This window comes from Elaeis guineensis, chromosome 11, assembly GCF_000442705.2.
Source record: "Elaeis guineensis isolate ETL-2024a chromosome 11, EG11, whole genome shotgun sequence".
Classification (NCBI taxonomy): Eukaryota; Viridiplantae; Streptophyta; class Magnoliopsida; order Arecales; family Arecaceae; genus Elaeis; species Elaeis guineensis.
The window spans coordinates 111,744,106-111,888,284 of NC_026003.2; the positions used below are offsets into that span (position 1 = coordinate 111,744,106).

The 144,179-nt window shown below is 39.2% G+C and overlaps 5 protein-coding genes and 1 pseudogene across 10 annotated transcripts; 2 read left to right on the forward strand and 4 right to left on the reverse strand.

Moving 5' to 3' along the window:
• Positions 1-20,340: 20,340 nt before the first annotated feature.
• Positions 20,341-20,912, reverse strand: LOC105054156 (uncharacterized). The gene has a single exon (XM_010935602.4). It carries the CDS (start codon positions 20,812-20,814, stop codon positions 20,482-20,484), a length of 333 nt encoding a protein of 110 aa, XP_010933904.1. The 5' UTR covers positions 20,815-20,912; the 3' UTR covers positions 20,341-20,481.
• A 14,815-nt stretch (positions 20,913-35,727) lies between these two features.
• On the forward strand, positions 35,728-52,667 carry LOC105054155 (zinc finger CCCH domain-containing protein 17). The gene is given in 12 exon segments (XM_010935601.4): positions 35,728-36,349; positions 36,351-36,495; positions 36,599-36,694; positions 36,774-36,863; positions 37,047-37,089; positions 37,092-37,147; positions 37,283-37,429; positions 39,241-39,360; positions 39,496-39,555; positions 52,244-52,341; positions 52,423-52,481; positions 52,484-52,667. Coding segments are annotated over 12 exon segments (1,257 nt in total). The 5' UTR covers positions 35,728-36,062; the 3' UTR covers positions 52,540-52,667.
• A 15,061-nt stretch (positions 52,668-67,728) lies between these two features.
• Positions 67,729-82,305, reverse strand: LOC105054153 (ABC transporter B family member 28). Its single transcript, XM_010935600.4, is given in 18 exon segments — positions 67,729-68,009; positions 68,121-68,395; positions 68,497-68,553; positions 68,621-68,677; positions 68,769-68,903; positions 69,090-69,179; positions 69,271-69,419; positions 72,883-73,162; positions 73,278-73,340; positions 73,679-73,692; positions 73,695-73,806; positions 74,956-75,006; positions 75,194-75,294; positions 77,306-77,396; positions 77,720-77,821; positions 79,142-79,165; positions 79,749-79,936; positions 81,795-82,305. Coding segments are annotated over 17 exon segments (2,166 nt in total). The 5' UTR covers positions 82,210-82,305; the 3' UTR covers positions 67,729-68,009; positions 68,121-68,158.
• Positions 82,306-84,319: 2,014 nt separating this feature from the next.
• Positions 84,320-90,657, reverse strand: LOC105054152 (cell division control protein 2 homolog A). 6 transcript variants are annotated; one of them, XM_073245719.1, is made up of 10 exons: positions 90,422-90,558; positions 90,214-90,293; positions 90,043-90,100; positions 89,770-89,954; positions 87,899-88,019; positions 86,802-86,975; positions 86,215-86,378; positions 86,022-86,109; positions 85,719-85,772; positions 84,320-84,720 (listed from the first exon to the last, which is right to left on the reverse strand). In XM_073245719.1, exons 3-10 carry the CDS (start codon positions 90,049-90,051, stop codon positions 84,631-84,633), a joined length of 885 nt encoding a protein of 294 aa, XP_073101820.1. In that variant the 5' UTR covers positions 90,052-90,100; positions 90,214-90,293; positions 90,422-90,558; the 3' UTR covers positions 84,320-84,630. The 6 variants fall into 6 exon arrangements, with proteins under 6 accessions (XP_073101820.1, XP_010933900.1, XP_010933899.1 ...); XM_010935598.4 differs by having other exon boundaries at positions 90,186-90,293; XM_010935597.4 differs by lacking the exon at positions 90,214-90,293 and having other exon boundaries at positions 90,422-90,657.
• A 2,429-nt stretch (positions 90,658-93,086) lies between these two features.
• LOC140852425 (uncharacterized) lies at positions 93,087-116,702 on the forward strand (annotated as a pseudogene).
• A 20,609-nt stretch (positions 116,703-137,311) lies between these two features.
• On the reverse strand, positions 137,312-141,378 carry LOC105054151 (uncharacterized). Its single transcript, XM_010935596.4, has 3 exons — positions 140,363-141,378; positions 138,603-138,747; positions 137,312-138,134 (listed from the first exon to the last, which is right to left on the reverse strand). Exons 1-3 carry the CDS (start codon positions 141,035-141,037, stop codon positions 137,584-137,586), a joined length of 1,371 nt encoding a protein of 456 aa, XP_010933898.1. The 5' UTR covers positions 141,038-141,378; the 3' UTR covers positions 137,312-137,583.
• Positions 141,379-144,179: the final 2,801 nt, after the last annotated feature.

Consider the following 144,179-nt stretch of genomic DNA (forward strand, 5'->3'; position numbering starts at 1 on the left):
TCGAGAAGATGCCCACTGAAACAGGGCTCTCGAAGAGAAGGCAGACACTGATAGAAACTCTGGAACGGAATAGGGCACCTAAAGGTGGGAGGACGGGTTTAAATAGACCCTGGGATCCAGCATCATAATGATCACGAATCCCCCCAAGCTAGTCCGCACCCGGCACGTGTCCCACTCCCCCCGACGGGCGGCTAAAAGCGGCTGATGGATCAGCAGGGCCATTATGGTGCCGTACCTGGGCCAGTGTACCGGCGAGAATTTTGAAGGGTCCCTTCGTATCGCCTCGATCTGAAAAGACCCGGCACACGCACATTTAATGCCAAAATATCTGGGGCGGCAGTGCGCAGGATTTGAGGGGACGATTTCGGCTGTGCCCATCTCTCTGTACTTCCTTCGTTCGAAATTCAAACTCAGAAGTAGGGGGACTGGTGTTGGGTATAAAATACCCACAGCCGAAGTCCTCAGCAGAATCAGCTCAAGGAGGACTCCGCCCGAACTCCTACGGGAATCGGGCTCCGATCGCAGCATCAACTCCAGGAGGACTCCGCCCGGACTCCTACGGGAGCCGGGCTTCATCCTTGACTCCAACGGCTGCAGACAAACTTCGTCCGGACTCCTACGGGAGCCGGACTCCGTCGACAACTTCAACCGCAAGTAGACTCTGCCCGAAATCCTACGGGAGCTGGGCTCCATCCTCAACATCAACTGCCGGTTAGCCTTGTCCGGACTCCTACGGGAGCCGGACTTCACCTTTGACTTTAATTACAGGAAGACTCCGCCCAGACTCCTACAGGAGCCGGGCTTCATCCTCGACTCCAACGGCTGCAGACAGACTTCGTCCGGACTCCTATGGGAGCCGGACACCGCCGACAACATCAACCATAAGTAGACTCCGCCCGAACTCCTACGGGAGTCGGGCTCCATCCTCAACATCAACTGCCGGTAAGCCTTGTCGGGACTCCTACGGGAGCCAGACTTCACCTTTGACTTTAATTGCAGGAGGACTCCGCCCGGCCTCCTACGGGAGTCGGGCTTCATCCTCGACTCCAATGGCTGCAGACAGACTTCATCCAGACTCCTACGGGAGCCGGACTCCGCCGATCACTTCAACCGCAAGTAGACTCCGCCCGAACTCCTACGGGAGCCGGGCTCCGTCCTCAACATCAATTGTCGGTTAGCCTTGTCCGGACTCCTACGAGAGCCGGACTTCGCCTTTGACTTTAATTGCAGGAAGACTCCGCCTGGACTCCTACGGGAGCCGGGCTTCATCCTCGACTCCAACGGCTGCAGACAGACTTCGTTCGGACTCTTACAGGAGCCGGACTTCGCCGACAACTTCAACCGCAAGTAGACTCCGCCCGAACTCCTACGGGAGCCGGGCTCCATCCTCAACATCAACTGCCGGTAAGCCTTGTCCGGACTCCTACGGGAGCCGGACTTCGCCTTTGACTTTAATTGCAGGAAGACTCCGCTCGGACTCCTACGGGAGCCGGGCTTCATCCTCGACTCCAACAGCTGCAGACAGACTTCGTCCGGACTCCTACGGGAGCCAGACTCCATCGACAACTTCAACCGCAAGTAGACTCCGCCTGACCTCCTACGGGAGCCGGGCTCCATCCTCAACATCAACTGCCGGTTAGCCTTGTCCGGACTCCTACGGGAGCCGGACTTCGCCTTTGACTTTAATTGCAGGAAGACTCCGCCTGGACTCCTACGGGAGTCGGGCTTCGTCCTCAACTCCAACGGCTACAGACAGACTTCGTCCAGACTCCTACGGGAGCCGGACTCCGCCGACAACTTCAACCGCAAGTAGACTCCGCCCGAACTCCTATGGGAGCCGGGCTCCATCCTCAACATCAACTGCCGGTAAGCCTTGTCCGGACTCCTATGGGAGCCATACTTCGCCTTTGACTTTAATTGCAGGAAGACTCTGCCCGGACTCCTACGGGTGCCGGGCTTCATCCTTGACTCCAACGGCTGCAGACAGACTTCGTCCGGACTCCTACGGGAGCCGGACTCCACCGACAACTTCAATCGCAAGTAGACTCCGCCCGAACTCCTACGGGAGCCGGGCTCCGTCCTCAACATCAACTGTCGGTTAGCCTTGTCCGGACTCCTACGGGAGCCGGACTTCGCCTTTGACTTTAATTGCAGGAAGACTCCGCCCGGACTCCTACCGGAGCCGGGCTTCGTCCTCAACTACAACGGCTGCAGACAGACTTCGTCCAGACTCATACGGGAGCCGGACTCCGCCGACAACTTCAACCGCAAGTAGACTCCGCCCGGACTCTTACGGGAGCCGGACTTCGCACCTGATTTTGATTGCAGGGGGACTCCGCCCGGACTCCTACGGGAGCTGGGCTCCGCCCGCGACTTCAACTCCGAGAGGACTCCGCCCAGACTTCCACGGGAGCCATACTTCGCCCATGACTCCGACCTCAAGGGGGACCCCGCCCGGACTCCCACGGGAGCCAGGCTTCGTCGCCAACTTCGACTGCCGGTAAGATCCGTCCGGACTCCTACGGGAGCCAGACTTCGTACCTGATTTTGATTGCAGGGGACTCCGCCCGGACTCCTACGGGAGCCGGGCTCTGCCCGCGACTTCAACTTCGAGAGGACTCCGCCCGGACTCCCACGGGAGCCGGGCTCCGCCCACGACTCCAACCGCAAGGAGGACTCCGCCCGGACTCCTACGGGAGCCAGACTCCGTCATCAGCTCCGACCACTATCGAACTTCAGCCGACGGATTTGCACTCCCTGGCAGGCCACAATAACGGCCACGATCCTGCTCCACTTCCTGCGGTGAATTCCACACAGCTCCATCACTCCCTGACAGGCCGCAGTAACGGTCACAGCACTGCTCACTTCCTACGACGGATTCCGCGTAGCTCCATCACTCCCTGACAGGCCGCAGTAACGGTCACAGCACTACTCCTCTTCCTACGATGGATCTCGCACAGCTCCAGTACTCCCTGGCAGGCCACAATAACGGCCACGATCCTGCTCCACTTTCTGCCATGGATACCGCACGATTCTCCCATCCGCTGGCAAGTCGCAACAACAGACGCCGCTCCACTCCCCGCGACAGACTCCACGTGGCACACCCTGGTGATAGCCACGGGTCCACTCCACTACTCTTCGCAGCAAACTCCGCCTGACCTTGGGCAGCCTACTGCCAGACGGTTACAGAGGTCGCTGTCAGGCTACTGCCCCCTCCGCCTATAAAAGGGGGCTCCAGATACGTTATTCAATAAGCTTTCATCTTTCATCTAAAAACTCTGCTAAATTCTCCGTTCGAGCACTCCATTCTTGTTGAGGCAGAGAACTGACTTGAGCATCGGAGGGTCTTGCCGGAGCAACCCCACCTCCGATTTAGACTTCCTTTGCAGGTCCCGGTGGCGACCGCGACTTCCTCGACTCCAGCTTCTCCGGCGCAAGCGGATTTTTGCACCAACAAGAATATTTCAAATGAAAAATCTATCCTGCTTCAAGAAAATTTGAACTTAAAAAATAAAATTGCCAAGCTAAAACCAATAGTTAAAAAATTCACCTTAAGTTCTAATAAACTGAATATGATTCTTAAAAATCAAAAGGCTATTTATGATAAGGCTGGTCTTGGTTACAACCCCTTAAAGAAACAAAAATTTCTAAAAAATATCTATGTAAACTCATCAAACAACAAGTTCTCAAATATTACTTGTTTCAAATGTGGTAAAATAGGTCACAAGTCATACACTTGTCTCTCTAATAAATTCTTAAATTCTAATGCAAAAAAATATGGGTTCCAAAAGGAACCATTGTGACTAACCAAAAAGGACCCAAGAAAGCTTGGGTACCTAAAGTAAAAACTTGACTTTTGCTTGCAGGTGTGTCTAGCATCCCAAGGAGCAAACCGAAAATGGTATCTTGATAGCGGATACTCGAGACATATGACTGGTGATGAATCCCAATTCATCACACTTGATGCTAAAATTGGAAGGATGGTCACCTTTGGAGACAATGGCAAAGGAAAGATCATCGGTATATGTAACATTGGTATTACTCCCTCCAAGTATATTGAAAATATTTTATTAGTAGATGGTTTAAACATAATTTATTAAGCATCAGTCAATTTTGTGATAAAGGATACAAAGTTATTTTTGAATCTTCTGTTTGCATTGTAACTAGTCCTGTTAATGAAGGCATTAAATTTGTTGGGCATAGACATGGCAATGTTTATATGGTAGATTTGAATGATCTATCCAAAATAAACATACAATGCCTAGTATCCTTGAATGCAAGATTAATGAGACTAGTTGGCTTTGGCATCGTAGGCTTGCACATATTAGCATGCATTCACTTTCAAAACTCATTAAGAAAGAATTAGTTATTGGTTTACCCAAATTGAACTTTGAAAAGGATAGAATTTGTGATGCATGCCAACTAGGTAAACAAACAAGAGTTTCATTCAAATCTAAAAACATTGTTTCAACTACTAGGCCATTAGAATTATTGCATATGGATTTATTGGACCTACTAGAACTACTAGTCTAGGAGGAAAACGATATGTTTTGTAATTATTGATGACTTCTCTCGTTTTACATGGGTTTTCTTTTTGGCACACAAGGATGAAACTTTTCAAGTTTTCTCTAAATTTTATCGAAAAGTCACAAATGAGAAAGGTTTTTCAATTCAAAATATTCGAAGTGATCATGGAACCGAATTTGAAAATCAAGATTTTGAAAAGTTTTGTGATGAAAAAGGAATAGGACACAACTTTTCGGCACCTAGGACACCCCAACAAAATGGAGTAGTAGAAAGAAAAAATAGAACCTTGAAGAAATGGCCCGTACCATGCTATGTGAAAGCAACCTTCCAAGATACTTTTGGGCGGAAGCTATTAAACAGCATGTTACATATTGAATCGTGCTTTAATTAGACAAATTTTAAAGAAAACTCCCTATGAGCTTTGGAAAGGTAGAAAACCAAACATTGCATATTTTCATATTTTTGGTTGCCGATGTTTTGTGTTAAATAATGGTAAAGAAAGACTGAAAAATTTGATGCAAAATCGATGAAACGATTTTTCTTGGTTACTCCTCTTCTAGAAAGCCTTTAGAGTTTTCAACAAAAGAACCTTAGTAGTAGAGGAGTCAATACATGTTGTCTTTGATGAAACTAACGATCTTCCTTCAAGGAAGAATGAAGGTTTTGATGATGCAGATCCTCTTATAGAAGGAATAAAGGAGATCAATCTAAAAGATTCAATAATTCAAGATGATGAAGAACTTGAAGACAAACAAAATGAGGAAGGTGAAGAACGACAAGAACAACCTCAAGGTACAAATAATCTATCCAAGGAATGGAGGTATGATCACAATCACCCCAAGGAACTAATCATTGGGATCCTACACATGGTGTAAGAACTCGTTCCTCACTTAAAGATGCACTCAATCATTTTGCTTTTGTCTCTCATCTTGAACCTAAAACTATAGACGAAGCTGAAAAAGATTATAATTGGATTAATGCAATGCAAGAAGAACTTAATCAATTTGAAAGAAATAATGTATGGACCTTAGTATCAAGACCTAAAAACTACTCAATAATTGGCACAAAATGGGTATATAGGAATAAATTGGATGAACATGAAAATGTGATAAGAAATAAAGCAAGATTAGTTGCAAAAGGTTATAATCAAGAAGAAGAATTGATTTTGATGAGACTTTTGCACCTGTTGCTAGATTAGAGGCAATTAGACTTCTACTTGCTTATGCTTGCTTTATGAAATTTAAATTATTCAAATGGATGTCAAAAGTGCCTTTTTGAATGGATATATCGCTGAAGAAGTTTATGTAGAACAACCCTCAGTTTTGAAAATCATGCTTTTCCTAATCATATTTTTAAATTAAATAAAGCTCTATATGGTTTGAAACAAGCACCCAGGGCTTGGTATGAAAGGCTAAGCAAATTTCTACTTAATAATAATTTTTCAAGAGAAAATGTAGACACAACTCTTTTCATTAAAAGAAATAAGATGATATATTAGTTATACAAATATATGTGATGACATTATTTTTGGTCTACTAATGAAACTCTTTGTCAAGATTTTGCAAAGCTCATGCAGGGGGAGTTCGAGATGAGCATGATGGGAGAACTCACATTCTTCCTCGGACTCCAAATCAAACAAACGAAGGAAGGAATCTCCATCACCAAACCAAGTACACAAGAGAATTACTCAAAAGATTTGGAATGAAGAACTCCAAAGCAATTGGCACACCCATGAGCCCATCATGTAAGCTTGACAAGGAGAAGAAGGTAAAAGTATAGACTTAAAATTTTATAGAGGCATGATTGGTTCTCTATTATATTTAACTGCTAGTAGACCTGATATTATATTTAGTGTTTGCCTATGTGCTCGTTTTCAATCAAATCCAAAAGAATCACACTTGAATGCAGTTAAAAGAATCCTTAGATATTTAAATGGTACACAAACTCTAGATTATGGTATTCTAAGAACTCATTAATTGACTTAATAGGATATTCAGATGTCGATTTTGCTGGATGTAAATTAGATAGAAAAAGTACTAGTAAACTTGCAATTTTTTGGAGTTAACCTAATCTCTTGGTTTAGCAAGAAACAAAATTCGGTAGCTCTGTCTACAGCCGAGGCTGAATACATTGCAGCGGAAGTTGTTGTGCTCAAATTTATGGATTAAGCAACAACTCGAAGACTTTGATATCAAACTTAATGAAACTCCCATAAGATGTGATAACACTAGTGCTATAAATCTCACTAAAAATCAATTCAACATTCTAGGTCAAAACATATTGAAATCAGACATCATTTCATAAGAGAACATGTCCAAAATAAAGACATAATTCTTGACTATGTTTGTACTGAAAAATAATTAGCTGACATCTTTACCAAGGCCTTAAGTGAAGATAGATTTTATGAAATTAGGAGAGAACTAGGAATCCTTGATCCATCTGCTTAGGTGTCTCTCCGATTCCAAGATATCAATGCCAAAAAATTTTTTAGCTTAATTCTCATCTTTTCTTTTGAACTCAAAAGTCCAAAATAATCATTCTCATAATCAATTTTTGGGTAAACATCCTTCTCCTAATATTTCAATTTTTTTCGAAACTGTTTCATCATTTTTCTGAATTTCTCTGTGCCATGAGTCGACCCCCAGGGTCGACCCTAGGATAAACTTGTAATATTGACTAAATCCTTCAGATGCTTTCTTTTTGTTGGAAAACCTCCCTTAAGCCGATCCAACTCTTCGTCTTCTTCCTTCCACCAAGTCAAAAGACTCCCTCTCTTCTTCCTCAAACCCAAGTTTTTCCCAAAACTCTCTCCCACCATCTCTCTCCCTCTAAATCGCCCTCTTGAAACCAAGCTCCTCCCTTTTTCCCTTCTCCATTTGGAGCAAGTTGAGCTTACCCTAGACTCTACCCATCTTCTCCAAATCGGCACTCCTCTTCTCCAAAATCCTTATCCTTCCCTAAAAACCATTTATCTCTTCCCACATTTGCTCTCCTGAGTTCCTCGCTAGCTTTGCTTGTGCAAATGGCTCCGAAGATGAAGCTTCCACAGAGGAGAAAATCAGTTCACGGGTTGGAAGAAAGTGTGCGCCGGAAGAGACAAGCAATTGAGACCACTTCTACTTCAAACCCTGCTCCTGCATCTGCTCCAGCTACAACTCGGTCTCCAATCAGTCCCAGTAAGGTACCCTTTCCGATAGGAAGGTAGAGCCCGGCAAAAATATTGATTTTAGATTTTTTGAAAAGGAAAGGTTCTCTATCGGATCAAAAAATAAGGACCAAGGTTGAAAATTCTACTGTTCCCTAAAAGAAAATACCTATGTGGATCTTGTTAGAGAATTTTATCTGAATTTGGGATACAGCAATGAAACAGTAAAATCCACAGTAAAGGGTATAGAAATTAGCCTTAATCCTATGCTCTTGGGAAAAATTCTTCACTTATCCTGTGAAGGATACACAAACATGAAACTCCCAGTTAAGGAGGAGGGAATAAATGTTATTCTAGGAAGAACCTTCACTGGTAGCCTAAACAAATTAGAGGCTAAGATTCTTTCCATTGAGATGAGGCTGCTACACTAAATGGTAACTAAGTTATTTTTTCCTAGAAGTGGTAGACATGATCTCCTCTCTGGTCAGAACATCAGCATTATGTATCATGTTATTACTCAAACCCCCCTGAACCTCCCGGTATTGATGATTGAGGCTATGAGAGAGACCTTAAATAGGTCCAAGGCATATTTGCCTTTTGGTATGGCTCTCACTTTAGTATTTAGGAGGTTTGGAGTTAGCTTTGAGGGAGAGGCAGTAGCTAGGCTATCTCACTCCGACACTATCAACCGCCATACTCTGCACCGTATAGGATTCTCCAAGACTGATGGTGGTTGGATGAAAGGTGTGGAAGAGAGAGCTGAGGACAGAGCAGAGGAGGAAGGACCATCATCACCTCTCCATGATCATAGGGCTGTATCTCCAGATATTCAGTTTGTTTCTGACCATGAGGCTGGACCGTCAGAGTCTGCGAGGAGGCACACTTCAGTTCAGCTGCCGGACAGCAGAGCACATCCTTCAGAGATCAGATTGGCTGATAATCAGATAGAGATGATATCTCAACGTGTAGCCTCCATACTTTCACGTTAGTTGGGTACTTTAGTTTTTGCTTAGGGATCAACTTCTCACGATGTATCTGATCAGACACTGATCCCCCACATCTCCACTGTATTCCAGATGATTTCTGATCAGTCAGTACGTATTGAGCAGCTTGAGGGTTGTATAGTGAGACTGACTGACAGAGTATTTGACTTACAAAGACAAGTGTTAGTTTTATCCCATCCACAGCCACATGAGGACATCACTGAGGTCTCAGACCTATCTGCAGAGGCAGCCAGACTGCGAGGAGTCTTAGAGAGTGGTTTTGACTTTCTGAGGAGAGAGATCAGGAGCTCTAGTGAGCATGCTTCCAGTCAGTTTACTGCACTGCTACAATCTGTTTCGAGAGCCTTGAACCTTCTGGACACCATCAGACTCTCACTCGTAGCACAGTCCTTTGCTTCTCAGACTTCAGGATCTTCTCACCCGTCCACTCGTGCTGGCACCTCTACCCGTGGCAGAGGCAGACGCGGTCGAGATCAAGCTCATGGACATGATCCTTCATCTCCTCACCCCATCTCCGATTCATCAGACTCCGATCCATCCAGTCATGATATCTATTAGATCCAGTGTAGTCTGTATTTTCTTTAATTTTTGTCTAGGATCTATCTTGTAGGCCATGTAATGCAATGTTGACTGATTGACTCTTGGATAGCTTCTATCCATGTCTTTTATACTCTAAGTCAACACTTATGTATTGAAACATCTTTGTACTCACTCATCTTTTGGATATATATATATATATATTAACTTTCAATGAATATCTCTGATCAAATGGAGTTATTTTTAAATTCTGAAATACTTGAATGGCAATATCTTTTCAATGAGCAAGGTGATATATCTTTTACGATTGCTATATTGAGGGAGAGTAAAATAATAAGCAATAAAGAAACAAGCAACAAAGAAGGAAGCTAAAGATGTAAATAAAGAAACAAGCAATAAAGAAGGAAGCTAAAGATATAAAATTAATCACATCAAAAGGAAGGAATAGAGAAAATATATTCAAAAAAAGGGGAAAGCAAAGAATCTCAATTGATGCTGTCAAAAAGGGGGAGTAGAGCATCGAGATTGAGGTTGAGCAATAAGAGCAATAAAGATTGAACATATAAGAGCAATAAAGATTGAACAATAAGAGCAATAAAGATTGAACATTAAGTAAAATTGAACATTAAGCAAATGGGTACATATGTCAAATTTCTCTTTAAACTGATTATGATGTATTTCGTTTCAATACTTGGCTATAATATCTAAGTGATGCATCTTCATAAATTTGAAATTCATGTTCAATGCCTTATATATACTTTTGCTCAAGTGTTTTGTCATCATCAAAAAGGAAAAAATTATTGCTCCTTGAATTGATTTTGATGATTACAAAGTATTTGAAGGGATTACTAATGATTTTGACTTAGAAAAAGATTTATTGTATTTCAGGGGCAAAATAGTAATTTTGTCAAGATCTGATCCAGAAGCTTCAAGAGCAAGAACTGAAGACGTACAATCTATTGGAGAAAATTTTAACATTTTTAGAAGTATATTTTGTAAGAAAATTAAATTTTTATTTTTGAGTCGATCCCATGAGTCGACTCATGGCTTGAAGGGCTGAACGACATGTTGAAATTTTGGCTGGCACTCTCTGTGAGTCGACCCCATAGGTCGACCCCTTAGTATGAGTCGACCCTATGAGTCGACCTCTGCTGCTTCGCAGGCCAAAATTACAGAACAGTCATTTTCTGTTCTGTTCCACAGAGGTCGACCCTATGAGTCGATCCATGAGCATGAGTTGACCCTATGAGTCGACTCCTGTGATGGAAAAGTTTCGCAACGGCTAGTTTTTAACCCGTTTCAATTGCATTTAATGCTCATTTAATGTGCTCTAACGGTTTTATTTCAGTCCAGATTACTCTCCACCATTATTTGAAGTTATATAAAGGGACATAAAGGAGGAAATCAAAAAAAACAAGAAATATAAGAGAAGGGTTTTGAAAAGGATTTCAAGCATACATTTCAATCTTAAGCAAGAGTCCATTTAAAGCATTCAAGAAGCTTTTAATTCAAGTTCACCAACTCCTCAAGTGCTCATTCAAGTCTCCAACTACCTTGAGGAAATCAGAAAGAGCTTTCTTCAAATTGTGTAAAGTGTATTTAATATCCTATTCGCTCATTAAAGGAGCTTCATTTGTATTTCTGTGCTGTTAACTGTAATACTCTTTTTGAGTCATTATTTTTTTTTATTTTGAAAAGATTCCAAAATATGAGAAGGTTGATCCGAACCTTGAATCGAATTGTATTGGGTTGGCTTGTATCCGAAAAATAAGTGGTCTAGCTTGGAATAGCTAGAGTCAGAGGTTTCGACGAGTGTATTTAGGTTGAATACAATTTAGTGGATTGAAATTCTCAAGTAGGAGTTTGGGGAGTGGATGTAGGTGCAAGATTGGCACCGAACTACTATAAATCCTCTTGTTTGTGTTGTGCTTAATTGCTCTCTTTTTAAACTTCTTTATTGTCTTGCATTCTTACATCCAACCATTACCGTGCATCAATTACACTCTTCTTACTTATTTTGCTATAGTTAAATATTCTTCATAAGTTGTAAGTTAAGTTTAAATTTTTAAAAATCCAATTCATCCCTCCTCTTGGGTTGCATAGCTAGGCAACAAATATCTTGTGCGCTAAAGAGATTTTGAACCATGCTAGAAAATTCAACTCACAAGAAATTATTTGCAATTTAAACTGGATTTCTCAAAGGCTTTTGACATAGTCAGTTCATCTTTTATGTTAGAACTCCTCTCCAAAAGGAAGTTACCATCAAAATGGGAAAGTTGGATATCTAACCTTCTTATCTCTGGAAAGATTGCTGTGAATGTGCATGAGAAAATGAGAAATTGGATCCACTACAATCGTGGACTCAAGCAGGGAGACCCCCTCTCTCAACTCTTATTCTGCAAAAATCTATGAGGGTGTGGGCAACCCTTAAATTCATAGAGGTACGAAAATTTTTTAATATGTTGACGATTCTCTGATTTTCATTAAAATAAAAAAATAGTACTTGACAGTGCTGAAGACTATCCTCTATTGTTTTAAGTTAATTTCAAGTTTATCCATCAATTTTCAAAAAAGCTCAATCTCTTTCTTTGGTAAGAGACAAGAAGGAATTGGTGGCCTAATATGTGCAAAATGGTTGAATTGTCAAGAAATGAAGACACCTTTCAGATATCTGGGGCTAATACTTAATGGATCTAAGCCAACTAAATTGGATTGGATCTCTATGATTTAAAGAATTGAAAATAAGCTTGCTTCTTGGAAAAGCAAGTATCTATTCTTTGGAGAGAGACTTGTTATAATCAACTCTGTCATCACTGCACTTCCTCTATACTATATGTCCCTTTTCAAGCTTCTAATTTGGGTTATCAAGAAGATTGAACAGCTTAGAAGGTCATTTCTATGGACGTGCTCAACATCCTCTAGCGGTTTCTCCTACAAGGTTAACTGGTCCAGCACTTATTTTCATAGGGGAGAAGGGGGTCTTGGTATCGAGGATATTAGTCAGATGAATACAGTACATTTCTAATAATCCGAGATTTTGGAAGAAGCAAATTAAGTTTGTGTACCATCGGAAGGTGAAATTCTCAAGATGTTGGAAGCCACCTTGTAGATGCTCAAATTTTTGGAAAGATATTATCAGCTCGCTCCCAGCATTCTGGAATATAGTTCATTACAAAGTTGGAAATGAAAAAAAAACTTTATTCTGGAAGGATAGTTGGCTTTGTGAAGCTCCTTTAAAACTCATGTTCCCGTTACTTTATGTTTGTTTCTCAAAGAAAAATAGAATGGTGGCTGATTATTTTAATCCCCATACATCGATATGAATAATAAGATCCCCAAGACAGCCTTCAAGGGGACTATATAATCAGTTGAATCTGTTAAGGTCACTACTTGCATCAATAACTCTTACATATGAAGATGATAAGATTGAATGGAGATCAAGCACCAAAGGCAAATTTTCATCAGCTTTTTTGTATAACTTTACTAATTCTAGAAGTATGAAATGCAAATTTAGCTCTGCTTTATGGAGCATCAAGACTTCCTTAAAGGTTAAGTGCTTTCTGTGGTTATGTTAGAAGAAGAGAATCAACACTAGGTATGTCATTGGCAAAAAATTACGAAAAAATTTGGAGGGTTGTGTGCTTTGCTAAAATCCAATTGAAACAGTTGATCATTTATTTGGTGATTGTCCCCTCTTTGCTACCTTGTGGAGGGTGATCTGTAATGAAATAGGAGTTCCTCAATGTCACTACAATTTTGAATGTCTTTGCTGGTACTAGATTAGAAGATATTTCTCCTCCACCACTCGACTTATAATCCTATCTCTCATTGGGGCAATCACTTAGAGCTATTGAAAAGAGAGGAACGCAAGAAGCTTTCTTAACAAATGCTCCTCTCTCAGTTTTATAGCTTATGAATGCATCAGCATGTTTAATCTTTGGTCTAATTTATATGAAGGAAACTCAAGTCTAGAGCATGAAAAAATTTGGTCAAAAGTCAAGTCTGTACCAGCACTTGTTCAAGATCCTACTCCTAAATATTAGTCTCATGTTAAGGTTCTCAAGCTACAAGAAAAGCTTTGCAATTTTTGATCTTTTTTATCTATTTGAAGCTTCATTTTTTTATCCATGTAAGCCACTAGAATGTGGCTGATGGTGGGTCTTTCTTTTTTTTCTTTGTTTTCTTTATTTTATCCCCTTCACTTCTTTATATTCCTACTTCACTCTACTTACTATTTTTTTCACTTTTCACTTTGTAAATATCTGGTTACTGAATAAATGCTGGGTGGCTATATGCCTCCCTTGGACCTCAAAAAAAAAAAAAAAAAGCCTCTTTAGCAGACAAACTATTAGGCCACTAGATTCAAAATTTAGCTGCTGAATATTAGCTCTATATATACCCAATCTGTCTTATTATAAATCCTATCCTACAATTATCTTTTTATTAGAATCTCCAAGTGTCGCCATTCTTTAACCCTTGAAGCGGTAGGAGGTGAAAATACTAGTATAGTCCAATGAGCAAGTGGAAGATTTTACTAATTAGAACATTATCAAATTTTGGTGATATGATAGGTAAATGATAGTGTTGGGGTGGATGTTTGGCCAGGACACCACCTCCCAAGATCCTTTCAGTACCACACGATGCAGCAGGAAGAAAGAAGAAATAAAACAAAAGAAAAACAATCAAAATACGTGGATCAGCCACAAAAGGGCTCGCCTCCACGGGACATGCAAACTTCACTATGAAAAAAAAAATTTACAAGAGGAGACCTCACCCTCAACCCTTGTACACCCAATTCTCTCTCACCTGAAGTTCCCCTCACAAAAGCTCTCTCTCTCTTGGAGACCCCTCTGAACCCCTGAAGAGCCTGGCGACCGCTGTCCAGGAGCCTCCTGCTCCTTCTCTCACAGCAGCCTCACGCCTCTCTCTCCCCTCTGGTTCGTACAGCCTTCGTACGGACTTCGTACGGTGCAAAAATCGAATCCACACCCTCTCTGTTACCTCACAGGGCCTTTTAAAGGCTTAAACCTAGTTTAAAACTTGATTAGAGAGGGATTAGGAGTCCTAAACAAAGCCAAAAAACCTCCTGGACCGTCGGATCAAGATCGGGAGCCTCTTCGGCCTTTAGATCGCGCTCCAGTCCATGGAATAGTGCCGTGGACCACGAGAAACGCGTGGGAAACGCCCACGCGGTCCACAGACCGCGCCTTGGACCACCCGGTCCACGGTGGACCGGGGCCAGCAGGCCTGGGTCACGCGTCCCGCGCGGGCCTGGGCCTGGGTCGCGCGTCCCGCGTGGGCCTGGGTCGCGCGTCCCACGCGGGCATGGGATGCGCATCCCGCGCGCCGCCGCCGCCCGCCGCCGGTCGCCGGCAGTCCTCCGCCGCCTCGATTCTCGTGCCGACTTCAAAAGCTCGTATCTCCTCCATCCGAGCTCCGATTCAGGTGATCTTGGTCTCGTTGGACTCCATTTTTCATCGCGAACCTCGCTGTGGGCTCAATGTGGGCTGAATCTCGAGGCGTCAAATCCTAACAATCTCCACCTCGACTCGATATTCGGCCTCCTCCAAACTCCGAGAGCTTCTGGATCTCCTCGCCCCCATGCCCTGGGGCAATCGCCTGCTGATCATGGATGGGCAAACATGGGAGTCGAGCCAGGCTGCTCGATCCCATCTCCATCGTATGCTGTGCTCCTCCTGACCTGAGACCTGCTCGGGGCATCATCCTACGGCAATAGGAATCTTACCTTGCGACGTCGCCTCTCGTCCTCCCGAGTCTCCTGTCTCGTGCCCGATCCGCCTCCTGGAGCTCCACCTCGCTCTGGGCTCCACCTGACTCCCGATGCTCCACCTCGCACTGGGCTCCCTGCCAGGTAATAATGTCCTCTGCTCCCCTTCTTCCCCTCCAGCACAATCCTATCGCCGCGTAGCACCCTCAGGATTCCTCCACCAGCTACCATCCTGTAGCCTCTCGAATCCAGTCTGCTAAGTGAGATAAGATTCCGCCTGAAATCGGGTATGTATCGAACCTCCCCCAATCTCCTCACTGCACCGTCATGTGTCCTCCAGCTGACCGTCCCAATACCTCTGATCGCACAGCTCGATTCATCCGACAGATATACAGTGCCCTCACTATTCTTCAGGGAGTCAAACTGCTCCTCTCTGCAACACACATGATAGGGGCATGCAGAATCTAATATCCACTGTTGGGAAGAAGTAGATACCTCGTCAGATATCTCCAGGACATCTCTATCTGAATCGCTGCCGGCCGTTGCTACAGCAGCCACCGTCCGATTTTTCAGTTGAGGGCAATCTCTGGCTAGATGCCCCAACTCCTCACACCGGTAACACCTGGTTTTGCTCAAGTCCCTCCTGGACTTAGACCGCCCTCGTTGTGATCTCCTGTCGCTCCGTCTACCGCCTCCTGCTCCTCCAGAAGCCACCAAAGCTGAGCTACTGCCACCTGAGCTCGAAGCTGGGTTCTCCCTCCTGAGAACCTCGTTCTGGAGTATCGCCGCGGTGACCTCGTCCATCTTGATAGTGCTCTTCTCCACTAGAAGAGCAGTCACCAAGGACTCGTACGAAGGGGGAAGCGACGCCAGCAAAACCAGCGCCCTGGTCTTCTCCTCAACGTTCTCGCCAACGCTGAGAAGGTCGGTGAGGATCTTCTGGAAGTGGCTCAAATGCTCCTGCACGCTCTGTCCCTCAGTCATCCGCAGTTGGTAAAACTGCCTCCAGAGGAAAAGAGTGTTGGTGAGAGACTTCGCCATGTACAACTCCTCGAGCTTCGACCACAGCACTGTCGGGGAAGTCTCGCTCAGCACATGGATCACCACCTCATCTGCCAGGTACATACGGATGGTACTCACCGCCTGCATCTGTAGCCGTTTCCAATCCCGCACCTCCATGGTGGTCGGCTTCTCATCGCACAAGAGAGCATCGATCAACCCCTGTTGGATGAGCACGTCTTTCACCCTTGCCTTCCACAAAGAGAAATTGCTCTTACCATCGAACTTGTTGATCTCCATCTTGATTGTTTCTGTTTTCTCCATCTTCAGTCTTGCTCACCACCACTGCAATCTGCGTCCTTGTACCGCCTTGCTCTGATACCACTTGTTGGGGTGGATGTCTGGCCAGGACACCACCTCCCAAGATCCTTTCAGTACCACGCGATGCAGCAGGAAGAAAGAAGAAACAAAACAAAAGAAAAACAATCAAAATACATGGATCAGCCACAAAAAGGCTCGCCTCCACGGGGCATGCAAACTTCACTATGAAAAAGAAATTTTACAAGAGGAGACCTCATCCTCAACCCTTGTACACCCAATTCTCTCTCACTTGAAGTTCCCCTCACAAAAGCTCTCTCTCTTGGAGACCCCCATGAACCCCTGAAGAGCCTGGCGACCGCTGTCCAGGAGCCTCCTGCTCCTTCTCTCACAGCAGCCTCACGCCTCTCTCTCTCCTCTAGTTCGTACGGCCTTCGTACGGACTTCGTACGACGCAAAAACCGAATCCACACCCTCTCTGTTACCTCACAGGACCTTTTTAAAGGCTTAAACCTAGTTTAAAACTTGATTAGAGAGGGATTAGGAGTCCTAAACAAAGCCAAAAAACCTCCTGGACCGTCGGATCAAGACCGGAAGCCTCCTCGGCCCTTAGATCGTGCTCCGGTCCATGGAATAGTTCCGTGGACCGCAAGAAACGCGTGGGAAACACCCACGCGGTCCACAGACCGCGCCGTGGACCACCCGGTCCACGGTGGATCGGGGCAAGGGGCCAGCAGGCCTGGGTCGCGCGTCCGGCGTGGGCCTGGGCCTGGGTCGCACGTCCCGCACGGGCCTGGGTCGCGCGTCCCGCGCGCCGCCGCCTGCGGCCGCGTCGCCGCCGCCCGCCGCCGGTCGCCGGCGGTCCTCCGCCGTCTCGATTCTCGTGCCGACTTCAAAAGCTCGTATCTCCTCCATCCGAGCTCCGATTCAGGTGATCTTGGTCTCGTTGGACTCCGTTTTTCGCCGCGAACCTCGCTGTGGGCTCAATGTGGGCTGAATCTCGAGGCATCAAATCCTAACAGATAGTAAAAGTGGTCATCACCAGACTACGTTTTACATTTGCTATTAGCAACACTTTTCATCTACCATCTTATAGGTTGCGGCCGAAGCAAAGCTTATAAGCATGTTTTGCTATTTAAGATTTGTGCCCACATGCTATGGGACCAGATCTTCGTTAATTTTGACTTATTTTTATGGGGTATTTAGTTTGTACCCAAATCGAAATGAAAATCAAAATCGAAATGACTTAGAATCAGAATCAGAATGGCTAAATCCTCCGAAGTATTTGATTCGTAATCGTAATCGGAATCAGAATCGAAATCGAAACTGGAATAAAATTTTGAATCCATAGAGGAGAATAGAGATTGAGTTCTATATAAATTAAGCCATTCCCATTCCATCCTGAAATCGGAATCGGAATCGGAATCGGAGTGGGACTCCTCCCAATCAAACGGTTGAAATGGGAGTCATTCATTCCGATTCCGATTCCGATTCCGATTTAGGCCAACCAAACATCCCTTAGTTCAGTCAACTACTTCTCAATCCACCTACCTAACCTGCAAGTAAGTCGGTCTGTATTTTTTTTCCAAAAAAAAAAATCTATCTGAAAATTTGAATTTCATAATAAGCACTACTCATCTTGATCCCATAGAATGACACAATAACCATACTTTTGAGTTTAGTTGGAACTCATTAATATTGGATATATAAGATTGAAAAAGCATCTTATTTGATAATAACCATGTCTTGATCCCTATCAAATCTTGCATGTCTAGATCTTTTGCCTAAGTAAATTACTGATATTAAACCTTCGCCAATCCCCTAATGGATGGAATGGAAACAAGAAATAGCCATGTTCTTTAGCACGCACCGGGGTAGTCCTCTCCACCCCACCGCCCCTCCCACCCAGCCCCAATCGTTAGAGGAAGTCAAACAAATAGAATATGACATTGTGTCAATAATAAATAGCTTATTTTCAGAGCAACAACATTGCATGTTCCCAGTTTGATGTTGTACAAAATTCTGTTGCCTCGACTACAATCTGATTAGCCATGGGCATCATAAAATAATAGCCACTCGGATTGGCCTTGGTCCAAATATTGGGCATTTCGGGCATGAGAAATTCTTTATGCACTGTAGACGGTGTAGAAAATTCGACGTGGAGTGCACTATCTTGTCCATTTGATCCACGTAGTCATCATTTTTTAACACATATTTAATACCTGTAGGTTGATTTTTTCATTTAAAAATTTCGTATGGTGAAAATATTTTTGTCCTTTAGAAAAAAAATTATGACATCTTGTGGCATATTATGATCCAAGATGTCATAATATAATCCAAGATATCATAATATAGAAGGAATATTTTTGCCTAATTATTTTCTAATGTACATTTAATGCCTGCAGTTTTACTTTTTCGTTTGAAATTTTTAATAATAAAAATATTTTTATTTTTTAAAAAAATTATGATATCCTGTGTATATTATAACACCTTGTGGATAAAAATTATGACTTTTTAGATGCAAGGATGCCATAATATTGATATAGAATGTCATAATTTTATTAAAAAATAAAGATATTTTCATCATATAAAATTTTTAAATAAAAAATTAATTTATAAATATTAAATTTATATTAAAAAATAATAATTATATAAATTAATAATAAAATGATGCATTCCAGTTCAAATTTTTATGCTGCCCATGGTGCATAAAGAATTTGCCTTCCGGGCATTTACTTCCGTCTCCCGTCATTTTAATTTACTTCAAAAAGGCCGAGACCAACGGATTCCACACGCCATTCCAAACCCGACCAATTGGCATCACATTCCCAAGAATATGCCCACCCCTTGCCCATAAGCTGAACTCTGAATCATCTCTTTCAGACGTGATGTACGCACTATTACTAGTTTATTACCAATGATTAATATATTCTCAATTTGATGGCTTAGACGTACAATTACTTGAGAAGGTGTCTTCCACGAGCCTACCACTACATATGCGTTAACATCATATAGTCCCCATTTTTCAAATTAAAATTTCCAAAACTCTTTTGTTTTATAATTCCATCATACCCAACTAGTTACATTAGAATTTGTTATTTTATTATTAGTTATAAATGGTTTTCTTCTCAGAAAAAGGAAAAAGAAAAGTTCTAGATTGCCAAGATTACTGATCAAATAATTTCGAGCAAAGCCAAAAAAATTTAGGTACAGGCCCGTTTTATCATCGACGCATGTATAGAGATTTTGGACCCAGATAACAAGGTCACACAGTTTAATCTCTCAAGCAAGATCAATTAAACATCTCTTAAAACTTATCATTAATTTCTGAGGCTTCAAGCCATCCATATGACCATTACAATTATCTTCAACTTGTGGACATAGACTCAACAGCCACATTCAAATCCCAATCAATTGACTCCGTCTCTTATCATCAACTAGTGGACATATCCTCAAAGGCCACATCCAAATCCTAATCAATTGATTCTTATCGGCTCATCCAAGTCACCTTGTGCCTCCCACGCAAAGCACGCTGATTCTTGGATCTTTAGTGACAATAACAACTACGTTGACGTTTTTCTTTTGTTTTTCAGAGCCCATGCCATAGATAGTTGCACTGATAAAATCATATATGCAAAATTATAGAAAGATGAGAAAAATATTGAATTAAATTAAAATTTCTCCCAAGATTGTTCGGTTTCGCATGCTCCTTCGTGGGCCCAAACCCAAAGCCCCAAACGGTTACTCTCTCCCTCACCCTTTTAAGCCATGAAGAAGCGTGTGAGAGCCCACGCTCTCCAACCCCTCCTTTCCGGTAAACTGCGGCCTAACGTAAGCTAAAAACGTTCCATCACTGCCAACTAAAATTGTTAATTATGAGAAGAGGCATGGCGTTTGCCAGATTTTTATCCAATGTTAGTAGCCCTCCGCGAGGCAGCTTAAACTGATGTCCCCATTCCTCTCCTCCGACCCACCACCCCCATAGAGAACGATGGGAGCCCACCTCAAAAAGGCCTCAACTTACCAATAATCTATAAGTATCGATCAAGATTAAAAAAGAAAGCATAACTCAAATCCGAATATGACATTCCAAAGCTGGATTTCTTGATGATAGAAGATAACTCTCACAAGAGCTATGAATTGGTGGTATTCGTATATACATGTGATGCTCAATGATTCATATCTCACCATGGCTAACGATATAAAGAGTCTCCTTTTTCTCTCTACCGAGGCTTGGAAGGGGTGATCTTGATGACGAGGCCGGGGAATACATCGTCGGGGTCGTGGATATGCGGGTTCTGCTCGACGATGAAGGGGTCGCCGCACTTGTCGCTGATGGTGTGGAGGGTCTCCCCCTCCCCCACGACATATATCTCGTCGCATGGCCGGCCGGCGAGCTTTCCGCCGCGCACCGCCGGTTCGATCGTGTTGTCGACGGGGGTTTCTCGGAGGGAACTTAGCAAGATGAGGGCGATGAGGGCCAGCGCGCAGTACCACAAGGCGGCGTCGGCGATGGAGATGACAGTGGAAAGAGGTTTCTTAGTGAACGCGGCCATGGTGGGGTTTTAATTAGAGAGGAGTGGAGGAGGAGTCAGGGGAGTGGGATTTATATAGAGGGGAGGGGTTTGTGGTGGTTTCGTGGGTGAGCTTGGAGACACGGGTTTAGCCCTGTGGAATTATCCTATGAGTCACGCATTGCGGGTTTTGGCGTGGGGGTTTGGGGGATCCCTAAAAGAGTGCTATCGTTTGTCGGGTTTTGCCCGGGTCTACGCTCGTAAGCTCTGCTTCATCGGGAGTCAACTACGAGACAAAGGAAAGGTTCACAAGGCATGAAGTGAAGGGCCGAAGGTGTGATTTGGATCGGAGGATTCCAGAGTCTGGAGTGTATGGTCTTGTCTTTTTGGAGCTTTTTTTATTTGGGGTGTTGGACCAGTCAGTGATTGAGGACACTTGTGATAGTGGAAGGATTGGGAGGAGATCGATCTTTAGTCTAAAAAAAGGGATGGCTTTCTTATTTTCAAGCCGGTCATCTGTGTCTTATCGTGTTCTACATAAAGCATTGATAATTGAAACCCCCAAACTTGGTTCCATATTTTTGTCTCTTTCTACAACTATATTTTGGTTCCATATTGAAGATCTTTCAGAGCTTCATGTGCTGTAAGACTGCATCTATTTTAACTGATTCTGGAAAGATGTTGTTGCAGGAACTATTTGACACTTCAATCATTTGGAAGTTTTAGTTGCCATATTCATATATATTTTGGTACAGTGCTGTATGTCTAAAATACTTCTTCTTCCTCTCTTACCTGTATGTGATAAGTTCTCTGTTTTTGGTTTTATGTAATAGTGTTCTGTTTTTGGTTCTCAAACGGCTTGTAGGCTTCTTTTTATTTTAATATAATTCTCAGTCTTCTTTACCAAAAAAAACCTACCCTTGGGTGTAACATCCTCTCACAATTTTAGTGTGACATTTGCATTCCTTTTAGATTTTAGAGAGAGGGATAACTCTTCTGCGGCTTTTAGGCAGCCCTAAAACATTCCTCATCTTAGAATTCATAGACGGGATCTAAAGTTACTTAGATCGCCACCAAGCACCAGTGCGAATTATTGCTTATTTAGTAATCTGGTAATGTATAGATAACAAGCTACAAGAGCGTTCAAAGTTTGATCTATAAGCACCTTGAACATGGTAGATTATGATGAACATTGTTTTTGAGAAATGAAGAACAGACTATGATAAACAATATGGACCATCAATTTGGTTCCCTTGATAGATGCATGTCTTGTGGGCATCTTTGGGATTAGATGTCCCGTTGGTGAAACACATTCTAGCTGGTCTGACAAACAATTTATTTTTTAACAAATATCATATTGCTATGATTTAGATGAATTATTGGATTTGATTTAAATTATGTGGGTCATTACGAATATTCAGAAAGATCAGAAAACTCGGTATAGATCACTTTGATCATTATGAATATCCAGAAGGATCACTAAATTACATATAGAATATTTTAACTACTACTAGTATTCAGAAGGATTATTAAATTCGATATGGATCATTTGGATCATTATGGATAGGACTAGATAGGATGTAAAAGCATGATCTATTATATCAAAAAATTGAATTATATTTCAAACTTTAAAAAGATCATAATTTGGTCATGTCATAGCCTATTGAGATTTTTTTTTTTTTAAATTAAGTATTTTCTTGCATTTCTTCTTCTAAAAACTCTCTTTTGACAAAGAAAAAGATCTTTACCATAATCTCATATATCTTAATAACTCCAAACTCTTTTATCATTTTTTTTAAAATAAATTCTCAGTTAAATAAAAATGAGTATCAACGGAGAGCGAGTTGCGAATCATGAATTGGATCCCAGCTCAGCGAGTCACCATGTTTCTAACCAAATAGATGGTTTCCAATTCCAGGTGTATTTAGTCTACCCATTTCTATATTTTCTCCTTTCTCTTGGGATAATAACTCTTTTCTCATGACATCCAAACTTCAGCCATTCACTAATACTCAGGCCCCTCTGCGTTTTAGCATACCTTAGCTGGGTATGCTGGCCACCCATGTAGTGTCAAGCATTGCTTCCTCGTTCTTCCAACCAAGCATCAGACCCTCGAATGTTCAGTATCTGTTTGCCAATATAGAAAGATAAGGTTGTGGATGATTAGTATTCCACTAGAATTTTTGTGACAAACTTTCTCACCATCATCATCATCTTATAACATGATTTAATATGAGGGGTCCACTGCAGCACATTGCCCGCCCCACTGATCGCCCATTCCACCACCACCTCAAGTGGTAAAGCGGAAACCAAAGCCACCGCAGATTCTCCCAGCCATTCTTCGTGCGTGCATCTACCAATCAGGCCTCTTATTATTAATTTGTGAGCATCCACCACGATGGTGTGCTGCGGAGGGTGCCGCCGGGGACCCACAACGTATCTTGGAATTCTGTATGCATTATATGGTTGGGGCAAGATGGAAGCACACAAGAATTAACCATAATTGCCTTCTGGAGCATCAAATATGGTACAAAAATCACCGGTCCAGGCGAGTGGCAATTGACGTGCGCAATGTACTTGCTTTTTTTACAAGAAGATAAATTATCAAGGATTCCGCAGTTTCGGATCAGCAAGAAAGGCTTATCATACCAAATTAAAAATATATATAGTATTGAGATATACCGACCAACGTCCGATCTACCGATCGCACCGATTGATGACTGCCGACAGTAGCTGCCGACATCATCCGATAAAAGAGTCTGGTCGAACAGATCCGTTCTGCTCCGACTAGCCGAGCGACGGAGTCGGATTACCGACTCACTGTCGGACGAGAGTGGCAGCCGACGTCCGACTCCCACAATGCACCGGACTGGCCGACGGTGTCCCGAGTCTTCACCCGACGTCCTGCAACCGAATACCGACGTATGGTCGGTCAGCTCCTCCAATCGTCGTACGACTGCTATGGGCTGCTGTCTGACAAGGATATGCAGCGTGGCCGTCCTGGGGACATCGTCCTGCCAAGGATATAGATCAACCCCAGTGATTTGACAGCCCACGGTGACTTGACAATCCGCGGCGACTCTGACAGCTTTCGGCGATTTGACAACTCTCCGGTTGTCTGCGCCATTAATGGCAGGACCATGCCGGCTCTACTATAAAACGGGGAAGGCAACAGTGTTGGAGGAGATTTTTAGCTAAGCTCTGGACTCTCTTTCTCTCTCTCTCCTCTCTCTTCGTAGCTCTCTCCCGCTGAACTCCTGATTCTTTTCTACTGTTGCCTAGTCTCTTCTCTGACTTGACCGTCGGAGGTTCTCCGTCAGAGGTATTTTCGATCAGTGTGACTTCTTTTGTAGGTGTTCGTTTTCGGTGACCAGACGATGAGGGGATTGACCGCAACACATAGGATAATAAAAATAACTATTATGCATGAGGATATCAAATTTAACCGTTTTGTATGCGGGAAGACACCAAACAGCAAATGGTGCTTGACATTAAGAATGTCACATCTTTAAGTTTAAACTCTACTCGAGCTTAGCCCACTTTGCTCTGGAGGACCACTTGCTAGAATTAGATACGATACAAATATAGGAGAGCTGATGCTGCTCATAATTTTTCTGAGTCATTAAAGTCATTGTGGTGCCTACAAAGCATAATTGATTTACATAAGGGAAGAAAGACTGTTTAATGAAGACCCGATGATATAAATATGTCCAACACGGCATTTTTTGGTGTGCAGGAATTCATCAAATATCTCCAAATAAATAAAACAAACCATCTCAGTTATCACAATTTGTTATGCCATGACACTAGAAAGATAATCATCCTCTTAAAGAAGGCTAAGGGATAGATTCATTGTTTGCTCCAAATAAAAGAAGAAAGATAAGAGAATGAAAATAAATGTCTGTCTTTCAATGCATGTGGTTGAAGATAAATGACCTCCAAGCGAAGCCTCCTACGGTGCTCTGGAGCATGCTTCGAATTCATAATTGATTTTATACGAAAACTCGAGCAAAAAGATTACATAAACTACTTTTGTTAAAACTTGAGTTTTTTAAATTGTGCGTTTGAAAAGCTCAAATACTTCAAATTATTGCCCTAAAAGTTTGATCAATTATTCCTCTAAATGTGTTGTTGCTAGATTGTTGCCCTAAGTACTACCGAAAGATTCCATGCCTCTTCTCACCTCACGCATCCATGAGTAAATTGGGAAGAGGTTTCAGATTTGAATTCAGATCAATGACCATCGTATCATTATTCAAAAAAAAAAAAAAAAACAAAATAATTTATAATTATACTACAATCGACTTTTCTTATCCAACAAAATGCTCTTCGGAGTTTTTTTTTTTAAAGCTTCATGGATTCGGTGCATCCAGAAAGGGAGGTGGAAAAGGGCAACACATACGGCAAGATAAAATTGACTTGCATTTAAAAGAAATGAGCATGCCCATCCGAAAATGACACCATCTAAGGCTTGCACGAGTGGCCGAGCCGACAAGGCAACCAATCCCACGTATCATCTCTCACGGCCGTTCAAGGGATGGTGGGAGGAGGAAAATTAGAGAAATGACCTGCCCACTACGAAGAACCTTTCGGTGCAGATTTGACTGGCAACTAGGACTACCCATGGTCCATTTTAATCCACACCACTTCGAACTTATCCCACAGGCAGAGATGTAGGGCTACATGTTTTCTTGTTCCTTAAACCTCTCAACTTAAAGGTACCGTTGGGAGCCGGAAGGATATACGTAACAGCACCGGCCATCCGTGAGGCTAAATTAGCCTCCGTGGGGTCTTAGATAATGATGGTTAGATGAATGCCCACCATGTCATGGATCATCCATATATCAAACAAACAAGTCTTTCCTCGAGGTCTTTTTTTAAATAATATAAAAAAAAAATATTTATAAAAATAATTTAAAACTTAACTTTTTTAGCAAAGTAATGCAAAAAGAGAAAACGCCATTTTGAATGGCATTTTCTCTTCCATAGAAATGACGTTTTTAAAAACGTCATTTAAAATGCGTTTCTAAAAACGCCCTGACGTTTTCAATTTTTTCCACTCAAAAAAAAGAAAAAAATCGAAAAGTATGGAAAAAAATAATTTTTAAAATTTTAAATTAATAAATAAATTAAAATTTTAATTTTGATTAAAATTTAAAATATAAAAATTTGAATTTGTAATTCAAAAAAAAAAAATTTAAGATGATTTTTTTTCGAATTATTATTTTTTAATAACAAATCGAAAAAAATTTTAAAAAATAAAAAGTGCCATTAAAAAATAAAATTTTAAAAAAATTGAGAAAAATAAGAATTATAATTTTAAATTTAAAAGAAATAAATTTTTTAAAATTAATTAAAATAAAAATATCATTTCAAATTACTTTCTCAAATTAAAATTAATTTATTTAAAAATATTTGAAATAAATAAAATAATAGCCTAAAAAAATTTCATAAAAACAGAAAGAAATGAAAAAAATAAAAAAGTTATATAATTGTAAATTTGAATAAAAAATTAAATTTTAATTTGAAGTAAAATTTGATAAAAAAAATAAATGCATAAAAAAGTGAAAAAATGAGAAAAAAATGTGAAAAAAAGAAATTTAAAAATTAAATTTTTAAAAAATAAAATTTTAACTTTAATCCAAATAAAAAATATAATTTCAAATTACGTTGTCCATTTCAAAATATTTTTTAAAAAATTATCTCAAGAAAAGAAAAAAAATATTGTAAAAAAATAAAAAATACCCTAAAAAAAAAAAAAAAGGAAAAAATAGAATTGAAAAAAAATAGAAATTATAATTCTAATTGAAAAACAGAATTTATAATTTTCAATTTTAAGAAATAAAAATTATAATTGTAATTGAAATAAAAAATATATTTTAAATAAGTAAATTAATTTAAATATAATTGTTTAAAAAATATTTTAAATAAAGAAAAAAAATACATAATAGAATGCCAAAAAGATAAAAATGGAAGAAAAGTAAAATTATAATTTCAAATTATAAAAATTATAAATTAAATTTAAAAAAAATATCATAAAAGAAGTAAATAAAAGAGAAAAAATGGTAATAAAATAGAAATTATAATTATAAATTAAAAAAAATAACTTTAATTTAAATTAAAATTTATCATTCAAATCACTATCATCATTAAAAATTTAATAAATAAATTTTAATTAAATTTATTTATTAAAAAATTATAAAGAAATAATTAAATAAATTATGAAAAAATTTAAAAAAACTAAAAAAAAGAAAAGAGAAAAAAAAAAAAATGCCGAAGGGAATGGTGTTTTCTCCTTTCCCCCCCTTCTTCTCTCCTTCTCCCTTCTCCCTTCTCCCTCTTCTCCCTCTTCTCCCTTTTCCGGCGTCTCTCCGACGGCACGGCGGCACGGCGGTGAGCTGCCTCCTCTCTCTCCCTCTTCCTCTCTCTCTCCCTCTTTTTGTTGGCCACGGTGTCAGAAAGTCGGTAAAAAAATATAAGAAATAATTTTGAATTTAAAAAAAAAATCTAATTTTAATTGAAATAAAAAAAATCATTTCAACTTACTTTTTTTATGTTTTTTGAATATTTTTTAAATAAATTAATTTTAATTTGAGAAAATAATTTGAAATGATATTTTTATTTCAATTAATTTTAAAATTTTTATTTCTTTTAAATTTCAAATTATAATTCTTATTTTTTTGATTTATTTAAAATTTTGATTTTATAATGATACTTTCTATTTTTTTAATTTATTTTTTAAATTTTTTTGACAAGAATTTGAAATGATGTTTTTCAATTAAATTTAAAATTTTTATTTCTTTCGCATTTCTTTCTCTTTTTTTTTTTTCTATGATATTTTTAATTTTTTAATTTTTTAAAATTTTTTAGAATTTTTAAAAAATAATAATTCGAAAAAAAATCATCTTAAATTAATTTTTTTATTTGAATTACAAATTCAAATTTTTATATTTTAAATTTCAATCAAAATTAAAATTTTAATTTATTTATTAATTTAAAATTTTAAAAATTATTTTTTTCTCATACTTTTTCGATTTTTTTCTTTTTTTTGGGTGAAAAAGTGGACCATGGCGTTTTTAGAAACTCATTTGAAATGGCGTTTTTAGAAACGCCATTTAACATGGCGTTTCTAAAAACGCCATCTCACCACCGTTTTTTTTTTTTTTTTTTTCCGGACGATACCATCGTGAAAAAAAATAGGGGTGACGTGGAAGAAGAAAACCCATTCAAAATGACATTTTCTCCTTTTATATTATTTTAATAAAAAAATAAATTTTAAATTATTTTTGTAAATAATTTTTTTTTATATTATTTAAAAAAAAGAGCTCTCTTTCCTCCATCCTTGGGAAGGAACCTTGTACCTAGCCTTTATAGCCGTCCTTGTCTCTAGTAGTGGGCACTTTGTGGTGGAAAAATTATTCATTTTCTAACTGGTTGCATGCGAGTGGGTGAGACTTTGCCATCTGCTTTCTCCTTGGCGCCATTGTGTCATACTCACTGCTGGGCCCTCAGAAGGTACTTCTAATTGAAGTTGAGACAAAACAATGAATGATGCGTGCCCATGTTAGACTTGTTTGGATATGATAAATACTCCTTGTGATGCACATGCACCATACGTGGGGGAGGTGCAACTAATATCATACTTGAATTAGGTAGCTCTAGTATGTGATTAATCTACAAGGCTTCCAGTAACAATATATGTTTTTTTTTTTTTTTTTTAATTTGTTGAGTAGGTCTTTGTTTTTATACTTGATGACGTTGAAGTGGGTACTAAAACTATGAGTCACTTTTCTAAAATAGCAGATGAGACTTTCTGAAGAGGATGGGGAGAACCCAACCAAAGAACATATAATTGATAAAAAAGAAAGTACAAACATGACTCACTGAGAAACATGCAAAGCCAGAAAATAGGCACCAAAAAAGGGGAAGAAAGGTCTCAAGACATATACAATAAACACATCCAATCAGCAATAGGAAGTCTTCAATCTTTGTTAGCCTTTTCAGTCATTAAGTTAGTGGAACACAAGCGGGGGAGTCCCAAGCTCTCTGGCATGGAGATTTAGCTCTTCCTCTCCCCACAGAATCCACAGGATTGGAGAATGTCAGGCCATCCTCTAATTCAATCACTAGAATTTAATGCTCAACCAAAAGAGCATCTCAAAGTTATTTAAGTATCAATATGATCCAAATCCAAACCCCATGCGCTAGGAGAAGTTGATCATGATAAAAAATTCTATCTCATGGAATCCCATTGTCCGTGTTTTGTGATATAGAGCATTGATCCATCCATATGAGTACTGTGTATTAATTTATAGTTTTACTGTCAAAACATGAGCATAATGCATACTGTGTCAACCAGTTTGGCAGTGATACAATGCCATCCACAGTCTATAGTTTGGAAGTTTCTTTCCACTGACAATTTGCACCTATATTCATTAAAGTTTTTTCGAAAGAAATGCCTGACTAGGATGAAATCACTGCAACTGTGCAAAACAATGTCTGTCCAACTCTCTTGATTGAGGTCTAACTGCTCTATTCCTTAATTTTATTGTCTATCTCAGCTTTCTTTGTTGCTCAAATTGAGTTACAAATTGGGAGAAAAGATGGAAAAGTTACTGCTTGGCCTCATTCGGTACAAAATAACTAATGCCATTAGTCAGAAATTGAAATGAGAGCTAACATACATGAAAGAATCCAGCTCTATTTTCAAATTAAAAAGTAAATATGTCGATGATACAATAATTTTTCTCTCATCAGCATACGAATAGGACCAAAAGACAAATAAAGGCCACAACAGAGAAAAATTATTGATAATGATAAGAGTTTTCTACAAAGATTTAAAGGACAATCACAAACAAGGAAAATAAATTCCCTTTTCCATTCGGTCTTGCTTCTACATATTGCATTTTTTTCCTTTTTGCCTCGCATATCCTCCAACACTCAAACCATGAATCAGCATATGGAGGCATATTGCACATAATGTGCAAAGAGAGATGCCTGACTCATTGGAAGAGGACTGCTGCAACGCCCTTATCCTACTACCAGTTTCTTTTACCTCGACTTCTAGCAATTCAACCTAAAGGACGAAATTAATATCCAACCAGGAAAGTTAGCATGATAATATATGCAGATATATAATGGACAGTAAAACACCGAAATCTATTGTGAAACTCAAGCTGGAGTTTCTTCTCGATGTAAAACTTTGTAGCTACCGTCATTACCTTCCCAAGAATTATTTTCCTATATCTGTATCAAAATATGGAAATGCTGAAGTAATTCTACAAGGAATGTGATGCATAATGAATCTTGTTCTTACTAAATATGAAATATAAATGTTGAGGAGAAGAGACAAAAGAAAGACAATTAACATATTAGCAATAATTTTCAAATTAGGAGAATTACATGTAATTTTATGTGGAAGTATAGGATTTTTATACCCTACATAGAAAGTGGAAGGTCAAGAGGTCAAACTGTTCTTGCCTTGGGCTTGGGTTCCTATCAATTTATATCAGGGAATTTGCTGTCTTTCCCTAGAGCTCTGAATCAAAAATTGGAAATCTAATTACGCAAATATAATTTGACTGCCGGTGAAAATCTTTATTTGTATTTCAACAATATCCCTCAAAATACAATTAGGTGGTCTAAAACCAAATTCGATACTCTAATTATGCAAGAAGAGAACACGAACATAGCACAGTTCTTAACCAGCTATTAAAAGTCCTGAGTTAAGGAAATGAGGGACCGGGCACTGCATGTCACCTGTCATCTAATACACTTGGGCTTAATACCGAATTACCAACATCATATGGAAGCAATAGATACGAACACAATATAAAGGCACAATTCAAACCAAAGAGACCATGGTGATTATGTTAATTCATTCATCAACCAACGGTCAAAACCGGAAACCTACTGCAGCTGTACATATTTGAAAACAATATTTGCAAACACTATCACAATAAAATGATAAAATACATATTGACAGGCATCCGGACGGCATAAAATGCAACCTTCCATGAGAAAAAAAGGCTCAACTAAGGACCCCTCCCTAGCATTGCTGTCTCAACAATATATGGAAAGCATAGCAACACGGCGGAGGGTCTTTGGAACTCCAAATAGATAACCAATCTATATACCATGCCGCCAGTGTTGCTGAATAAGAGATAAAAGACCTAATGCCAAATGGTAACTACTGTCTCAAGCATCAGCCCGATGTTGAGAGCCAGTTGTAGAAGCATAGAAGGAAGTGAGGACAGAACAGCCCTTTGTTGAAATAAGGGAGTGGAGGGCGGCAAGACGACTCACCAGAGAAGGGAGAAGAGGAAGGAACGAAGAGTAGATCGCAGGAATAGTGCCATCGGTGAGTAACCGATTCACCTACCATTGACATGTAGGGCTGAAATGGGTTCGGACCGGCCCAAAGCCCATCGGCCCGCATGACTTCAGTTCGGCCTACCGACTAGGCCTGAAAGATTTCAGGCCGGATTTGGTTATTTTTCGGGCTGTGTATTGGCCCATCTCGAGCCCAAATAAGGCCCGGCATGAAACCCAATTCAAGCCCGAACCCAATGCAAAAAAACTCTTGTTTAGCTGTGTTTTTTCCCCCTTAATCTTCCTACTTCATATTCCTGCATTTTGTGCAATTTTTTTGGATTTGATGTGTACTCCATGGGCTAACACCATCCATGGAGTACCCTTCCCTTTTAAACATATCGGCATTTCTTTACTAGAATCGTTAATTTGATGGGTGTGGCCCAGCCCATTTACCGCCTTATATGTGAACCCAATTAAGGCGAGAAGCATTTTGATCTCTTGACCTTCCACTTTTTATGCAGGGTATAGATTCCAAAGGCTTAGACTAGCAACCTTGACACTGCAAGTAGAAAGCATCATGTAGTATAGGTTTGGTTCCCATATTGCATATATGTCTAAACTGTCATCTAAAAGTAGTGAACAAAGACTGCTTGCCATCCAATAAAACATGTGGTTGGACTTCATGAGGTCACACCATGCTTAGAATAGAGTGCAGTGATGTGTTTAACACCTGTTAGTAAGAGATGAAGTTTGCCATTTTGAAGAAATGATCCAACACACTTAAAATAATCAAGACTCTCAGTATGCATTCTCACGATCATGATCTCCATGTTCAACCACATCCACCTTCAGAATGCAAAAAAAGTTCTCAGCACCGTCTACATCCTTCTACCTTGAAATACACCAACAAAGCAGACAATGAAATGGCAGTGCCTAAATGCTATGATGATCCTCCCCTTTGAAATTGTATGGTACACTAATAACCAAGTTCATCTTTCCTCGGTTCACATGGTAAACCATAAAGATGTCTCATTTTGTTTGTATTAATCCTTGCCACTCATATTCCAAGGCACTTCCAATTGGCTTCCAATTTTCCAACTTGCTCACTTTAGCATAAGCTCAAGTTAGTCCATCTGCTAATTGGATATCATATGTCAATTAGTTGGTTTTCATAACTTTAACCATGTTTTGTATTGGGTGGATGTCTGGCCAGGACACCACCTCCCAAGATCTTTTCAATACCACACGATGCAGCAAGAAGAAAGAAAAAACAAAACAAAAGAAAAACAATCAAAATACGTGGATCAGCCACAAAAGGACTCGCCTCCACGGGACATGCAAACTTCACTATGAAAAAAAAAATTTTACAAGAGGAGACCTTACCCTCAACCCTTGTACATCCAATTCTCTCTCACTAGAAGTTCCCCTCATAAAAGCTCTTTCTCTCTTGGAAGACCCCCTGAACCTCTGAAGTGCCTGGCGACCGCTGTCCAGGAGCCTCTTGCTCCTTCTCTCTAAGCGCTTCCATCTCTCTCTCTTCAATCGGGTTCGTACGGGCTTCGTACGGTGCAAGAATTCGAGCCACCTCCCCCTCTGTTTCACGTACATACCCTTTTAAAGGGTTAAAAACTTGATTAGAGATGTATTAGGAGTCCTAAACAAAGCCAGATAACTTCTGGACCGTCGGATCAAGATCGGGAGCCATCCATGCCCTCAGATCGTGCTCCGGTCCACGAAATAGTGCCGTGGACCGCGAGAAACACGTAGAAAACGCCCACGCGGTCCACAGGCCCAGCCGTGGACCGCCCGGTCCACGGAATAGTGTCGTGGACCGCGAGAAACGCATAGGAAACGCCCACGCGGTCCACAGGCCCAGCCGTGGACCGCCCGGTCTATGGTGGACCAGGGCAAAGGGCCAGCAGGCCGCGCCTGCGCCGGCTCGCTCTCGCGTGCGGGCCTGCGCGCCCGACTGGGCCACGCACCAGGCTGACATATTTGGGCACTGGCGGGGTTTTTTTGGATGGCGAATTCCTCCATGGAGCCATCTTAGTGCTTTTTGGAGGAGCTTTAATGAAGTTTACTCAGTTCTTCTTCTAGGGGGCTAGGGATCCGGGCAATGTACATCATCTATCACATCTGGCTTGTCAGAAATAGGGACATATTTGAGGCATCTTGGCAGCTGACGAGATTTACATTGGAGCAAGCATTAGTTCAAGCCAGAGAGATTATTGAAAAATCTGAGACTCTCCAGCCGCTTAGTCCGCGACTCATGTGGTATTTATTACTTAAGAGCCCCCATCCTCGAGCTTTCTTAAGGTCAATTTCAATGGTAGCTTCAGAGGCTCCAGATCTAAGGTAGTGTGGATTTTGTTACTCATGGCCTTAATTTCAGATTTATTGCTGTTGGCAGGTGTCACCTTATTGATGTACCGTGCTTGCAGCTATGTTGCAAGCGGCATGGGCGAGAGTATCCTTTGCGAGATTGTGACTGTGGATGAATAGGCTGATTATGGAGGGTGATTCAGCTACGATGATTAGCTGGCTACGAAAGCAGTCTCAGGTCGTGGCTACTCACCATCTCCTCAGCGACACTTGGCGCCTTATACAGAGCTGCTCCTCGATCAAGGTTAGGCACATTTACCGTGAGGCCAACAATGCAGCAGATTGGATGGCCTCCTTTGTAGCCGAACACTCCGAAGAGGCAGTTTGGATGGAGATGATTGAGGTGCCACAGGCATTTCGAGATATCCTTCTTTCGATCTTTTTGGCTGTATTTATACACATCCTGTATGAGTGCTCCATCTTACCAAAAAAAATGTTTGTAGCATGTAAGTGTCAAAATCCTAAAAATCTAATAACAACATTCAAAGACGAGAACAAGTCAAATTCTATCATTCATAGAGAACCACCAACCATATCATAGAATTAAAAAAAAAACATGAAAATTTTGACTAAAACCAGTAAAAAAGTATTCAAATAGAACTCCAAATACATCACAATTCACAATGACAATATTTTGTTCCTCCAATGTAATATGAAAAATTGAATAACTAGAGCTATTATTCAACGCTCCATCAGAATCTCAGACTGTAGCGGCATCAAATTGTCCTAATGTCTCATCGAACTCTAATATTTAGAAAAAATATATAAAAAAATTAAAAAAAAATTGATTGAATCTTTGCCATGAACTTCCCAAATTGAATGGGAAAAATACATTCATCAAAAGATTGAAGAAATGAAAGCAATAATAAAGGAAAGAAAGGTAGAATGGTTAGCAATGGGAAGAGAGAGATAGGAGAGACCGGATCTTGGGGCTCAAATTGAAGCAATCAAGTAACTCCTATTCCATGGATGAAGGCCCCGGCTTCACGAAAAGTGGTCAAATAAATCCATTGAAAGAGTATGATTTAGGATTTTTGCTTATCTAGTGATTTTAATTTTTTATAGGATTATATATAAGACATCAAGATAAAGTTTCCACCTGTTTGGCTCACACACTAAATTAGTTCAAATTTTAGATAATAATATTTACATAAATAGTGATCGTCATGATATTCAAAAAAATAGTGATTGCAAAATTGGATCTTTTGAGTTCCATCATAAATTATATAGATTAGAAATTTAGAAAAAAAAGGGGCAAACCTTTTTGATAATGGATAAGGGGAAGTTATAATTCAACCAACCAAATACTTGCAAAAAAGTAATGAATAAAATTATTAGGTGGAAGGGTGAAAAACATATTTGATTTGGATTTACTTCATGGAGAAGTGAAATAAAGTTAACCACGAGTGTCCCTGCACCTCTCAGTTTTTCTTTTGTTTTTATCTTCAAAAGTTATTTTTGTCGTTACTTTTAATTATCCCTAACTTTCTAAATCAAACAATGGACATATTTATTCACAAGTTAGATAATTAGGGGTAGAAGTGGCAGTTTATGATGCAACCCATTGATCTAACCTGCAGCTGGCCTAATGTAAACAGGTTTGGATTTGGGATGAATGGATCCTAATCATAAATGATAAATCTGACTTGTCTTCTTTATTAGAAAAGACCAAGATTAGGTTTAGAGTTCTAACTTATGTAACTTGTTTTAACCTATTTAATAGATAGATCAAATTGTGCCCCGACTTGTTTAATCTACTTAACTTGATTAAAATCTATTTAGCATTTAAATTTGTTTAACATGATTTGACCTACCTATCAAATAGGTCATGTAGGTTATATTAGCTATGTACTAAAAATATTGGGTTTGAATTTAAATTTTTGATTCGTTTAATAATTAGATCAATTTGGGTTAGCAGATATTTAACTTAGCTCCATCCAATCTGGTTTGACCTAATTGTTGGTTGTAGTTAGGGAACGGTTATAAATTTTTGAATTTGTCCACACCCTTACAAGAAGAATAAAACTATATATGTAGCTTTTAAATAATTAAATTATGCCATCCACATCCTTACAGTACTCATGTAATAAAAATTTCATGAAAACATCTTAGTAGATTGCAGAATGGAGGGTCGCATGTACCAGCTCCGTATGCACAATGATGGAAATCAGTCGCTTAAAGGACCGGCTCGACCGGTTGTTGGTCCGAACACGGGTCTTAAAAGAGCGACGGCGACAGCGCAGCGCGCGGGCGCGATACGCCGTCAGGGAGTAGGATCAGCACCGGCCTGAGCGACGGCGTCCAAGGCGGTGCCAGGAAGAGAGAAAACCAAACAAGAGCTTCGCCTGCCTCCCTCCACTTCTTTCCTTGCCATCTCTCCGACCATCATAAGAGAGGGAGGGAGAGGACGAGAGAGAGACAGCACGAGAAATCAGATCCTCTACGCTTGGATTCTTCCCAAGATCCCTCGCCCGCCGATCTCACCTCTTCTTTCTTGATCTTGATCGCCGGAATCTATCGCAGTCCCTCTATACCCCGTGCTCCCGAAATCTTTTCCGTTCTAGGGTTTTGCTCTGAATCTGCCTTTTCTTGATATGGACATCGGGACGGACGACCGGTATGGCAACAAGAGGGTCCACCAGAGGATGGGTTCCTCGTCGACGGCAGCGGTCCCGGACCGGGCCAACAAGGTCTGCTACCACTGGCGGGCGGGGCGTTGCAACCGCCACCCTTGCCCCTTCCTCCACAGCGAGCCGCCGGCGGCGCCAGCCCACCACCAGGGCCTCGTGTGGCGGAACCCTAACGTCGGCGGCGGCGGCGCGGCAGCTCAAACCCCGGCCCCCCTTCTAAGTGGGGGAAGGGGAGGGGGGAGGGGCGGCGGGGCGGCTCCCCGCCAAGGTCCCGGACAAGATCTGCAACTACTTTATTGCCGGGAATTGTACGTACGGGGAGAATTGCCGGTTCTTGCACTCATGGTTTATAAGTGATAGCTTCTCTCTCTTGACCCCTCTCCAGGGGCACCAGAAGGTGGCTTTCTTTACCTCTTTATGCTCCTTTCTCCTTGGTTCATGTTCTTTTGATCGGCATCTTTGGTGGGTTTTGGTGGTTTGATCAGGAGTTATCTTGGCAGGTGATTACAGGGATTGCACTTCCATCAGGGTCGGACAAGTTGTATTCAGGAAGCAAAGATGAATCCGTTCGGGTCTGGGATTGCCAGACTGGGCAGGTATAAATTCTCCTGGTATTCTTTGGCCATGGAAGATTGGAATCACACAACGTTTAATCCATCATGTCTGTGATAATAGTGTGTTGGGGTCATTAATTTGGGAGGCGAAATTGGTTGCATGATCAGCGAGGGGCCATGGGTATTTATTGGCATCCCCAATGCTGTTAAGGTGAGATTTTTTGATAGAATTTGTTTCGTATGTTTCTTGGTAAAGTTTGAAATCCACATTTCATGTAGCTATCAGTCTGCTTGCATTTTGAATCACCTGTAGTAGCTTGGATGTGGATGGTCGTGTTTGCCTGGTGGTGAACATTGTTGTATCTGTCTCAGTTTTGCCTTGGTGGTCATGCAGGCGTGGAACACACAGACTGCAGCAGACCTAAGCCTCAGTGGACCACTGGACAAGTGTATGCTTTGGTTGTTGGTAATGAGATGCTTTTTGCTGGGACACAGGTATTCCCCTTTCCCCTTAGGCCATGTTTCAAAATCCTATCTTAATTTGTATGGAGTTAAATGTAGATGAACTGTACAGGTCAACTTGTGGCACATGCTTGAAAGAAAAACCCGTCTTTGTTCTCTCTGCTGCAGGATGGACGTATATTAGCATGGAAGTTCAGTGCGGTAGGGAATTGCTTTGAACCGGCAGCATCTCTTAGCGGCCATCGACTTGCTGTAGTTTCATTAGTTGTGGGATCAGTGAGGCTTTATTCTGGCTCGATGGATCATACCATAAAGGTAACATTTTTCATGATTTTCCCCTGAATTTGTATTTTATTTGAAATGCAATGTATTTAAAACTAAGTTGGTTGAAAGGTTCACAAAACAGTACCATGATCTGTTTTGGTTAGGTCAAGTTGGTACAGTGTCATACCAGACCATATCGACACATGGTATGGATGCCGGTACCAATCATGTGCCGATGAGAGCAAGAAAGAGAGAAGAGGGGAGAGGAGGGAGGGAGGAGGAGGAGGATCTACTAGAGAAGGGAGACAGATTGGGGGTTAGAGGTCATTGGTCGACATTGAAGGTTGTTGATCGGGACCAGAGCTATTGGTGGGGTCGCTCGTGGCATCATGGCCAGAAGATGATGGGATTATTAGGAGGGTGAGGCGAAGGGATTGGGGTAGATAGAGGGCCGGAGAGAGAGAGATGACTAAGATTTCAAAAGAGTAGAAAAAAGAGAGAGATCGACCAAACATGAGGGGAGGGTCAGGGGTTTTATAAAAGGACCCAACTCGGCCTGGACAAGCTGGTTTGAACTGTTGAAAATCAAACGGAGCCGATCAATTCATCTCAATTTGGACCTGTTGAAACCCTGTTTTGGTTTGGATGGTCGAATCGTCTTGGTTCTCGTCCAGTTTGGTATGATACATCTCGAGTTACTTGGTTTGGGATAGTTTGGTAGATCTTTTTGATGTGTTCCATTTAGTGGGTGGATAATTGTGATGCTGCTCGTATGGACCTCATTAAAAACATATTACTACATACTGTAATCTAGTGTTGTTGTTAATTTCATGTGTTTAATCGATTCTACATCTTTCTTTCATGAAATTTGGAATTTACTTGACCATTAAATGCAGCTTCAGTTATAGAATAAATTTCTTATAGCACTTATTCCTCTTAATATTTTATTATTTTTAAAGATTATGTACAAGATCCTTAGGTTTAGCTTACATTGCACCATATGGCTACCAAACAATTTTGGCTTGCATCACATTTTATACCAACTTGCTTTGGTACGAGGCATATTGTACCATCCCGGTAATGTACCCATATGATATTGAGACTTGGTACTATGCAAGTGTTGAACGAGCCTATTTAGGGTGGAACCGACCATTTTTTCCTAGTTTCATGTTGTAGCAACGACCTGTACCACGGGGTTACCTTGGGTGTGAGAAAGGGTCTCCCAACTCTATGTCGATATGGGAGCTATACCATTCCATATTGATGTCAGTACCTTTGTTCCTATGATGGTACGACACCTGGTATCAGTAACTAGTATGGTACATGGTATTGGTAATTGGTATGGTATCTGGTACCACTATAGCGAACCTTTGTTTATATGGATTAAAATGACAACTAAATTATCCAAATTTACTTATGTGTATTTTATTTGTCAGGTTGTTTCAATCATTGAGATGATTAATTGGTATCTTTTTTTTTTAACCTCCGCACCCAATGTCTTTTCTGACCTTTTATCTCTCAAGGAAGAGATTAGAATTTGCATCACCCTCCTACCATAGAGGGTGTCAAGGAGGCAAATGTCTGGACTTGGGAGCATTATGTTAGCTGGGGGATGCAAGATGATGTACAACATTTGTACAATTGATTGTTGACTTTGATGCATGGGATGATGTTCCACATCAAAATAAGATGTTCCGTTGCCAACTTTCCTCATTTTCTTTTTTTATTTACCTTATTAGCATAAGAAATACTTTGTTCAATCTTGTAAACATTTGGGATATCCTCATTTCTTTTTTTTATTTACTTTATTAGCATAAGAAAATACTTTGTTCAGTCTTGTAAACATTTGGGATATCTTTCAGGTGTGGGACCTTGCTACTTTACAGTGTATCCAGACCCTTACTGACCACACATCAGTTGTTATGTCAGTACTTTGTTGGGATCAATTTTTATTATCTTGTTCACTGGACAAAACAATAAAGGTCAGAAATTTTTTGGTATATTTAGTGTTAATCACTTAACTGTACCTGTCACTTTGGTTTATTGCATCTTTTCTACAGCTAATTGGCACTCAATCATCATGACGGTCAATTAGTTACTTTTTTTTGTCTATGCAGGTCTGGGTTGCTACAGAAAGTGGAAATCTGGAAGCGACTTATACTCATAATGAAGAACATGTATGCCTCTATGCCATTCAGCATAAACTTGTGAAATTGAAAATTATTGCCCCTTTTAAAAGCTATCATTTTTTTTATCAATAAAGAACCTTGCTTCATAAAATGACCAAATTATGATATGGTAACATTATAGTGCTTGTTCATATATCTCTCTCTGTCACTTTTATGGAATCATTGTATATGTCAAAGCTTTAACTTACAAGAACTTCTCAGCTTCCCAAAACTTATTATTTCTTTGTTCTGTTTGTTTCTGACATCAAAACAATGTGGTTTCACCACTATCATAAGTTCAAACCATTAAAATCACTCGGATGGAAGGTCTTCCATAGCTTGATATGATAATTAACTATGATTGAATTGTTTGATATTAGTGCCTGACTGCCTGCATGAATTTTGAAAACTTCATTAGTTTATGGATTATTTGACTGAGAAAATGTTGGAATGTATTTCAGTTTCCCTATAGGAGAGGTCTTTGTGGGCTTTGTCATCAACCCAACATCAGGTTTTATGATTTTGAGGATAAGAAAAATTAAGATCCATATTACAGATAAAGACTTAAAGGAAGCATAACAATGATTTTTGATGGTGAAGTTTAGCTGGCCTGAGCTTGGATCTTTTAGTGTTTAAGTTCCTATTCTCACTTTCTGAATTATATGCTCATCTACAATGTCTATTGTTTTCTTATAGAGTGGTCCCGTAAGCTAATGAGAAGTTCACATCAGTCCGTGTTGTATTATAAGGACTCCGGTTCATGTGCCAGGTGCAAGTGCATGCCAAATTGTCAGATTTTCTCAATATCTAAGTATTTCTTATTATAGTGCTGTGTTCAAATGTAATATCAAGTGCTCTATTTAACCCTCAGACATTGGTATTTTAGGCCAATTGAAGGGCCTGGGTTTCATAGGTCTTATCAAGTAGTGGGTCACGGCATTAGTAAGTATGCGCCGTTAGATCCAAGAGACATACTTAGATCTATGGTAAAAGTCATTATGTGCCAATTCATTTATTATCGTGGACAATTCATCTACCTTTATTATGATGTAATCTTCTTTAGCACTAACTTGATGAATGATCAGTTCTAACCAAACAAAAACTTTATCGTAATCCATCAATTGCTATATGTTTTGGTTTTTGTTGATTGTTCCCCTTCTGCTAGAAGTTGGCTGAGTGGTCTTGTTTGTGCAGTTGCCTAGGCTAAAGTAGTCCCTCATGTCTTTCTCATTAGTGCCCAAACACCTTAGCTGTGACTTATAGGTTCTGATGATTCTAATTAGTTACTTTTTAAAAAAAATGCGTATTCACCATTGGTACATTTGTTTGTTGCATTAATTTAATTATTAACCATGTTTCTTGGTTATCAAATAATACTCTTGTATAATATCTATAGAGAACATATAATTTTTATTAGCTAACATGTCATGTCACACTAGAGTAGAGCCTTAGTTAAATATGATAGAGTTCTTTTAAATAACCTTTTCTCCTTAAATTTCTTTTATTTGTTTACTTTATATTTTTTGTATTTATGAATATTTTCTAATGAAAACATCCTTGGTCTTTTTCTGTGCTTTGGTTTGCTGCCAAAATTGCAATCGCATTTTGAAATATTGAGCCTTATCTTGAGTGCCACCATTGCGGCTTTGTTAGGCATAGAGTCTCTTATATTTCAAATCTTTATATTGGGTCATTGACATTGATGCCAAAAAGGTGATATCAGCTTGAGTTGGAGAGAAGGTAAAGCAAGAGCTAGTGGAAGATGTACTCCTTCCTTAGATGAATCCACCAACAAGAAAAAAAAGAGGAATGCTGCCAAAGGCTAAGAAAAAGCATAACTAGAAGAAGCCTATCTTCGAAGATGAACATCTTTTCTTCATATATTTGCTTTGTTCAACCTTTTCATGGCCTTATTATTTATTAGCAAATACGTCCTAATATTAATGACTACAAACCTTTGAAAAATGACAAACACAAGAATCAAAAAGACTTGCCAAGTTCCAAAAGGAGGGACTCGAAAGATAAAGATATGAAATTAAATTAATCTCTCATAGTTAGTGCTTATACATGGTTTTGGAGAGATGGAGAAGTCTTTTGAATGCACTGGAAGGTTTGCTTTCCTAAAATTCTTGTTGGATTGGATTGATTTGATAGTTGGTAACCTGCATGGATGCCTCTGACTCAAAACTCCTCGAGTTGATGGCAAGTTATCCTTTAGTATTTATTTCCCTTTGAAGCTTAAAGAAGTTGATGATGTAATCTGATGCATGTGTTCCATTGTGCCACTTTTTTAATCTTACTTTTTTTTTTGACCCTAAGCATCATGTTATTCAGCACGCGAGCATTCTCTTATACATACACAGATATATATATATATATATATATATATATATATATATGTATATTGCTTTCATTTTTTTTTTTGGAAAAAAAGCTTCTTTTGGCTGATTAGAAATTGACTAGGATATAAGGGCCTTCAAAGTCTTGGATGGTAACAAAACTATGATAAGAATGATAAGTGTCACATAGGTTGGTTGTGAACGAGCTTATATGTATTGGTGATAAAAGTGTTCATGTAACTCCTACTAGATGCTTCTTGTGTCAAAATATAAAATAGATCAACTACATTAGTATCTCATCGTAGACTAGTGTTCTAGTCCAATGCATGATTTTTTTTTTTTTGCTTGCAAACACTTGATGAAAAAGGACATAATATTATTTCAACATCTTTCACTAAAGTATGCTTGGGTTTTGATTTTGCTCAACGAGTGTCATCATAATTAGTCGATTGATAATTTGCTAGGCGTTGCCGGAGTTGTTGGAGTTCTTTCTTTAGGGTTCTGTACCCAGTCATGAAGGCCATGTCTCATGAGTACCTGGGCTAGGACAACCAACTAATGCTAGAGGTGGAATTAATGTTGAGTTGGAGATGAGGACGAAATGCTAGCCAGTAAAAATTCTATACTATTTCCTGACAAGAAGCTACCTATAATAAAAAGAGAAAATTCACCTACCATCTAGGAATTCATCAAGAAGGCCAATAGAGTGAAAGAGAGACTAGAAGTTGTCTATCTTCTAAGGAGAGAAAATAAGCATTTCATTTGTTGCTCAAGTTGTTACCCATTCACATGGCTTTACAATTTATGATATGGGTGTTATGTGGGTTAAACTAGGTCCAGGTACCTGCAAGCTTGGATGTGGATCACTTACCTTAAAAATGAGCCAAACCCTACCCCTCCAAGCATCATATCAAGTCCAGGTTTGGCCTTGTTTAGGAGAGATTCCAAAAGACCCATTGAGTCTATGGGTCAGCATTAGGTTTTCTAAGACTTCCACCCTACCTAATGATATGTTATAGATCATGTCCAGTCAGGGTCCCAAGTAGTTATCAGTAGTAGATAAGTTTTATTTGCTTCATCCATAAAAAAAATTCATTGGTGGCATAGCTTGAAATTATAGTTAAGAAATTTCATAAAAATTGCGGGGATATAAGAGGAATGTAATAATCCAGTACCTTAATTGTATGATATGATTATATCAAGTTAGGTTCGAGCCAGGTGCACTTTAGGTTTGAGTCCTTGCTAGTTTGTGTTGACTGTGTTGGGCTAGTATTGGTATGGGCATACCAATATGTTGTGGTATCTTGCATGGAACAAATTGTTGACCTGTGTCAACGGCAACTAAAACCTTGAACGTTGGACCCACACTTTGGGTTTCAGTGGCATCCCTAATTGCAAGCATATACATTAGACATAAATGACCAAGACACTTACCTAAGAGTCAACACCTGAGACTCCTCAAAAGTCAAAATATGGATCAAACTTAATCACCCATATGAAATGCTCATGCATATTCATGGGGAGATGGGAAAATCTCCCCAAACTACTAGAACAAACCATCAATAATTCACTTCATGAAGAATTCTTCATTTTTAGCCAAGTTTTTGATTTGGACTTGTGTTGATCTGGGATCAAGTGCTATGCCTAGATGCCTCTAGCGTCAGGCGTTGAATATTCAGCTTCATGACTTGTAAGGACAATGTTTTGTTAATTAAGAAAACATGTTTGAATTTGTTAATTTCAAAAGTGTGTTAATGTTGTTGGTGTTGGTATGGCTGAACCTAGTCTTAATGCATCTCTTCCTTCTTCACAGATACGTAAATTACCTATCAGTTTTCAATCTATTAGTCAATCAGAACCAAGATTGTGTCAGCTTATAGAACCACATTTAATCGGATGTATAGGTTCAATTATCGTTGTGTTGAAAAGTTATAATGTTTTTAATATTTTAGCTTTTATGCTACATCCAAGTCTTATCCAAAGAATTTTGGTAAGGTAAATATCTAGCTGTATTATTGTCCTAGAGGGGAAAACACAGTGATGCTCTTCTGTTTTTATTATGTTGGGACCTCAATAGAGAAAATACTTTTTTGGGTTTAAGTTTGCTGTTATAGTAGTAAGGTATTTCTCTAGAACGAGGTTTCTGTTCTGAAGAACTGTTGTGCTGGACATTTCAAAATCCTTTTAGGTTGAGATGGAATTTAATTTTGGTAAACATTTCTAGATTTGATAGTGCAACTAATTTGCATACTTCCAAAGTTTGTTCTCATATACTAGCATTGTTAGTTAAACTTTATGTTCATAAGAACAATAGCAAAATAGAGTAAAAGAAAAATGTTATTGTTGTTATTTGAGCGAGTTGTCAGGATCATTTGATGCATGTTCACATTGTTTGCTATTTTGTAAACCATGGAAGTATTCCTCTGAAAACTCCTTGTGTATGGTCATGTGCTATTAAAAAATTTCGAGCTAATGATGATTTTAACAAAGTGCATCTATTTTAGGTAATTTGACACAAAAGGTAAGTATTGAGTCCTAACAATTAGGTAATGATCTAATAAGATAGAAGAAAGAATTCTCTTCAACCCACTCAACTTGAATCTTTCAAAAAGTGGGGTTCGCATTCTTTTACTTTGATCTATAAAACTATTACAGATTTACAGGGATCCTCTATTTATATTAGTGATGTATGCCCTTACAAAATCTAGGTCAGATTCCCCTTCTCGTTAAACTAGGGTACAACTTCTCCTAAACAGTAAATGACTAGTATAAATAGTTAGAAAAATCTAAAATCTTCCGGGAGCTAGATCTTGACTTTTATATTAGCTCTCTCTTTTGTCACATCACGTAATTCCTCTATTTGGGAAATTTAGCTTTGCTAAATGAAAACTGAAGGTGGGAAAACTCCTGCTTCTTCGCCTCTCAGCATAATTACTTTGCCTTGCTACGAAGTTGACACTTCCTGCTATCTTTTGGCTGATTCTTTTCCTTGATCTCCATGGTCTTAACGCTAACTTCACTGATGCCCTCAATTTTGAAAAGCCTCAGTTCAGTCTGAATGTTCTTTTGGAGATCTCCAAGGTAATTTATGAACACTGCGTGATCATTAATAGAGATTCCTAGACAGATAGCTTGCTTACGGGACTTGTGGTGAAGTCTTGGACATTTTAATCATAATTCTGCTAGAGATACTGCACCTGATCCATTGATCTTTCTCATGGTCATGGGGCAAAATTGCTTCTTGATAAAATTTTGGAACATCCTCCTTGTAATGCCAGACATATCATGGTTTCTCATGTAGGAGTTCCATAAAGTAAAAACATGGCTGAAAAGCTCCAAACAAGTAAAAGCAACCTTCTAGAAACTACATGTCACTATATGGTGAAATGAGTCTTCAAATGCTCCAATGAATTCTCATAGTTCTTACCATCGACAACTCCACCATACACAAGTATCTTGATTTGAGTGTCGATTTTAAGAGGTTGAAAAGGAGGTTTTTGAGTACCCATTGGTTGATCCTCCTCTTTGCTAGAATGACTGACTGTCGTCCCTCGATGTTAGAAACATCTTTGTAATAGGGAATTCAAGTGTTTGCCTTGAAGGCATTAGTCGCAACACAAGCTTGGTGAGTGTATGATCTATTTCTCTAGTTGCATGAGACGTCTCTTCAAATTATCATCTACTGAGTAGCCATTTTTATTTTTATCCTTCAATATACTTAGGGTACTGAAAGCTATTCTCTTGTCTTCTTGTTGCTTAGGGATCTGGATCATATATAAGAACTCCTATGCTTTGATACTAGTTTTGATCCGATCGGAGAGAATGAAGAATTTTTTTTTTCAACTTTCTCAACATCAATATCCCAAAATTAAATAAATGAGAATATTAAGAATTTTTTGAAGGTAAGCCCTTTACTTTCATTAAAGATCCTTAAAACTATCACAAATAGGTCCTCTAGTTTTATTAGTGAGGTCTAAAATCTGGGTCCGATTTCTCTTCTAATTAAAAGATATGACAATTTTTTTAAAATACTGATTAGTAGAAATAATCATGCAAAATTTAAAATTTTTTTGAAGTTAGATCTTGACTTTTACATCAATTTTTCCTACTGTTTCATTATCTGATTCCTTCTAGATTGGAAGATACAATCCTGTCAAAAGTTTCCAACATCCGTGAAATTTGGATTGATTGGGCATTTTGGAGGCCGAAATAGCCTCTAAACAGAGTTTTTCTGCGCCTAATGATAGATCACAACATTGTAGATCTCGAAAAAATTATCCAATTTCAAAAAAAAAAAAAAAAAAAAAGTACCTCAGCCATTATATGTGAAAGTAATGCCCTCAAAAAAGTTTGCGACATGAATTGCCTTGGATATGGTGGATCTTGTTCTTGGACCCATCTAGATGTACTTGAAGTAGCCAAAATGAGATGCAATGTATTTGGTGATCCTCCTGGATCAAATAAGTTGCATCACATTCTCCATTTTATTTGACCCTTTCAAAGAGAAATCTCTAATGCATATATTTGGCAAAGGGAGTAGAAGAAACCTTCTCAACAATCTGCATAATCAACTTCAAATTCTATGATTCTATTGATATTAAAGTTGTTTATGTGGAAGATTGCATTAGCATATTTTCTCATTAAATTTCAAATCTTGTTTCTTTTGTTGTCTTAAACCTAGGTTATCATTAGTTTTCTTTTACCTTGTATTGTGTTTGTCCCAAAATCTCTGGTTAAAGATTCTTCTTATGGTGGCATAAAGGAAAGAATGGTGGATTTAATGCTCTTTATGACACAATCAATGGAAAAATTTTTCCACTTTGCAAAGGATGTGTTATAAGATGTACGTGGATCTACATTGTCAAGTGTCATTATAATGGTATATTTTGAAGTCACTGATTGGGACATGCTGCTAAGAATATGCACCGACCTATCAAGTCAACAACTTTGAGATCTATGGTAGCTTAGCATAAGTTGCAAGCTTGAAATTTTTGAGTGACAATCAGTACCAGTTCTTATTGGTTTGTGCTAAATCGGACTGGCACCTAGGATGCCCCTTGGCACTCAGTTTTGAGTGAACCATGGTGAACTGATACTGGTCAGTACGAAGTCAAAAAGGGTCTTATACCTGTGTTTTGTTTCTTCCCGTTTCACTTCCTCTTCATATTAAATCGGAGAATAAGAGTCAAGGAGGGGCTTATGCCCTAATCTGTTGGATTTGATAAAGTTTTGGTTAGATTGAAACCTAGAAACACATTAACCCATGACAACCAACTCCCTCAACTCTTTCTTTCCTCTTTTTTTTTTTTTTCGGTGAATTTTCTATGTGCAAAATGCTCAAACATCAGTAAAATGGAAGGTGGAATGTTGTTTGTCTGGGTTGTCTTTCAGATATGTTGCATTTTCTTTAAATTTCAACACTTCTCTATTTTTATTTTTTTGCATAATTAATTATTCGAAATAAACTGAAAATCATTTCTAGGAGAAAATAATAGCATATATAGCATGTTAGAAATCGCTGGTATGAACAAGCCCAAGCCAAAGAAACATTGGTGACAACTGATAGTTTTTGCATCTAAAACCATGATTGCTGGATATTATATGGCAAGCGAACTTCAGATCTAAGAAAGGGAAGTCAAACAGGTTCAAAGATCAAAAATTTGGATAAGGGAATAACTCCGATGATGGAGCTTTCGAAGTGGCTAGACCTAGTGAACTTCTGGTTGGAATGAGGAATGATGTTTCATTGATAATCATAATGTCATACTAATCGCACAATTTGATCTGGGAGAAAAGTTGTTGACATCATTTAATTGTTCTCTAAGTTCAAGACATCAAGGAAGGAAATGTAGGAAGTCTCTCATTCCATTGCATTAGGAGCTTGAATTCTGGAGTATACTTCAACATAAGGGTGCAAGCACTTTGTGATAAGCATAACACCAAAACAAATAGTACATTATACATGAGATCTATGCACAAAGTAACCCAACCTAGCAAATAGTTGGCATGGTATGAATGGTGCATATGCTGTACCTACAATATTGACATGTATGCATAGGCCTACATTGTAACATGTTTTGGTAGTTGCGTGTGTTGCAATGATAAAACATATGGATGCAGCCAATATTCTGTATGTGATCTGCTATAAAACGCAAGGCTATATGGGAGTTTGAACTAAATTCCCCATCTTAACTAGATATTTTATTCACGATGGTCCAGCATGCCTCTTTGTTCATCCCAAATTGTTACTAGCCTTTTCTTGAAGCTTCTTCAATTGATGGAACTAGAAATAACATTGAAGTAAGAATTTAACCTTGATTTGAATAGTTGGAATGAATTGAAGTGAGGTGCTATACAGTTCATTTTTAGTCAAATCCATTCTCATTAATCTTTTTTATTGTTTGAAAATTGTTAATCGATGAGTTCTTCAGTGGATTCATGAATGAAACTCTAGGATGAATGAAGAAATTCTCAGGAAGTGATATAGTTTTCTTCCCCTAAGTCTGCCAATATTCTCAATGTCTCATGAATCAATGAAGTGCTTGATAAATGTTTATCTTTAACTTCTATTTTTCTTCCCCAGTTGGGGGATGAATAGCCTTCCCAAGCACATTGTGGTTTCTCATGGTCAAATATTTATCAAATTGTTCTTGAAAACTATTGAAATCAAGGAGCAAATAATTTCTAGAAAAGGGCAGTTATATTTAAGTTTTCATGAATAGCACCCAGAATGTTAAGAAAATCATTATGCATATGATAATTTGAGGTTGATTATTTTAAGTAATCAATTGCTAATATCCTGATAATGCTTCTAATGCGAATTTAGGAAACAATATTGTAAGTATTCATAAATAAGTCATATTGTGATCAATTGTGGATGCTATATTGTGAAGTATTAAATTATTTTGTTGCTCATTTCGCTTCTTTTATATAAATTTATTTATTTTTGATAATAATATATAAATTATTAAAATGGTGAAAGATTTATGTTGTGCATGCTTGCCTGTATGCATCTCAAATATGATTGTAATCTTAGTTACATCTTTTAGCATGTTTTACATAATATTATGTAGATTATGAATGAAGTTTTTCCTTTTTCCTTTGGAGTTCAATTTTTAGTTTATCATATCTATATGAATTTTTAGATTTGTGGCACTGGTCCTGAACTTGGAATGGGATATGCCTATGGATGGAGAGACCTTTATATGAGCCATCTGCTTCAAACTTAAATCCAGGTTAGGAGCTAGCAGAAGTCACAGGGTCCCTCTTTAGGGTGGTAACCATGGAAGCTCATCTGTGGACATGAGACATTGGACGTTCAAATAGTGCAGTTTGATCTGCATGGTAAAATTTAGAAAATTTAGATGATGAAGTAGACAAGAGACCAAGGATTGGTTCCTCTGGCATGAAATGCATAACTCTTATATTAAAGATGCCTCCCAAATCAGTAAGCAAAATTTAAATGATTTATAGAATTGAGAATGAATTATAGTGGAGAAATGTCTGTATATTTTCAAAAATGAGTTTCAGAGAAATGTTGTTATTTCTAAAGAAATGAGCTTCATCATGCTTTAAATGTCTGTATATTTTCAAAAATGAATTTCAGAGGAATATTGTTATTTCTAAAGAAATGAGCTTCATCATGCTTCAAGTGCAACCAAGTGAAAGAAGAGTATTCGGCATAAATAAACATGGGAAGTGTGAAATACATAAACCTCATGATAAAGAAACCTCTAGGATCAGTTTTAGAGTTGGGGGGGGGGGGGGGAGCTTCAATGGTTTTATCGAATCAATAATGATCATAGTGGAGAAATGCTGGTATATCTGCAAACGGAATTTCAGAAAAATGTTGACTTTGCTAAAGAAATGAGCTCCACCATGCATCAAGTACAACTGAGCAAATGAAAGAGCATTTTATGTGTCGCCTTCATAAACTAAATTGGCACATGAAATTTTTGAATGGAGATCATTTGGGGAGGTATAATTAGAGCTACTATGTGGAAAAGCATTGATTATTTATCAAGCCAATATCCATATGAAAAGACAGTTCAGAAAAGGAAAATCAAGAATACAACTGCAAGTAGTGAAGCCTAAATATGAAAACATGGCTCAAACCTAAAAAGTTAAAGGTCAATGGAAGGTGCTTACATTTATTGTCTCAAGGAAAGTACTGGAGAAAATGTGGCTCTTGTGCTTTTAAGGAAAATTGTTCATTGGTGATTGTCAGCTTACTGGTAGAAAATTAATTCAAAGAATTTTAGGAACATGAATAAAAGTATTACAGGGAGAGCACCCTATTGTGAAGCAGGACAGGAATGAAGAATTGCACTAGTAGGAAAGAATTGGAGGTGCAAACACAAGTATGTGTGATGATCAAGAACAGTGGTGAAGGGCACGCTGGCAGCACACACCAGACAATTGAAGGTTAGTCAAAAGCATGCACAGTGGGCTGGCTGGACATCAGTAATGGTCATGATAAAAAGAGTTTGAGATAATTATTGCTGGATCATGTGAGCCATGGACTCATCAGAATTAGCCCTAATAATGGATCCAAAGAAAAAAAAAAAATGCTGTTGCTAATGGTGCTTTTTCTTGGGAAAGCAAGGATTGGAGGCAAAATGACACCTGGTAAGGGTATGACAAACAACAGTTGGTGGGAAGACATCGAGCACTGATTAGGACTAAAGAAGCATCAAGCATCACACCATCGCTAGAATCATCCAGCATATAAAGGTAGTCTTTCCCAACCTTTGTAAATGGTGGACAAGAGCAAGCTGTGAAATCATAATTGACCTCAAGAAAATAAAAATCAAATTCTATTTACCAAAAAACTAAGTACTAAGAAGTAACGACACAAGGTCTTTAATTTGAAAGCCTAGACTGGGGATCTAGTTCCAGCACATATTAGTACTTCTATTATGTTCTAATTACGAGCTTAACATAAATTTTACAGTGTAAAGCATTTTTCATTGTTTACATTCACCATTTATGCCTTTATTCAGTAATATATAAATATATTGAAAATAGTGCGACATTTTTTTATAAATGAATTACTTGAATTGAAAAATGATTGATCATGTACTTTTGTTTATTGCCGGGTGATCACCTTGACTATAGCTAAGTGTATTGCTAGGGTCAACTGGGCTATTTTTGATAACTACGCTCTCCCTTGTCATCCGTAGCATATCTCCTCTCCAGCCACCCACCCTCAAAAACTCTTAATCATATATCCTCTCTGCCTGTAGCTTTTAGATCGCAATTTATAGTCAGCTAGCCAAACATATAAATAATTTTGTAGGCCCTGTATTATGCAGTGTCAAATGTGAACATTTTATGCAGTACATATTTGAAAATATAATGTATTGTTTGGGGTTGTGCAGATACACGACACTTTTGTATTCTTGTAGTTTTTACCTTTAGGCAATCAAGGCTGTACATCTTCGCATATCATATGTGATGTCTATGATCCACCATTCGATTATCTCAGACTACAAGGAATTTCTGAACACCTTCACTTTTGAGCTCAAAATTCTTAACAGACTTCTTTGTTACATTCGTCTGTCATTTTCTTGTCAATCTTCTTTCTGCTCTGGTGTACTTGATGCCAGTTGCTCAATTAGCATTCCTTTCTGTGTCCTTATCATCTGCATACCATGGAGAGGAGAAGCCACTTGATATTTCTATTGCCTTGGGAAAGGTCACTTGGTTTTGGACATTTATTTAAGAAGTGGTATTCGCAGATGTTCTAGGCTTAGACAGCTGTTATTGGTTATGAAATGGTTCATCATAATAAAATTGCTGTCTTCCATGGACAGATTTGCTCATTATGGCGGGCCTACATAAATAAATTCTGATGCTATTTTTGTAATCTAAATTAGGATTTCTGTTCTCTGAAACATATCTAAGTTGAGATGTCAATGTGCTTCGGATAAAATTGTAAGATGATGTGTGCAAATTTTATGAATGTGCCATGACCTAATGCTAATTCAGATCATATTATAGCAGATTTAGGACTTTACAGAGAATTGTTGGCTACAATGATGCTAGATCTGCTTGTGTATGGATTACTTTGTAAGTTTCAATGAGGAAATAACTCCATGTTTCTAAATCATTGAATGATAGTGTGTATGAAAAGATGTTTTTGGTGCTATAAGATCAGCAAACAACTAGAATTTAGTGTGTACTCATTGGGCTTACTGCTCATGCATGTCTTATGATTTCTTTGATGGAGTTTGTATCTGATTGTTTCACCACTTTATCTAGAAATGCAACATGCTTCTGAAGGTTGATATTAGACGGTTGCTTTTTTTATTCACCACAGTTGCATGTTACTCAGTAATGCATTTATCTTTCTTCAGGGGGTCCTTGCACTTTGTGGTATGCATGACGCTCAAGCCAAACCAGTTTTACTATGTTCATGCAATGACAATAACGTCCGCCTCTATGACCTGCCATCGTAAGTATATGTATATGTGATCTTGAAACCAAGCTAGTTTCCTTCAACTTGAAATGAAATCTCCCTTTCCCTCTTATCTAGGTTCAGCGAGAGGGGTAAAATCTTCTCCAAGGAGGAAGTGAGAGCAATACAAATTGGTCCGGTGGGTTGTTCTTTACTGGAGATGGGACAGGTGAACTGAAGTGTGGAAGTGGTTGACGAATGAGATGCCAACTTCATGAGTTGTTGACAATCCACTCTTGTTATTCATTTTCTTATGTAATTTATAAGGGATATCTTGAAATGCAAGTCGAGATGTATGGCGGCCAATTTTTTTATTTTGCCAATTGATCCTTTATATATTCCCTAGAAAGCACTTTGTCTGAACAGAATCCAGACAACAGGATTCAAAGCTTGTTTCTCAATACGTGGTATAGTTAACAGTACAATCTAATTCAGGTTCCTTGCAGCCTCGGTTGGGTCTGGAGCCAGCAAAATACAATATATTGAGATCTGATCTCTTTTCAATCTTTATATACAACTTGAAAGATCCAATGTGCGTGAAAGAAAATCGATTTTTAGACCAATATATTGTATTACTTGAGTTGGAACTCCAGCCAGCCCAAATCAGTTGCTTCTCAAAATTTCTTGCTGATGAGTTGTAGCTAGTTCTTATGGATTGAATTAGAATCCTTCTCCATAGCGTTATTGGATAGGTAGAACCAGCCTTAGCAACCCAATACCGGACCTAGTTCTTGCAGTTGTGTGCACCCATTTTGTGGGAGGCCTCTTTCTTTCGAGACTTCTGCAGGCCCTGTTCTGCCCCCGCGTCCGAAGAAAGCCAACAATGTACCAAGGGTGAATCCAGGCTGTGTAAGCTAGTATTTTGATACGTAGGGTGAGGAACTGACCTAGAAGGGAACTGTAAGCCTGAAGATGGGTAATGAAGCTCTACAAAGATAAGCTGTCATGATTGTGTACTTGGAGCAGCAGTCAGTCTGCACGCCATCCCTGGAGGGGATTCGTGTGATTCATGGGACCGAACCAATTTGCAAGGGTGGTTCGAAATCCTTGTTTGCAGTTGTCATGTAAGCACCATGCTAGATTGCGTGATCTGATCATTGCTGCATAACTTATTTCAAAAAATACTATCATGCAAGCGCAGTGTGCAATAAATGAAATAGACAAAAAAACTAAATGTATAATTTAATAATGACTAGTCACTTTTTTCTCAAAAAAAAAAAAAAAAAAGATTTGTCACTTTAAAGCTGTGTTAGGCAACGCTTTTTTTGGGTAAAAAAGTGTTAGGCAACACTTTCAATTTTTTGGAATGTTAAAAATACAAAAAATAGAGATTTGTTTCTATTTTTTCTTGGTCGGTAGAATCCATTGTCTTTAAAAAGCCAAGTATAAGCTCCGGTGCTCCAGCTTTGGATTAATGGTGCGAGATTATGCTGGCTGTGGTGCAATAGTCAAAGCAGTGTGCTAAGGACTCGGTCCAGAAAATCTCACACTATTGGGTGAAGGACTGGCCATGGCATCCCTTTATCAGTTGATAAACAATTTTCCCCAACCAACCCCATGATGCTCTTATAATGGATTGGCTTTACTCGAAACGGGGACTCATGTCTGGGTCCTATGAACCTAATATCCCTACTGAGAGATCTTAGTGACTAATAAAACGGTGTTGCATATGATGGTGGTGATAGCAATGGCAGTGATTTCGATGGCAACAATAATAATAGTAAATCTAGCTTTCATATTTTCTAAAAATTATTTTTATTAAAACAATGGCCATCATTTAAACATGACTTAGCTAAATAACAAAATTTTTCAAAAATTGTTATAATAGCCATTAAGAAACTGGATATATTTCTTTATCATTTAAAATATATGATGAAAGTATGGATGATGTAATCCTGCAAAGCTTAAATAAAAAAAGAAATCAATAAAATGTATCTAGAGTTCTAACGGCCCATGCAATTGCGGGAACAACACGATCAATCATAAAAAATATAAAAAACTACTGCCAAACGAGACTAGATGACTATTATTTATGACCTAATTGATTCTTACCTTCTAATATATATATATATATATATATATATATATATATATATATATATATATATATATATATATATATATATATATTTGGTACAAATGGGTGGTCACACTATCCTAATGTGTGTACAGTTCAGAAAGTCAGAATATAAAATATCTTTCAAGACTCCAGAGCAAACATCATCTTGATATCAAGTCTAGTCTCCAGTGTGCTCGGCCATAAAAGAAGTAATCCAATTTACAGCACTAATCCAATTTACAGCACTGTTCGCCTACTAGACAACATGTCGAACAGTCATTGTGGTGGAGTGACGAAGGGATCTCCAGATGTCGCAGAGTGGGTGAACATTCAGATCCTTCGCCTCATCCCGAATCTAGCCGATGATTGTGCGGAGTCACCTTCAATGAAGATCCTATTTGTCTGCAATTCCTACCTCACACAGATGATGCTCGTCCAATCGGCACGAAGCTTTGCTTCGGAGATGGACGGCTCAACAACATGTGAGCCCACCACTACCAACAGTTTAGCATTCAGATCTTGGATGACATAGCCCAAACTATCTCTGTCATCTCTAACACTGCCATCGAAGTTGATCTTGATAAATCTTGAAGGACGGGGCTCTCAGATAATCAATAGAACCCTTCGCATCGTTGCAGGTGCAGCAAGGGAGTCCCAAGAACTCGGGATGATAAGATTCGAGCCAGTAGTGTCAAAGAGACAGTACTCCGCAGCTAAGCAACATATTTTCTCAAATATTCAATGCACAGGCACAATCTCAATGTCGAAAATCAGACTATTCCTGAACAGCCATATCTGATAGGCAATGTATGCCATCCTACTACCCCAGGCAATCCTTGGCCATGCTCTGATGGATCACATCTAGGAAGGGAGAGCCAGGGGCCACTGATTGCCCCCCATGGCTGACCATCGGCCATCCTCCAAATCAAACTTGCCCTCGGACAATGAAAGAGTGCATGCTCCATCGACTTATCTTTCAGCCCACAGATCAAGTAGGCAATCGGAAGCTCCATACCTCTATCCTTGAGAAGTGTTCGAGTCGGGAGCCGGTCCCAAACAACCTTCCAAAGAAAGAGTCTGATCCTGAAATAGACAGCCACTTTTCAAATCCAAGCCATCTCGATCCTCTTGTCTAGCCCTGGCCTACTCATCTCAACGAGATCTCTGACTGGAACCTTAGGACAATAAGATCGATCCCACACCTTGAAGTCTTGATTCCGATGGATAGGAATCGGGATAGCAAGAATCCTGTCAGCAAGTTATCTACCAAAGAGATGGATAATGTCATGAGCCCTCTAACCCATACCATCAATAGTGATTAAATCACAGACCCATAGGTGGTTGTCCACCTCCATGTTGATGTAGGTCGGCTAAGAAGAAAAAGGCAAGCTAGAGATCTAAGCATCCTGGCTTATCTCAATCGAAGTCTCATCCCCAATCAGCCACTTGACCTAGGCCACCACTATTGGGATGTGAGTATATATCTCCCTCCAAATGAAAGAGCAACCACAATCAATCCAGATCTGGGAGCCCTGGCTCCAATCTTCATACCGAGCCCTCATCATCCTGCTCCATAAGTAATCAGGCTAGATGAGGAATCTTGCTGCATATTTGAAAATCATTGACTCTTCTCAGACCAGCAAGGATTGGATCTCAAGGCCCCCATCCTGCATAGGCTAGAGACCTAGGAAAGCAAGTGAAGTTCATGGCCCCCCTGTCTAGCACCCCATCAAAAATTTCAGAACTACTGCTCTAGACCCTTGAGAGAAGAGTATGACACCACAGTATTCACCAAGAGGTAGATCGGAATGAATTCAGGACTAATCCCACAAGGATAGTCCTACCCACCATTGAGAGAGCATTGGCTTGTTAATTATCGAGATGCTTCCGGACCTACTGCTTCATGGGCCTGTAGTCGGCCCTTCGAAGTCTCCATCCCATGATAGAGACCCACAGATAGGTCAGGATCCTCGTCTACTCAGGGATCCCTAACCTGTCCTAAATCGCATGCTTCACTTGGACCATCATCTTGGGATTGAAGGTAACTGTGAATTTTTGTAGATTCACAAGCTGACCAGAAGTCCGATAGTAGGCCTCAACAATAGTCACAAAGTACCTCGTATTTCGGACTGAGGCCAGACCACTTAACAAATAGTCATCTACAAAAAGGTGTGAGAGCGGCTAACTCCCAGGAGAAGGCCCATAGGGCTCCAGGTCCGCCCTCTGAACTGCCACCTGAAGAGCACAGGATAGAGCATCGGCATGCAAAATAAAAAGATAAGAGAAAGAGGGCACCCTTAGCGAAGACCGTCCGTTGAGTGAAAGAAGTCCGTCGGGCATCATTGATCAAGATGAAAAAGCTTAAGATCTCCACACAGTCTACGACCTAGTCGATCCATCTTTTTTAGAAATTGAACTCGTGGAGCATCTAATGTAAAAACTGGCAGATCATCCGATTATAGGCTCGCTCCATGTCCAGCTTGATCACTATTAAGTTTCGATGAATGGGCGCATGCCACAGATCATGTATAAACTTTTGGACAAGCAAGACATTATCAATGGTGCAATGGCCACTGACAAAAGCATCCTACTCCAAACTAATCAGGCGAGGAATAACTGACTTTAGACATCCGATTAGGACCCTCGACATACTTTTTAGAGAGTGGTGCAAAGGCTAATCAACCTAAAGTGACCCAGGGCTGAGGCATCAGGTCTCTTCGAGATGAGGGTGATCAACATCTTTTTCCACTCCTCCAAAATGCCTCTAAACTCAAAAATCATATGCACCACCTCATCCATCTCTCTACCAACAATAGACCAATACTGACAGAAAGAGAGGGGGAAAGCTATCAGGCCCTGAGGCCTTGTCCTCTCCGAGAGACCAGAGGTCCCTTCACATCACTTTGGCAAACATAGGATGAGTTAGGATCTCATTCTTCTCATCTGAGATGCGGCACACAGGCTGGGATCCTTGGAGGGAGGCATCTCCATCCAAGAGGATAGTCCAGCATGATTTGAAGAACTATAAAATCTATCTCCTGATCTCATCACTATCCTCCACCACCTACCATCACTTTCTCTTAGTTGTTTGATGCAATTGCTAGACCTCTGGATCATTGTCGGTTGATAAAAGAATCTGGTGTTCTGATCATCCTTCCTAATCCACTGTATCCTAGATTTCTGCCTCCATAGCATCTTTTACTATCTCAACGAAGAGTGGTGCATAGAGAGATTATGTCGAAGCTTCCTAGGTCAGACTCCTGGAGGCCCCCCTCCTGATCCTCTCTCCTCTGAAGCTTCACAATATCCACCTCTACCCCCTCGATCCGCTTGAAGATGTCATCAATCTCTAGATGGTTCCACTAGATGAGCCTGCACCTTGCCAACTCGAGCCTTCTCGTCATCCAGTATCTTGCATCATCATGAACCGACATCCTCCAAACCCCCCTAATCAAGTCCCACGATTTTGGATAGAAGGTCCAGAATTTTTCAAACCTTAATAAAGCCCTGGACAAGTGCGGGCCATCGATGGTGATGAGAAATGGACAATGGTCTGAAGCGATCCTCAGAAAGTGCCGCACCTGGTGCCCCAAAAAGCACTGGAACCAAGAGGCGGTGGCTAGCGCCCAATCAATTCTCTCCCAAACTCTAGCTGTCCTAAGTCGGTTGTTGCACCAAGCGAATCTAGGTCTAGTATAGCCAACGTCAATCAAGCCCAAGTCACCAATAAACTTCCTAAACTTTTTGGAGTCAATAGTATCTACGTACTATCTGTTGTCCATCTTCTTATGGGACCCCACCATATAGTTGAAGTCCCCTGCAACAAGAGAAGATAAGCCTTGCGCCACCATCGTAAAGATCTCAGATCAAAGTATCCTCCGCTCTCTATATTCGGTGCTTGCATAAATCTCAGATAGAAGCCAAGGACCATCAATCTGCTCCAAGATGACTAAAATCATCTACTGCTTGCACCTATGGAAGGCATCCATCTTAATCAAGCCATGACACCACAACACCATGATCCCCTTAGACAGACCCCTAGACTCCATCGTGCAGATACTCCATTGTAGCAGAATCCATCTTCCGGCCCGAGCAAGGCTCATCCTTGAAAGACGAATTTCACGCAGGACATAGATATCTGGGCAATGCTGCTAGTACTACTACAGAAAGGATCTATGATAGCATTTATTACTGCAGCAGTTCAAAAATCGCTGCCATAGAGTCTACGGTAGTAGTTATATATAACCGCTGCCACATATTTGATTTATAGAAGCGGTTATTGATAACCGCTGCCACAGGATACATATAGCAGCGGTTATTGGATAACTGCGCCATAGTTCAAACTTATGACAGTGGTTATGTATAATCACTACCATACGCTTGAGATATTGCAGTGGTTGATTAACCTCTATTATAGATTTGACCTATAAAAGTGGTTATGCATAACCATTGCCATAGGTTTGAACTATGACAGCGGTCAAGTCTATGAAAGCAGTTATTCATAACCACTGTCATAGGTTTGAACTATGACAGCGGTTATGTATAACCTATGGCAGTGGTTATACATAACCGCTGCTATAGACATATAGCAGCGGTTTTGTGCAACCGCTGCTATATAGGCAGAAAAATTTAGCGATTTTGTACAATTGCTGCTATATAGGCAGAATATAATTTTTTTTCATATTTTTTTCTGAATATGGTATAATTTTAAAATTTAAAGTTTATCTTCACCATTCATTATCTAAATAATTATTGCTAGAGTGCCATCACAGAAGATCACCTCGATCCGATAGCCTTAGTAATGTGGATCAATAAAATTTGATTTCGACGATCACGAACGGCCGTATGATGATCTGATATATAAAGACTATCGATGGGTCCAACAAAATTATAATAATGATCTCGATGATGTTTATAGCACAATATCAAAATTTTACTTCAATCGAACATCATTATCATGATCAATTTAACATAGAATGATTTGGATCGTTAAATAAAAATAAGTGATCAAAAGGCCAAATGGCATCCGATTATAAGGCGATTTTTTAGACAAATAATTTTTGCTACTACTTTGATAGTTTATACGGTGGTGGTCATAAAATTCAAACTACGCATATATGAACGATCAAAAACTATATGTCTCTTGGTACTCATTCTTAAAGTTCTTAAGTAATTATGCTTGTACTTTTGTAGGATCTACTTAACATAGATGATTCATATAGGCACGATTTGAATTTTATGATCACCACCGTATAAATAATTAAAATAATAATAAAGATCATTTATCTAAAAAATTATCTTATAATTGGACGTCGTTTGGCCTTTTGATCACTCATTTTTTATTTAACGATCGAAATCATCCTATACTAAATTGACCATGATAATGATGTTTAATTAAAGTAAAATTTTGATAGTGTGCTACAAATATCACCAAAATCATCATTGTGAGTTTTCGGATTCATCGATGGTCTTTATCTATCAAATCATCATGCGGTCGTTTGTGATCGTCGGAATTGAATTTTATTGATCGACATCGCTAGGGCTATCAGATCGAGATGATCTTTTATGACGACACTCTAATGATAATTATTTAGATAATGAATGGTGAAGATAGATTTTAAATTCTAAAATTATACCATATTCAGAGAAAAATATAAAAAAAATTTATATTCTACCTCTATAACAACGGTTGAGCTGTAACTGCTACTATAGATTCTATTGCAGTTGTTGCCATCAACCGCTGCTATAGGATCTATTGCAGCAGTTGATAACTGTTGCTATAGATCCATGGCAGTAGTTTTTAAAAACTGCTGCCATAGGTTTAGCCAGATATTTCGCCTCGCGCCCCTTCCTCCTTCATTTCGTATGTCATTTCATCTTAATTCCCCTCTACTCTCTCTCCTCTCTACCTGAGAACCCTGCTCTCCCCGCAGTCGGCCCGCCCCGTTGCGCCCTGGCCCCTTTTGGCCCCGCCTCCCTCGATCCCGACCCTCTTTGGCCCCGTGCCCAGTCTCCCTCGGCCCGGCTCCCTTTGGCCCCACCTCCCTCGGCCCCGGCCCCCTTTGGCCCCACTTCCCTCAGCCCCCTTTTGTTCCCGCCTCCCTCGATCCCGGCCCCCTTTGGCCCGCACCCCACCTCCCTCAGCCCCGGCCCCCTTTGGCCCCGTGCCCCGCCTCCCTCGCCCCCGGTCCCCTTTGGCCCCACCTCCCTCAGCCCCGACCCTTTTGGCCCTGCCGTCGCATTCCTTGATCGAAGGTAAAGTCCTTTTTGATATTTTTTAAAATAATAAATTTTTTGATATTTTTTCTTATCACCAAGCAAATTATTGCTTTTAGAATTATTTTTTCTGGGCCATGCCGGTAGGTTCTGGGTCGTGTTGGTAGGTTCTGGGTCGTCGAGTTGTGGGCCGTGCCGGCAGGTTCTGGGTCGTGCCACTTTATGAAAAGTATTTTTTTTTTCTTTCTATTTTTATAAAGAGGCTGTGATGATTTCAGACGGAAAATGGTTAATTCTTAGCATAATTTTAGTGATATTTCTCTCTTATTTTTTTCTCTTCTTCTGTAAATATTTTAACAATTTCGAACGGCAAGGTAATCTTGGATGGCCTGCAGCTGGTTAGTGTGCAATCATTCGCAGCCGATTTAGTGTAGTTGTAGCAGATATCGAAAGTAACGTTGCAATGCATGATTAAATGGTGAATCTGAGCCTCTTTTTTTTTTTTTTTTTTTTTGCATTGCAAAGAACTATAGACTTGTCTTTTGATTAATGTATGTATTCTATAACATCCATACATTCATATATTTTTGTACAGTTGAAAGAATTATGTACATTGGTCAATTGATTCTTTACTATGGATAGTTTGAAAAATACAAGTAATCTATAGGTCATTGCAGTAATCAAATTGTATGCTGAGGGTTCGAAAGAAATTTCAGACAGTATTTTTCTTTTGTTCTTCCTACATGGAAGAATTAAGCAGAAATGCTGTTAAAATTTTTTTCGGCTCCTATTACAAATCGTTTGATTACTATAATTGACCTATAGAATTAATACAGTTCCTGAATAGGATAAGACATATCTTTACCTATTAGTTGATGATAGGATATATTTATTACATATCTGAAAATGATATTTAATGTATTTTTGTTCTTTCAAATATTTGTTTATAATGCATGCAATATTTGGTTAGTCCTTCTCAACTTATCATAATTGAAATAATATATTTTGTTTGCCTATATAATAATGTTATGAACTCTAAGCATTGGTATGCATGCACAAATTGTAAGCAATTACTATCAAATTATCCTAATGTTATTTTATTGTGTCTCATTTCCACACATGATTTAATTGCAGTATCACTATTTTTATAATGGATAAGGGGTGGATGAAGTTGAGTAGGTTCTCACCAGAATATGAGGCTGGACTTCAAAAGTTTCTTGATTTTACTATAGAGAATTTTGAGAACATGGACTTATCCAATGTCCTTGTAAGAAGCGTATAGGTGGGTCTTGACTACCTCATCAAGATGTAAATGATCACCTCATTATTTATGGCTTTAAATCCGGCTATGAAATTTGTTGGGATCAACATGGTGAGTGCAAGCCGCGAGGAGACGATCAACATGATGGGAGAGTGAAACAAATGGTTCGTGATATCTTTCCGTTTATCGGCCATAATGATGATGCATCTACATCCATACCTAATCCTGTGATTGGTGGAATAACAAACAATAAGAATGTGAAAAATCATATATACTTGCCTCCCAAACTAGTCAAGTCTTCTACGTTAGTGATCTCTTGGAGCCTCAATGGGGTGTTATTGTGAGGATGGTGTCTAGCATATTTTTGACGATGCCGAGGTTGATGATGATGTTGGACCATACATATAAAGTATTCTTCTAGGATAAAACTCACCTGATGTTATCGAGATCCTGATATATTTTGTTAGGAGCGATGGTGATGTCCATATTGTAGATGCCAGTAGGCGATGAGTTCAACATCCTAGTATAAATGTTAGTGTTTATTTATTGATGCTCTACTAATATTATTATTCAAATATTGATGTTCTATTAATATTATTATTCAACATGTTATATTTGTCAATGTTCATTAATATTGTAGGTCACGATGGCACCGAAATGCCATCTCCACCCCTCGGTGGGCTACGCAGAGCTCGACATCTAAGTCGCTACTGGTTCATACTCCATCCACTTTTGCATTGGCTTCGGCTTCGCAGGCACATACTCCTCTCACCAGCACATCTGAGCCTCCACCGGCAGCCATGTCGCCAACTTATGCATCTCCAGCACATACTCCACCCACTGATGAGGCTCCATCGGTATCCACATCATACGATCCCAATGAGAGTAGGTTTTCATTATGTCAATTATTTATTTATTTATTTATTTTTTGTATAGTTATTGCACACTCTTATATATTCATAATATATTTTCATTACAGGTGCATCATCCAGTAGGATCTTTCATGATCCCACTGCATGCCGTATGCATGGAACTACCAGCATCAGGTTATGGTGGAGTACGACATGGAGGAAAGGCTAATAGGGGAGACTGCATGGGAGATGTATTTCTTTTTCGATGTGCTTGTGAGGCGGTCTAACATCATTTTTGTATTGCCTGTAGACTAGCGATTGATGGACGTTGATGTCAAAGACTGGGTGTAGGAGGAGGTTTGGATAAGTGTATCTTATATATATGCATGTGTTATGTTTATACTATATTTGATTAGAATAATTTTGTAACTGACTTAGATAACTTTGTGCAGAGGAGATATGATTTTTCAGATCATGAGAGAACTCGAGATGTCCGATTATAGAAGATTGAAGAAGTTGTATAGAAACTACAAGGTCAAGCTCCATAAAGGATGGCTAGAGCACCGTAGGGACACAAAGGAGGAGCTTATTCCTTGGATCCAGGACTGTCCCCCAAGTACGTGGGAGGGGATGGTCAGGCATTGGAGGAGCCAGGAGTTTCATATTTAATTTGTAACTTGTGAATTTTTTTTACACTGATAATTGTATTTAATTTTAACTTATATGATTTAAATATTTTTTAGACTGTATCTTGTCAGAATCGGAAGAACTGGGCTGCTCAGAAGTACACGCACACTCTCGATCGTCAGTCTATGGCTAGTCATGTGCATAGAGAGGTCATAAATTTTGATCTTTTAGTTTACAAATTATTGAATTATTATTTTTGCATGTTTTAACAAGTTGATTGATTGTTATAGCTGATGAGAGAGGAGGTGATATCCAGCCGTAGTGCCATCTTCCAATCGAGTCGTATGGACAAGAAGTGTAGGTCAATGAACGTCGCAATCGGGAGAATTTTTGTAAGTAATAATGGAGTGTTATAATTTCTTATGATTCACTCGTTTCGCTTTGACAATATATATGGTGGTAGGATTTCTTAGGATTTATTCACTCATGTTAATGTCGAAATTTTTTGAGATTTTATTTGAATTTGCAATTGCAGAAATTGTTAGATGTACTTGCAAGTGAGGACCCGGACACCTCTGGCCCCAATGACCATCTGTCTCAGATCTTGGGACTTGAGCACTCGTGAGGATTCGTTGTAGGCCCAGACATATGCCGACTAGCTACTGGTCTGAGGGAGTATCTCCTCATATGCTTCTTGGGTCATCAATCGAGAGTAGTTTAACGAGACCTTGGCACAGACAGCTCAGGCTCAGGAGCATGCATCTCAGGCTGAGAAGCGTGCAGACCAGCTATAGAGCGTTAGTCCACTATGATGACATAGCTCTTTGCTACTCTTGAAACTGATTTTTCTAGCATTCAGGATATGTTGACTAGCTATCCTGCTCCAGCCCCTTCTGCTCCTTCTACAGCCCCTCTTGATTCTGCTTCAGCCCCTCCCGTTGATGACGAGATGCTTGAAGAGGAGGATTTTGATTTGACTGATTTTTGATGTATTTTATTTTTATTTGAGAAATATTGTAATATAATTTGAGTAATATAATTTGAGTATTTGAGAAATATTGTACTTCTTAGTGAGTTTTATGTAAAATTTTTTATTCTTGCAAGTTTTAGTTTGAGTAATTATATATTGAACTACGTCTATCAGATAATAAAAAGATAAAAAATGATAAATTTATGCTATTTCTATTGGTCAACAGGCAATGACAGTGATTGCACAATTGCTTCCGTAGCCGTGCCAACCACTACCATAGTTTTATGCCAACCGCTACCATAATCTCAACCGTTGCGTATGTCTATAGCAGTGATGTATAACCGCTACCGTAGATTGACATATGGTAGCGGTTTTCTAACCGCTGCTATAGAAGATATAGCAGCGGTTAGAGAACCGCTACGAAAATTGCTGCTATAGAAAGCTATAGCAGTAGTTTTTCAACCACTGTTATAGCTAATCTATAGCAGCAGTTGGTAAATCGCTGCTATACAGTTTATTATAACAGCAGTTGAGTAACCGCTGCTATAATCTATATATGGCAGCGGTTGTGACAACATTTGCAACAATCGCTATCATAGACCTACGGTGATGACCATAGTGGCAGCGATTGTAGAACCGCTGTCGTAGTGTATGGAGTGATTTTTGGGCTACGACAATGGAAACACTATCGTAGCCCCTTTCTGTAGTAGTGCAGATAATTCTGTCAAATATCATCCGAAACGAGAGTTCCCCCATCCCTTGAGCATTCCAAATCAGTAGCCCCATTAGGGCAACTGGCGGGGAAGGGAATCCTCACTAGTACCCCCTTCAATCTGGGTGTCAACCTCCATCCCTGCTACCATCGAGTCCATAGCGGACGGACTCTCCTCCACCCCCTGGATGGCCTGCCTCAGCTAGACCACTGCGTCACTATGATTCAAGTCCAGACCGTCCGTTGAGGGATCCCTATGCTTCGGATCGCCCTCCATCGCAAAGGCACCAACCCTTACTCAAAGTGCCCCTCTGTCGAGTCACCTAGGTTGGCCACCCAAGCATTCATCTGAAGTATGGCTAATTCCCTATCCCCTAGAGTCCCGATCGAAAAAAGGAAGACCCCAAGTCCTCCATAGATAGTTGATGAGTCCATAGGGTCCATCAGGCAAGCTGGGGCCATGCCCTTGGCTTTGTTCAGCTTCACAGGGCCCTTCTTAGGTCCACTGGGCTTTTTTCCCTACCCATTGGGCTTTTCCCCCTATCCAATGGGCTTCACAGGTGCTTGACCCATGTCAAAATCACTAGGTCGGGTGCATTTGAGCTGGCCAGAGCCTAGCCCCCCTGATCTCTCCTCTTCAGTCCGCAACTTGATTGGCCCATTCCCCTCGAAGGCCCCAGCATCCGCGAACGACCTCTCCCCCACGTCTCTGCCCGACGTTAGCAGGCCGAACCTATTGGCAAGCCAAACTGCACCGAGGCTCATGCCCGCACCAATCTCCACGCCCGCACGATCCTCCGTGCCCCCCACCTTCAATTTGGCTATTGATCCAAGCATGGGTCGGAGGGCTGATCATCGCTGTGTGATTTTGGCTAGCTTGATCCAACCATTAGATTCAGCAAGCGGGTTAACCCAGTTCAAGCCAATCCGAGTTGGCTCCTTTTCGAGTCGGCTCGGCTTGAGATCTGACTTAGGGGCCCGCATTGACCTGACCCCCTTCTTTCTCAAATCACCCATCGCCTTTGGCTTGGGTAGCCATTGCCTGACAGCTAGCAGCCAGGGCCCCAAGCGAGGCCCTGCATCACCACCCCCACCTCCTCTTCTTAGGTTCGTACCACATTCTTCGAGCAGAGCGAGCTCCCCTCTCCTCTAGCCAGGCACATTATCAAAAGATGGAAGCAGCCGCACGAGAGACAGATACTATCGAGGTTCTCGAACACAAACCTCTACCAAAGTGGGCTCTCCAGTCCATCGATAAGAACCTCTGGTCTCAATGACTGGGAGAGATTGATCCTCACATAAGATTAGGCGAAGCCGGGCCTTCGCTAATTTATCGTGCACCTATCCACCACCGCCAATTCGTCAGCCAGGCAAAGGATGCTCCTAATCACCGCCTCTCCCAAGGCTCCATCAGGAGCCGCAGTGATTGGACCCAGATCAAGGCTGAGCAGATGGCTCCCTCCGATGGGAAGAATCTGGGTTGCCAGGGCTCCACTATCAGTACTTGGCCGACGACCACTCATGGCCAACCGAAGATCAAGTCCCTCTCCCTGGCCTCCATGAACCAAAACATCAAATAGCCCAGTTCCAAGCTAAAGCCTACCACCTCTCCTCTCAAGTTAGCTCGCAACTTAAACTTCCATACCACTGCTTCCACTACCACCCTCCGACCGAAGCTCTTAGCCACCACCGCTGAGGCAACCCACTTCAAATCTGCTCTGACTTCTTTCTTCGGGAGCTTAACCACCTCCGAGAACCACCGAGCAAGCTCCTCTATATTTTTCAATGATGATTCCGGCGAAACCCACACAAGACACCCTTGCACTGTCCTCTTTCACCCTATTCCCAACCCACCCACCCCCACAACCCTACAAGGTCCCCGAACAGTTCTCGGGCTTGCTTACCATCCCCTTCATTGCCGCCGACTGTTGCAGCCTAATCGATCACATAGGAAAGACACCAAGCATAGATCTCAAAGATACAATGATAACTCACAACAATAACTCACAGAGAGCAATACCCGTTTCATTCACGCATAAGTCATTCGCACATCGCACATGCTTAAGGACAAGAATTCCATGTGCCCATTTTTCCTGTTCTTTTATTTCTTCATATACTCTACTGCTTTGGCATCTCTTTTTTTATATTTGGTGTCTGAGTGAAACTATTTTGGATGACTATGGTAGATTGCTACCTGTGTTTTGACTCTGGAGAATGGCACATTCTCATTTGTGGCAATTGTGGGATCTCTTTAGCCAACTTGTTGCCAACAAAACTACATAATTATGTTTTCATTTTGACTGCATAATCATTACAACGAGCTATGCCCATTGATTTAGATGTTTTCAAGACTAGTTTAGGCCAAACATGACCATCATCACCATGCAAATAAACAGTTAATTTCACGCATGCTAACCTGATAATTGCAGAATCCAGGCGTAAGAATGATCTTGTTCTGTCTCATTTCTTAACTCCATCACGAGGAAGGTGATGCTCTATAGCAGATGCAGCAATCAATTATTTTAATATGGCAAAACTTCATATATTGCCTTTTCTTTTGGACCGCATGGGGCTCAGGGATTAAGGCTCCATGTAAGGACCTGGGCGAACTCCACTGAGATGTATGATTTGTTTCATGATTATCTATCGGATACAGTCTCCATAGACAGATACAGAAAAAATGTACCATTCAAAAAGGAACAAAAAGTTAAAAATAATATAAAAAAAAAGCAAAGAATTTTGTATCTCAATCTCGTCATGCATCAGATTAAGCAATCCAGCCAACATGATGGCAAACTTTAGGCCTGCACCCCATTTTGCATATGTTTGTTACTTTGGGCCTGTGGTCAAATCTACAAAACCCTCTTGAGTTAGCTGACAGAAACAATGGCATTTGGAGGTCAATATTGGACAAGAAATGTAGGTTATCCAGCATTTTCCATCATTGGAGTCATACAACTCCTTTAGACCTGCATTTGGTGTTTGGCAAAAAGGATAGAGGTTAATCATATGAATGATGAAACTCCATATAACTGAGAAGCCATAAGAGAATTTACAAATATCCAATTCAAACATCATACCTATTTACATTTCCTGCAATAATGAAATACTTGAATCCTTATTCGAATGCAAGCCTCTGAGTCCCAACAAGTGAGGCATATTGACCTTTCTTAGCCACCAACTCAAAGTGCGTGCCCAACTCTGTGATCCTCCCAGCTGAACAAAGAGCAATTTGATGCGCATTTTGGACAGTGCTTAATCTATGGGCAATCACCAATGAGGTCCTTCCCTTCATCAAATGATCAAGAGCCTCTTGCACCAGGCGTTCGCTAGTTGCATCTAGAGCACTGGTGGCCTGCACCAGAATACATCAAGAATAACTGAGGCAGAACACTGGGTCCTGATGATAGATCTAGCAGCCATAAGTGATTGGTTTACCATTGGAGAAGGACTTACCTCATCGAGTATTAGAACCGGAGCATTCTTAAGAAGGGCTCGTGCGATAGCAATTCTCTGCAAAGTGAAACAATTAGTTGTGATAATTGACTGTGTTCCATGTCACATAGCTTGACATTATTACCTGTCTCTGTCCACCACTTAGGAGGCTTCCCCGTTCACCAACTAGTGTGTCATAGCCCTAAATAAAATAAATAGTTTTGTAATACATATAAAGATGGACGAATGTGGTGCTGAAGATTCCAAAATACATGAATCCAGAAGCTACCAACCTGAGGAAGAGAGATTATGAATTCATGAGCATTGGCAGCTTTGGCTGCCTTTATTATGTCATCTTTGGAGACATCCTCATCTGGTAGTCCATATGCAATATTTTCTCCCACAGATACTGAGAAGAGGACTGGGTCCTGCAACAGAAATTAATCAACTTATTTAAAATAAGTCATGAAATAAAGGAATGGTGGAGCATTAAAAAGAACTAAATAGAATAAAGAAGAGACTTATTGGATCTCACAACCAGAACAATAAGCACTAAGTCAGATAATAAGCACAAAAAATGTACTGCACTGAATCCTAGGGCATCCAAGAGATACCTGATTCACTAAGGACACAACCTTGGCCCATTCTCTTTTATCAAATGTTCGAATATCTTCCCCTGCTATAGTTATGCAACCTCTAGTTGGCTGCAAAGACAGAATAACTCATCTCAATTCTCCCTGCATTTTTGCATTTGACACAAAGATAAAGGATTATTTTTAGTGAAATGACATTTACCTCATAGAAGCGGGCAAGAAGTTGTACTACCGTACTTTTTCCTGAACCACTAGGTCCTACTAATGCAGTTATTTTTCCACATTCAAGTTTCAGGCTGAGACCATTTAAGACGTCCACGTCAGACCTTAAAGGATAAGAGAAGTACACATCTGTCAATAATAAAGAAAATGTAAGCTGAAAAGTTTAAAGTAGACCATGTATGTATCTACTTGATAACCAAACAAAGCCGTTGAGGATTAGATGTTGACATCAGACCAGTGCTCAGCATAATTTAGAAAAATAATCAAATTGAACATAGCTGTACAAGATATTAAAACTTGGAAAGAAAATGCACCATCTCGCTTATAGTAAAAAATAATGCAGGACTGCTGTTGCATGTATGAACTAAATATAGTATGATAAAATCATGCAAAGTCAAGCTGTTAGTTGATCTCATTTATTTTAAGTCACAGTAATCCTGGTAGAGTTAAAATTCTAAAAAGTAATAAACTGCAGCTTTATTAGGACCTGTTAACTATTAACCCAAAGTAGAGTGTTTGAAGTTATTTCAACACAAAAGCATCAGTCACCATCATCAAGCAAAACACATGTAAATCAGTGTAATCCGGACAAGCCATATTTTTAGCACTTGTAAATTTTGACACCACTGAAATCCTAGAAGCAATACACCACATTAGCCTTCTAAAATGGGATTGTCATAATCACTTCATGTCAGCACAAGCGTCCATACTTGACACAAGTTTTTGGAGTAGATAGTCAAAAATAAAGTCTGGAAATTTGTAAAAAGTACAGCTTCTCTCCCTTTCAAGTTTTAATATAATTTTTACTGTGTTTACCAGCTATTCAGTGTACATGCAGCAATTAGAGTATCTGTTCTGATGCTCATGATGTTCAGGAGCTAAAATGATATTGCATAAATTTGCTGAGCATCAAACAGACTCTAGAATAAGGATGCTCGCATATGCTAAGAGATTTTCTCTTTTAACAATCCTAGACTAGTTTTTATAGCATAAAATTGCTGAGCATTGGTGCAGACAAATATGGGAAGATACACCAAACTCTAGAACAAGGCATGCTAACATGTGCTGAGAAATTTTCTCTTAGTAATCCTAGGCCAGTTTGATTTCCTTATAACAAAAATTTTTTGAAAAAATGAAGTATTTGAACAACCAGCAACAAAACCAAGAAGTTCAAGATAGTTTGGCCGAGCTTATGGGGAATCATCAACTTCACAATATAACAAGCAACTTTGCAATATTCTAAAACATAAACATGCAGTCCAACCATGTGTCAGCCTGTATTGCAGTACACTGAGTAGTGTATTACACTAATAGCCCAAGTTCGCCGAACCAGTACTAGAGGTCATACCAGCTAGCAACCAATTTAATACACTATGGATTTGTACAGTGCTATTCCGGGGCATACTGAAAATAGAGAGAGGGAGGAAAGAAGAGAGAGAGAGAGAGAGAGGAAGGAGGAGAGCTGAGTTAAACCCTAACCCTAGGAGGGGTAGAGAGAGAGAGAGAAGAGGGCGGGGGGTTGGGGGTGGGAGAAGGAGGGAGGACCAAGGGAAGCCCTAACCCAAATCCTAGTTTAAGGGGTGGGAGGGCACCACATGAGCGAGTGGAAAAGTGCTCCAAGTAAAGGGGTCTTTTTAACCATCCAAATTCCCCATTGGTTTAGTTCCATATGTCCCAAATCGGATGGTTCGAGGTGGTACAATCAAGATTTTATATCCCGATGGGATGGGGGCATCTCGACCGTCCCATCCTATTCCTGTAAGAAAATGGGATGGGGACGAGTTCGCGACTCCAAAACCCATCCATATAAGGAGAGAAGAAAGAGGAAAGAAGGAAAAGAAGGAAAGATGAAGAAAAGAAAAAATAAAAGGAAAGATGAAGAAAAGGGAAAAATGAAAACAAGAAAAAAAGAGAGAAGAAAGAAAAAGAAAGAAAAAGAAAAGGAAAGAAATGAAGGTAGAGAAAAAGAAGGAAAAGAAGGAAGAAAGAAAAAAGCAAAAAATAAAAGAAAGAAAAAAAAGAAGAAAGAGAGAAAGATGGAGGATATCCACCGTCATGTATGCCGGGAACTGTTGTTGGGACGGAATGGAACAGCAGGGCATCCTATTCCATTGAGAAACCAGGATATCTTTGTCCCACTAGATTTAAAACCTTGGGTACAACCAATCATAATAATAGGTAATAGGAGATGATACATACCAATATCAATTAAATTTATAGATTGATTAGACCTAGTTTTCATGTTTTTAAAATTTGTTTTCCTCATGCAAGTTGACTTATAAGTAGTAATAAGAATTGCTCATTATTGTTCATTTGATTTAAGGATTCTAAAAGGTAGATGGATGATGACATGGATAGAACAGATTATATTATTATTTGTGCTCACCGCCCGATGCGATTTCTTTATGATGGGTGGAGCATCATGATTTATTTATTTATTTCTTAGCATATAGGTCCCACCATGGCAATCCTCATTGAGAGCACATTAACTTAAAAGTGCAAATGGGGTTTACCACATAAATTTTGCCCTTATTAAAAGGAAAAAAAAAAAGAAGAAGATATATTGAGCCTCAGTCTCCAAAAGGCAAAAAGTTCTAGAGATCAACCTTCTTCCTTCTTCTTGGCTGGTAGAGGTGGACTGCCTCTCCTCCAACATCCATCCTCCATGGTAGAAAGGAACACCGCTTTCCTCCACCCACCAGCATGCTATGTGCATGATTAGGCACGAAGACTTAACTCATGTCCTTGGAATATATTCTCCTGTCCTGTCATGGCCTCTCCACGTTTTCATTGGAGAGAGTGCTGTCGATGAGTGATCAGCTAGGCTCTTCAAGGATTCAAAGGGTCTAATTCGAAGTTTAAGGTATGTATCATTCATTTTTCCAGTCCATCCGAATCGAAAGCTTATACATCATAATTTTTTTTTTAGATTTTGAGTTCAACATCTCATAATTTAGACGCCAGAGATGAAATTAATATCGAATTAGTGTTAAATATCTTATAATACTAGCAGGCACCAATATGTACATTGACTCCCTTCAGTTATGAAGTGGACTGTCAGACATATTGGTTTAGACTGTGTCAAAAAATGTGTCACTAACACTTGATATCTTATATCAATTGCATATTTCTATAACATATCTAAAATTTAGACATGATAAAGAAAAACAAATTTTCTCATACCTAAAAATTTAGACATGATAAAGAAATACAAATTTACTAAACTTGTAAACCTGAAAAACATGATCACAATTCCAAAGCTTTTACTACAATATCCAATCAGCTAGCATAAAGAAAAGAAACGAAAAGAAACTCAAAACTACCCTAACAAACCTTTATATCAAGAGTCAAAATAAAAAGGGTGGCCTGGGGCACAAGTCTCATGTCATTGGGTTGGGGAGGGTCAAATGTATACAGCCTTACCTCTGCATGCGAAGAGGTTATTTCCATGTTTTGAACACCAGATCTCTGGGTCATCATGGAGCAACCTTACCATTGTGCCAAGGTTCACCCGCTATATCAAGAGTCAATACACACACATACTCTTAAAAAAGAGAATCAGATGTTTCAAGATATAAACAATCTAATGTACCTTCAAGGCAAATGTCACCAAACCAAGCTAGACTACACCCATCACTAGCTGATCTCAGTGCTGACATGTAATGCATATTTAGAGCTTGATTTTTCGCAGAATAACCATCACCATAAAGTGATCCAAGATTAACGTCTTCCAGTTCTTTTGATTGGATTTCTTTATCTAAACCATAAGCAAGTGACTCATCAATTTCTGTTGCAGACAGAATAGAATTAATCCGTTCTACAGCAGCAAAGGTCCCACGAAGATCACCAAGGGTATTCACACCCCCTTGAACCTGTAATGCTTGTCATTTTGTAATAGAGCAGAGATAGGCTATCCTAAAAAGAGGACTCGAAATTGGATGTATAGCGACATATGCATGTTCAAAAAGCACAACAAAAGGTACTCACAGCAAAGGTTAATGTGAAGGTGTAACCAATGAATGAAGTCATGGTTCCAACAGACAGTTCACCCTGCAATGGAACACATGTTACAGTCATGCTTGTAGAGAATGATATTAGAACCACAAAACCATTTACTGATGGGTTCAAAGCAGTAAAATTGCACGTCAAGAAAAAGAGACAAGGCAGGTTGCATAGCCATCACAAGTAAATTGTCAGCACGGTTAAGAGTAACTATCATCTGATATCTAGCCAAAAATTAGTAAGGCACAAGAATTACATGCGTTTTGTGAATATTGAAAAGTGTTATTTCTGAAGGTGGTCGCAGATCAGAAGGTTTGCTGCTCATAAAGGCATGTGTATGGGGGTAAAATCATCAAGGAAAATTATCAGGACATGGAGGTCCTCACCGCTTTCACTTTGCTCCTCCAAAACAATAAAGTGTCATCAGAGAAATGTAGACTACCACTCTAGTCAAGGATTCATTTGCAGCCTTCAATGTTCCAAGTTTTATGCCACTACGCTGGTAAGCAAGTACCTATCAAAGGTTAAAAGCCATATAAGCTCCGTACAACAAGAAGGATTAATCCACTCTAAATAAAGAAGCAGCATTTACCCTGCGTATATGAGTTATTTGCATACATATCAACATATATGGGTTTGCATGCGTGCAAGTGTGTTATTATGTGCATGTATATCTATATGTACAAGAAAATGTATGGCATGCATATCTAGAAGCCTTGATTTTAACACTGACAAGATATCAGTATCAGCACAATGTTGATACTAAAACTAAGGCAACACTTATTTGGTGGCAAAATTGCAGTTTTTTTGTATTACCAAAGACTATAACCAACAAGCCTTGTATTATTTTTTTTTCCCCAAAAATCATTAGGTGGAGCCCACCTACATCAACAGGTTATACATTGGGACAAAAAGGCTAAATATTGAATTTTGATCACACCTCCAAATTCCAAGTTTGTACATATCAGATCTTTGTTTGATCAAAGAATCCAAATATAGCTCTTTTAATTTCTTAATAAATCTGTCCTATAGAGAATAATCATCCTCAAGTCGGGGGGGACCCGAAGAAATATTCTTGACTTATCGAAGTTTGCTTACCAATAAACCACTAATATGTTCATTATGAATCAATGAAAAACCCAAAGAAATCCCATTAAGCAATAAAATGTTTTTCCAAATTGCTGGCAAGCTTCACAATGGTTAGAATTTCCTGCTACTCTCAATCTTGCACCAACAAAATTTTTGTTCCAAAGCATTTAGTTGTTGCACTTTGGGCAATAAGTACTAGTAGAAATTATGTTGGCCAAGTCAATTCCATGTTTAGAAGTTCGAAAATTCTTGAGTTGTATATAACAGCATAACCATATTTTTTTCCTGGCAATGTAGCAATTTTCTTTCATAAAAGTAATGCTCTTCTCCATTTATTGGAGTTCAACCCCTTCCTTCATATAAAGTACAGCCAGACAGAGAGGGGATATTCATGCTTCTTTTTTTTTTTTTTTGGTAAAGAACTACGATTAGTTTTCTGCCTAGTCACTCCCTATTTAGAAAAAGAAAATTTTGACATTTCTATAAAGAATTTCTCCAATTCCAGCACTTCTAGTGGTTCAATGGTTTAGGTATCTACTATTTACTGAAAATGTATCAACCTGAGAAAACTTACCAAATTACCAAATACAGACATTTGTCTCTTTTCACCACCAAATGACCTAACCTATAAGAGAAAAAAGAACATTAAGTTTTCAGCAAATAGACCTGCTGGATATGTCACCAATAAATTGGTTAATCGAATAAGCAATTAAAGCATTTATTTAAGAGAAAAATATCTAACAAATTGGATAGATTATTATAAAACCAAAAATGATAAAGTAAAGAACAGTCTAAAGAATCTTGAGACTTACAGTCCGAATGGCAGAAAATGTTTCAGTTGCACAGTCTGATATGCTCGCTTGGGACATTCCATGAGATTTAAAGATAGGAACAGTTGACCGCTTGAATATAGCTGAACATGTAGAATAATTTGTAAACTAAAAGGCTGAAACAAATAATATATTTTTGGTTCATGTTATAACTATGGTGCATATTGATACAAATGGTGAAATATGAAAAATGTTCTATGTCCATTAAAATAATACCATCTAGAGTTTTGAAGAGGTTATGAGAGAGGCTAATGTGAGCGATGAGGGAATTATTACTTATAACTAGACCCTCTCTTAATTATTATGGGTCCATCAGTTTGTCCTAAATCAAACTACCAAGAAAAAAAACCAATCAGAAGTTAAATGTTAGTCACAAGTTCAAAATTGTTTTGAGAGATGTACTAGGACAAAACCAATAAGCATTATTATTCCAACTATTAGGAGTTGGCTATATGGATCCTTCTAGTCCCCACTTATCCATTAAGGGAAACATCAACGTAGACACAATATCACAATTTCAATCCTTTATCTCAGGTCAACCCTTTTTTCTTTTGACCAGTCGCCATTTGGCAATAATCCAAGAAGCAATATGTAAGGACACATTTTCAATTTCTGTTTAATTTTGGGAAAACCAGATGAGTTTAAATGTTTTGAGCTATAGTTTCTGAAATTTCAGTTGCAAATTATCAACAAAAAATATCACTGAAAATTCAAAAAAATATATATATGAAAGGAAAATTGATGCTTTAAAAAATAAGAAGCACATCATTTTGAGGTATATTACATATCAATTCAGGGTTCAGCATTCAAACAATCAATTTTTTTGAATATAATGTTAATTAATCATAGTTACGTTGTAGTATATAATTGTGCTGTTTATTCCAATTTGAAACATGATAGTCTACATGTCCATGACATTTGGGTTTTAGATGTCAAGTACATAAACGGACAATTAATTTACATGTCTTTGTGATTTAACGGTGCAATGCTTCCAAATCATCTAAAAACTCGCAAAATCTAGGCTAAATTTAGAGAAAATGCTTCATGATAATTAAAAAAGAGAAAAAAGGGCATAGATAGTTTATCTATACAATAATTTGTTCCCAAACTTTTGTTTTGGCAGAAATTAATCAATTCAATTGGTTCAAGTAAACATGGAAACTTCCAGTTTAAGTTTAGCATTTCAGGCAAAACTTCATACATGATAGTTGTAAATGTCCAAGCCACATTAATCAATTGTTTAATACTCTATCAACTTAACTACCATGCATCAATTAAATTAACCTATTTAACATAAACAATCTAGATTTTCCAGATATTGTGTTATCTGCATCAACCCTATTAAGCCTAAGTGTCTGTTTGGTTGGACTGAAATCAGTGAAAGTCATTTTCCTAAAAGTGACTTTGGTCCAATTTCAGGCATGTGCCTGCAAAAGTGAAAGATGAAAGTCATTTTTGTCCCTGAAGTAACTTTCATACAAAATAACTAGAAGACAAGTAAAATGACTTTAGGTCACCTAGGTCCCGTAGTCAGTTAAATTGGAGAGATTCAAAGAAACGGGGTGTCTCATTTCACCCCACTTTTTCCTCAATCTCGACTATGGTCACATTTTTAACAATAAATAATAAGAATATTGATAAAACATTACTTACTAATAACAACTAATATTACATAATTAATACTTGAATATTAAAATATAATTTTATTTATTTAATCATAGTTAATAATATTAATAATCTAATACTATTAAAATATAATCTAATGCCATTATTAGAATATAATAATAAAATCTCTACTCACACAATTTGTGCTCTCTTGACACTTCACATATTCATTCAACGAAGCTATAATGCCAAAAACTAACAAGAAAACAAGGCATGCAGTGAAAGTAGATAAAACCGAGTCCATCATGAAGTTGCATGACACACTGTATGTTACATTCATATAAGAAACTACTACTAACTAGATCATGGAAACTAATACCAGATTTGGACATTAATAATGAGAGCAACAGTAGTCCATGTTCACATGAAAGATTATAGAATATCTACTAACAGTAAATATTGATGCAGAATAACATGCAGACCTTTTACCTACTAAAACAGATACGGACACCATCAGCAGCCCCAGCACAGGAGCAAGTTGTGTTGATAGTGAAAAAAGTAAGCATATCGTACCAATAACCTGCAAGATATGGAGAATTCTAGCAACAGTTCATCCTCAAATTTGAAAGGTCAAAAAAGTCAGCAAAACAGAATACAAGACAAAACCAGCATCTACAATAAAAAGGGAAAGCAAAAATAAAGAGGAGCTTCTATGGTGCCGAAGCTAATATAACAAGATGTTAAAGAACTATTTAACAACATATACAAGTTAATTATAGAAAAGAAAGCCAGATGGTCGAGTGTCATGAATCTCAGACTAAGAGAATCATAAGTAAGAAACCTGTACTGGTCAAATTGTTGGCAATACCAAGCTCACATTGTCAATAGTGTAAAGTAGCTTGCCTCAGAAAGTGCCCTCAGTCCACGATCTCTTGATATATTTTCACTGACAACATCTTTTAGAGAACCCAAGTCAGATGTCAACAAACCAGTCAATTCACCAACCTGTTCAATATTAAGAGCATGTATGTAGTGTAAGCACTCATCTTGCTGGCAATTGAAGATATTATAGGAGATGCAATACCAGACATTAGATCAGCAATTTTGGTAAACCATACCAAATAAAAAGTTGTGCTTTCCCCAACATAAAATACCCATGGACAAAAAATATAATATCATGTGCACCAACAGAACCACAACAAAAAATAATCTTATGCTGCCCTACATCAAGTGTCAGTACCAAAAACCAGACCATACCGACCATCAGCAAGGTAGCAGAAACCTTGTTCTTAACAATAGTTCTATAAAAGTTGCCAAGAATCCAAAACTTCATGAAAACTTCACAATGTGTGTAATTCCTCTACCAATTTTTGCATAATACTGCTAGCCTAGTGAACAACTTGAGGAAATCTTTATGAATAAATATTTTAATAAAGTTTCAATACTTATTGATCAATAAATATTGTAAGTTTCAAACTGAACATGTTTAAGGTATTGGTCATATCTAGTCATGTGGTGCAGACAATTAACTAGAAAAATGGATATGCTTATATACAAAAATGTTACTCATGACACACTTTCATACAGGGGTATAATAAAAGTTGTAACATGTCATATATCCAAATTTTCCAAAAATTCAGCACTTGCAGATATTATAACTGAGTTTCCCACATGTCATTAGATATTACTAGTAATTTGAGAGAGATGTCAAGAAAGACAACATATTGTACAGTTACATAGAGATTGCTATTGGCATGTTAGAATAATATAACAATTGCTAGACTACTAATATGCAGCGAGCCTCGTAACTTTGAATTTGTACTTGACTTGTATGCCTTATGTTAAGACTTAAGAGTTCGCCAAACCCATACTGGTTTTGACTCATATATCAGAATCCCATTGTTTAGAATAAGGCATGCTGGCATGTTCATCACAATTTTTACATGTTAACTAAGTAGAAAGACTTGAGCAAGTGCAAGTTGAAACTGTGAAGGAAGGATATGGAAGGCAAGGGAGATAACATCAGCCAAAACATCGGGTACAGAAAATGAAATTTCCATGGATATAATAAAGCAAGTTGATTATACCATAATGAACCTGGTTCATCTATGAAAGCAGCTAATGAGGCATTGATTATCTCTGCACAATTTGATTTTAAATAATGAAGAATCTTTCATGTTGTATACTTCAGAGAATTACTACTAAGTATGGTGAAGCATATACAAGCCATATTTTCACTTGTATAAAGCTTAGTTTACTATAAGAATTACCATGCAATTCTGCAAGAAAAACAAAAAATAAGAAAATCGAAAACAATGAAATTACCTTATAGCGGTCAAAAAATTCCACCTGCAAAAACAAAAAATGGCAGTCATCTTAAGAAAAAATTAATAATTAATTCACAGAAAAACATAAATAAGGAATAGAAACCAAGAGTAATCAGAGGTATGAAGTATATAGAATTAACAAGGCAGTGAATACCATAGCATAACATTGTTTGACCTCATCCGCACCATCTAACTTTTGATCACTTTGATTCTTTTTTCCCAAAAGAATACCTTAACCAAAAATAACTTTTCCCTTATGTATAGCATTATTATCCTTGAAACTTTCCTATTGTCAACTAAATCCATAAAATTTGACAGTTATAGAATAGTAAACTCCTTCATAATCAAATTCAAATGATTCTGAAACTGTCTTGAAGCTTCTGAACTCCTTAAAATCCATTGAAAAAGTCAAAGTGCTTGAGTTTCATATACCATCTCCAACTAAGCTACATCTTCATCATCGAATTATCATATGTTCTCTCACTATGCCATTTCTATTCCTTGAACTTTCTTGAACACTCACTCCAGCTTGTTAGAAAGAACTGATGAAAGTTATTAGCTGGTTGCAATTATAATACAATAGGATTAGTTAAAGGAAATTGCACCTTTTGAATCAATATCCTCCTAAAAATCTGGCCTCTGAGGCTTGCCATCACCTTCTCCCACATAATAGTCATGTTGATAACAAATACAATAGTTAAAATTGGCTCCAGGGTATACAATACAGCAATTTTGGAAAGAAGCTTCCACAATGGTTCAGAACCTCTTCCTATGAGTATCTCGAAAAATTTCCCTGTTGCAATTTGCAGTATGTGACAGATTAATAATTATATAATCTTAATAATAATGCCAACAACATAGTAAACAATTACAAGCATTCAAATTCATCTTTCTAAAAAAAGAAAAATATAAGAGTTGTTCAGTTGAAAATGTTCAGCGACCAAGATTAACCCTCTTTTAAAAAACTGTGAACATGATAAACAAGAATTATTGTAAAGAAAATTTTAAATTTCCTACAATAATACAATTCTTACAATTCTTACAAGCATTCAAATTATTGCAGACAAATGGAGTATAAAAGCGAAGGGACAGGGACCTGCTATCATGGAAATCTATTTCATGCCTAGATATATTTTAGATATTCATATGATCATTTGGGAACTCTTGTTAAGAATCCAAAAATTAATACAAGATCCTTGTTTTTATGGCAATGAAAGAATGGAGCAAAAGCACCATGGATTAAGCAAATATGCAATATTAGTCATTTTTGAAATGAAGTTTATGGAAAATAGACTTCATAGAAAGTATGACGGAAAGTTGCTTGTAGGACAAGTGAAATGTATTTGCATAAATTATGAATGAGAACAAACTCAAGCTCCTCAAAAATCTTGACAGAGGCTCAGAGAATGGATCTAATTTTTTGAATGTTAATGGAAACTTGCATGGAGTAACTTCAGAACCGATTTATCCAACCAGACTTGATTTGAACAAGGTCAGTTTATACAAATTGTCAGCATTTAAATGAAGCAATATGAGTCACCATGTTGACATGATGCTGGTGAAAGTGAGGAAAGAGGTCAAACTACCCAAAGCACTTGCTCTCAGCTACTATAAGTGGGGGTATGGACTGTATCTAGGAGCCTGGGAGAAAATTTAAACCAAAGGACGATTGGTTTGAATTTTGGCACTTCTGGCTATTACTGATTCCAGAGATTGTTCAAAGAATTAATGAGGATATGGCAACAAATAATGGCAGTCATAGTAAATACATGAAGCATTCATTGAGATACTAGGATGATGAACTTAGGATTTAATGCTGAAACCAGAGGAACAGATGTTTCAGGTGATCCAATATTCCATCAGGGACTAGAGACACATCAAAACAAAAACCCAAAATTATTTAGGTTAAAACGACTTGTTCTAGGAGGATGTCACCATACTAAGGGTGGATGAATATAACCCAAAGCACCAAATTTAATTGAAAATCTATAATTCAGGTACAAAATCCAATAAAAGCACAAATCAATGTAGATATGGAGAACATTATAAATATGTAGTTGCTATAGTGTGTTAATGGATTTTCTCTAGCAACACATGGCTTAAAATAGAAGTTTGCAGCATCAAGCATCGAAGAAGTACGAAGGTAACAAAGAATACTTAGTTTATGATAGACAGAAATGGTGATATAGACCGAATGATGAAAAATTTCAGTTATCAAAATCACCATGCCAGTAACATATCATAATATATTGAACAAAACACATCTGGAAATATGGAAAGAAACAATGGATGCTTACATATAATACCATGTGCTTCAATAGAGCGATTGTATTGTAGCTTACTGTATAATGCCGTGGTTACATGCATGTCTCGGGCTTTCTAAAGAATCTAAGCACAAGAATTGTAAGGGCAAACATGAAAGATTGAAAGAGGCAGCAGATCTAACTTAAATAAGAGAAATCATGAAAAAAAGCATCTGTAGATGCGGCTTTTAAATGGATACAAATGACTCGACGATGTAATCGCACCTGATCCATAAAAACAATATTCCGATGTTTGGGTCAAAGCCTAATAGATATTTCCTGTTTGATGCCATGAGCAAGAAAACTAGCATCACAAGAATTTCTCGAAAGAAAAGATACACTCCTTACCAGAAAAGAGGGGCATCGAGAGGGTGCAGCAAGTGCACCCAACGAGAGAAGCCAGCGAAATAGCCATCCTTAGCTTGTGACGCAAGAGGAGAGACCAGATGCCGCCCCAACTAATGGCGGCGGCCGGGGAGGACACCTGGGGAGCGGACGCCTCGGGGCTCGCGCCCCTGTCGATGGCGTCGGGATCGGAGGCCGGGGCAGAGACGTAGGCAGCCCGAGCACCGCCGCCGCGCCGCCGCCCTCCGAGGAGGTACGGACGGAGAAGCCTCCGAGAAAGAGGGAGGATGAGGGGCGGGGTTTGGCGAGCGAAGCAGTGGGAGGAAGAGAAGGCGGAGGGCCTCAGCTTTCGGAATCGAGAGGAAGGAAGAGGGAAAGAGATAGAATACGGGAGAGGGAGAACGGTGGAAGTGGCCATGGGACTGGAGCTTGGAGGAACCCACACGAGACGTCCCTCGCTTCCGTGCTCTACTTTCCGAGGGGTTCGGGGGCGTGGTGGGGTTGGGGAGCCGGGTTGAACTCTTCGATGACAACGGTCTAATATTATCCCCGCCGGGGTATATGGGAGCCCTACGTTCGTACCGGTGTGGGTCCCGTGAAATGAGACCTGCCCTGAAGTCAACCCGATCGGGCAGGATAAATGGCAAGCTCTGGTCCATTTGGAAAAATTTCTTCCTCAGGTCGGCCTGACCTAACCTAACCTGACAAGCCTTTCCACGGACTCGACCCAGCCCTGTCCAATTATCACGGTCTAACTTGCAAAAGAAGGGTAGGTAAATAAACAGCAGCTTTGAGATGAGAGATGCAAACGAGGAACAAGGATCTCCATTGGCCATGGAAAATGGAGAACTTGGACTTGGCAGCTTGTTGTAAGAGCAGCATAAATCGATGTCGCTAGTTCAGGTTGAATCCTTTAACGTATTGTGACAAACATGGATGGTTCCTAGTTCTGGAGTACTGGAACAGGCAAGGCCTTCAGTATCACCAGCATGAGAGTTTAGTATGCATGAGAATTTAGTAGAAGGTTAAGAATTACTAGTATGGAAAAAAAATAGGGTTTGGTTGATAGGGCCTCTCGAGATGTTCTTGGGGAATCAAATGTTACATCCTCATGGAATGAAAGCAATTAAGTTGTAAATTTGCTTTCTAAACACCCCTAATAGTTTATCCTATAAAGAAGCATGCTTTTTTTGTGATTATCATGTTAGAATCTTATAAACAAGATAACAAAGACATGCCACTTTATATGGATGGGAGAACGTGATTCGTGACTCAAAAATAAGCATTCAAGTGGATCTTTCAATCCATGAACTTATAGATTTTCCAGCAATTTTTTTAATCTGTTCTAAAATTAAGTATTTGAGTCTTGCTGTGTTAGGCTGCAACTTGTCGCTCTGCCTTGAGCATTCATAACCTACTCCATCCCAGGGTTTGGCAGTGGTCACAATCCTGTCATCCATTTTTTGCTTAATGCAAATTGTAAATCGATTCAGACAAAGGAGTTGCTCAGCGATATACTTGTACGAAGGCAGTGGTGGAAGATTAAAAGAGACCCACCAAGATGACAGGGATAGCAGCAATTGTTAGGGCGGTAAAACTCGCCCACAATGTTGCAGCAGCAGAACCCAACTTTCTAATAGCAGAAGTATAAATACCGGGAGGAAAAAAAAAAAAAGTGAGACCTTCCAATCGACATCATCTCATTAGGGCCTGATACGCTTGTAAGTTCTCTATGTTCAACCCAACGAAGGCGAGAGGTAGCCCTCCGACGTGATTCAGAATTAGAGAAGGTCCTGACTTGACAGAACTAGCCAGGAAAAAACCAGAGCTACCGCTTACAGTGAAAAAACTGCAAATTCCTTGATTATAAAACGATTTCAAGTATTTGCACGTTATGATGGTAAGGGTCCGATGCTTGTGGAAACACTCCCGAGACTCGAATCAGAAGCTCCCCAAAGCTGGCTACTGCACAGATCATAAAGAGCGATCGTTTTAAAACTTATGGTCCAAAATAAACAATTTCAATGACACTATAATGTTTTAATTTCATTTCTGGTTTAGGCTGCATTTGGAGATCTACAGTTATAAAATCATCACTTTTTTCCCACTAAATTTTAACCTTTGGGGTTTTCGAACATTGATATTATGTGTTTAATTATTAAAAGGGAAGGTCTCAGAATTAAGAAAAAAAACATGATAATAACAAAAAAAAAAAAAATGAATTTGAGTAATTTTACTCAAGAGTACAAGATTTCAATTTCCTCATTTTAGGTTATTTGTGAGTTTAATTGCATAAAACACCCAGCATTAACAATACTTGGGATGAAGCAAGCTGAGAGTCTTCCTTAATAAGCCCAAAGGCCGATGCTTTGAAAGAAAGCTGAACAAGTAAACTCAGTTTTCCTGCAACTCAGTCAATAATCCAAATAACTTCAGGTATCCCGCAACTTGATCAACAACTGATATGACTACCACGTTCATCACTAGAGTGGAGATATATAGTTTTCTTGTTTGGCAGCACTAGGAAATGGATAGAAAGTTTTCAAGTGCCTTGATCTTTCAAATGTGTTTTATCGTAATTTCAGCATGAAAGCAAGAAATCCACATAGCAAATGACACTCGGCATATCCTCAGATACATGAAGAAAAGAGGAGATGCTTTCATGCTATCTGAGTAGGGAAATCCCAAGCACCCAAGCATAAATTCTCCGTAGAGTCCCGGAGGCAGGAGAAAGCAATGAAAACAAAGGAATCACAAACCAACCTCACAGAAACACAAGGCTAAAGCCGCAAAACATCCGACATACTTGCTGATATAATGTACAGTGGAGAAGAGCAAATCATGGTACCAATCCAAGATCCTTGAAGTACTCATGCTCCAGAGCTTTCCGAGCTGTGATCCTTTTACTTGGTTCCAGGCGAAGCATTTTCTGACAACATGTATATCAATCAAATAATTAGCAACACAACATTTTCATATAGCATATTGCCCATTATTAACAAGGTATTTCTTTAAATAAAGAGAAGTGCATATGACCCAGACATCCCATTCTGAAGTTCAACAGCAGGAGTCCCAAAGTGGTACAGTCAGATAGATCACCAACCTAACATGTAGGTCCAGCAATGCCCATACAAGGAGCAAAAATAAATGATTGTGATCACGAAATTAAGGAATTCTTTTTTTTTTTTTTAAGAACATAATTACACCTGCACTTTAGTTCATACACAGATTGTCTCAAATAAAAAGAGAAGAGAAAGCACAATAAAAGTCAGAAAGTTTGCTCAAGAGATAAATTTACATTAGTGTCTTTAAAATGGTGTATGACAGACATCCAACTGGACATCGAATCTGAGTTTGTTCTGCATAATATAGAAGAGGTATGTAGAAGAGATGGTCAAAAAGTTCTCCAACCCATAAGATTTGTGCTCCTAGCATGTACTGTGCATGTGAGGGTAAGAAGGATAGCTGTGATCTCAAAATTAGAGGCTTATCAAATGTATGCTAGATGACTTAGGAACTCCTGCTTTTGGTTGCTAAATTTGTTTCTCTCTTAAGTAAAGAAAGAAGAGATATCTAAGCTGAGCTAGAGTGCATTTACCAAAAGGAAGATATTTACAGACATGCCCTCAAATGGTTCGGAGACCATCGGAATCCAGTTGGGAGTTTTATACTACAGTGAATATAATGGTGCACTCTTCAAAAATCTTGAGCAATTGGTACCATTGAAAGCTATCATCTTTCAATATTGAAGTAGACGACCTCATTTCAGATGCCATGAATTCTCCGATGTAATCCTATTTTTGGCATCTGATAGACTGAGCTTTATTTAAAGCAGGCAACGATCAAATGATGAAAACAACTTGCATTTATATTTCAGTTAAGGTATCTTGAAATATTACCATAAAATTTATAAAAAACATGACTTACAGAGAGAAGATCAATTCCAGCAGGTTCAAGATTTGGGGCCACTGTTGCCAGATCCTGCAAAGCATGTAAAGCAGATTCAGGTAAAAATTTAGAACATTAGTCCGATCAATTATGGAAATTACTGATGTTATGGTATTTGACCATAGTACAAGATGGCCCAGGCCCCAAGGTCACCACAAGGTAAAGCAAACATGTAGGTATGGTTTCTAGAAACTAAACATGTATCTTTCATGATTTCATAATGCTCATCAGAAGACGAAACAATAGTCAACATAGGAAAGCAAAGACACCATTCTTTCATACCTTAGGAGGCCACTTGGGGAAAGCAGACTTGAAGTCAGGCAGGGAAGTGACCCCTGGCCAAGTTTCTTCATTTGGGGTACCAAGTACTCTTAAAAAATATAATACAACAAAAATAACAAAATTAGTCTGTTAGGTATTGGGTCAAGGGTACATAGAAAGTGCAAATTTAAGCATGAATTTACTAAAAGAATACCTGAATATTTTAAACAATTCATCAATCTCAGAATCTCCTGGGAATAATGGCTTCTGATTCACCATTTCAGCAAAAATACAGCCGACCGACCACACATCAACAGGTGTGGAGTAATGCCGGGATCCAAGTAGGATTTCTGGTGCTCTGTACCAGAGTGTCACTACCTGAAAAGAGCTCTCAAAGAAGATGAGTAAGAATCTTATACCAGAAAAACTATAAGAAGTCCAGAATACTAGAAATCTCCAAGAAATATGACCCAAAAGTCCTATATATAATATATATGTGTGTGCATGCAAGTGCACAAATACATTTCTAAGGAGAAAAAGGCCACTCCTAAATGCACCTATAAAAAAATAAGAATCTACAACAGGAAAGGCAAAATACATGAATACATGTAAAAGGCTTCTCCTGCAGTGCTACCAATATATATTAACTCTGATGTAATCAAATACTTCTCAGAAAAGAGATTTTCGAGATTCACTCATTTGTGCTAGAAACCAAGCATACGTTATTCACCTATCTGAACTAATTAACAATAAGTCCAAACTATAGAAAATGGCAAAAATATTAGCAATGGATAGAGACACCTCATGAGTAAATGTCCGGACAGGAATGCCAAAAGCCCTTGCTAGCCCAAAGTCTGCAAGCTTCAAAGCATTTGTACGGCGATCTATCAACAAATTCTGTGGTTTCAGATCCCGGTGAAGAACCCTATGAGAATGACAGTAGGCAATGCCACAGAGTATCTGATGGAGATATTTCTGCAAAAGACAATAGCAAAATGAAAGAGATAAAATGGCCAAGATATGTTCTACTGCTAGTCCAAAATGCACTCTTTATCATTATTATCCTGCAAAGGGCCAAATGAGAACAGCAATATGTAATTCACAGCATATCTGAATTCTGAAGAGATGTCTGCAAAAGAGAGAGCAAGAGATAAACTAAAATATATGTCTGTGGCTGAGTGTACGATGCATTATTAATCTCTATCAGGTTCTATTTATTTCATGAACATAGATACATTGCCACTGACAACAACATTAATCCACTCTTATGCTTAGAAACCTTCAAAGATCTGTTGTATGTTAATGTTTATGATGGATTACGTGCAACCCACCAAATCAAATGCTGAGTCCAAGATGATTGTTAGCTGTGAATTTTCTAGGCGAAAATAGAGCCAAAATGTCTCATGAATTCAACATAGATTCACAATAATGTAAAGCACATAACTGATAAGCCATTATTGACTAAATAATATCCAATTACAATTTTATCAAGAGAACTAATTTGGTGAGAAATTCTATACCTAGGACAAAAGACATTGTTAAATTCTGACACATTCCAGAAACCTGATGAAGCCACAAGGTGATCAAATATACAGCAAGATTAAATCTTCTACCTTGCTACCTCAAACTTAATGAAGAAGCATAAAATCTTTCACAATGTTAAAGAAACAATACAACTACAAATGCTGACTCATATTAGTCATGCAATCCCTGCTGGGAGAGCTCTTGGAAAAACAGAAATAAATATTTGTACAAAACTCATTCTGATACATCACTAGACAGGAGAAGATTTCAAGAAAGTGTACAAAACCATTAGATAACCACTAAACAGTCACACAATGATGTTTGAAAAAAAGGTCAACGAAAGATGTATATTTATAAGAGGAAAAGGATCTCACTTTAACTAGACGAGGATCTTTAGCAAACTCTGGACAGGAATCCATGTGTTTCTTCAGGTCCAAGTCCAGATACTCAAAAACTAAGTAAATCCGTTTCTCACTGTGAACTACATCTTGCAACCTGCTTTACAGGAATCATTTGACGTATAACTAAATATGTGAAATAAGAATGCAAAACACAAAACCATATTATGAAGCTTGAATATTCAGACTTTGAAATGATACCCAGGATTCAGATGAACTGAAGCATTTGAAACATAACACCCAAAGATTTCCTGTAGCTTATAGGTTGCAAGAGCAGGCAACACAAATACAAACAAAGCATCTTTTCTGCATCATTTTGTATTCATTCAAGGGTTATTTCATATTTCTACTTGTCTTCAGAGGATTTTATCAAATCCATTAAATTTGATAAACACATCACACATGGCTTCTGGCCAGGCCTACATGGAGCCATGTTTTTTATTTAAAAAAAGACTCATAATTATGTTAGCATATGAATATGTGAGACAACAACAGATCACTAAAATCCTCCTATTGAGCTTAGGGAACTTTCCTGCAGATCTATGGTATCTCTAAGGACATTTTCCTATCAAGGAAGCCAGTTCTTTACAAAAATAGCACAGACATCTCTTCCTTCGATGGAAAATAATTTACATCAGAGTAACATTTCACTTTAGGAGATGGGCAAAAAAACTTCTCTCAGAAACATGTATGCTCTATAACCTAAATTGGCAATTTTAACTTAAGATTCATAAACAAAGGCTATACCTATCAAGCTGTATCAACAAGCTAAAAAGTTTAGATAAAGTTCCAACTCATTAAAAATACAACTAACAATGGGCTTTACACCCATAGAAATCACATGATCCAAAAAAGAGGCTATTGCAAGATCCTTGATCATAAGGTCTGCAAAATTATAAACCAAGAGAACACTTGAGACACAATTATGCCTTTTTCTGGACCTTCTGATAAATTTAATGATACTGAAGTACCACATGCATAGTTACAAAATGGCAACTTGCTTCATTAGTAAGAGATGTAAGTACGTTATCATCATAGGGTAACTATATACGCACATATTAACACCACAAGAGTGCTAAGGACAAAAGAGAAATATTTCAAATTATTTTCTGCCTGTCTAACTTACTGTGTCAGAAAAGTTTGTAATGGCCCACCATCCATTACAAAAAACAAAGAAAAGAAATATGCTCCGATGTTGATTCAAAGGTATTCTCAAATTTTCTCTAACTAAAGCCAAAGAATCCAACATCCAGATTGTCATATCTGCTAAATAAAGAAATAAGACCTTGGACCTTTAACTCTCTTCAAGTATCAAATATCCTTTGATTACCTTCTTTTGTGTGTCATCCTAGGATTACTTTGGTATTTACCAAGCAGATCCCCAGCAAATGCTAAAAAATCCAGAGAGATACAAGTCATTGCATACATAACCCACCAATTGCAAAGCCTTGCAAAGGCAAATGCCAAAAATTTAACTTATTACCTTTAACAATAAATGACTCATTTGGATGGCTATTTTCCTTTCCATATTTTTCGAAATTCTTATTCAATATACGTGCTTCTTAACTAGATCATCAAAGCTCTCTGTTTCTGAACCTTTAGATATCCAATGCATTCGAATAATCAGCAAGACTTATCATTTCAAAAACATGAGAAAGGACATGAAATATGTATTTATCTATGTGCATATTGATCCATCTCTGCAGATCTCACCAAAAAAAAAAAGGTTTTTTCTTCACTATAATTTCTCTTATAATGGAAGTATAAAATTTCCACAAACGAAGGCAACGAGAAACAAAATCAAATTAGATGCATAAGTGCAAATCAAAATGGCGGCAGAGTACTACCTGACTACGTTGTTGTGCTGCATTTCCTTCAAGAGCGAGATCTCTCTTATGGCTGTGCTGGGAACTCCCTCGTCTTCTTGCTCCAGGCGAATCTTTTTCAGAGCTATCGTCTCATTGGTGAGACGGTCTCGAGCCTTGTACACCACTCCGTAGGTCCCTTCCCCAATCTTCTCCACCTTCTCGTACTGAGACCAAAATTCCTCATTATCACTGAAAACATCACATTCTAGTAGGAGAAGAGCTGTAGAAGGAAGAAAGCACATCACTGCTAACCTGGTCCATTCAATCCCAACCAAACTCAATCGGCTCACGAACACAAGAAATCCAAAACCTATAATTTCATGAAGAAGAAGAAATGAAGAATGCGACCAAAGAACAAACAAAATCCAACCTGAAGAACCAATTCGAGAGCACACATGCTGCACTTATTCAAAATATATATACAGATCAAGATCACCGAAATAGATGGCATTTAACCAGAAACCAGTTCCCATCGGCGCAGCCAAAGCATTCGAATCAAAACCCTAGAGAATCCGATCAAATCTACTTCAATCATGTAATCAAGCGGGTCACTTTCTACAAGTATTCTAATCGAAGAAAAATCAGAAACAAAAAAAAAAAAATCGGAAAAGAGGTGTGGAGAGCTCAGTACCCAGCTACGACGGAGGATCGGATCCCCAAGACAGCGAAGGAGCTGCCGGAATCGAACGAAGCCGGCCGTGGAAACCGACGAGACAGCAGGAGAGGGGAGCGAGATTAAGCAATAATAAGGGGAGAAGTTGAAGGAATGAATCGCGTTTTTCCTTTTTTCTTTTTTTTTTCTTTTGGGCCGTGGGAGAGATAAGAGCGTGTTGAAATCTGACGAGGGGCCGCGCGAGAAATATACTATATATATATATATATATAGAAACACACCCTGCTACGCCCCTCTTCCTCCCCGTCGAGAAATTATTGCATGCACCAGGTGTAAGTGAACCAGAGCATATCCGGAGCATATGTACGACGGAGAGCGCGCAATCGGGAATCGTTGAAATACAAGGGGTCGCGTCGCGTGTTATCCACCGTGGGATTTCCGCGGTCCGATTGCACCCGGTGCATGCAATACCGAGGCCTCCCCGTCTCTTTACCCTATGTCCTCTCCTTTTACGCTGATGAGTAGTCTCGTCGCTGTCAAGTGAAGTACCCTTTCTCTCCCTTCATAAAGGACCGGCGATAGTTACAAATTAGCTTCCCAGCCGCCTTTTACGCCGATTTTGATCGAAAGGAGAAGAAGGGCTTCTCACTTGGTCTTGACACGTGGCGAGGAACGCAAGAGGGGTGTTAGCATTTGATACGAGATTTATCAGGTGTTCACGACTTTTGAAGACCCCCAGTTAAATCATTTTGTTAGGCCAATATAGGTTTGTCAGAGTAATCACGGGTATCATGAGATCCTTTCTATTGCTGTTAATTATGATTAGTTCGATTAATACTGACAATGATTCTATCTATAGCATGCCACCGCTAGGCCTCGGCCTACGGCTAAAAGGAGAAAAAATCTCACCGACAGTGATTGGATTCCCTGATGATGGCAAACAGCAGAGAGGCAACTCCTGCGAGACAAAATCTCGCTATGAATCATGTGTGGCTTTGCTAAGATATTTAACAAAAAAAAAAAAAAAATCTACACATCGCCGGATAAGATCCCAAAAGGGAATTCACTGGATTCTGAACGTACGACACGCGGCAACACCACCCAAATTGGCAATATCCGTGCAACGCGATACGAAAGGTTTGGAGCGAAAGGGAGATGGAGCCGTCGAACCCGCAAGAATACGCCAGCCCAGCAACACTACAGAAAGAGGAGTTTTTCGTTTGGTAATCCGGCGATTTTCTGCATCTCACAGCAAAGACAATTCTGACGTAGAGCGCATCGGCTGGCGGTTTACAAGGAGGGATGCAAATGGGTGAGGCAGGGTCAAGGATTTGCAGAATTTTCAATTGATCAACCTAGAAGACTCGGTGTTGAGCCATGGGTGATCCATTTGCATCCCTACTTAATTAAAGTTTAAATAATAATATTATAATCATTATAATAGCCACCATATCAGTTATAGCATCTCTCCATTATATTATAAATATATAATATAGGCAAAACGAGAGCAGCTGTTATAACACATTATTTAATGCCATAATGGGATTCTGGTTGTATCTCATGAAAAAAAATGATTGGCCTTATTTCACGATATCAACCATTAAATCATGTTATGCACAGATTTCAAAATTATTCAAATATTTTCATTCATTTTTTTTAGAGATTTTAAAGCAACTATTACGCGATCAAACTGTGGATTCACATCAAGGAAGATGAATCCCTTTTTCATGTTAAAGGTGCAACATTTATCTACTATAATGATTCTTTATAATGATATAATATTCATCATTTTAGATTATAATTTTTAAAAATAAGACTAGCATACAATTAGATATGATTCATGTTTAGTAAATAAAATAAAAATTAAACAAATAAAGTAGAAAATAAAGATTGAATATGAAAAAGATTGCCAGAGAGGATGATAAAGATGAAAATGAAATAAGTTTGTGAAAAAGTTTGCTGGTAATCACTATAGACCAAATCTAAAGAATCTTACTACTCTTTTGTTAATATGGTATGGATGTTATCCTTCTTTTAAAGATCAAACTTTTTTATCAAATTTTTCTCAAAAAAAAATATATCTTTTACCTAATAAAAGATAAACAAAAATATAATCTCACCGCTTTCTTACTGTTACCGAATGATTCTGTTATAACATAGTAATAATAGATATTTAACACTAAATAATTTAATATAAATTATTATACAAATATTTTGAGATTAATAATAATCACTAAAGTTACTATAATGACGAATAACAACTTTGGTGGAAATCTGTTATAACTTATAACGATATAAAATTGGTTCCATGAGCTTGCGATACGATCACATCTACCCTGCCCCGTGTGACGTACCATAAATGATGTACTATCTTACTTATGGTACTATCAGTGCAGCAACCAGAACACCGTGCCGCTGCGCGTGACTTGATGTTTCAATAGAAGAGGTAAGTACGCGTGACGGCTGTGATACGAAGAAAACGGTTCATGGTGCTGACCATCCCCATGTTCTGGTTTTTTTTTTTTTTTTTGGATAGAACCAGGTGCTGTGGTATATGCATGCCTTCTGTAAGCTTATTTTGGGGACACATGCTGCATCCAACGGAACCAGCGGCGTGCCGGCGTCATCACCTATCGCCTGACATGGGAGCTAGGACAGCTGGGGCAAGGGAAGATCAGCCGTAATGGCTCCCACCACCAAAACCGTACAAGGGCGGCACCAGCCGCTGACACGCTACCAGCTTTCCATGAAAGGATTTACTGATGCAAGGTGGCTGCAGCGTTCACCACCGAAAGCCTCGTGGTTCAGTGATTGTGTATCGTGCTTTGGTACGGTGGCTGCCATTTTGTGTGGACTGTGGGACCGATCGTAGTACGTAGACCATGATATCAAAATTTTAGACAACGCGTTATTATACTATTACAGCACACCACAGAAACCGTTATTAACCGTTATAACCGTTAGCAGTCGCGGTTGTTTATCAAAAAGGTACTATTTCCGGCTTTTAATATTAAAATAACTGCTTTTATAATTGCTGCCATAATGACATTATGATGGGAAATAACAGGATAATAATGGAAAGATAACCAAATTGACCGTCCGCTCATGTCTCGTTGGGTGAAAAATATTTATTTCGGAGCATACAAATACTTTCAAGAAAAAATTTAATGCAAACATAAAGGCAAACAAGAGTGGCGAAACCATTGTATCAGCATGACTAAAAAATTCGCTTAACAATAGTTTTAGGAGAACCGCCTTAAAGGTAGTCTGTTTGCGCCTAAAATATACATGATCTTTTAAGAATAATTTCAGATCTAATATTCTATAATCACTATAACCAATTATATACCAATATATCCTGAAATTATAGTTGATTATGCAACAATGTCTTTTCCTTGTTGGAAGTTCTTCACCAAAAATAACTTATATTAATCATAAAAGAAAGCACAATAATTTCAAGCCCTATTTATGAGACAAAAGTATTTACTCCTATGATAATGCATAAAAATAAAAATTGATATACTAAACTTGTGAAGATCTTGGGGCCTCTTTGGTTGCTTGTTTAAGTTATCTATATGATTAACTAAATATAGATGTCCACATACTCACTAAAATGGTTGGCATAAGAGTTTAGAAAAAAACTAGAAAAATATAAGACAAAGATAAATAAATGGATAAGAATTGTAAAATTAACTAAAGTTCAGTTGGTACAAAGGAGACCGTCAGGAAAGGAGAGCCACCCTTGTAACAATCCTAGAACAACAAGAAAATGCCCTTTGAAAAAATAAATGGAAAGAGAAAATAATCCATCAATATCTGGAATAGATCAAACTTATTAGGGTCTGTTTAGATACTCATATAGAAATTGGGCTGAAAAATCTGCAGGAATTAAGCATATTAACTCATCTAGATTGCATTTTCTAAAAACCTACTATACAAACCCAGCATCCTAGCTTTTAAGCTGGAAGAAGAAAAAATATCTAAAGAAAAAATATTGATCTTTTTTCTTTCAATAGGATGTGGGTTAAATGGATTATGGTTGATGCAGAATCATACTTAAATGGATGGTTCAATTCATGAATCCTACAAAATTTTCAGCCCAATCCAAGCCAAACATGCCCTTAGTAGTTAAAAGTTTCTACCCTAAGTAATATTTATACCTCTGAAAGAATATCACAAACTAACAAAGTAGAATGTTATAAGTGACCTTAGCTAAAGATAAAGGGCAAAACTTGAAAAAGACTATTAAGACTTGAGATATATGAAAAATAGCAAAAAGAATAAATTAAGAATAGATACATATATGCTTAGATGCAATAAAATTAAAGATAGTTCAAGTGGCTCCTGTAAGTATCCATATATCAAAGTCTAGCTTGTTTGATACATATATGCTTAGATGGTACGTACACCATCTGAAGATATCTTATGGCAGCCATATCATCATTTGAAGTCCAAGATAGGTAAGAGATTTAGAGTATCTGATGATAGCTAGGCTATTGCTAGATCCCATATGACAGCAACATAACTATTATCCAAACATTTCCAATAGTTGAAGAAAGGATAGGGAGAAAAAGAAGAAGAGGAAGTAGAAGTAGAAGAAGAAGAAGATGGAGCAGAAGGAGGAGGACAAGAAGAAGAAGGGAAAGAAGAAGACGAGAAGAATAAGGAGGAGGAGCACAAGAAGAAGGAGGAGGAGGAGGAGCACAAGAAGGAGGAGTATAAGAAGGCAAAAGAAGAAGGGGAAGGAGGAGGAGGAGAAGAAGAAGGAGAATAAGGGGTAAAAGAAGAAGAAGAAGGGGAGGAGGAGGAGGTGGTGGAGAATAGAAGATTGTACAATAAAAAAAAATTATATATATACAGTTTGTATATATACTCCCAATATAGTAGGAGAATTCTATTCCATCTCATTGTTCAAAAATAATTGAAAAAAAAAAGTCAAACAAGCATGATATCTATTAAAATATTGAATACAATAATATCACTGATTTGTACAAACTCACACACACATACACACACACACACATATATATATATAATAAATGTATGTATGTATGTATGTATATGTATATATATATGTCCCCTTATTAATTGATATTAATTAAAGAAATTAAAATTTCCATACTTGTCTGATGATAAATGCAAAATAAAAAATAAAAGAAATAAAGATCCTCGCTGAGGATTACATCTTGCTACTTGTCCTCCGTTTCACAAAAAAATCAAGAGATGAATTTATCAATTCAACGGATCCTAACCTAGGACTAATGGGGCTTAAACCTATGGCTTCTGCAAATTTATGATTTTATCCATCATATTGGAATTCATAATCAAATGTATCTCTGCATCCAACTACCACATAAATTCTTCCATTGAACTAAGTATAATCTTTTCTATGATCATACCCGAATCATGTCATGTATAAACATGTTCTATAGGATCCCATAGAAGATAATAAGATGTGGCATGATCCAGTGTTCTATCTATTCCACTTAATTTTATTTATAGGATAGGAATGCATTCGTTTCCTCTACATTGACTCCTATCTATGATACTATCAAAGTAAAAAAAAGGATCTAAAAGAACAACAGCGATATGTTATTAGTAACAAGTAAATACTCCATATGTAAGAAAATTGAGATGTTGAAGGGATAAATACCAATCAAAAGACATTAGACAATCCAAAAAACATTATTCTTATTATTTTGATAATTCAAAATTAGGTGAAGATTTTTTTACTAATAATTCTATATTCAGAATCATTCCACTCAAAAGTTTTTACATTATCAGAGCATCAGACTTCAAAATTCTCATAGGAACCTCTAGGAATTTCTTCTAGAACCCCTTGAATAATTTTTATAGATTTCTTGATTTCACCTATTCATATTTAATAATGAGATAATGAATCTCCTTCAATTTGCAATTGGACTTCCCATCGAACATATTATAATACTCATAATGATTAACCTTGCAATAGCTATCCTTAATTCTCTTATCTCTTAAACTTATTCGGCATTTTATTTATTCGAAAATGAGATGCCACTCCTTCTACCTTCTAATAAATTTGAATTATGAGACATTAAGATTTCAATATGAGTTATAAAAAAATTATATTATTATTAATTAGACATAAATAATAAGATTAAGATTAACTTAATTAAAATCTTATTATACTTTACCATAGTATCTGAGTATTTGGCCCTACAAAAATATGATCTTGTATATGATATATGACATGTTATATATGTGCGGGCATTTGCATGCATATAAGGGATAAAGAAAATGCTTAATGATACAAAGCAACATGTTAAACACATATGTGCCATCGCTTTTATGCAATCATTTGGTAAATTTTGTATTTTTTGAAAGTGCAAATAATGAAGTGCTAAATATTGCAGCAATTTTGGTTCATTGATAGTTTGAGTAAAAAGGTACATAAAATCATAGCATGGCTCCCACATGTATACATTGATGCAAAAAAGATCAAATGAAAATGCATACATATTGAAAATCATGTTAGCCTAAATATGGAAGAGAAGGAACCTTATCTTCTCAGAATCTTGACATATGACACTATTTTGTCGACATTGCATGCAAAATCTTCATTAATCACTATTTACAAAACAATACAGATAACTTCAAAATATTTTACAATAAACACCTTGCATTAGATTTTTCTCTAATAAAAGAGTGGATTGCTTTGTATAGGCATTTTAACTAGTCTTGAGTTCTATAGGATTGGGTTGTACCGATCCTCAGCTGTTGATAGAGGATTACTACTAGATGTGGGTAGATGTTCAGCCTTAGTGCAAGATTCTATTGTTGTGCTAGAGCCATCTAATCATTGCTCGATATTTTGTTTTCACTGGCCATCAAGACACTACCTCTAGAAGTTATGCATATGCTTTGAGTTCTACCTCCTTAGACTAGCGCATTACCCTATCTGGGATTTGTTGAGCCTAGGTTGACTACAAGAGAGAGATAGGAGGGATTAGGACTGCTAGTACAGAGAATTTCGAATCTCAAACTAAGAAGGATTGGAGAACCTTTCTCAGCTATACTAGCCTAGGATGATGATTGGTAAGGAAGAGGGCTTGGTCACCTTTCCTTTTCTTTAAAACTCGAGAGAAGAAAACCTAGGAAGGTAATCCTATGCCTAAGTCTAATGTAGAATCTGAACTTGCAAAAAGGAATGATTAACTTTATAAGAAAGACCAACTAAGAACAATAAAGGAAAGGAAAGAGAAAGAAAGGCTTCCTTGATGATGCTAATGCCTTGACCAGACCTCTTGCAGCACACCTAGACACTACTCCTTTAGAGTACCAAAAAGAATTTATTATTCAACCACCTTATAAGATATGCTTGAGCTAAGATTGCAACACGATTACTCACTAAGACCACTCAACAGTTATAGCTCTTAGGGCTAAGAGATTTATGCGGAGCCTTTTGAGGTGCTAACCCCTTGCTTAAGCAATTTAGGACTAGAGAAAAGAATAAATATATGCAAACTCATGTAAGAATAAGAAAATTCGAGGGGGAACTCAGATAGTAGAGTCTCAAGAGCTTCTACTGATGATGATGATGATAAATTGTACACAATCAAAAGAGATCAAAAAGAAATGAACAAGCTATGGTCAAATCGAGTTGGGTGGCAAATGTCTCACCATCAAACCATGCTGCCCATCCCTTGCTTGCATAGAAACTTTGTATGTTAGACAACATAATGTCCACTATTTAGTTGGTTCCAATGGTAGATATTTTATCATCCAAAGGGTTCTAATAGCAATGAGTCTATCATCAAATCCTTTTGCACTAGCCAAGCTTCGTTTATTGAAATTTAACAATGCACCTAGTATGGTATGCATAATGCAAATATGATCAGGTTATTTTGACATTAGTAAAGCCATGTTGTTTGTTGAGGCATTTGGTATAACTTTAAGGTATTAAAAGTGAATTAGGATCCTCTATAGTATGATTTTTATAATGCAAAGTCTTGTACCATCATGGATAGCCACCATATCATCCATCTTGAAGAGGAGCAACTCTCCTTTATCACTGTGACATACCATGTATCACTATAATAGTATCTCATCATATTTCAAGAATGAATTACTATCAGAAATCAGCCTTTCAGTGAGGGATCTATCCCTCAGAAAATTATTAAGGGATTAGAAAGAAATTTTTAAGGGATGTTAAGTTGCTTTCAAAATCTAGTTTCACTAAAAAATCTTTAAGCGATTTGTGAGAGATTTATTGCCCTCGATAAATCCCTTGAAAATCTCTCAGTAACCTGCAAGGGATAAGTAAGTGATTACTTCAATAATTTTCATCGAGAGATTTACAAGTTGTGTCCCTTAGAGATTTACCAAGGGATGAATCCCTTGGTACTGCTAAGATTTTTTTTAAATTAAAAAAATTATATTAGAGAGGGATTTTTTCTTAAAAATTTCTTAGTGATATTAAAATTTAGTATCAAGCAAATATGACTTGCAAGTACCATAAGAATTGAGAGTATTAGTGACGACATAATAGTGATGATATGAAAAATTGAGGCATTTAATCCACTATCATAACATGCATTCATATAAGACACAAAGCAAATGAGGATCATCATGCGGCCATTCGCAGCCGTCGAAATCAAATTTTAATGTTCGATATATATAGGGTTGTCAGATTGAGACAGTCTTTTGTGATGATACTCTAATGATAATTATTTAAATAATCAACAATGAAGATAGACTTTAAATTCTAAAATTATAGCACATTCAGAGAAAAATAAAAAAAAATTATATTATGTCTCTATAGCATAATTTTAAAATTTAAAGCTCATCTTCTCCATTCATTATCTAAATAATTATTGTTAGAGTATCGTCACAAAAGATCGCCTTGATCCGGTAGCTCTAGCTATGTCGATCTATAAAATTTGATTTCGACAGTCACGAACGACTGCATAATGATCTAAAAGATAAAGACCACTGATAGATCCAAAAACTTGAAATGATGATCTTAGTAATATTTATAGCATACTATAAAAATTTTATTTCAATCGGACATCATATCATAATCAATTTAGCATGGGATGATTTCAGTAGTTAAATAAAAAATGAATGATCAAAAGATCAAATGATGTCCGATTAAGATGATTTTTTAGATAAATGATCTTTGTTATTATTTTGATCATTTATATGATGGTGATCATAAAATTCAAACCGTATATATATGAACTATTCATATTAAGCAGATCTGATAAAAGCATAAGTATAATTACTTAAAGACTTTAAGAATGAGAATCAAGAGACATATAGTTTTAGATCGTTTATATATACATGGTTTGAATTTTACGATTACCATTGTACAAATGATCAAAGTAGTGATAAAGATCATTTACCTAAAAAATCATCTTATAATTAGACACCATTTGACCTTTTGATCACTCATTTTTATTTAACGGCTTAAATCATCCCATACTAAATTGATCATGATAATGATGTCTGATTGAAGTAAAATTTTGATAGTATAATACAAATATCATTGAGATCATCATTGTAAATTTTTAGATCCATCGATGGTCTCTATCTATCAGATCATCATACGATCATTCGTAACCATCGAAATCAAATTTTAATGATCGACATACCTAAGACTGTCAGATCGAGATGATCTTTTGTAATGATACTCTAACGATAATTATTTAGATAATGAATGATAAAAATAGATTTTAAATTTTAAAATTATATCATATTCAGAGAAAAATAAAAAAAATTATATTCTATCTTTATAGTGTAATTTTTAATCCACTATACAAAAAATTATATTCTACCTCTATAAAAAAATTTATGGCATTTAATCCACTATCATAACATAGATTTATATAAGATATAGAGCAAATGAGGTATTTAACCCTTTACTAAAGGAATCCTATGATCCAATTAGGAAAAGAGAAAAATATATAAGAATTGGCAAAAATAAAATTTTTATATCCTCTTTAATTTTATGGTTCATTTACAATTAAGTTACATAGTTATATTCATAAGATAAGATATATCCTTACTTAAGCTTGGCCAGATTCATCTTCACAATTTCAATATGTCTCATGTAGAGGTATCTTGCATTTATATTAGCACTGGCCCATAGAGTTAATTAAGGCATTTCCATCTTGTTGGGCGAGTTAGCACTATCTGATTTTAGTAATATCTCTATGTATTATCTATAAGAGATTTAAATCAGACTAAACACAATATTTGAAGTGATTTAATTTGGATTTGAGCCCATTTCTCATATGAAAATTGATTATATTTTTTTGATCCATCTAATTAATGCTTATTCTCATGTCCACCATTTTTTTTTGAAAAAAATCATACTATTTCCCATCCCTTCAAAAAAAGTGGTCTAGATATTGTATGCACCAGCTGTAATTGGACTGTGCCAAATCCCAGGGTGGATAACAAGCCACGTTAACCATTGTATTTTATCGATTCTTGATTGCACGCTATTTGGCATGCATGTGCTCCAAGATTTGCCCCGGTTCACTTGGACCTGGTGCATCCAATTTTATCTGATTATTCTCTTTAGCCGCTTAAGCCTCCATCCGATGAAACTCTTTTGCATTCCTCGTGGAAACCCTAGCATCTGTGCTTCCCTATTCAGCCACTACAAGCTTCCCATTGGATTGAGACTCTTAGATGGAGAAAATATAGGAAAAACCTATAGAAAATGGAGGGAAGACCGACAAAAATTGGTTGAAAAATAGAGGACAAATAAAAAATCGAGAGCTAAGAAATTTTTTCATGTGTATTGATCATTTTTTTAGTTTTTTTTCTCTTTCTTTGGAAATCCCTGGTAAAGGAGAGCACCGAAGGGAGATGGGAGGGGTTTCTTAGGTTCTCATTTAAGTTTTTTTCTTCTAGCATATGGGTTTTTTGTGGGAGTTGTGGTGGTGTGGGTTGGTCTCTTTAGATTTTGAGAGCTTAATCTTGGTAGAAGCATGATATTTGTGGGATTTGGGGAAATTTTGATTAAGCTTTAAGCCTCCCATATGATTGAGACATTGAGTAATACCTAGTTTTTCCATATGGATTGATCTTGTTCTTTTTTCTTTTTTTTTTGAATTTTCATTCCTCTTCATCTTTGGAGATCTATGGGAAAGTAGAGTATCTGTGGGAAAGCAGAGCACCCAAGAGAGATGGGAGGGGTTTTTTATTGAACTTTGATTGCTCTTTCTTATGGGAGGGGCTCTTGGGCTCTTTTGTTCTTTTTTTTTCGGTAAAAAAATAAATGGGCAAATCTGTGTGAAACCATGATTCATTTGGTTGAAGATATATGATACGTTTTGAGCCATGAGGAGGTTCCCAAATATATTGATGTTGAATAACTTCCAAGAGGGTGAACAGTTATGTTAGTTTAAGAAAGTGAGCTACAAAATTATGTGCTCTTGAAACTGATAAAGTACATAATGAAGCAAATGGTCATGCCGAAGAAAAATAGATGATGGGTTTCAACTATTAGTGTCTGAGGTCGATTGGTGTTTTCCTGATTGTCTGCTGCCCAAGTTATCCATGCATATGCAGTTCTTAGATTCATGTTTAAGATCTATGCCAGCACCATGATACTTTCGAGCCATAAGGAGGTTCCCAAATATATTGATGTTGAATAACTTCCAAGAGGGTGGACAGTTATGTTAGTCTAAGAAAGTGAGCTACAAAACTGTGCTCTTGAAACTGATAAAGTACGTAATGAAGCAAATGGTCATGCTGAACGGAAACAGATGATGGGTTGCAACTATTAGTGTTTGAGGTCGATTGGTGTTTTTCTGATTGTCTGCCACCCAAGTTACCCAAGCATATGCAATTCTTAGATTCATGTTTAAGATCTGTGCCAACACCATGATACGTTTTGAGCCATGAGGAGGTTCCCAAATATATTGATGTTGAATAACTTCCAAAAGGGTGAATAGTTATGTTAGTCTAAGAAAGTGAGCTACAAAATTATGTGCTCTTGAAACTGATAAAGTACGTAATGAAGCAAATGATCATGCCGAAGGGAAACAGATGATGGGTTGCAACTATTAGTATTTGAGATCGATTGGTGTTTTTTCGATTGTCTGCTGCCCAAGTTACCCAAGCATATGCAATTCTTAGATTCATGTTTAAGATCTGTGCCAGCACCGTCAAAGTTCATGAAGTATATATCTTATAACATCGAAATCTGAGTGTGCAAGATAAATTCCATGAGTTATTGCTATCTTTCTGACATAGAATTAGTCCAAGGTAATGTATCGTATAACAAACTCCATACTAGGAATGGATAGTCTTCTAGCATTGAGATATTCTTCTAATTTAATATAACACTTGATGTTCTGAATGGAACTAGTATATCTTTATGAGGAAAAGGTTGTCTACTATCTTGAACCTTAGAAGACAAAATATGTACTTAATTTTGTGGCCCAGTTAAGGAGAGTTGGTGAGTACCCTTATCTTCCTATATAGATTCCAAATTTTATGTCCTTTCATATGAGACCAAACCTACTGCAAGATTGTTTGTTTTTGGTACAAATTTGATTTTTGTTTGTAACTTGGGGAATTAGCTAACTATAACCTATTTCAAAAAATCTCTAATTTAAGATCTTGTTCTGAGACAAATAGCTTAACAACAATAAAGATGAATCTTTTCAATCAAAATTTTGATAGATAAGCTAGAAGGCTTCACATATGGATTGAATAGCATTATTAAAATCCTAATATCAATCCACCCTTGATCGTGCATTGGTTTAGGCCAATAAATGGATGCAGGGAGTTGCTACCTCATGCCAACAAAAAAAAAAATCTAGTTCCTATCGCAGGCCATTTGTTGTACATGAACGTCTGCCCTCTAGTATGATCAATGATATTAAATAACAAAATAAAACTGATAGAAAAATTTTAAAATTAACACAAACCAAATTTAGATACAATATTATATATGTGATAGAAAATAGAAACAATGCCTATAAATACTACAACTGACTTTCTCTATATAAGAAAACATGCATTTTCTCTATTTTTCAACTTCTCGAGCCTTTTCAAAATATTTACGTGTTGATAATGATTCATCAAAGTGTTATCCTCACATATTCATAACTTATCTCTATTTTCTTGTTGCTCAACATTCTTTTCTTGTTTTTGGTTTTATTTTTATTTTAATCTAAATCTTTCAATATATTTATGTGGGGAAAAGAGAATCTGTTGACTCTTATATTTTTGTATATCAAATTTTTATGACTCCTATACTTTTGCATATCAAATTTTTATGACCATTGTATTTTTGTATATCAAATTTTTTCAGTTAATTTTTTTCTGAATTGGGATTTCAAAAAAATTTATTGTGGTGAAAGCTCCAAGCCTCCCACCAATTTGAGACTCCAAGAAAAAACAGTCAATTGAAACTCTAAAAATAATAATACTAATAATAAAAAAAATAAAAAAATTAATTTAGGTATCCAGCGGATACATCAATTTTAAATAGGATGCATTCAAAATTTTTGGTTAATTTTATAATTGAGTTTGGGATGGATTCAGATAGTTAGATTTAAATGGATTTGGATATGGATAGGGCATAACAAGTTTGGAATGAATTCTCTTCCAATATCATAATTTATTTTACTAATTAATTTGTTCTTGTACTCACTGATATGGATAGATCAATAATTTTTTAATTTTTAATATTTTTAACAGAAGCATGTTCTAATCATTAATAGTTTTTGAAATTCTATAAATATGTATTGCATTTAGAGATCTTAATCCAATCAACTATATTTTCTAACTTGTTGGTTGCAGATTCAGAGAAAATTATTAGAGCACAAGTCACTGGAACTAAAGCAGGAAGAGAAGAATCATCGTATTTATTGAGCAATACTTGTGTTATTTACTATTAAAATCTTATCTGTCATATTAAGCTTGATTTTTTCTTTACTCTAAAATTATGTTTGAGCAATATTTGTATTATTTATGATCCGATCTGACATGATTGCCACTCATAATTATCATTTACATCGTTATTTCAAAATTGCTATACTTAACATTTATTTGATAAATTTTATAATTTTTTTTATAAAAGTGCTGACTATGCATTAATTTTATATAGGTAATAAAGATAAATATGTCAGGAGATCGCAGTTGGATGTATAATCACTTAAGTAATGAATATACCACTGATGAATTTAAGGAAGGGGTTGAAAGATTCATTCAATTTGCATTTTCACAACCTAATAATGTGGATGAAAATAAAATTAGATGTTCATGTTCAAAGATCGTAATCTGAAGTTTTGTATTAGAGATGAAGTGGTTTTGCATTTTTATTATAAAGGTTTTAATGAGCACTACACTGTGTGGACTTCGCATGGTGAGACTTATAGTGAGTTCAGAGAATCTTCAGAAGGTGATATTAATACATACAAAAGATTGATAGTAGAAGGTTTGGTCCAAAATTTCAAGAAATACAACCAAATATGGAAATCATCAATGAGGAGGGTTATGATGTGCATGAATCTCCAAATCCATATGCTGAAAATTTTATTCTTTGTTGAGAACAACGGATGAGCCATTATGGGAGGGTTGTCAAAAGTACACCAAATTATCTGTGGTGTCACAACTCTTAAATTATAAGTCTGAATTTAATATGAGTGAAAATTGTTATGATCATCTCTTGTCGATTGTCATGAGTATGTTACCAGAAGATAAGAAGCTAGTAAACAATTTTTATGAAACAAAGAAAATGATAGGGAAGCTTGGTCTTGGCTATCAAAAGATTGATGTGTGTCCTAATATGTGTATGTTGTATTATTTGGAAGAGGAGGCAAAGACAGAATGTAGTGTTTGTGGTCATGCTCGGTGGAAACCTAAGAGAAATGATTGTGGTAAAAGGGCAAAGCATGTTCCTTTTAAAGTATTATGATATCTTCCGCTAACCGATAGGCTTCAAAAGTTATTTTTGTCATCAAAAAAGCACAACATATAACTTGGCATGCTTCAAATAGATATGCAGATGGTTTAATGGCACACCCGTGTGATAGTGAGGCATGAAAGTATTTTGATAGAATCTATCCTGACTTTGCATTTGATCCGAAGAATATACGTTTGGGATTGTGTACTGATGGGTTCAATCCTTTTAGACATTCATCAACACCTTATTCATGTTGGTCTGTTCTGATTACGGTATATAATTTATCTCCTTGGATGTGCCTTAAGTGGCAGTACATTTTTTTAAATATGGTGATACCAGGCCTGAAGAGTCCAGGTAGGAATATTGATGTATTTCTAAGGTCTCTAATTGAGGAGTTGAAGCAATTATGGGGAGTGGGAGTGAATACTTACAATATGAGTAGAAGGCAGAATTTCAAATGAAAGCAGCACTTTTATGGATAATTAATGACTTTTCTGTATATGACATGTTATCCGGATGGAGCACGCATGGGAGATTATCATGTCCTTATTGTATGGAGCGTACTAAGGCATTCATCCTGAGAAGTGGTGGTAAGACATTATTTTTTGACTGTTACCATCAGTTTTTACCCTTTGATCATCAATACAGGAGACAACGGGATATTTTTTCTCGTGGTTGAGTTGAGAAGATGTGCTCCCTCCTCGATTATCCGGCAAAGAAATATTGAACAAAGTATGCATGCTTCCAGATATCACATTTGGCATACAACATGTCAAAGAAAAGCTATCTGGATTTGGTGTTGAACATAATTGGATGAAAAAAATATATTTTCGGAGTTGCCTTTTTGGCACACAAATCTAATCAGACATAATCTTTGTATCATGCACATAGAAAAAAAATATATTTGAGAATGTCTTTAACACGATAATAGATATTAAGGATAAAATCAAAGATAACACAAAGGCGAGGGAAGATTTGGAAAGATATTGCAATAGGCCTCATTTGCACTTGAAGTTATATAATGACAGACTTTGCAAACCAAAAGCCTCTTATGCATTGATCATTATACAGAAAAGAGATATTTGTAACTGGTTGAAGAAATTGAAGCTTTCCGATGGCTATGCCTTAAACATATCTCAATATGTGAATGTTGATGATTATAAGTTCTATGGCTTAAAGAGTCATGATTGTCACACACTTATGGAGAGATTGCTCCCTCACTATAAGAAAATGACCTTTGTACGATGATTTTTTTTGTGACAAAAATTTTTTCATCGCCAATAAGCCTATTTGCGACGTATCAAAATTTTAATCGATAAAAAAAATATTTACGATGCTTTAATAATTTCATCATCAATAAAAAATATTGGCAATGAAAAATAAAATTTCATTGTAAATAAAAGTTAGTTTTGATAATTTTTTCATCATAAATAATAAAATATTATTTAAATTTAAATATCCAAATATTAACGATGAAAATATTTTTATTATAAATAATTCAAATTTTTATGATTAAAATTTTTATCACTAATATTTGAAGAAAAATAAAAAATTTAAAATATCAAATATTATAAATTATTTATGATGTATGTTTTTAGTCATAAATAATTTAATTATTTACAATAAAAATTTTAGTTATGTCACAAATAAAACTTATTAATGATAAAAAGCTCATCGTTAATATTTTTAAAAAGTTAAAAAATTTTAAAATTTTAAAATAAAGATTATTTATGATGAAAAAAATACATCGTAGATAACCAAAATATTTATGATGGAAAATAAAAGTTCTATCATAAATAATAGATTATTTATGATAAAAAAATTTCATCAAAAATAATAAAAAAAATAAAAATTTAAAAATTACTGAATATTTGTGATGAAAAAATTATGTCGTAAATAATCTATTATTTATGATGAAATATTTATTTTCTATCAAAAAATTACTGATTATTTACGATGAATATTTTTCATCGCTAATATGTGAAAAATAAAAAAAAAATTAATTTTCAAAAATGACACTATTAGCGATGTAAAAAATTTTCATCATAAATCATCAAGCGCATTTGCGATGAAAGTAGATTTTTTTATAGCTAATAAATCTATTTTAAAAATTTAAAAATAAAAAATAATTTATGATGAAATTTTTCATCTTAAATAATCCATTATTTACGATGCTAAGTCGAATATCTGTCACAAAATTGTTGCTTATTTACGATGAATACCTTTCATCATTAATATTTAAAAAATTTTAAATTTAAATTTCAAAAATTATTAGTGACGAAAAATATGAATTCCATCGCTAATACCTTTTTTTACAATAAAAAATTTCATCACTAATATTTAAAAAATTTTAAAAATTTAAAAAAAAATTAAAAAAAATTTCTATTAAAGGATGTTTAGATATATTATAGTAAATTTTTTTATATTTATAAAAATAAATATTAGATAGTTTTAAAAAAATAATATGTGCACAAGAAAAGTATGTAGAATACTAAGATGAATATGTAGTAATATAAAAAAAATAAAATTAAAATAAAATTATTTATAAAATAATAAAGATAACATTAATTAAGATAAAATTTAGAGAATGATGATTTTAGATACTTCAGATATATAGAATAGAGGTCAAAATATATATGCATCCGTACAAATGAGTGATTTATATATAAAAACAAGGAGGTACACCAAACAACATATAGATGAAGTGGTAAGAAAAGAATTAATATTTAATGTCTCTAAACCAAGTGAAATGAAGAAAAAAGATTTATATACTCGATCCTAATGAGTTTGGGATCATAGCTTAGTTAAGTTGAGATGAGGCGAGTTGTATATTTACAAAAATAAACATGATGTTACTTCTTTATAAAAAAAATGAATACTAATGTAGTACAAGGAGAAGAGTCCTCCACATTGTTAAATTTTTTGGTATAATAATATGAATTGAACCCTTTATGATTCTTATCAATAATTGACTTAAATTGTGATTTATTTTAAATTAAGTTTTTTTATCTCTAGCGAGTAGAGTTATTCGTATTAAAAATATTCCAATAATTGCATGCAACTTTTAGCAGATTAGTAATTTACGATAAATTTGTAAACAAAGCTATGCCTTTTGTAAGAGCAGTAATGATTGTGCATCTACTTTATAAACAAGTTAATTATTTCCTGTAATGCCACAATAGCTATGCACTTATATTTATATATAATATATATAAATTTATCCACACATCAATTTAGCAGGATTTGATAAGTCTTTTGAACAAGATTTAGGATTATTATATATATTATATAAATTTTTAAATATATATATATTTATATACATATATATATTATATATGTATATGTATGTATATATATATATATTATTTTTCTATGGAAGCATAATATTGCTCATGCTTTTTTCGTCACAAATTTTTGAAAAAAATAGAAATTTTTTTCAGTAATTATTAGCGATGAAATAGCTTTTCCGTCGCTAATAAATTAATTAACGATGAAAAGTTTTCATTGCAAATAACTTTTCTATTGGAAAAACTTTTTTATCGAAAAATATTTTGGCAGGAACTATTAGCGATGAAAAATTTATATCGTTAAAAAATTATTAACGATGAAATTTTTGCTTTCATCGCAAATAATATTTTTAGAGGGAAAATATTTTTTTCAATGAAATTTTTTTTGGCAGGAACTATTGACGACGAAAATTATTTTCATCGTTAATAATATTTTTAGTGATAAAATTTTTTTGTTTCATCATAAATTATTTTATTTTAAAATTATTAGCAACTAAAATTTATTATTAGTGATGAAAATTTTTATCGCTAATATGTCGCGTTCCGTCAAGTCCCATCTGAAACCCATTTCCTTCTCCAATGCCCCCCACTCTGATTTCGCACGCTCGCCCCCCTGCATCCTCCTCTCTGATGCCCCCCCACTCTGGTTTCGCAGTTGCCATCCGCCGATAAGGTAAGCTTTTTTTTTTTTTGGTGTGTTCTCGGACCACTGGTGGGCCGTCGGGGATAGGGGAGATGCCGGCAGGGATGGTGCCAGGCTGGGCTAATGGGGACAGGGATGGGCCGTCGGCGCCTGCATCCGCCACCGGTAATCATTTTTGTTTTTTCTTGGTCTTTTGTCTGGCCACTGGGCCGCCATGGACGGGTGGGCTGGGTCAAGCTGGGGCCGCAGCCAGCGGGGATGGGGACGGGGACGGATGGGCTGGGTCAGGCCATGGTGGACGGGTGGGTCGGGTCGAGCCGGGTCTGGCCGGGGCTTGCGGGGATGGGGCCGGGCTGGGCCGAGTCGGGCCTGGCAGGGCTGGGCCAACTCAGGTACGGCCTGGATCGAGTCCAGGTCAGGCCGGGGACTGCAGGGATGGGTCCGGGTCGGGCTGTGGCCGGTGGGGATGGGGTCGGGCCGACGTGGATGGGGTCGGGGCGGGTTGGGCCAGGTCGGGCTGGCTGGGCCAAGTCGGGCTGGCATGGAGGGGGCCGACGGGGATGGGGATGGGGACAGGACCAGGTCGGGCCGGTCCGATGGGTTGGGTTGGGCTGGGTCGGGTTCGTGCCAAGTCGGTTTCGGGTCGGGCTTGGGCCAGTAGGGATGGGTCTGGGTCGGGCCGTGGACGACGGGGATGGGGCCGGGCCAGTGCAAATGGGGCCGAGCTGGCACGGACGGGGCCAGAAAAGGCCAGGCTAGGTCAGGTCGGGCCGACGGGGATGGGGCCTGGGCCGGCAAGAATGGTGCGGGTCGGGCCGGGGCCAGCGGGGATGAGGTCGGGTCGGGCCGGAAGGGGCCGGGCCGAGACTTGATTGATGATGAGGTCGGGGCCGACGGGGATGGGGCCGGGCCTGTAGGGATGGGGCTGGGCCGGCGCGAATAGGGTCGAGTCGACGAGAATGGTGCCGGGCCGAGCTGGCGGGGATGGGGCTACGGCCTGGATCGAGCCAGGGTTAGGCCGGGGACTGCAGGGATGGGTCCGGGTCGGGCTGTGGCCGGTGGGGATGGGGTCGAGCCGACGTGGATGGGGTCGGGGCGGGTTGGGCCAGGTCGGGCTGGCTGGGCCAAGTGGGCTGGCATGGAGGGGGCCGACGGGGATGGGGATGGGGACAGGACCGGGTCGAGCCGGTCTGATGGGTTGGGTTGGGCCGGGTCGGGTTCGTGCCAAGTCGGTTTCGGGTCGGGCTTGGGCAGTAGGGATGGGTCCGGGTCGGGCCGTGGATGGCGGGGATGGGGCCGGGCCGATGCAAATGGGGCCGAGCTGGCGTGGACGGGGCCGGGAAAGGCCAGGCTAGGTCGGGTCGGGCCGACGGGGATGGGGCCTGGGCCGGCAAGGGCGGGTCGGGGGGGCGGGGATGAGGTCGGGTCGGGCCGGAAGGGGCCGGGTCGAGACTTGATTGATGATGAGGTGGGGCCGACGGGGATGGGGCCGGGCCGCAGGGATGGGGCGGGCCGGCGCGAATAGGGCCGAGCCGACGAGAATGGTGCCGGCCGAGCTGGCGGGGATGGGGCTGGGGCCGACGGGGATGAGGTCGAGTCGGGCCAGAAGGGGCGGGCCGAGACTTGATGGGGCCGGGGCGGGGCGTGCGGGGATGGGGCTGGGGCCGACGGGGATGGGGCCAGGCCGAGCCGATGGGGATGGGGTCGGGGCCGACGGGGATGAGGCCGGGTCGGGCTGGGTTAGCGATGCGAACGGGGCCGACGGGGATGGGCGGGTCGGGCCAGAAGAGGTCGGGCCGGGCCGGCGGTGCGGGCTTGGGCCTGCGGGGATGGCATTATGAGCAGCGGAGATGGAGGATGCATATTATTTGATTAATTATTTGATTAATTATATTTATTACATATTATTTTTTAATATTACTGTTAAATTATTTAATTATTTAATTAATTATTTTTTTCACTAACACAATGCATATTGCTGTTACTTGTTATAATTTAATTATTTTATATGCTGTTTTGTATGCTGCTGAAATTATAAATATAAAAAATATTTTTATTTTAGAAAAAAATTTATTAAATTTCTGATGAAAAAATTTCAATATGAAGTTATTCTTTTTTGATAAATTAGAAATACATCTTCGAATGCATGTTCAAAGATGATAGTTAAATTACATTGAGCCGTAGATTCCCGTTCAAGAGTCGATCTGCATCGAAATTAAATCTTGGATGTCCCGTATTCGGATTTTTTGATAAAGTAATAATATTATTATTGTTAATAGTTTATATTTTATTTCATTATGTAGTATTCAGTAGTTATCTGTCCATTGTTCTCTGGGTATATAGTAGATAGGGTGTGTAAGCACCATATTCACATCGTATACTTGGGGAACCATGGAAGATACTGTCGAAATTTTTATAAAAATGAGATAAAATATTCACTAATAACAATAATAAGATTATTACTTTTCTGAAAGGGATAGGGCCACATCTGTTAGTAATAATTTGAAATGAATAGGATCATGTATTTTTACTTCATTAAATTGATGAAAGGATATTTTCTGTGTTACTGATTAGTCTGTATTTTTTAATATATATTATTTTGTATAAAGTGATCCGGATCTAGATCTAGATCAAGATTTTAGCTGAATTCAGATTGCGATTCAGTCCGAAATTTGGATCGAAATCCAGAATACCACTGAACTTTTTTTGGTTGTTAATGATTTTGTGTTTGTTATTAGATAGATATTAACAAAAATTAGATGAATGCTAGAGGTATTTTTTTGCCTGAATATCAAAAAAGAGTTTGAGATTTTATTGAATTTGCACGACATAAGGCTAACAGTGATAGTCAGATAAAGTATCCATGTAAGAGATGTGTCAATATGGTATATCGTCACATAATACTTGTTGAGAAGCATCTGCTACAATGTGGTATGGATAAAAATATACTTATTGGATATGGTATGGGGAGGTGATCCGAATGAAGTGGTGCGCGACGATAACGATACTGAAGATGATAGTGATACTGCTGGATCTGTCGAACATAATAGTATAGGAGAATTATTAGATGATTTACATCAAGATGCTTGTTGAAATGTACGTATGAGTACTACTGCAACTGAAAGTAATTCTGATCATGAACATAATATCCGACTTAAGGTAGAAGAACTTCTGAACTGTTTGCAAAGCTTGTAAGAGAAGTACGAGAGCCACTCTATCCAAATTGTATAAAATTTTTAAGTTAGAGTTTTTGTTAAAATTGCTTTATATTAAAACTGTGAATCGATGGAGTCAGAAGTTATTTGATTAAATTTTAACATTGATTAAAGCAGCTCTTCTCGATGGAGAAAGACTTTCGAAATCATATTCTGAAGCAAAAATGTACATGTAGAAAATGAGACTTGGCTATATTCCTATACATGCCTGTAAAAATGACTGTATATTATTTTATAAGGATAATGAATAAGCAATTAAATATTCGAAATGTGCTGAGCCTAGATACAAAATCGATAATAGAAAAGCAAAGAAGATACTTCAAAAGATTTTGAGATATTTTTCATTGATTTCAAGACTTCAAAGGTTGTATATGTCCACAAAGACAGTTGAAGAAATGAGATGGCATTATGAGCAGCAATTCTGGAGGAGAACATATTTAGCAACCCAACTGACTCTTTAGTGTAGAAAGACTTCGATGCAAAGCATCCATACTTTATGATGACCCACGTAATATCCGGCTTGGTCTAGCGAAATAAATAATATATTAGCAACTTAAGCGAAATAAGTAATATATTTGAAGGATCTAAAGTATTGAGATAATTGATATGTTGTACAAAAAATAATACCTAGAGGTGTATATGACATACCAACCCAATTAGAGATAGTTGAAAATTTGGATTTACATGAAGAGGAAGCTTTTCAGTAAGAAGAAAAATATTAGCGAGCTTTTGATTGATAAAGAACTTATAACGATACCTTTGAATAGGACTGATCTGTCATCTAACAATGTTGAAGCTAATTTTGTATTTAATCTTGATGAGTTGGAGGGCAACGATCAGTTTATAAATGACGATGAGATAGAAGATGATACATATATCAATTACTGTGATTCGATGAGATAGAAGACGACACATATATCAATTACTATGATTTGAAGAGGATCTACACATCGAGGAAGATACAAATATTGATGAGTATATCTATATTCTTCATTCAATCTTCTCTTATAATAATGGTATGCGATATAATCGTATTCATTAGAATGTTATTTAATTTCTATTATTATTATTAATATTATATTTATTTAAATCTAAATTATTCAGATATGCATCAGGAGACAGACGATGACGTTCGCGTTCATAGTCTACCTCAGAGGTTGAGGCATCTTCACCGATCTCCGTTGCCGCACCGGCTCCACTGTCAGAGGGTCCTACACTGACAGGTCCCGTGAGGCGAGTCCAATGAGATGGATCCAATGATATTATTATATTTTTTATATAATAAAATTTAATTTTTTTTATTTGGATCATACTAATGATTTATTTATTGTTATTTCAAGCCAGTCTTCATCGGTAGTGAGGTGAGGGTGAGGTCCATCGAAGAACCTTGTTCTAGAACGTTGGAGATGCGAGCACCAGGACAGCATCTCCGGATCGAGATATCAGCTAGCTACACCAGACCCATTAGGAGATGGTGCGAGCCATGGCAGACTGAGCTGGACATCATATGCCACAGTTATGCCCCCGTGACGCTCTTCGATTGGCGTCACGTTCTACCGGCTCAGAGAGAGATTTTCTACACCCACTTATAGATAAAATAAATTATATTATGAATATTTAAATTACATAATATTTTTTTAATATTTGTTATTGATAGGGTGTGTTTGACATCATTGATTTTGAGGAGGATCGTGTGAGGCGAGCCGTCGACATTCATCTATCCTTGCATTTCAAGGATTATCACCATCACATGCATCAGCATTGGTACCGGGTGGTGCAGGATCATAGGGAGGAGGCGGGCAGCAGCAGCCCTATGACAGTATCACCATGAACGATTGGACTGCCATATACCGATATTTTGAGGATCCGACATATCATGTTACACATCTAAATTTTTTTTAAGTTTAATGACTGAATTATTTATTCTTAAATTAAATTTATTATCTACTAATTTGACTGATAACTGTACAGAGCTGATGTGCCTAGAACACCATGAATCGATCGAGACAAATGTACCATATTGTGGAGGTTCGAGATCGTTCGCTCGTCACATAGAGCAGATGGTAGGTAATTTTTAATTTTTAATTAGCATATAATTCTCTAGTTATTTAAATTTTTTAATTAATTCTCAAATTACAGAGAGATGCTGAGAGTGGCGAGCTTCCTGGTAGGATCGATATCTACCAGCGGACCCACCAGCGACGGTTAGGGGAGTGACGATGGGGAGCAAAAGCTCTTTGTAAGTTTTTTTAATTATTTTTATTCACAGTCTAATTTTATTATAAAATTAAAATAACTATAATTTAATTTTTATGATCGTATGACAGACATAAGATCCCAGCCTATCTTTGAGAGCTCGACCGCACCCACAGATGATGAGATCTGTGATCGAATGCTCGAATATGAGATCTGTTATTTAGGGGTCTAAGATATGGGATCACTGCTCCCTCATGCTTACGTACATCTAGGGCTGACATCCATTCTGCATATGAAGCTTGGCTGATGGAGGTGAAGAGACAGGCTGTCGAGGATCGATAGCAGGCTGTCATGGATCGATAACAAGCTGAGCAACGAGCTCAGGAGTTGGCTGCACGCATCGATGAGTATCAGCACCTCTAAATTCAGATGATGGAGTGGATGGTATGGATGGAGCAAATGATACAGCTGATGAGGCAGCAGCAAGCCGGTCCGAGCTCCATCGAACGCTCCCCTTCCCTAGCTCGTTCTCTAGATTCTGATATTTGATGACTTTTTCATGTACTTTTTTTTTAAACTTCTTGTAATTTTAATTTAATATAATAAAATAAATTTTTGTATAAATTTTTTATTATGTAAATTTTTTATTCTAATTTTTTATTTTAAATTTATAAAAAATATTATACATATAAATTAAAAATATATTCATAATTTTTTTAAAAAAGAATATGAATAAATTATTAGTGACAGAATTATTCTCGATGAAAAATTGGTCACCAAAAATATTTTAGTAACATAATTTAATTTTTTAATAAATAAAAAATATTAAAATTTTACATATATTTAATAGTGAAGAATAATTATTCATCATAATAATTATTAGTGATGAAAAGTTTCATCAGAAATTATCTTATTTATGATGTAATTTTTCATCACTAATATTATTTAATTTTATTTTTTTTAATTTTTTTTATTAAATTAATTACAACAAAATATTTTTGTTGCAAAAAAGTTTATTGTGACAAAAATATTTCATCGCTAAAAAATTTTTAAAAGTTTTATTTTTAAAAAAATTTTAATTAAATTAATAACGATAAAACTATTTTCATCGCTATTAATTTTTTATTTATTAGTGATATTATAATTCATCATAAATATATTTTTTATGATTAAAATTTTTCATCGTTGATTTTTTAATGATGAAAATTTTTATCGCAAATACCTTTTATTAGCAACGAAATATTTTTTTCATCATAAAATATTATCAATGACGTGATTATTTACGATGAAAAATTAGCGATAAATTTTTTATCACTAATAACTATTAATGATAAAAATTGATTATTAGTGATAAAAATTTTGCATCGCTAGTAATCTGTTTTGTTGTAGTGCCTATTGCTTTTCGAGGTATGGTGCCCCCACCAGTGTGGGATACGATAATCGAGTTATGATATTTTTTTTGGAATATATGCTCCACTATCATTCAGGTTAAGCATATGGAGATCTTAGAGAAAAATATTGTTGAAATCTTATGTAAGTTAGAAAAAATCTTTCCTTCTATTTCTTCAATTCTATGGAACACTTACCTGTTCACTTGACTTATGAAGCAAAAGTTGGAGGACCAAATCAATTTAAATGGATATATTTATTTGAGAGGTACCATTCTTTATTTCCAATATATAGTTTGTTAAATTTGTATTTTATATAACTAAAATTTTTATTCTTCAGGTACATGTTGTACTTAAAGAACATGGTGTGAAATAGGTCTCTTGTCGAGGGTTCAATATGTGAGGCTTATGTCATTGAAGAAATTAACTCTTTTTGCTCATATTATTTTGAGCCTGAGGTACAAATAAGATTGACTCGAGTCTCACGAAATGATGATAGGGGAGATGTCGGGCTTTCAGGACGTCTTTCTATCTTTTCACATCCTGGATGATCAATGGAAACAACTGCATCTTATAGGTTAATGACTGATGAGATGTATGATGCTGCACACATTTATGTGTTGCTTAACTGTGAAGAACTTGGACCATTTATAGAGTAAGTATTCCATTTTTCTTATTTATAATGTATATCAAATATTAAATTATTTGGATTAATTATATATGACTAACATGAGTACAGTCGATATAAGTTGTATGTCAGGGCGTGTTCACCTCATATTACCAATGTAGAAGTTGAGAGACTATGTGAGCGGGAGTTTGCAAGATGGTTGAAAATTTGATTAGTCAATAATATACTTTATGTAATATATTTTTTTATTATTGATCATTAAGTTAGATGAACCTAATAATTATTTTTGAAAATAGGTGAAGAGTGGAGGCATGGAATTGATCGGCGTATTATGATATAGCACAAGGCCCAAATCCAGGAGTTACAACTTTCAAAGGATATTTTGTCAATGGTTTTAAATTCCACGCATTTGAATATGGCATCAATAAAAAAATAATGAACAGTGACGTGTGTGTATAAGGAAGCTGTTACAATGACTTTAAACATGATTATTATGGCATGTTAACTGAGATCTTGTAGTTAACTTATTATGATGCTAGAAATAAGGTTGTATTGTTTAGATGCGATTGGTATGATACTGAGAGAGGCATAAGAGTGCATCGTGATCATAGTCTCGTGGTGCGTCATAGATCACGATTGAATACCAATGAGCCTTTTATATTGGCACAACAAGCACAATAAGTATATTACACCACTTATCCATGCAATAGTAGGGAGATACATGATTGATGGGCTGTATGTAAAACTAAAGCTAGAAATTCTTTTAATATCCCTTCAGCAGATACAGATGATGACAATGTATCTCCGGATATTGATGTGAATCAAGAGGATGATATCACAAATCCATCTGTAGTTCAAGCTAATGAAGAACTTGATGCACCCAATTTGCTAGTTGATTTCTTTCGGTATGAAATACTTGATGATGATGAGATACTTAAGTTGCGACAAAAACTAGAAGAAGCAATGGCAGAAGAGGAAGAGGATGAAGAAGATGCAGAGGATGAGGAAGGAAGAAGAAGAATTTGAAGACGATGATGACTCTGATGAGGAAAAAAATGAGTTTGAATTGCTTGATAGCGATAATGATTGATTTGTATAATGTTGCTTTTTGCATTTAAATTTAGTTGCGATAAATGTGTTATCATATTGGACTGTCTGTAATTATATATATTATGCATAATTTTGATCATAATTTATCAAATATTTATTTTAACTATTTTATCTGTGCCTATATTGTGGGTTTGTATTATATTATTATAAATAATATATGTGATCTTAAGTTAGATTCATGATATATAATATATGCATCTAACCTTTGTATATGAACAGGGATAATGACACATGGTGGTGCATCTAGACTTGATCAAGAGGTGGTAGAGGAAGAGACGCATCCCGACAACAGCTTCAAGATAAACATGATGGGGATAGTGGAAGACACCCACAACGATCTTCTAATAGGCTATTTGACACACTTTCACCTGCTGAGGGGCATGGCTCATTGTCCGTGGAGGAGCCTTCTGTCAATCTTTCATCTCGTGCCTGACAATATGCGTTCGATTGATTCTATGCGTAAAGAGGTCCGAACCAGCCGGCCCTGGAGCTAACCATTGAAGCAAATAAAGTTTCATCACAATAGAAATAAATAAGTAAGTTTTATAATTATTTATTTTTATTTAATATTTATTTTTATTGTTATTTTGTATGATTAATTTGGTTGATGGCTTATGAAAAGATTCATCGAGCCCGAGGTATCACGTCAGGTGAGTGTTTGGTTGAAGCAGTGTTTTAAAGAAGCTTGATCTTTATGGGGATGGTGGAGCAAACAACCAAGGATAAGTTATTGCGCAGATTTGAGGTATTGTATTAGATTTTTACTTAGCTCATAACGTAAGTAAGTTATTGTGATAACACTGCATAAGTCTTCGATGTGTATTGCAGGCAAGATACAGATGGTCTCCAACAGAAGATTATAATGTTAGAAAATGCTAGGTGAGCACCAATAGATGTCTACTTACTAGTATGATGAGTGAGGCACGAAAAAAATATATTGATGAGTTAAAAGAGATAAATCCATAAGCCACACTTGCAGACACGATTAGCAAAGTTCATCCAAGTTGGATGAAACAAGAGATATGGGATGAGTTATGTCAAAGACATTGGCTTCAGGATAAGTGGCAGCAAAAGTCTAAAGTTGATAGAAAAAATTAAATGAAGCAAAAAGAGGGGTCGATTATCAAGCATTCACGAGATTTTATTCCTTTTGTGACGCACAAGAAGAGGATGGTAATTTATTAATTATTTCTCTTTTATTACTAATATTTATATTTAATCATATATTTGTGATATAATAACTTATTGCATACGCAAGAGAATAGTGCAGAACCTACTATTGTCATACTTTTTGATCGCACCTATAAAAAAAAGGGACGGGAGTTCGTGGATGCAAAATCCAACAAAGTTAGCGTAGGTTCTCAATTTTTATCTAAGTATATTTATATATTAATATATATTGACATATGCATATACCATAAGTATATCAATAAGTATTGAATGGTTGGGCATTAAATTGAATGGTTAGTTTGTATTATTAACATGTTATATATTTGCTATTTTAAAAGTCATAATTTTAAGATAAACTCTGTCAAATTTTTTAAAAAATATCTAATAGATTTTAGATATTTAGATTTATAGAGTTAGGATTTATATTAACAGATAAATTATTGTTATTCTGTTTGTCTTATTTTTATGCATATCATTCATAAATAGAGATATTTGCTTATTTATTTTTTTTAAAGATCTGAATTTTTTTAATGTATGGTTGCAAGAGGCATATAAGACTGCTCTTACAGAAAAGTATAGCTCAGAGATTGATTTACAGCCTTCATTTGATGCTAATATGTGGGTAGAAGCCACGGGAGGTGTTTTTAAGAATAAAGTGTATGGATTTGGGCCAAATACACATTCATCCAGTGTACTCACAAGGACTCCTACATCATGCTCTACTTTTCAAATAGGTGGTCCTTCAGAGAGTGCATCTACTGCCTACTCTGCTACTCCAAGAGCTATGGAGATGACACAGAAGTATATTGTAGCGACTTTGATAAATCCTCAACATAAAGCGATGCTGTGATCTCTTATTTCTAGTCTTGATTTTACATTATCTGAGCAGTTGTTATCTTTTACAAAAAGGAACCCAGTCGGATATCCCTCCAACTGATCCTCCATGTGATTGATGCTTGGTTATGAACTTATTAGATGCAGTCTTATATTTAATGCTAGATACTAATTGAAGTTGAATTGTTTAATATTTTGATATGTTGTGTTTATTTATAGATTGAAATCTTGATGGATACTAAATTTATGTTTTGTGGAAGTTTTATGGAAATGTGTTTGCTCAAATGTGTTGATGTGTTATTTTGTATCATAAAATATTGGGTTGTGGTTAATATGTTGAGAATTAGGATATGTACAGGCCTGCTAATGTATTTGTAAAATAGTCTTCCAAGTGAAAGTTTTACTAAAAGATTTGCAAGAAAAATAAAATGTTAAATAAAAACTGTACCAAGGAATTATCAAGGGACTTTTTGATGAATCTCAAACCATCACTAAGGAACTGTTGAGAGTTATTATTAAGAAATCTGAAAGGGATAATTTTCTCACAAATTATCCAACTGCTCAATTTTTAGTGAGAAATATTCTCTCGAAGAATCCCTTAGCAATTACTGAGAGATTTTCGAGTGCATTTTGATTAGTGAATCCTTTGGAAAATGATTGATTTTTGGCAAATGGTTTTTAGTTTCATCAAGAAAAATTCCCTCGCTGAAATTTTTCGATCCTTTGATAATTATAAGGAATTTCTGAGGGAGACTTTCACCAAGATTTATATTCCAAGGAATGATTTTTTTTTTAAAACCCTCGATGAATCTCTTTACCAAAGAATTTTTGACTTTTATCAAAAAATTTATCCCTCACAGAAAGAATGAAAATTGTCTATCTTCGAGATAGATAACATGATTGCTATCTGCGACAGCACAAAACTCGAACATGCAAAAGTTGCACCATAGGAGATCCAAACTGCACAAAAGTAGGGCACCTACAAGTCCCATTTTCTTCTTTCTTTCTGTTCCTCCTTTTTCCCCCCATATCCAACGTCTATCCTCAAGTTTGTCATGGCCCACGACAATCCCCACTTGCGGCCTCACGACAGTGGTCTCCACCAGCTGCGCTTGCTCCAACACCATCTTCAATAATAACCATGGTACCAAGGCTAGATTAGAAGGTACAGAAGCTCCTGGCCATGCATTGCCCCCATTGCCGTGCCAACCCACTACTTTTAGTGAGTCGATCCTCTATGACTACATCTTCATTGGCTCTAATTCCACTTGACACTTTTCAATCCTACATCATTAATATCACCTGGAACATTGCTACCCTCTTTCTTGGATTCCAAGAATCTGTAGCCAAATCAAAGCAATCCTGGAGAAGCTCTTCCAATCCTTGATCTTGGGGCAAGGGAGCAGCAACAAAACATCTAGCTAGAATGTTCGTGAAAGGTGTTTTTTTTGCAATGTTAGTAGATTCTATTTGAGTAAATTTACAAATAATGGTAAGCAATCTATATATAATATTGATAAAATATAAGTGTCATATGGAGGAAAGAAAAAGATCTATTTTCTAATTTTGCTCACATATTGGAATAATAAAACCATCTGCGTCTAATGCATTTATGCATGCGTTGAGGTATGCACAGATAACATAAAAGAAGACCATAAACCATAGAAAGAAGACAAACTAAGTTTACACCATTGCATATAAGTGAGGCTCTACTACCATCTCTAGATGTTATCCAGCTAACGCCAAGTACACCACACATGTCAAACCATTGTTTCATGCAACCACAGTAACAAAATCAAATAACCACTATGTAGATTTCGATCAGACAAATCAATTAGCAATCCAAGCAAAAGATAAAAATGGGAAAGAAAGTCCCCTCCAATTCCAATAGAGATCCCAAAAATCCATACATTTTATCTTGACTTCGACCGAATCTAATCCAACACATGATAACTCCTCATACAACATAGAAACGACCACGTCTTGGACTTTAATCAAGAAAATCCATAAATCAGTCAGCAATCCAGAAAAGAAGACAGGACTGTAAAAAGTAAACCTCTCCAATTCAAGATAGAAGAGAACTATAGAGCCCTTAACTTTTACCTTCAATAGCACCTGTTTGGATCAAACTTTTGATATATCCTCCGCAGCAAAGAAATTCCTGCATGCCCTCGATCGGTATACCATTCCTCTATAATTTATTCAATCAACGCAAACAACATAGCAAAGAACCATGGTTTAGGTATCAATCAAGAAACTCCTAAAATGAGTCAACAATACAAGGAGGAGGATAAAATCGGGAAAGAAGATCTCTCTGATCCTCCACCATTTTTCTCAGAGAAAAGGAAACAAGAGAAGGAAAAAAAAAAAAAAAAAAAAAAATATATATATATATATATATATAGAGAGAGAGAGAGAGAGAGATCTAACTCTTATCTCCTGTACAGCTATATCTATCAAACCTTTGATGCCCCCTCGTGCAACAAAGAAACCCTTGATAAGAAAAAGGTATTTGATGTGAAATAAAAAGTAGAAGCGGGATCAAGAATTCTTGAGCTTGGATCAAGGCATTAGCCATTTCCTCTGTTGGGTGGATGTCTGGCCAGGATACCACCTCCCAAGATCCTTTCAGTACCACGCGATGCAGCAGGAAGAAAGAAGAAACAAAACAAAAGGAAAAACAATCAAAATACGTGGATCAGCCACAAAAGGGCTCGCCTCCATGAGGCATGCAAACTTCACTATGAAAAGAAAATTTTACAAGAGGAGACCTCATCCTCAACCCTTGTACACCCAATTCTCTCTCACATAAAGTTTCCCTCACAAAAGCTCTCTCTCTCTTGGAGACCCCCCCTGAACCCTTGAAGAGCCTAGCGACCGCTGTCCAGGAGCCTCCTGCTCCTTCTCTCACAGCGTCTCGCCTCTCTCTCTCTTCTCGGTTCGTACAGCGGTGAGAAAACACAACCCCCCCTGTTCTGTTCGTTCTCAGGCCTTTTAAAGGCTTAAACATAGCTTAAACCTTGATTAGAGAGGGATTAGGAGTCCTAAACAAAGCCAAAACCCCTCTGGACCGTCGGATCAAGACCGGAAGCCTCCTAGGCCGTCGGATCGCGCTCCGGTCCACGGAATAGTGCCGTGGACCGCGAGAAACGTGTGGGAAACGCCCACGCGGTCCACAGACTGCGCCGTGGACCACCCGGTCCACGGTGGACCGGGGCAAGGGGCCAGCAAGCCTGGATCGCGCGTCCCGCGCAGGCCTGGCCCTAGGTCGCGCGTTCCGCGTGGGCCTGGGTCCCGCATCCCACGCGGGCCTGGGACGCGCGTCCCGCGCGCCGCCGCCTGCGGCCGTGCCGCTGCCGCCCGCCGCCGGTCGCCGGCGGTCCTCCGCCACTTCGATTCTCGTGCCGACTTCAAAAGCTCGTATCTCCTCCATCCGAGCTCCGATTCAGGTGATCTTGGTCTCGTTGGACTCCGTTTTTCGCCGCGAACCTCGCTGTGGGCTCAATGTGGGCTGAATCTCGAGACGTCAAATCTTAACATTCTCTGATCTCAAGATCGGCTTTGAAGGCATCTAGACTGGTAGGGAGATCTGGGAGCCGTTATTGATATCCAAAACCCTAGTCTCTGAATCACAGGGAGGGGAAGGAAGGATTGATCGTATTAGAAAAACGAGAGTAAGTAAGAGAGATGAGGTTGGGTCTGGAGGATGCCTCACTGTGACTTCTTGGTCGAGGATTTGCTTCTGGTTTTGCTGCTCGTGAGGACTGTAGACGAAGGAAACGGTCGATGGGGGAAAATGGAGGTGGCGAAGGGAGGATGCGAACTCCGCTCTCAAGAGTCTCACCCCCAGTTCCCGCCTAGCTGGTTCAAACGTCGAGGCCCTGGCTCTATTTATAAGCCAAGCCGATGGCGGTGGCGGTACCGTTACGGTTGGACCGGATAGCATCTGAAGAACTTCGTCTGGCCTCCGCTATGGCAAAGCAGTTTTCGAGGGAGGGAGGTTGGGCCGATGCCTTGCCCTGTAAACATGTCGAGCCACGGGTTCATTGAACAAAAGCCCGATACCACGAACAAGTTTTCGGCTGCTCATTGTTATAGTCTCGCATTAACTAGGTGTCGCAATAGTTTATCAACTTGGTCCTGTCCTCCTCGCAACAAGTTAAGCTTTTGGAATGTGAGTTATGACAAATAGTGTCAGACAGATTCATTGTGCATCACAATCTTTGTTTATTTTATCCGCCCCTCACCAGAGGATACTAGCATGAAGAAGAGCATGATAGGATCGAGTAGGACCCAAGTCATTAGTAGGCCCTCTCTCTCTAGTAGGAGTCAATCAAGATAAGGGTGACATTAGATTGGATGGAAAATATTATTATAATACTATATTGACTAATAAAAAAAATACCACATATGATGCTCCCAACAATTTAAGTTTTGAAATAATTCTTTATGCACTGCGTGCAGTACAATAAGAGCGCACTGGTCAATCACATTGGATCATGCAACATAGTTAATGATGGGACAGACATTTTATGCCGTTCAATTTTTTCTCTAATTTTCAGTGATGAAAATACCTTTCCTTCTATAAAACAAAAAAAGAACATTATTATTACTTTCTAATATCTTGTATGACTTTTTGAATAATATATATGACATTCTGAATAATATAAATAATTTTTTATATTTTTATGACATTTTGAACAATATATATGGCTTTCTGATGTCTTGTATGAATTTGTATGAATATATATGACATTCTGAATAATATATATATGACATTATATGAATATATGTAATATCTTGAATGATATATATGACTTTCTAGTATCTTATATGACTTTCTATAAATATATATGACATCCTGAATAATATATATAACTTTCTGTAAATATATATGATATCTTGAATAATATATATGACTTTTTGATATCTTGTATGACTTTCTTTGAATATATATGATATCTTGAATAATATATATGGCTTTCTGTGAATATATGTGATTAGAAAGTCATATATATTGTTCAAGATATCGTATATATTGTTCAGGATATCATATATATTGTTCAGGATATCATATATATTCATAAGAAGTCATACAAAGTATCAGAAAGTCATATATATTGTTTAAGATATCATAAAGATACAAAAAATCATATATATTATTCAGTATATTATATATATTATTTAAGAAGTTATACAAAATATTACGAAGTAATAATACTGTTCCTTCTTTGTTCTATGGAAGGAAAGATATTTTTGTCACTGAAATTTGGAGACAGAAAAAGCTGAGCGATATTAAATATTTATCGCACATTAACTGCGCTACATGCTCCAATGTGATTGGGCGGTGCGCTCTTATGCACTGCACACGGTGCACAAAGACTTTCTCTAAGTTTTGAGGCTATAATTCTTGACATTATGCTGGCTCAGCTTATTGAAAGACAAGGGTTGCTTGGCCCGCCCAAATCAGTGAGAGCCTCATTGGAATCAGCCTAAGCCCATGGAAACCGAGGAAATGGATTACTGAAGATTTATTTCTCATGTTAACACGTCAAACAAATGGGCCTCATGGAAGCAACATCAAAATGAGTCAGTTCTTTCCAAGATTTACTTCTCTCTCTCTTTCTCTCTCTCTCTCTCTCTCTCACACACACACACACAAATGTTGGAAAGCCATTACTTAATTCATGATCCATCTACAACACAAATTCGTTTTTGTTTAAAAGAGCCACGCGTACACTATTCACATTCCAATGCGATCAAGTGATCAATGGCTTATTAAATCAAATTGCGGGCCAAGATCCTTTCAGATGAATTAGCCATTTCATCAATGATGAAGTATAACCAAGTCATGTCAAATTATTTGGACGGATAAAGAACCCACTTGAAGAAGATTGAACTGACAACCACCGGCAACCTAAATTTCCAATATGACGTTAATTAACATAAAGAACTCGCAACCACCGGCAACCTAAATTCTAATACTGCAGGCCAAGGTCCTTTAGCATAAATTAGCCATCTGATCTATGATGAAGTATAACCAAGTCATGTGCAATAATTTGGACGGATAAGTGACGTGCTGACTTTAACAAGATTGAACTCACAACCACCGGCAACCTAAATTCTAATACGGTGTTAATTAACCACTAGATCGAAAAGGTGAATGAGTCCACAATGTATATCTGTCTTAAGATCCACGGCCTGGGTTTAAGTCCACCTGAGCCCCATATTCCATTCGATTCCTCCCCTCGTGCAATCGGACTTGTTTGCTGATGCGTGTGTAGACACAATAGAATTAGCGAGTACCGAGTCTGATTAACTTAGCCCCGAGTTTTGCTCAACGCCACCCAAGTGGGCGAACAGCGGCAATTCAATTCGCCTCCAAGCCATCTAACATCAAACGCGTGCATCACGCATGCCTGCTGCTAGCATAGATGACCTACGTTCGTTTGTTTCAGAATCCTCGACATCTCAAGTTGTTCGACCGCCAATCATGCATGAGCTAGCTATATTCTTCTATAAATTGCACTGCTCCTTTCCTGGCTTTTCCCGTACTTCACCATGCTTGGAAGCTCAAATTAGTCATGTTAATCATTAAACCAAACAGAAACAAAGCATAAATGCGCACGTTAGGTTCCACTAGGCAGTCAAATCGCACCACAAGATCACAATTCAGGATAGCACCATGATTCGTGTGGGGTATATAGTCATTAGCTTTTAATCTCTTGCAAACATCTTAAATAATGACGGCAATAAGTCAGATATATATCAAGGTCGGTCAATATCTGTACTCATTTTATAATTAAAAATTTTATACTCATATCTGCATTATATCTGCCTCAGATTGGATCGGATTGGATTGGATCAGGCATATATAAACATTATAATATATTATAATTTTGAAAGAAAGATATAAATTAAGGTTATATTGGATCGGATTCAAGATGTGGTATATTATTATCCATACCAACCCAAACCTATTTTAAATATTTTTTTTCTAGGACCTATATCTATCTCAGATTCTAATCGAATTGGATAAAATCCATCCCATTCGATTGGGTCTGATCAAATATCCAGTGAAACTGCTAAAGTTGCCATCGCTAACCTTGAACAATCTCTGTGGCATCACACTTTCAAAACAAATCTACCTTACATATAGCATATACCCTTCCATCTGGCCTGTTGAGAGTCCTATCTCTATAATTGTCGAAATAGAGCACAACCAAAACAAAGTTCAGTTAGTCAATTGTAACACTAGGGTGTGGGTTGTCTCTTTTGCATAAAAGTATGATTAATTTTTTTTTCACATATGAATCATTGGATCATATTTTGCATAGTTTTTAAAGTGCAACATCTACTTCATGATTCATACCGGCAAATGGAAGGAAGAGGTTTAGGTACTTTGAAAATTATGCAAATTACGATCCAATGATTGATATTATGAAGGAAGATCGATCATTTTTTAGTACTAAAGGTACAATCTGAACCCATAATACAAGCCATGCACCCATGGGCTTCATGTTGGTCCAATAGCAAATGTCATATTTGCATTTTGTATGTGTTGGGTATAAATTACCCGCAGCCGAAATCGACAGCAGAACGGCTCCGCCCGGACTCCTACGGGAGCCGGGCTCCTCCTTCAACAGCAGAACGGCTCCGCCCGGACTCCTACGGGAGCCGGGCTCCTCCTTCAACAGCAGAACGGCTCCGCCCGGACTCCTACGGGAGCCGGGCTCCTCCATCGACAGCAGGGTGGCTCCGCCCGGATCCCTTTGGGAGCCAAGCTCCATCCTCAGTCTCCGACTTCAGTATCAGCTGCTGGAGCCGGACTCCACCCACGATCTCGACCGAAAGGGGGACTCCTCCCGGACTCCTACAAAGGCCGAACTCCGACCACTGCCGAGCCTTGATCAACAGATCTGTGTCCCTTGGCAGATAACAATAACTGCCATGATCCTGTTCCACTTCCTGTAGCGGATTCCACGCGACTCCACCTCCCCCTGCGACAGGTGCTGCACGATCCCACTACTCACTGACAGGCTATGTCAACAGCTATGATGCTGCTCCGCTCCCTGCGGCAGGTGCTGCACGATCCCACTACTCGCTGACAATTAGCAGTAACGGACGCCGCTCCACTACCTGCAACAGGCCCTATGTGGCGGGCTGTGATGATGGCCACGTGTCTGCTCCATTATCTTTCGCAATCAATTCCCCTGACCATGGGCGGCCCACTACCAGGCGGTTACAAACGTCGCCATCAGTCCGTTGCCTCCCCCGCCTATAAAAGGGAGACTCAGATACGTTATTCTTTAAGCTCTTTTGCCTTATCTCAAAACTCTGCTAAACTCTCCGTTCGAGCACTCCATTCTTGTTGAGGCAGAGAACTGACTTGAGCGTCGGAGGGTCTTGCCGGAGCAACCCCACCTCCGGTTTAGACTTCCCTTGCAGGTCCCGGCGGCGACCGCAGCTTTCTCAACTCCAGCTTCTCCGGCGCAGGCGGATTTTTGCACCAACAGGATTGGCGCTAGAGGAAGGGCTTGAACTTTCGCAGCACCCTTGTTCTTGAAGGAGCGCTCAACGGACCCGCTTCCGGCCATCTTTTCCGGCATCCTATCCTCTTTTCCCCATCCGATGCCCTCCCGTGAGGTTTCCGCACAGCTACCTCCGGCTATGGTTGATGATAAAGGGTGGCCGGATGACCAGCCTTCGCCGGATTCCGTCAACGTCATCTCGGGAGAATCCCGGCCGGAGGCAACCAGCACATCTGCTGCACCCCTCAAGCGGCAAAAGGTTGAAGAGCCCATAGCCTTCACTGAAGAAGACGCCCAGGGAGTCCAATTCCCTCGTAACGATGCGGTCGTAGTTTCCTTGAACATAGCAAATTATGATGTCCGTCGCATTCTCGTCGACAACGGAAGTTCGGCCGACATCTTATTCTACAGCGCCTATTCGAGAATGGCCACTCTTGGCGGTCATCTAAGGCCGATGTGCTCTCCCTTGATAGGGTTTACTGGTGACGCCGTTCCGACAGAAGGAATAATAGCTCTAACTGTGACCGCTGGTCAGCATCCAAAGCAGTCCAGAGCCCTGGTGAATTTCCTGATGGTAAAGGCGCCGTCTGCCTACAATGCAATTCTTGGCCGACCCGGCCTCAATGCCCTTAAGGCCGTTGTTTCAACCTACCATTTGAAGTTGAAGTTCCCCACTGACAAGGGGATTGGAGAAGTTCGGGGAGACCAAGCGCTGGCCAGGCACTGCTACAATATTGCTCTGCAAAGAAGCGATCAAGCGGACCTCTGTCCAGTCGACGGGTTGGATGCGCGCGACGACCTCACTGAAGAGAGGGGCGGCCCGATCGAGGATCTAATACCAAATCCTTTGAATGATGGGAATGCGGAGCATGTGGTGTTAATTGGCTCCAACCTGGAGGAGGAGGTGCGGACGCATCTCGTGGACTTTCTCCGAAGGAATGCGGACGTTTTCACATGGGTCCCGATGGATATGCCGGAGATTGAGACGGAAGTCATGGAACATCATCTGGCGGTCGACCCTAAACATCGGCCAACAAAAGAAAAAATCCGGAGTCATGCCCCGAAGAGGCAGAAAGCGATAGCCGAGGAAGTGGATAAACTTCTCAAGGCCGGATTCATCAAGGAGGTCAATTATCCAGAGTGGATCTCCAATGTTATCTTGGTCAAGAAAGCAAACGGCAAGTGGAGGATGTGTATCGACTTCAAAAAGCTGAATAAAGCTTGCCCAAAGGACAGCTACCCCCTTCCCAGGATCGACCAACTGGTGGACGCTACCTCGGGCCATGAGCTTCTCACTTTCATGGATGCATTCTCCGGCTATAACCAGATTAGGATGGCATCGGAAGATGAAGAAAAGACTGCTTTTATCACTAATCGCGGCCTTTACTGCTACAGGGTTATGCCGTTCGGCCTCAAGAACGCGGGCGCAACCTATCAACGACTGGTGAACAAAATCTTCAAGGAGCAGATCGGCCAAAATATGGAAGTTTATGTGGACGATATGCTCGTGAAAAGCAGGTCTTCCGGGAATCATGTCGCCGACCTCGAAGAAACCTTTGGGGCTCTTCGAAAGTATAGAATGAAGCTGAACCCGACCAAATGCGCCTTTGGGGTAACCTCGGGAAAGTTCCTGGGCTTCATGGTATCAGGACGCGGGATCGAGGCCAATCCGGAGAAAATCCGCGCCATCCAAAATATGATTGCCCCAAGATCGATCAAAGAGGTTCAGTGCCTCACAGGAAGAGTTGCGGCTCTCAATCGTTTTGTCGCAAGGTCGGCCGAGCGATGTCTGCCCTTCTTTCAAACTCTCAAGTAGCCGAAAAACTTCTGTTGGACCCCTGAATGCCAGCAGGCATTCGAAGAGTTGAAAAGCTATCTTGGCTCACCCCCACTGCTGGCAAAGCCCGAGCCCAAGGAGGAATTATTTTTGTACCTGGCAGTCTCTCCCACAGCCCTTGCAGTCGTCCTTGTTAAGGAGAAAATGAAAGTCCAGCGATCGGTCTACTACATTAGTCGCGTGTTGAGGGACGCCGAGACCAGGTATACTAAATTAGAAAAACTGACCTACGCCTTGTTGATTGCAGCTCGGAGACTCCGACCTTACTTTCAAGGGCACACGGTGACGTTACTCACCGACCAACCGATCAAGGCGGTTTTACACCGAGCTGATATCTTCGGAAGAATGGCGAAATGGGCCATCGAGCTCACAGAATTCGACATCAACTACAAGCCTAAACCGGCGATAAAAGCCCAAGTGTTGGCGGATTTCATAGTAGAATGCACCATCCCCGAGGAGGCCGAACCTGAGCAAAACAAAATTGACGACCTGAGGACTCAATCGAACTCCCCCGACGAAGAAGCCAGTTCGTCCGATAACTTTTGGACCCTCCATGTGGACGGATCGTCCAACATGGCAGGCGCGGGTGCAGGTCTGATCCTGACCAGCCCGGAGGGAGTCGTTGTGGAGTATGCTCTGTGTTTCGAATTCCCCGCAACGAACAATGGAGCGGAGTATGAAGCTCTGATCGCAGGATTGAGGATCGCTAAGGAGCTTGGAATAGGTCAACTCCGGGTGCACAGCGATTCCCAGCTTGTTGTGGGGCAGGTCAACGGGAGCTTTGAAGCACGGGAGGACAGTATGGCCAAATATCTCGAAAAGGTGAAGGAGTTCATCCCTGCCTTTGGCAATTTCGACATCAGGCAAATTCCAAGGTCGGAGAACATCAGAGCCGATCTTCTCTCCAAACTGGCGACATCGGTTCCGACCGAATTGCCAAAGGGTGTCCTCTTTGAAGTTTTAAAACAATCGAGTACGGAAGAACCGCAACTCGTAATGGAGATCGACCACGAGCCCAGCTGGGTCGACCCGCTAATAACCTATCTTAGAGATGGGATTCTCCCCCAGGATGCGAAAGAAGCCCGGAAACTCCGAAATCAAGCCTCCCGATACATCCTTTATGAGGACAAATTGTACAAAAGATCGTACTCCTTGCCTCTCTTGAGATGCCTCCGACCCTCAGAAGCTGACTACGCTTTATCGGAAGTGCACGAGGGAGCTTGCGGAAGCCATTTAGGTGCCAGGTCTCTATCCCACAAGCTACTCCGCCAAGGGTATTACTGGCCAACAATGCACCATGATTCAATTGGATATGTCAAAAAGTGTGATCGATGCCAGAGGTACGCCAACGTCCAGAGACAACCTGCTACCGAGCTTACACCCTTGAGCGCCCCATGGCCTTTTGCGCAATGGGGAATGGATATTCTTGGCCCCTTTCCCATGGCGTCTGGTCAAAGAAATTCCTCCTTGTAGCGATCGACTACTTCACCAAATGGATCGAAGCCGAGCCACTAGCCAAAATCACTGAAGCGAAAGTGCAGGATTTCGTCTGAAATCGATTGTGTGCAGGTTCGGTTTGCCTAGAACCCTCATCACTGATAATGGGCGGCAATTCCGGGAGCCAGATTTGCTGAATTCTGTGAAGACCTAAACATCTCCCACAAATTCACATCAGTGGCCCATCCCCAGGCGAACGGCGAAGCCGAGGTAACAAATAGAACCCTTTTACAGGGGATTAAGACCAGGCTCGAAAGAGCAAAAGGGACTTGGGCGGACGAACTTTATCATGTACTATGGGCTTATCAGACCACCCAGAGGTTGCCTACAGGAGAGACTCCCTTTGCTCTAGCCTTTGGTACGGAAGCCGTCATCCCGATCGAGCTTAAACTCCCGTCGGCACGAGTCGTGGCATTCGACGAACCCCAAAACGCGCAAAGTTCAGAGCCAACCTCGACCTACTGGAAGAAAGGCGGAAGATTGCTCAGGTTCGAATGGCAGCCTACAGACAGAAAGTTGCCCGATATTACAACGCCCGAGTGAAGAACAAGGCATTCAAAGCAGGGGATCTAGTGCTCCGACGAGCTGCGGTCTCACAACCTCAGGACCAGGGGAAGCTTGCCCCAAACTGGGAGGGACCTTATGAGGTCAAGGAAGTAGTCCGACCTGAAACTTATTATCTCAGGGAACTCGGGGGAGCTGACCTCCCGCGACGTGGAGCTCAAAAAACTTGCGGATGTACTACCAGTGATTTCGTCCTAATCAAAAAATGCGTGCCCATTTGTCTTGGGACAATTCAAGCGGGCGGTATCAAAAACGAGAGGGCAACCTTATAAAAGTCGAAGGCCCGGTTCTTTTAGACCGGATGGGGAGAGAGGCCTTGCAACGCCCGTATGTGCCCCCACAGCCCTGTTAGGGACAGGAGGAGAACCTCGCCCTAACTTGAGCAAAATCGAAGGTCCGGTTCTTTTAGACCGGATGGGGGGAGAGGCCTTGCAACGCCCGTATGTGCCCCCACAGCCCTATTAGGGACAGGAGGAGAACCTCGCCCTAACTTGAGCAAAGTCAAAGGCCCGGTTCTTTTAGACCGGATGGGGGGAGAGGCCTTGCAACGCCCATATGTGCCCCCACAGCCCTGTTAGGGACAGGAGGAGAACCTCGCCCTAACTTGAGCAAAGTCGAAGGCCCGGTTCTTTTAGACCGGATGGGGGGAGAGGCCTTGCAACGCCCATATGTGCCCCCACAGCCCTGTTAGGGACAGGAGGAGAACCTCGCCCTAACTTGAGCAAAGTCGAAGGCCCGGTTCTTTTAGACCGGATGGGGGGAGAGGCCTTGCAACGCCCATATGTGCCCCCACAGCCCTGTTAGGGACAGGAGGAGAACCTCGCCCTAACTTGAGCAAAGTCGAAGGCCCGGTTCTTTTAGACCGGATGGGGGGAGAGGCCTTGCAACGCCCATATGTGCCCCCGCAGCCCTGTCAGGAACAGGAGGAGAATCTCGTCCTGACATGAGCAAAGTGGAAGACCCGGACTCCTACGGGAACCGGATCCCTACGCCAAGAAGACTTCACCCGGACTCCTACGGGAGCCGGGTTCCGCCACAAAGAAAACTTCGCCCGGACTCCTACGGGAGCCGGGTTCCGCCGCAAAAAAGATTTCGCCCGGACTCCTACGGAAACCGGGTCCCTACGCCAAGAAGACTTCACCCGGACTCCTACGGGAGCCGGGTTCCGCCACAAAGAAAATTTCGCCCGGACTCCTACGGGAGCCGGGTTCCGCCGCAAAAAAGATTTCGCCCGGACTCCTACGGGAACCGGGTCCCTACGCCAAGAAGACTTCATCCGGACTCCTACGGGAGCCGGGTTCCGCCACAAAGAAGACTTCACCCGGACTCCTGCGGGAGCCGGGTTCCGCCACAAAGAAGACTTCACCCGGACTCCTACAGGAGCCGGGTTTCGCCGCTAAGAAGGCTTCGCCCGGACTCCAACAGAAGCCGGGCCCCGCCATCGACAGCAACAAAGGCTTCGCCCGGACTCCTACGGGAGCCGGGCTCCACCGCCAACGACAGCTACAGGACAACTCCGCCCGGACTTCTATGGAAGCCGGACTTTACTTATGACTTTGATTGCAGAAAAACTTTGCCCTGGCTCTTACGAGAATCGAGCTACTCCAACTCCCGGAGGGCTTCTCCGTTCGGACTATCAAGGGAGCCGACCTTAGCCCCGACTTCAGCGGAGAAGAATCCGGGCGAACCTGACAAGTGGGTATCCCCGAACGGCACAAAAGCCGAAAAGGAGCTCGGCAAATGACGACCCCACGTGAACTGAAAAAGTCGCCGACGACCTTGGAACAACGTAACACAGACAAAGAGAAGGAAAGGAAAACAAAGAAGTCCGGCAGACAACTATTTAACACAAGATGCAAGCAAGATACTGAAATCACTTTTTCATTTAACAGAAGTACACATTACAGGACCCGGTGGGTCAGAAAAAAGAAGATACACATCATCGCAAGTATCGCGGGTATGTTCGGGCAGGACGAACCGGGAACCGCTCCGAGCTACGAACTCCGTCTCTATCCTTCTCAATCGCATTCTCCAGTGCATGTAACAGCTCTCGCCCATCTCGCCTCATTCTGTTCCCGAGGTCCCAACCTTGGCAGGAAAGGGGTGGGGTAGATCCCCGAAGGCGGAGGGGGCAACGACGGCCGCCACCCGAGACGCTCCGGCAAGGTCGGCATGCGTTACTTCCACCGCCCCCGCGACAAGTTCTACTGCCCCACCGTCAACGCCGACCGCCTCTGGTCTCTCGGCCCCGACGGCGTCAAGGATCCCGTCATGGCTTATGACGTCTATTCTGCCCTCTTGACCGGTATCACCCCGCCTTGCTGCCCCGAGATTCGCGGGCAGAATAGCTTCCCCGACAGCCCCCGTTATTAAACCCCTGTTGTTGAAGGAATTCTTCCTTGGGCTCCCTCTAGAGCGAAGGAGATTCTCACCGGCCGCCATTCTCCTTCTCTCCTTCCTCCAAACCCTAAGAATTCCCTCGAGGACAGCCTCCCGAGTAGATAACATGGTATAAGGGAGGGAAACAGGGACTGGGGCGAGAGAAGCAGGGCTCTCAGGTGAAAGAACAACGCCAGAATGAAGCTACGAAGGGGCCAAGAGGTTTAAATAGCCGATGGATCTTGGCGCAGTTATGGCGGAGGGTATTCCTGGGCCAACTGATGTGTGCCGCGTGGCGCGCTTATCCCCTTCACCGCCATCGAGGGTTGACCGCTCACCATTCCCGCAAAGCGACGCTTGGGATCGCGTTTCAGCGGGGGTTCCGAAAAGACTTTTCAAGTCACCTTCACCGAAAAACGGACTCTGACGTGCGTGCATTAAATAGGGGCGGCAGTGCGCAGGGTTCGAAGGGACAATTCCGGCTGCGCACATCTCTCTCTGTATACTTCCTTCGCTTGAAATTCAAACTCGGAAGTAGGGGGACTGGTGTTGGGTATAAATTACCCGCAGCCGAAATCGATAGCAGAACGGCTCCGCCCGGACTCCTACGGGAGCCGGGCTCCTCCTTCAACAGCAGAACGGCTCCGCCCGGACTCCTACGGGAGCCGGGCTCCTCCTTCAACAGCAGAACGGCTCCGCCCGGACTCTTACGGGAGCCGGGCTCCTCCTTCAACAGCAGAACGGCTCCGCCCGGACTCCTACGGGAGCCGGGCTCCTCCTTCAACAGCAGAACGGCTCCGCTCGGACTCCTACGGGAGCCGGGCTCCTCCTTCAACAGCAGAACGGCTCCGCCCGGACTCCTACGGGAGCCGGGCTCCTCCTTCAGCAGCAGAACGGCTCCGCCCGGACTCCTACGGGAGCCGGGCTCCTCCATCGACAGCAGGGTGGCTCCGCCCGGATCCCTTTGGGAGCCAAGCTCCGTCCTCAGTCTCCGACTTCAGTATCAGCTGCTGGAGCCGGACTCCACCCACGACCTCGACCGAAAGGGGGACTCCTCCCGGACTCCTACAAAGGCCAACTCCGACCACTGCCGAGCCTTGATCAACAGATCTGTGTCCCTTGGTAGATAACAATAACTGCCATGATCCTGTTCCACTTCCTGTAGCGGATTCCACGCGACTCCACCTCCCCCTGCGACAGGTGCTGCACGATCCCACTACTCACTGACAGGCTGTGTCAACAGCTATGATGCTGCTCCGCTCCCTGCGGCAGGTGCTGCACGATCCCACTACTCGCTGATAATTAGCAGTAACGGACGCCGCTCCACTACCTGCAACAGGCCCTATGTGACGGGCTGTGATGATGGCCACGTGTTTGCTCCATTATCTTTCGCAATCAATTCCCCTGACCATGGGCGGCCCACTACCAGGCGGTTACAAACGTCGCCATCAGTCCGTTGCCTCCCCCGCCTATAAAAGGGGGACTCAGATATGTTATTCTTTAAGCTCTTTTGCCTTATCTCAAAACTCTGCTAAACTCTCCGTTCGAGCACTCCATTCTTGTTGAGGCAGAGAACTGACTTGAGCGTCGGAGGGTCTTGCCGGAGCAACCCCACCTCCGGTTTAGACTTCCTTGCAGGTCCCGGCGGCGACCGCGGCTTTCTCAACTCCAGCTTCTCCGGCGCAGGCGGATTTTTGCACCAACAGTATGGATAGATCCGTACATGATGACTCATTCAATTTTTTTTGTAAAAAAAATTAATCAAAAATTTAAAATATGAACATAAACTAACAAATTTCTTACAAACAAATCCCAATTCATAGATTCCGAATAGCTATTTTTGTATAATTGCAAGAGAAAAATACTTTTTGATTCAAAATTTAAATATCTTTTGTAATAGATATATATAGAGAGGATGATAGAATTTCTAAAGAAAGAGATGAAGAAGAAGAAAAGAAATAACATTAAATCTTTCTTATAATCTACTAAATTAATTAGATCTGGAAGAAATAATTTTTTTCAGTCAAAAATAATTATATAAATAATTTTTATTTTTTATGGGATATCAACTTTCTTATCTATTCAAATTTATTTATTTCTCCTTCTGTATTATGAGAAATTCTTTGCGCACCGCAGACGGTGCAAAATATCCGATGTAGAGCACACTATTTTACGTGATTGATCGATGTAGCCGTCATTTTCCAACGTACATTAAATACCTGCAGTTTTACTTTTTCGTTTAAAAATTTTGTATGACAAAAATATCCTACTCTTTGAAAAAAATTATGACATTTTGTAGCATATTATGACTTTTTACATATAAGGTGTTATAATATAGTCCAGAAAATTATGACATCCTGTAGCATATTATGACATTCTACGTTAAATTATGACTTTCTGCATGCAGAATATTATAATATGATCCAGGATATCATAATATAGAAAGGATATTTTTGTCCAACTATTTTTCAATGCGCATTTAATGTCTACTATTTTTTTTTTCGTTTGAAAATTTTGAATGACAAAAATATCTATATTTTTTGAAAAATGTTATGATATCTTATGATATATTATGATATCCTGCATCAAAATTATGACTTCTGAACGTAAAATATCATAATATAAATATAAGATGTTATAATTTTTTTTAAAAAATAAAAATATTTTTATTATTTAAAATTTTTAAATAAAAAAATTTAAATATTTAATGTATGCCATAAAGTGATAATTATGCCGATCAACTACATAAAATGATGTGCTCCACCACGCACAATGTACAAAGAAGTTTGCCTGTATTGTTGGACCAAGCGAGTCAACTCATCAGAGAGGCGGAAGTATATCCCGCGACAGTATATCCGGCGACATATACAGACACTTCCACAGAACTCGTAATTCAAAATTTGATTGCTGTTACTCCTGGACAGTATATCCCGCGACATATACAGACACTTCCACATTTCTAAATTAATTTAATTAACGGAGATCGTTAATTATTGGCATGATACTAAATCTAGCACCAGCTCCCCTACCAAGGACCCTAACATGGCGTCCGCCAAGTCCGCTGCCAACTCCTCCTCTTCCTCATCGAAGCATCGCCACCTTCCGTTCCTCTCCATCTCCTTAACCTCCGCCACGATAGGGAACTCCTCCACCTCCCTGCTGCCTTCACCGTTGATCCACTCCCTCGCGGCCTCCAATAACTCAGCCGGCTCGCGTACACTTGATGTCCCTCTGGTGTGCAAAAGACGGCTATGATCAACGCTATCAGAGAAGGAGAGCCGTTCGATGAAGAAGTCCAGCAGTAGCTTCTCGACGCACCCGAGTGGGCCCCCGTGAGCCCTGCCTTCGAGGTCCCCGAGTAGGTCCCACGCCCTCGCCTCCACGGTGGCTCTACGAGCCTCTTCCTCTACGTCCGATTCCACATGGCCTGTCCATTCGGGCTGGTCCTCCAACGACGAGAAGCGATCTTCGAGGTCAACAGCTTCCAGCTCAGCGAGGCTGTCGAACCGTCTGATCTTCTGCAGCAGTTGCAGCTTTGTTCCTGTACCAGATCGGAGATAAATATTATTTTAGCATTATTACTCCCCAGGACCGTAAAAGGTTAAATTAAATGAGGAAATTTTTTGAATGACGACAAAGCTGGTGGGGACTTTTACTAAGCACAAGTCTGTAGTTTCGGCTTTGTTTTTTACCGGACGTCCCCAGTTGAAGAGGAGCAACGTGTAAAGCAAAGTCCTGTTATCGACTTATTTATTTGTAGAATAAATGCATCGGTTTCATTGGAATATTGAATGGAAGGGGCCACGGTTTTGTTTTGTCCAGCGAGACAAATGGGAGAAGCCTCAACTCAGCACAAAAGAAGTGGAGAAGAGAGCCTGATCTTGGGGTGGAGGGCAATGACTTCTTGGGAAAGGGAGAGCCCAGTTGAGCTTAGAGCCAATATATTTTACGTGTCGACCAGGAGGAAAACCGTGGATACATAATAGTAAAACCGAGAGAGCGCACTCACTCTCAACTTTGGCGAGGTTTGGCTGGAAGGAGGGCGACGGGGACGATTCCGCTTCTTCGTCCTCATATGGGAAGTCCATCACGGACACTGGGCTTAGTTGCTCCTTCTCCTCCGGCTGGCACCCTGGGCACTCCATCGTCTTGCCCTGTCCCAAAAAAATTAATTTATTAATCATTGAAATAAAAGCTTCGAAACATTTTGAAAGTTTTAGAAAAATCTTTATTCGTTTATATATTTGTTTTTCAATTTTTTCAATCTTATTGGACTATTCTGTCCCCACATTAAAGAGGGTGTACAATGCTTTTTTTTTTTTTTTTGTGGGGTTGGGGGGCCGGGGGGGGGGGGGGTTGTTGTAGAAAGAGGGTGTACAGTTGTTGATAATGAATGTATACATATAATACAAGTTGATGCGCATAAAACTTTAAGTAATATAGTTGTTTAATATTTTTTGCAACATTATTTTTACAATACACTCAAAGATCGCTTTAGTTTTAACTTAATTTTATACAGATGCGAAAATGGCCATGTTAGCGTGCTGTCTGCATCAAAATATTTGCACCACTTCACGTCAAAACTGTAGGGACCAAAACAAGAGTAGCACGCGTGGCGGAGGTTCCGGCTTTTCGAAAGGAAACTTTGGACAACGAATCCACATGCAAAGTATAACAAAAGAATAGGTCTGCAAGGTGATGTAACAGGCTACCGGCTTAAGAAGCCCTTGGCGGTGGGCACGACCGCATAATAGTCGGAGGTGTGCACCTTAAACTAATCCCCCGTGACTCCTGCCCGGTCCTCACCCACCGACCGGCTCTGTGGAACGCAAATAATCATCGTTTTTCCACTAGCCGACAAAATATACTACCAACAAAAGACTGCAAATTTGTATCACCGACTTTCACTTTTCTATGCCATACAAGCCCACATCACTGCATGCATGTCTCCCACCTTACCATCTTGTGCGGTTGCGCCTAGCTTTCTCGAGGTAATTAACATTAATTGGGGTGTACTACTAATTAATCAAACTACTGTCCCAGTAGTCTAGTACATTTTAAACACTCTTGATCATTGATTGATCAATTAATTATAAAGTGGTCTCACACTTAAATTGCCTTCATAAATTGCTTAGGATTTTCTCTTGATAGAAGTGGAGGGTGGGGTTGGAAATTGTGAAGGTTTAGTTTGCCAATGGTTAGTGATGAACTGTAAAGAGTAATGGAGGAGCAGGGTCCGGAGGACCATGGGCCCGTTCTCTTTATCGCCGTTTCCAGGAACCGCTATTGACGACGGTTGGTGTCCATAGGAGCAGGGTCCGGAGGACCGCGGGACCGTTCTCTTTAACGCCGTTTGCAGGGACCGCTATTGCCGATGGTTGGTGTCCTTCTCTCGCCAACCTATCGGGGCGCGAAACGCCAAGGAGCAGCATGGAACGCCGTTCGAGGCGGAAAAGCTGAGGTTGGGGCTCACCACTGGACCACCGCACCGACGGTGGAGAGAGCCCGGACGGCTTATCGTCAGGAAGGAATGGAACAGTAATGACACAAAAAGTACACTGTTTGGTCCCCTGGATCCAGCAAAGGGGCGGGGGCCCGACCCTTTTGAATGGAGACGGTCACAAAGGGGTGGTTAAATTTCCCAACCGTCCATCGGATGGACCCGGTTTCCCTTGTGGTCCAAACAGGACCAACCGTGAATTAAAAATTAAGAAAAAAATGCACCTAACCATGGAGCCAAAAATAATTGAAGCATTAAGTTGACCTCACCTTGGGCTCTCGGTGGCCGGTACCTGCGTCCACGGGAACGGAATCCCCAGCAACAGCCTTACTACCCTTTGGGCTCCGTTTCAGGCTCGGGTTCCGCCGCGGCGGTGACCCCTTTACGCCATCCCCGCGGTCGTCGTCAGCGGCGTCCAGTTCGCCGAGGCACTCCGAGCTACCGATGGACGAGCGCAAGAAGTCCGATCCGGACGAGTAGGTCTCGGACCAACTGCTACAGCTGCTGACAACTGGAGAGGGGAAATCGAACGATTTCCCCTCCTCTCCTTCCTCCTCGAACGACCTCAGCTGTACAATGTCTATGACCCTCACTCTAGCCTCGTGTTCCTCCTCCTTGCCTCTCTTTTTCCAGAAGCTTCCTCTAAGCCGCTTCGAGAAGCTTCTGGCGAGGAATCCCTCGTGGCTGGACCGGCACCCGGCGGACAAGCCGCCGAAGGGGAGGAGCCTGACGGCGTGGATAACGGCGGAGAGCTTCGCGAGGGCGCCATTTGAGCGCGCTCTCACCAGCCTCCCGCCATCGGTGCCGCGGAGCTCCGCTTCGAGGAGGCAACGCATGGTGGCCGCGTCGCCCCGACGCGGCGCGCACCCGAACCTGGAGCAGGACTCCAAATTCGAATCCAGCTCAAGGTACTCCTTGAGCATTAGTGGCTTTTGCCCCACCATCACCTCTTGTTAAAGAAACAAAACCTCTAAGAGTGAATACTAGGAGAAGAGCAACTGGAACTCAAAGATCTGGAAGCGTGAGAAATGAGGGAAGAGCAGAGCGGGAAGTGGGTAGATGGACAAGCAAGAGTGGTATTTAAGGGAGAAGAAGCGGTAAGGACGAAGGGGAGAGGTAGCTTCGGAGGCGGAGATCTCCAGACAAAGAACATGCGAGCCAGAGGCAGCAAAAAAATAGTAGGGAGGAATCCATGCTAGCACGAAGTCTCAGAGAGGAGGAGGAGGAGAAGAAGAGAGAAGATAATAATAATAAGAGAAGACCGCAAGCGGGTGGATGCTTCTTGCTCTTACTCCCCGGGTGGCGTTTTAATGCCAAGGAGGCAGCTGTTTGTAATTTTTATTTTTCTATATTTGTTAGTTGGGAAAATATGAGAGGCAGCCACGTGGACATCTGGCCATTTGGACTGATGGAGACGGGCATGTCAGGAAGGGGACGTCTTTGTCTTTGACCCGCCGCGGTCGAGAAGTTATTTCCGGAAATTTTTATTTAGCTGTGGACCAGAAAGAAAAGTGAGGTGAAAAAACAAGGAAAAGTAAAGCATGCGTCGAGGGGCGAAATAATTGAGCGGATTCGAAAATTTGAACGTGTCATGTAGCGGGACACGTGGCCGATGGTGGTAGGGGAGGAGCACGTGCGGGTTGGGAGGAGGGCGGGGGGGGAGTTGGGTACGTGGGGGCAGCGGGGACTGGGAGTCCGTGAACGGGATCCGATGCTAGCATTCATGGACGGAGAGCGACGTGGAGTCCGTGCGCGCGTGTTGGCTTCCGTCTTCCGCTCGCGGACGGAACGGCGTGTCGCCGCTACAGTGTAGCTTCCTTCCGTGGAGGATTTGCTGGACCGCTGGATCTAGGTTCGAGTGAGGCCAATGAACCAGATTTACAGAGATTTTCTTACTAATTCAGTTAAGAAATCCATTCATGTCGGAGTGTGTGTTGTCCCGAGTGGTTTTGACCGATCTCTAGATGTTATAGTCTCTGAGGTTTAGGGACGTTGGAGGATGGGGAGCAACAGTATCACTTTTGCTTGTTGCAACGACAGTAGGGAAGAGTGTAAGAACAAGACGTTCATGGGTATTAGATTCCGATACAGCAGGAAAGACTGTGTTTTGGGATTTAACTAGGTGCATGTTTTAAAATAACTTTGAGGAACTAATATCATATCTATCAAAGTATCTTATGAAGAAGTTCTTTAGGGTCGTAGAAGGTTTTTATGAAACTTTGATTAATGAATTAGCTTGTTGTGATGGAGAAAAAAAAAAGAGTCGTGTATGCTGCTATATTTGGTTGATAAATGATGCAGTTTACCTTCTCACATTTCCATGTAAATAGTTGTGTACCAATTTGACTAATTGATGAACAGTTTTTTTGATTGTACGTGCCATGCAACAATTTTAAATTTGAATCTGCCTTCAATCATCCGTTGGAGGGTTCGTGCTCATAGCTAGTGGAAGTCGTCCCTGCATGACCTCTGGTCACCCATTGTCTCCTGAAAAATGGCATGCAAAATTGACCGAGTATCAGGAGAGATGGGTCGAACATGAGATAAGATGAGATTTTATCTTAGTCAAACAAATTAACATCTCTAATAGGACAAATATATGGCAAAAAAAAAAAAAAAAAACCAAAATGGGTAATAATAACTTACATGTAGAGAACCAAATTAATAAAGATTGATTCTTTAGGATGGAACATTCTTCATGCTAAGAAACAAAATACAGAAGGTTCATGGAGGACTCCATTGAACTTCTTCGTACGTAGTTGCAAGTAACAATTGGTTGTAGGAAATGTTAGAAATGTCTTGAATGCGGTCTTGATCCTTTTTTTTAGACCAATTAATCGTATAGAACTATAAGAAACTATTTCCAAAAAGCTAGCTGGATCTACCGATACATATGCTTCCAATAATCATATCCAAATTCTAAAAACCGTCAATTCCCAATGCTTAGTTTTTATCATATGCATTGCATGCCCAATCCTAATGCTTAATGGAATTGGTGCAATCACGTGCCTGGTACCCATTGTTGAAAAAATATTAGTGCGGTTGAGTGATTTGTACTCATTTGGATAAAATTTGATATTTAATTAGTCTAATCCGTAAATTTAACTTTTTTTTTTATGATAAAAAAAAGCAAATGCCATTAGAATTTATTGATTAGAAAGATTTATATAATAAAGTAAAAAATAAAGAAGATATATACAGAGATTAAAACATTTGAAAAGGAGTTATAAAGAATTCTAACATAAGCAAATCTTATTCCTAAAGTTTCTGCTACATTATTCTAGAAGAGAATCAAATGTAGCAGATACTTCAAGTATCATTGATGCCATGATACCCGAAACAAAATATAGTAGATGCTTTGCCTCCATTTTGAGATTAAAACTTTGGACTATATATGTTCTTAGGAAAAATAAAAAAAAAATTATTTCAAAAAAATTGAATGGTACAATTCAGATTTACTATCATATGATTGCATGCCGGCTCAATTCACCGACCCAAAAAAGATGTGTCCCACGGAATCAATGGTTGATTGGATCTTCAAATAATTAATACAGTATCAGTGCAATCAATTTCAACATGACATGATCTTGATAGATCAAAAAAGAAAGTTCATAATCGTTTAGATTGACGAATAAGAATAGAGCTTAGTTGTTCATCTAGAATCGTATGATTCTAATTGCATGGATCAGCACTTGATCTTTTCCCAAATATGAGAAATCTTTCTACTGTGCTCTTATTCTACTATTCTCTTTTACATCTCTACTATTTCATCTCAAGACTCCAATTGAGTTAAATATCGAAGGAGCCTTTGCTAAATACATTCTAGCAATCTTTGATCATTTTTCTTTGATCGTAGGCCAATGCGTATATGGTGCAGCCTGTCTTTAGCCAAGCCTAGCAAAGCTGTATCACTCACCAGCTCATCAACTCATTTAGGTCAGATTTTGAGCGATAACATCAAATTGATGAAATCCCAATTCTATGCATATAATAAATATTGCAGCCAACTCCTCGTCGCCTGTCATCGAAAACGAATATCTGTAAGGCAACGTTGCACTGATGGATTTATATCCGATGGAGACCCTC

Excerpts from the sequence above, each read along its gene's own strand:
- LOC105054151 (XM_010935596.4), bottom strand. The coding sequence starts at position 141,037 with ATGGTGGGGCAAAAGCCACTAATGCTCAAGGAGTACCTTGAGCTGGAT. Across the intron at positions 138,748-140,362 it reads CCGGCCACCGAGAGCCCAAG|GGCAAGACGATGGAGTGCCC; the intron begins GTGAGGTCAACT and ends TTTTTGGGACAG. Across the intron at positions 138,135-138,602 it reads AAACCTCGCCAAAGTTGAGA|GAACAAAGCTGCAACTGCTG; the intron begins GTGAGTGCGCTC and ends GATCTGGTACAG.
- LOC105054156 (XM_010935602.4), bottom strand. The coding sequence starts at position 20,814 with ATGGCCGCGTTCACTAAGAAACCTCTTTCCACTGTCATCTCCATCGCC.
- LOC105054152 (XM_029267231.2), bottom strand. The coding sequence starts at position 90,032 with ATGTGCTTTCTTCCTTCTACAGCTCTTCTCCTACTAGAATGTGATGTT. Across the intron at positions 88,020-89,769 it reads CAGCACAACAACGTAGTCAG|GTTGCAAGATGTAGTTCACA; the intron begins GTAGTACTCTGC and ends CCTGTAAAGCAG. Across the intron at positions 86,379-86,801 it reads TCCGGACATTTACTCATGAG|GTAGTGACACTCTGGTACAG; the intron begins GTGTCTCTATCC and ends AGCTCTTTTCAG.